This window comes from Miniopterus natalensis, chromosome 4 (genome assembly GCF_054644295.1).
Source record: "Miniopterus natalensis isolate mMinNat1 chromosome 4, mMinNat1.hap1, whole genome shotgun sequence".
NCBI classification, from domain to species: Eukaryota; Metazoa; Chordata; class Mammalia; order Chiroptera; family Miniopteridae; genus Miniopterus; species Miniopterus natalensis.
The window spans coordinates 22,966,587-23,110,276 of NC_142084.1; the positions used below are offsets into that span (position 1 = coordinate 22,966,587).

Here is a 143,690-nt window from a genome sequence, read left to right on the forward strand (position 1 = left end):
AGTATTAAATGAAAGAGTAAATACGGATGAAAAACTAAAAATTGGGTTGAAAGAATAATAAAGTGAGATTTTTTCTCTAGGCATAAAAGTGTGCAATAAAGTTAAAGTAATTAATAGTGTGTTGGCCACTATGGAAAGAAGTATGGAGTTGCTTCAAAAAAAAGTGGATTTGCCATTTGACCCAGTGATCCCACTTCTAGGAACATATCCTAAGAATCCCGAAACACCAATAACAAAGAACTTATGCACCCTTATGTTCATAGCAGCACAATTTACAATAGCTAAGATCTGGAAACAGCCCAAGCGCCCATCAGTAGATGAGTGGATAAAAAAGCTGTGGGACATTTACACCATGGAATACTATGCAGCTGTAAAGAGGAAGGATCTCTTACCCTTTGGAACAGTATGGATGGACCTGGAGAGTATTATGCTAAGTGAAATAAGCCAGATGTTGGTATGGGGAAGGCCTGGGGGTGGGGTGGATGTGGGGCGGAGGGGATCAATGGGGGGACATCTGTAATACTTTCAACAATAAAGATTAAAAAAAAACTAAAATGAGCTTTTGCACTCAATATTTTCGTAAAGAATGTATCGTTTAATTATACCCCATTTACTTATCTTTTTTTAAAAAATTTATCTTTATTGTTGAGAGTATTACAGATGTCCCATTTTTCCCCCCCAATTGATCCCCTCCACTTCGCTCCCACCCCCTCCCCAGGCTTTCACCCCATTATTAACTGTATCCATGGGTTATGCATATATGCATATAACTTCTTTGGTTAATCTCTTCCCACCTTTCACACCCCTTCCTTCTTTCCTCTGAAATATGATCGTCTGTTGCACGTGTCAATGTCTCTGGTTCGTCAGATTTTTTTGTTCATTAGCTTCTTCTTAAAGAAGACCCTGCAACTTTTCCTGTAGTGCTGGTCTGGTGGTGATGAACTCCTTTAGCTATTTCTTATCTGTGAAACTCTTTATTTGACCTTCAATTCTAAATGATAGCTTTGCTGGATAGAGTAATCTTGGTTGTAGTTACATGTTTTTCATCATTTTGAATATTTCTTGCCACTCCCTTCTGGCCTGCAAGGTTTCTGTTGAGAAATCAGCTGACAGTTGTATGGGTGCTCCCTTGTAGGTAACTAACTGCTTTTCTCTTGCCACTTTTAAGATTCTCTCTTTGTCCTTAACCTTTGGCATTTTCATTATGATGTGTCTTGCTGTGGGCCTCTTTGGGTTCCTCTTGTTTGGGACCCATTTACATGGAATCAACAGTAGAGTAGAGAACGCTGAGAATCAAATCAGCAATTTGGAACATGAGGAAACAAAAAACACCCAACCAGAAGAACAAAAAGAAAAAAGAATCCAGAAATAAGAAAATAGTATAAGGAGCCTCTGGGACAACTTCAAGAGGCCTAACATTTGTATTATTGGGGTGCTAGAAGGGGAAGGAAGAGACCAAGAAATTGAAAACCTATTTGAAAAAATAATGACAGAAAACTTCCCCTACCTGGGGAAAGAAATCAACTTACAAGTCCAGGAAGCACAGATATTCTTCATTTCAGTTCCTGTAGCCTTTATTTTGAATTGGTACTTTATTATGTTATTTTCTCAGTTATTTCCCTAGTAGTCTGCTTAAACATTCTTATAAACAAAATTCTGAACTCTATCTGTTAGCTTGCTTGGATCTATTTCATTTAGTTCCTCTTCTAGAGATTTCTTCTGTTCTTTCCTTTGTGACATGTTTCTTTGCCTCCACGTTTTGGCTGCTTCCTGGTGTTTGTTTCTATGTATTAGGTAGAGCTGCTATGTCTTCTGGAATTTGTGTAGTAGGTGTCCTATAGGGTCCAGTGGCTCAGCCTCCCCAGTCACCTGAGCTGGGCCTTCTAGGTGCTCCCCTGTGTGGGCTGTGTGCACTGTCCTGTTGTAGTTGAGCCTTGGTTGCTGTTGGCGTCCCTGGGAGGAATTGACCCCCTGCCAGTCAGCTGTGAGGACCAGCTGCAGCTACAGCCAAAGAGCTGCTGTGCTGAAGACACCCCTATGGACCAGGATTTCCTTCAGTGGGGCTTTGGTGTTCCCAAAGTGCGCCCTTTGAGTGTGTCACTTGTGGATGTGGTAGGGTTGTAATCCAGTGTGGTTGAGTCTGACCACCAGGTGCACTATCTCTGGGACCTTGGGGGAGGTGCAAAGTCAGCCTCTGCCAGGGCCTTGTCCAGGGCCACCCAGCACAAGCTACACAGCAAACCGTAGTTGGCTGCTACTTGTGCTGGGCTTGGCGTTGTCCAGGAGAGGCCAAGCTATGAGCCAATGCAGGCTGCCGCTAGCGCCAGGCCTGGGGCCACTTATCAAGCTGTATGGGGCCCGCTGCTGCTTGTTTGAGAGATTTTGGGAAAGTCCTAAGTATGAGGCTCGAGAGGCCACTTGCACAGAAAAGCCCCTGGAAATGGCCTGGATGAGCTGCAGGTGGGGAGGGGCGGGGCCTCCGGGAATCATGGGGCGGGGCCAAAGGTGCGAGTCAGGTGCTGGCAACTCAAATATGGCGCCTGCCTGCCGGCTGTGTGCGGGGAGGACTCGCCAAAGGAGCCATGGCCTCCGCCAGCCCTTCTGCCTGGGAGGAAGCCGCCCTCCGCCTCTCGCCCGGATCCCAGGCAGGTTAGTTCCTCCCCGAGTGTCCCGGGTCCTTTCAGGCTGCTGCCCGGCGCTGGGCTCAGAGGGAGCGTCCGAGTGAGTCCGTGCCGGGCCCTTTAGAGGAGCTGCTGGGGCTCCCGCAGCCTCAGCGACCCTCAGGGACAGTCCCCGCTGGTTTCACAGCCCGGAGTTGTGGGGACGCCTCTTCCCAGCCTGGAGCCCTGGGCTGGGGGCCTGCTGTGGGGCTGGGACCCCTCGCTCCTCCAGGGAACCCCCACCGCTGAGATTCCCTCCCAGGTTTAAACCGAGGCCCCGGCTGTGGGCCCGAGGTGAGTCTCCGATTCAGCCCCGATCCGCCCGCGTCTCCGCCCCTCCTGCCGGTCTCGGTGCTTCTTCAGCTCCCTGGTTGTGGGGCTTCTGTTCTGCCAGATCTCAGGAGGCTCTGAGTGATGGATGATATTTTAGTTGTAATTTTGATGTGGTCGCAGGAGGCAGCTGGTGCAGCTATTACCTAGGTACGCAACCATCTTGTTTCTCCTACTTATTACCTTATAAATTACTTTATAAAGTCTCAATTGGGGGAGTACATCTATGCTATTGCCTTATTTTCTGCTGTCAACTACTTTTTCTGATTACATGTATGTTACTGAGGAATGCTAGGGAAAAAAAGAGTGTGCTGGGAACACAGGAAAAGACAAATATATCAGTGGAACAAAAGAGAGTTCATAGCATGTGATAGAAGAAACATCTTAATTCAGAGGATAAAGAGTAGTCTATTCAATAAATCATGTTGGAGCCATTTGTTATCTATACAAAAATATGGTTGTAGTCTTATATACTTTATACTACTCCACATTATAAAACAAATTTCAAATTGATTCAAGATTCATGCTTCAATTTTTGCAGTGTTTTCATAAACTATTCATGTACTTAAACTCAAAAAAGGGCTGGTACACAACGTAAGTAAATAATTATATAGTAAATATATTTTTCATCAAGATAAATACTTTAAATATGTTTTTCTTTTACATAGAGATTAAAAATCTCAGGAATATACTGAAAACTGTTGATAGTTGTTATTGCTGGAAATAGTATTTTGGGACATTTATCTTTGCTAGGTCATGCATTTCTGCATTGTTTTAATTTTATATAAATAAATTTGTACTGTATTTGCAACTAGAAAAATGAAGATAAGAAAATGGAAAATAGCCCTGGACGGTTTTGCTCAGTGGTTAGAGCATCAGCTCAAGGGATGAAGGGTCTCAGGTTCTATTCTGGTTGGGGCACCTGTGGCAGGCGACCAATTGATATGTCTCCCTCACATCGATGTTTCTCTCTCCCTTCCACTCTCTCTGAAAAAGCAATGGGGGGAAAAAAAGGAAAGTAAAGACAAGGAGAAAAGGATGAGTATTATTTTTTTATATAATGTAAAAACTCTACAATAACATACTTTTATACTAGTGTTGTCATATGTTTACTTCTATAAATTTTATGAACTCCATAATAAGTAGTTATTATTTTTGCTTTAAACAGTCAGTTGTCTTGTAAGTAACTTAAGAAACATATTTTATATTTACTTATTATATTTACTTATAGTCTTTGTTTAGAGCTAAATTTCCATCAGGTATCGTTTCCTCTTAGCCTTAAGAACTTCTTTTCACATTTTCAACAGTGCAGGTCCACTGGTGTTGAACTCTCTCAGCTTTTAAAATTTTAGTCCAAAAGTATCTTTATTTCTCATTCTCTTTTGAAGGATAATTTTTCTGGATATAGAATACTACTAGGTTGATATTTTTTTCCCTCAAAGCATATTTAATATACCATTCCAAGTTTCCATGTTTTCTGGCTTGCATTACTTCTGATGAGAGGTCAATGGTGCTTCTTATCATTGTTCCTCTCAGTGTAATATGTTTGTACTCTTTCATTGTTTCTATGTTCTTTTTGGTTTTAAGATATTTGACTATGATGTGCCTGGATGTGGTTTCCTTTGTATTTATCCTGTTTGGGGTATATATTATAATCCTAAGCTTCTTGGGGAGGTGAGTTAATTTTCTAAATCAAATTTAGAATATCAGTCATTTTAAAAAATTTACCTCAGTCTCTTTCTCCCCTGTTCTTCTGAGACTCAAATTTTATGTATATTAGATTGCTTGATATTATTTAAAGGTCACTTCACTGAAGCTTTGTTCTTCTTTTTTTTTAGTTATTTTTCTTTCTATGTTTTCATTTAGATAGTTTATATTGTGTTGACTTCAGGTTCACTGAACTTTTCTTCTATAGTGTCCAGTCTGCTGTTAAGCCCACCTAGTACAATTTTTATTTTGTATATTATATTTTTCAGTTCTATAATTTGCATTTATTTATTTTATGTTTCCATTTCTCTGCTGAGATTGCTTATCTATTCATTTATGATGGCTATGTTACCATTTAAAATTCTTGAACATATTTATAGTAGCTGTTTTAAAGTCTTCACCTGCTGATTCCAATATCTGTGTTATCTTTCTATCTGTTTCTATTCATTATTTTTTTTCTGATTATGGATCATACTTTCCTGCTTTTTCATAGGTCTGGTAATATTTGATTGTATGTTGGGAAATGTACATTGGTGAGAGTCTGGACTATGTTATCTTTTTACAGAGCAGTTTGTTTGTTTAGGCAGAAAATTTACTAGATGCTTACTTTTATTCTGTTGAGATGTGATTTTAGGTTTTATTAGGGCAGGTGTAAAGTATCACATACTGTATGGCTAGTGTAGCTCTATTCCTAAGGTATGGACTTTCTAAGATTTTAATTAAATGCTCAGGGTTTTCAGGAAGGTCTTTCCATTCTGGCTGGCCAGAAGAGGTCTCAGCACTGTATGACCTCTGAAATCCCATTTAGTTCACAGACCCAGAATTTTTAATCCACGAAGCCTTGTGTATTCTTGCCCTGCACATGAGCAACTTGTACAAAGCCTCAAGAGGACCTCTATGCAGATTCCTAGGGCTCCTTCCCCATGCAGCTCCCTCATCTTTGATACCCTGCCCCCACAAATTCAGCCGCCACAGCATCCTCTATTTCCAATTTCTGTTTCTTCCACCCAGTGAGACCATTGCTTGGTTTGGGTTTCACTTCCCTCTGCCATAGTTTGGAAAGTGCACCAAGCAAAGAACTTTACCGAATGTGGAAGTCACTTTGTGTATTTCCTTTCTGTCAAGGATGAAAGCTATTTTATCCACAATGTCTGTAATCGGTTGCTATAAATCTTTTAACTAGTTTTACTGTTGTTTGCAGTGGGGGAACTAGGTTTATGACCAATTACTCAGTCACGATTGGAATCCAATAAAAATTTAAAAGAAAAAAAGGATGGGAAAGGAAAACAAAGAACCCTAATTCAGGATGTGGATCGGATGCTTCACATGTCCAAGAAGCTAAGCTTTAGCTGAAAGCAGCTGGGCCAGTGGGACTGCCTATCTCCAGTTCCTTCTAATCTTCCATTAGAATTGGACTAAAAAAAAAAAAAAACCCCACCAAAAAACCCCACCATTTCCACTACTGGTTATGATGGTAGATTGTATCAGACGAATTCTCTTGCAAAAAAATAAAAACGATAAAAATTGGACAAAATATATAGAACTATTTGAGAGCATTGGAGAAGAACTGATACAGGTAAGAATGGAAGGATTATGTCCCTTGAGAGAAGGGAATAATCTGTAGTGAGTTCCATATTCACCCTGGCCTTTCCCCTGGGGACACGTCTCACGTTGTTATATGAGGGAATAAAAACGAAGAAGAAAGGGTTTGTGTCACCAGACTGAGGATGGAAGGGTTGGACTTCAGGGATGCCAAAGAGGCTGGGACTTGGGGAGGAGGGATGATTATAGAAAGAGGAAACAGAGAAGGAGCCCGATGGCTGCATACACATTCCTCTGAATTTATTAGCCTAATTATAAACAGCAACTTGGAGACCAAAGAACTGAGCAGAGGTTTCAGCAGTTACAGAGTGCTTGGGAGACAAACTGTAATTCAAGTCCTGCCAAGGTGGAGAAGCCTTGGTAAACACCCAGATTTTTAGCTGAGTCCCAGAAGACCCACGCCCTAGGACAGCCACATCTTGGAATTGAGTTATACACTAGGACAAAAAAAGCGAGCTACACTAGCTAAAACACAAAGTAAAACTAAGCCTGGACAGGAGTAAGGGGATCTGTCAGTATCCTGCCTGCCAGAGGACAACTTAATCCACTTTCTGGGTGAAGATATCATCTGGAGCCTTTCCAATTTCACCAAATGTGTTTTGTTCAATACAAAATTATGAGACATGCTAAAAACTAGGACCAGCCCTGGCCAGTGTGGCTCAGTTGGTTGAGCACCATCTCACACACCAAAGGGGTCATTGGTTAGATTCCCAGTCAGGGCACATGCCCCGTTTGCGGGCTCAGTCCCCAGTAGGGGGAGCCAATCGATCTCTGTCTCTCTGTCTCTCTGTCTCTCTCTCTCTCTCTCTCTCTCTCTCTCTCTCTCTCTCCCCCCAAATCAATAAAAAACATATTTTAAAAAACTAGGACCAAATGACTGAAAATCAAGAAAGAAGACAAATAATGAAAATAGACCCATAGGTGTTTCAGAAATGAGGGATTTCAAATAAGTATAATGAAAATATTTAAGAAAGCAGAGGGAAATGACTAAATAGGGGAAAAACTGGAAAACTTAAAAATAAAGTTACCATATATAAAAAAGAATGAAATTGACATGTAGAACTGAAAAAATATATTGTCTGAAACGAAGAACTCGTAATATATGTTTAATAGCAGAATGGACATAACAGAAGGTGGGATAAGTTAACTATAAACTTTCTCAACTAAACCACACAGATGAAATAAAAAACAAAATAACAAAAAGAGAATAAGACATGTGAGACACTGTCAAACAGCTTAATGTTTGTATAATTGGCATCGCAGAAAGAGCTGATACAAAACAAACAAAACAAACAAACAAACAAAATTCCAAGTAAGATAAATACAAAGAGAACTACATGTAGGCACTTCATAGTTAAACTTCTGAAAAATGAAGAAAAAATTCTAAAAAGTAGTCAGGGAGGATTACAGGCATATTACATTTAACAGAGCCATTATAAGACTGTTAACTCTCTTTTCAAAAGAAATGATGGAATTTGTGGACAATAGAATAACATCTTTAAGTTATAGAAAGAAGAAAACCACTAACATAGAATTCAATAATATTTTATTAAAAAGTATTTTTCAAAATGAAGGCAAAATAAAGACATTTCTGACAAACCAAGGCTGAATTTGTTACCAGTAGAACGTCACTGTAAAAAATACTAAAGGGAAATAATACATATAAAAACATGGAATTACAGGAAGACATGAATAACATCAGAAAAGATAAATATGTGGGTAAAATAAGTAATTATTGGCTGTATAGATGACAATGTATCATTTCACAGTAATACATTGTAGAGTTTATAACATATGTAGAATTTAAAATGTACACTGACAATAGCACAAAGGGTGGAAGGGATTAAATGGAGTTCATCTGTTGTAAATTTCTTGCAGTTTAGGCAATTATGAAAGTTCTAATTTAATATATAGACTCTAGTCAGTTAAGTTTACGTATTGAGATTTCTAGGGAAACTTTTAAACAAATGAAAAAGAATGCCTAAATAAAAAGTTATTAGAGGAGAAAATTGCAGAACAAACATATCCAGTCCCTTGATTTAAAACAAAGGCACTACTACATTTCAGTGAGGTAAGGATGGTCTTTTCAATAAGTAGTTCTGGGTCAACTGGATATACATTTGGACCTTGATTCCTCATTACATCATGCATACAGATTAATGTGAGATGGATCATAGACCTAACTATGAAAGCTAAAACAATAAAACTTCCTAAGAAACCATGGAAAAATATTCTTATGACCTTTGGAGGGGCAAAGCTCTCGTAAATGGGCCGTAGAAAGCACTAACTAAAAACAAACAGATTGATATATTGGATTTATAAAAATTTAGAACTTTTGTTCATCAAAAGTCGCTAGTGAGGAAATGAAAAGTCAAGTCACAGACTGAGAAGAGATTATATATATGTGTGTGTGTGTATATATAAAGATTTATATCCAGAATCTATGTAGACTACAAATTGGTAAGAAAAATGCAATAGAAAAATGGGCAAACATTTGAACAGACATGTCATAAGAAATAACCAATAAACATATGAAAAGGTGCTCAATATAATTAGTCACCCGAGGAATATTATTAAAAATTATAATGAGCCTCTACCTTCCCTCTAAGATTCAATCTGGGGGAGGGTGGGGAGGGGGGAGAGATTAAAGAACTTATATGCACATATGCATAACCTGTGGACACAGACAATAGTGTGGGGAAGGAGGGGAGGGGGAGTTGCAGAGGCCGGGTGGAGAGGGTCAATGGGGGAAAAAAGGGGACACCTGTAATACTTTCAACAATAAAAATAAATTAAAAAATAATTATAATGAGCTATCTCTACACTCCCACCAGAATGACTGAAATTGAAAAGGGTAACAATACCAAATATTGGCAAAGATATGGAGAAACTGGAACCCTTATACATTGCTGCTGGGAGTGTAATTTTGTGCAACCATACAGAAAAATGGTTGGAAGCAATTACTCTAGCTAAATATATGCATATCCTATGACCTGGGTTTATACTCTACATAAATAAGTGTTTCTTTCCACTAAAAGACATGTGCAAACGTATACAAAGCAGTTTTACTTAAAATATCTGGAAACAGCCCGGCTGGACGTGGCTCAGCGGTTGAGTGTCGACCTGGGATCCAGGCGATCGGGGTTTGATTCCCAGTCAGGGCACATGCCCGGGTTTCGGGCTCGATCAATGAGTCATCATTGTTGTTTCTATCTCTCTCTCCCTCTCCTTTCCTCTCTCTGAAATCAATAAAGATATTTAAAATATATATATATAAAAAAATCTAGAAACAAGCCAAATGTCCATCAACAATAGAATGGAGAAATTGTGACATATTCAAACTATGAAACAGTAACAGCAATGAAATAGAATATTTCACACTTGTAATGTACTATCAAAAGTAAGACGGATGGCTATCACAACCATAATGTTGAGTATAAGAAGCAGACACAAAAGTATATACTGTATAATTTCATTTTTATAAAGTTCAAAATCTGACAAAAGTAAAGGTGAAAGAAGAAAGAACAATGGTCAACTTTGGGAGGGTTTGTTGGCCATGATGGAGCACAACGGAGCCTTCTGGTATTGTGGAAATAGTCTGTATCTCGATCTAGGTGGTGGTTACATGAATTTACATGTATGCAAAACACATTGAGCTGTATATTAAGATATGTGTAGTTTACTGTATACTAATTACATCTTATAAGGAAAATTTTATTTTTTTTATTTTTTATTTTTTTATATATTGATTTCAGAGAGAGGAAAGGAGAGGGAGAGAGAGACAGAAACATCAATGATGAGAGAGGCATTGATCGAGCCCACAATCTGGGCATGTGCCCTGACTGGGAATTGAACCCTGATCGCCTGGATCCCAGGTCGATGCTCAACCGCTGAGCCACGCCCGGCCGCTTATAAGAAAAATTTTAAACAAAAGTTTAAAATGGCACTGGCTATCCATGCTGTTCCACTCCTGCTACTGGGGCTCTGTGAAGTACAAGCAGGAGATACTGGCTTCCCAGTGGGTGGAATGAGTTCCTGCCAGGCTATCACAGGCTTCCCTGCGAGTTAGCCATTCCCTCTCCCCACACTTTGCTCCTTCAGTCTCCCAGACCGCCAAGAGTACCTACCCTTGGCTGACTACTGGGGGAGACCCCCCCCTCACCTGTCCACTCAGCAGTGAGAGGCCCCTTCCTCTATCTCCCTCGGCCACTAGGATTTACTGTCAGTTTCCTTATCTGGGTCCTTGCTCCCCTTTCTCCCCTCCCCCCCCCAAATATCCCATAAGCTCTGTGGGGGCACAATTTTTGTCAGACTTATCTCTGTGTCTATAACCCAGGCCTGAGCAAAGAGTGGGTGTCAGCAAATGTTTAGGGACCAACTGAACATAAGTAAGTGAGGGTGTAGGGGGCTTCTGAGGCCTTGGGCTGAGTGACCCAGTGTCGAAGCCCTTCTAGGGCAGACGGTCCTGGCTGCCCCTCAGCACGGCCGGGGTGGCTCACAGAGAGCCCCGAGGCTAGACAAGTCTTTGAGCCAGGCTCTCCAGTAGGCCGCAGGCAACTTCCCCAAAGTCCACTTCCTCCCTCCAGCTGATCTTTTCTTGGTATTGCCAACTAGTTGAACCCAATCAGAAGTCACAGGGCAGGAGATCCTGGTGATGTCATCCATACAGGTCAGCAGCCAGGGGCACATAGTAGAATGAGGAGGAAGGTTGGGGGATCTGAAGGGGCAAGCAGGAGCCAGCCATCACAGGTGATGTCTGTCAGTGTTAGGTCGCCCGTGGCACAAGGAGAGCTCTCCACACATTAGCTGCCCAATCACAGAAGCAGCTCAGAGCCTCAGGGAAAGCCAGATGAGGACTGCTTGTTCCTGCTCCTCTGATCTCTCTCCTTAAGGGGTTTGTCTCAACAGAGGCCAGGATAGTCTAGGTATCCTGAGTCCTGTCGATGGCCTTCCCCATCCCCTTACCTAACTTCACTGCATCTCTAGCCCTTCGTTAGTAAGGCTGCAAGCCAACTTAACTAGCTATGAAGGGCCCTGGTTCCCAATATCCTCCCTGTCTTTCCTGCCACTGCAGGTCCCAGCACTGAGTCGTCCCCTATGACCTGGTAAACATCTCTACCTGCCTCAGTTGCTCATGCTTATGAACTCTAGGCAAAGGTCCCAGCTAAACCTTGGCAGGTTGGAGGGTTAGGGCACAGGACCAGTCCCTGAGGGGCTCTTTCAGCAGGACTGGGACTGTTCCTCTAGAAGGGTGTTCCACAGTGGGCTCCATGCGCCCTCTGCTGGCCATCCTCATTTTTGCTGATGCAGCGTGGCAGGACCAGAGCAGCAGCAGCAGCAGCATTCCCCCAAAGTGTTCTCAGCCTTTCCCCTGGAATACATGTAACTGCTGGTGTCTGGGGATCGAGTGTAGAAAAAATCCCAAGTCTTGATGAGGCCTGGCCTAGAGCTGTTGGGTGACTGTTGGGGTTGGAGGGCACTGCTCACCCCCAAGGTTGCTGACGTACAGTAGTGTCTGATGGCCTGGCCATTGTGGGGAAGCCATCTCTCCACCTTCACTATCTGGATCATTCACTCTTCAGCCAGAGAGACGCCCTGTCCAAGCCATCCCTGCTTCCCTGGGGCTCAGATTCCTGCAGATGGAGATGGACGCTTTCTCCTGATTCTAAACTTCAATGGGCTGGTTCAGGGTCAGGGATAAGGTCAGCTTCTGGTTCAAAGTAACATCAAGTTCTGATTCAGAGTCCTGGTTAAAAGCAGGCACAGAGCACAGAGCTTCCTCCTCCTCATATGAGAAGCCAAGTCCCACAAGCTCATGCATGCACACACATCCTGGTGTGCATGTGTGCATGCGTGAGCCCATGAGCATGTGTGTGTGTGTGTGTGTGTGTGTGTGCACCTGTGTGTCAAGTGGGTAAGGACCCTCCCAATAAAGGCTGGCCAAGTTGTGTTGTCTTTCAGGCACTAGAGACACAGTGATCATTAAGCTTGTCACAAATTCATGCAAATGTTGCAAACAGGAAAATGTCTAGAAAACTACAAAAAAGAAAATATAAATACTAAATGCTAGCAGACATGACAGTATGTCCTAGAAACTAACTAGTCAACTGTGGTTTAGTCACGTTCTTACTGGGTAAATATAAGATGTACTTAGGTAAGATGTGGGTATGTTGGAATATGTCTGATGTGGTGTGAGGTAATCAGGGCTTCTAGAGGAGAGTCCCCTGGCCTCCTTGGGGTGGGTCAGATTCCTGGGCAGTATCCCACAGGGGCAGAAGAAAGGGCTCACCAACAAGTCTGAATGATGGTGTCCACTCAAGGAACTAGGGAAGTCAGAGCCGCAACCAGAGCTGCTACAGGCAGAATAGTTGAAGGCAGGAGAGAGCACACAGGAGGGGTTGGGGTCCTTGAAGCAGGTATAAGTAGGCCTCAGCTACCCAGTTGACAGGCTCCTGTGATTATGGGGAGGTAGTGTTTTCATACAAATGAGACAAGGATACCCCCTTTTTAATTAGTTTTAATTCCATCTACTGTCAAGTTGTTGTAATGAGCATGCAAATCTTCAACGTCTATGATGGGAATGGAGCCCAAAGCTTGGGCAGTACAGAATTTTCACAACTTGATTGGGTTAGGGTCACTCACAGATGGATTGACTGACACCCATCTCACTCCAAAAAGGATATAAGGTGACTTGCAAACGTGTATCACTATAGCAAGAGGAAGTGCATTGGGCAGCTAATGTGGGAAATGAGGCACAAGGAGAGGAAGGATGGCGGTAGTGAGTTAATGCAAAGACCATCATTAAATGGGTGGTTACCTTGTAGTGGAAGGAGCCTGGCAATTAAGGAAACCAGACGGTGTGATTAAGATTCTACGTCAGTATGAAACCCCGAAGTGTGCTGGTGTGTTTTCTGGGGATAGCCAACTTGCATTGCGGAGGCTGCCACTGATTGCCTTTGACAAGGCTGGGGGACCCAAAGGGGAAAAGACCCCATGCTGGGTGAGATGGGGGGCCTCATCTCGAAGAGGGAACTCAGAATGGGAGCAAAGTATTGAATGAGTATTTGTTGATGAATGAATGAATGAGTGAATGGACATAGCCCTTCCTCTTTATTCTTAAATCTACTCACTTCTCCCAATATGCATTATCATTCCCCAGTGCAGGTCACCCTGGGCTTTCATCTAGACTCTGCAGTGGCCCCCTCCCCACTCACCTCCTGGCTCTGCTCCTCCTTCTCCCCCCTCCCCCACAGTAGGCAGAAAGGGTGCTCTTCCTAAATCCCAAATCAGATCCTGCTCCTTCCTGGCCTTATCTCTGGGGTGCTGCTTGCTGCCCCCAGCATCACACTTAGACCCTTTTTGTGGCCCATGAGGTCTCAGGTGACTGCCCCTGGGATCTCTGCAGCCTCCCCTTTCATTTCTCCCCTATCCTCTACTTCTTCTGGCTTCCTGACATTTTGATAAAGCTGGAAAAAATAGTCAAACCAATGAACTTCCAACCTTTTATTTATTTTTATTTATTTATTTATATTAAAAGATACAATACTGAAAATAATATGTCTGTTGTGTTCTAAGTAAAGACATGAATGGAAATTTCTCTTGAACTTTAGACAGCAGGGCGTGGCTCATCATAGACGGCCAGGCGTGGCTCAGCAGTTGAGAGTTGATCCAGGTGATAGGGGTTCGATTCCCAGTCAGGGCACATGCCTGGGTTGTGGGCTCCGTCCCCAGTCAGGGGCGTGCAGGAGGCAGCCGATCAATGACTCTCTCATTATTGATGTTTCCATCTCTCTCTCCCTTGCCTTTCCTCTCTCTGAAATCAATAAAGATATATTTTTTTAAAAAATAGTCTGTTCCACTCAGGGAATTTAGCCCCAGCTTGGGCATTGACCAGCAGGGGAACTTCTATCCTTTTAAACAGTAGCTAAGTCAGATGCCCAATAGCTATCCCCAACCCTCACCTCATCCTCACCCATTTCTAATCCCCACCCAGTCCCAATTTGGGCTTAAGGCTGGGGAAAGAGGGATGGGCAGGGGATGAAGAGGGCTTCTGTATTTTAATAATAATGATTTTTAAAAATATGCTTTACATTCAATGCATCAAAATGCTGTATCAAGATGTGGCCCTGGCTGGTGTGGCTCAGTGGTTAGAGTTTCAGTCTGTGTACTGAAGGGTCACTGGTTTGATTCCCAGTCAAGGGCACATACCTGGGTTGCAGGTTCGATCCTGTATGTAAGAGACAACCAATCGATGTGTCTCTCACATCGATATTTCTCTCTCTCTCTCTCCCCCAATTCTTCTCCCCCTTCCCACTTTTCTAAAAAAAATCAACGGGAAAAAACACCCTTGGGTGGGGATTAAAAACAAACAAACAAGTATAAAGAAACAAACAAAAATCTAGATTTATAAGCACCATACCTAACTAACTCATGGCCCTCTGGGCATTTGCACTAGCCTAGAAGTTTCTTGCCCAAGATGGAAGGCAGGAGGGCAGGGTGAGGAGGGAAGCCAAAGTCTAAGCCCACTGTCTCAACCATGAGGGCCTGCCCTGGACCTGCTGGGTAATTATAGCTCCTGAAGGCCCTGGACTGCCTCTCTCCACCCTATAATGACAGCTCAGTTTGTGTTGGCTCTGCTGACTTGGCTAGAGGGGGCTGTGGTGGAGGCAGCTGGGAGGGGACTTGTAGCCATTCCATGGGGCCAGGCTCACCTTTTATACACACCAAATGGGCTCAAGGATTTGTGTGTGTGGCAGGGGCTGTCTCTGGGGACACATTTGGTCCTTTCAGGGCTGGTCCCACAGGCTCCTGGGGATGTTGCCAGATTTTCTTTCCCTTTTTCCCAGGCTCCTGCACCAGGCTATAAGACCAGACTTGCTAGGAGGCCCTAATTCTGAATCAGTAGGGACACCTCTAAGTGGCTCCACTCAAGTTGCACCTCCTGCCCTCTGCTGTTGGCCTGGAGTCAAAGCACTGGGTCAATCAGGACACACCCAGCTTTTCTTCAATCCCTAACGGGAGGAACTTGGAGGGGAGGGTTGGTCCCAAAGCCCAGTAAATGGCTATATGCCAAATGTGCTGATGGGTATAAGTGACGTCACTTAGGGACAGCATGAGGGCAGGGCTTCATTTGTGATGCTCTTGGCCATGCTAGGGTCGAAGGTGGCAGTCCATACCTGATCTTGAGCCTGGGGAGGGTCTCTGGGACTGGGACTAGACAGGAAGCACCTCCTACCAGAAGCCTTCCCCCATTGGAAAGGACTGAGCCTTTCCCTCCCTGGACAAGGTTGCTGTGTGGGTCTTTGTCCTGTTAGTTTTCCCCACTAGATAGAGCTTCTTTGACATTCATGGTCCCTGAATCCCCACCATGGCCTCAACTGTCCCTAGCGAATATTTGTGGAATGAATGCCTGAATGAACACAATAGGGTGATGACCAGAAGGGAGGTGTGGCTTTGTTTACACAATGGATTTGGGGAAAGGGAATGTGAAGTGGCTATTGAAGATGGCTGTTTATTCATTAAGTGACATACAACTGCTGTGCTTAGTAAGGTCTGCTGGAGGCCACAGTAGTGAGGGGTGTACATCCATTCATTTATTCCTTCTTTCCTTCTATGTTTTTGTTTCCCAACCCCTGGTCAAGTCCTGGGTGCCAGGTCCTATGCTAGAGCTGGAGACACAGTGATGAACAGGTCAGAGGCAGCTCCCCTCCCAGGGAAGGGAAAGTGGTGAAGGAAGTAGACGTGGATGATGTCAGCTACCATGCATGAAATTCATCCGTGAGGAGTATGGGATCTATGTGGGAACCTGGCTCAGGCTGGGCCCACAGAAGGCTTTCAGAGGGAACAAGCTTTGGGGAGAGTAGTGTTGTAGGTAAGAAGAATGACCCAGTAAAAGGCCAAAGACACCTTTGACAGGTTCTGTGTATGGAAACGACATGATCAGAATCACACTGTTAAAATATCACTCTGCTGGAGATTAAAGATGGTGGACTGAGTGGAAGCTACACTGACTCTCTCCTGGGACCAAACTGGAATTACAACTAAAATACAGAAAACCCATCCTGAATAATCAAATGCAACTGAAGAGGAGCTGGAGAGCACCCTCATAACCAAGGAGGAAAGGAGGAGACCCCATAGAGACTGGTAGGAAGTGCAGAGGTGCTCACACAGGCAGCAGCTGAAGGTCTGGAGGGATATCTCAGCCGCGGGGGCTTCCCACTGAGGACTCTTGGTCCTAAACCCCAGGCTGGGCTTCCCAGCCCAGAGCACCAGAACTGAGAAAGGTGCCCACATAACATCTGGCTGTGAAAAGCAGCCGGGTTTCTGTCTGCCAGGGAGAGACAGCTGGAAATGCAGGCACCTTCTTAAAGAGCTAAACACAAAGTTTTCTGTGCAGCCACTCATTTTGGGCTTCAGCGGAGGGAGGGCAGACTGGACTGGAGCTGTGTGAGGAGAACCTAGGGTTGTGGGCTCTGTAGACAGGGGGCACCCTTCTGGATTCCTGTGCGGAGTCATTCCCCCATACTGCAGATGCAGACTTTTACCTTTCAAGCAGCTTTTGCCTGACAGGGAAGCAATTGCCCCACCCTGCTGGAAAACTTCTTGCCCTACCCAGAGGAGTTTCTACAGCCTGAGGCTCATTCAGAGAATCAGATTAATCAGCATGCAGGCAGAGGCAGACTTCAGAGTGCTTTGTTTGAGTCTTTGCATGATCTGCTTCTGGACCCAGGCCTTGGAAAAGCAGACTTTGGTGTGCATCTTGGTCCTGTCCAAATGCACCCAGTCCCAAGAGAGGGGACCTCAAGCTATGGGTTGTTGATAGCTCCAAACAGCATACTCAGGGCCAGTCACAAATAGTGTCTGGCATTGGCCTGCACCAGAGACCCTCCAAAAAGACTGAGAGTCCAAGCAGGCCTACCTAATACATAGAAACAACCCAAATAGGCAGCCAAAATGGGGAGACAAAAAAGCCCCAAATGAAAGAACAGGAGAAGTCTCCAGAAAAAGAGCTAAATGAAATGGAGATAAGCAACCTATCAAATATAGAGTTCAGAATACTGACTGTAAGAATGCTTAACAGCATGAAAAAAAGGCATGGAAACTATGAAGGAAATGAAGAATGACATAGCAGAAATAAAGAATACATTGGAAGGAATAAACAGCAGATTAAAGGAAGCTGAGGATCGGATCAATGAATTAGAAGACAGGGTAGAAAAAAATCACTCAATTAGAGATCCAAAAAGAAAAACAATTAAAAAACAGGAGGACAGTCAAAGGGAGCTATGGGACAACATGAAACATAGCAATAGTCATATCACAGGAGTACCAGAGGAGGCAAAAAGTAAGCAAGGGTTAGAGAACCTGTTTGAAGAAATAATGGCAGAAAACTTCCCTAACTTGGTGAAGAAAAAAGTCACACAAGTTCAGGAGGCACAGAGAGTCCCAAGCAAGAAGAATCCAAAGAGGCTCATGCTCAGACACATCATAATTAAAATGCCAAGAATTCAATACAAAGAGAGAATCTTAAAGGCAGCTAGAGAAAAGCAATCTGTTACCTGAAAGGAGCTCGCATAGGCTGTCAGCTGACTTCTCACCAGAAACTCTACAGGCCAGAAGGGAATGGCATGCAGCAGTATTCAAGGTAATGCAAAACAAGAATCTGAAACCAAGACAACTATATCCAGCAAGACTATCATTCAAGATAGATGGTGAAATGAAAAGCTAGAAAGGCTAAAGGAGTTTATCACCACCAAACCAGCACTGCAGGAAATGTTAAAGGGCCTGCTGTAATAATAATAAGAAATAGAGAGAGAAACATAGGCATAAAGAATTAAAATGACAATAAATAAGGACATATCAATAATAACCTTAAGGACTTTAAGGGAGAGATCAACAGCAATATAGTCATAGTCATAGACTTTAATACCCCATTGACTTCACTGAATAGCTCTTCCAGACAAAAAGTCAACATAGAAACAGTGACTAAATGGCACACTAGATCAGATGGATTTAATTGATATTTACAGAACATTTCACCTTAAAGCTGCAGAATATACATTTCTCTCAAGTGCACATGGTTCATGCTCAAAGACAGACCACGTGTTAGGACACAAAACCAGCCTCTACAAGTTCAAGAAGATTGAAATCATATCAAGCATCTCAGATCACAAGGGCATGAAATTAGAAATAAACTACAGTAAAAACACTCAAAAACATTCAAACACATGGAGGCTAAATAACATATTATTAAACAATGAATGGATTACCAGTAAGATCTAGAAAGAAATCAAAAACTTCCTGGAAAGAAATGAAAATGAACACACAACAACCCAAAATCTATGGGACACAGCGAAAGCAGTCCTACCTCAAAAAGCAAGAAAATTTTTTAATAAACTATCTAACCCTACAACTTAAAGGATTAGAAAGCTCCCCTGTGAAGCCATCTGGACCAGGGCTTTTGTTTGCTTGGAGTTTGTTGGCTGCTGCTTTGATTCCATCAGTTGTTATTAGCCTATTCAGGTTTTCTGATTCTTCCTGATTCAGTTTTTCATGATCTCACTCATATGTGGAATCTAATAAACAAAATAGACTGAGGAACAAAATAGATCCAGAGACATAGAAGCATGGCACAGATTGATGAATCTCTGGGAAGGTGGGGGTGGGGGAGTGGGTGGGGAAGAGATTAATCAAAGAATTTATATGTATATATGCATAACCCATGGACACAGGCTATAGTGTGGAGAAGGCCGGGGGGTGGGGGGTAGGGACAGATGCAGGGGTGGAGGGGAATCAGTGGGAAAAAGGGGGGGATATCTGTAATACTTTCAACAATAAAGATCAATTAAATATATATATCACTCTGCTTGTGGAGTGTAGGAAGGATAGAGGGAGCTAAGTGGAAGCTGTGGGCCAGGATGAATTATCCAGGTGAGAGACAGTAGCGTCCTGAATATGGGCTGTGACTGCAGGAATGGGGAGCAGTAATCGGATTGAGATCCTCCAGGTAAGAGCTGCAGTCCGGGAACACAGTGGGGGAGAAAATGGAAATGACTGGGAGATGTTGATTTTATTTCCTGAGGTAAGGGAAATGCTGGAGTAGAAGCAGTTTGGGTGGTGTGAGAATGAGTTTGCCTATTGAGTGGCCACAAAGAAAAGGCTATGTGGGTCTGCAGTGGGCCTGGACTGGAGATTTAGAACTTAGAGTCATGGATTTACAGGGGCCCAGGAGCCCATGTAGGGCATACGGGAATGTCAAGTGTAGTGTATTGAATGATGATGCCTGAAAAGACATGTCCATGTCTTAATACCTAGCCCCTGTGAATGTGACCTTATTTGGAAAAAGGGACTTAGCAGATATATATAAATGAAGGATCATGAGATGAGATGATTCTCATTACTCCTGTGGGCCCTAAGTCCAACGAAAAGTATCTTTATAAGAGAAGAAAAGGTGCAGGATTCTGAGGCCCTGTGGAGGTCTTAGTGAGGACTTTGGCAACTGTTGTGTGGAACAAGGCATTAAGGAGACACCCATCCCTTCATGCAGGCAACACATTTATTTGTGGTAGGGGCTGAGGATATGATGATGGACTAAACCACATATAACTTATGTACTCCTGAAGCTCCCAGGCCAGTGGCAGTGGTGGTGGGGTAGGCATTAATCAATCATTCAACTACATCAACTGTGGAAAGTCTTACAAAGCACACAAGGCACAAGAGGCTGTTCTAGGAGGTTCTGATCTGGTCAGGGAAGTGAGACAATCCCTCTGAGGGAATCAGAAGGATTTAACTGGGGAAGGGAAAAATAGAAAGAACAACATCATCAAGGCCTGGGAGTGGGGTGGGGAAGGAGAAGGGCCAGTTACAGGGACTGGAGGAAGGTCAGTGTGGCTAGAGAAGTGAGCTAGGGCCAAACCATGGGGGGCCCTATAGGCCACTTTGAGGGTTTTTCTGAAGGACAGCGCAGTTTACTAAGCTGAGAGAGATGGGTTAAGATCTGCATTTTGAGGACATCACTGTTGCTGCAGTGTGGAGGGGAGGTGGAAGGAAACAAGAATGGAGGGGGTGGCCAGCTAAGAAACTGTTACAATCCATTCAAGTGCAAGAGGATGGACAGAAATGAATGGATTAGAGAGATAATTTAGGTGCAGGATTGAGCAAGTGTGGGATATAGAAGGATAGGGTCTGGGGCGGAGGCAGAAGGCATGACTCCCAGGCTTCTGGTTAGGTAACTGATTGGGGGAGGGCTCCTTCAGTGCAGCAGGGAGCATGAGAGGTGTGGAGGGGGGCAGGGGAGAGAGCATGAACCCAGTGTTGGACATTTTGCAATTGAGGTGCCTGGGGACACTTAAGTGGAGATATAGACTCTACATTCAGTTATATGAGTCTGGATCTCAGGAATCAGGGCAAGGGTAGAGAGAAATTTGTGAGTCATCTGTATACAGGAAGAAATTATAGACAGAGAAGAGGCGAAGAGAGTCCTCTAGGCCTGAGCTTTGAGGAACCCCCACATTTCCTGACTAATGGGGAGAAATGGAGAGGAGATTTGCTTGGGGGGTAAGAAGCCTTGGGCAAAGGTGGCCAGAGAGGATGGTGGAAACCAAGGGACATGAGTGTTCTAGGGAGGCAGTGGTCAGACACTGCTGGCATGTCAGGCACCCCTGGGAGCTTTGAGAGATGAGGACTGAAGAGTGGCTGTTGAACTTAAGAACTTATAGGTTACAGAGAGTGTATGGAGACCTGGTTTGGTGTAGTGAGGGGGCTAAGGGATGGGAGGGAGGTGAGGACAAGGAGACAAGGGGCTCTTTCAGGGAAATTTGCTGTGACTGAGGAGAGAGACACTGCAGTAGTTGGTGGGTTTGAATGAGGGTTTTTCCCTATAGTACAGGTTTGAACATACTTACAAGTCAAGAGGACCCAGTTAAGAGGGGGAGGTTGACTGAACATTTAGGAGAGAGAAAGGGTGATCCTGAGAGCAAGCTCCTGAGAAGGGGAGAGAAGGGGAGAGGATGGGAGGATCTGGGTAGATGGAGGGCCGCGCAGCAGGATGTAGCAGATGCAGGAAGGTTTCTGTTTGGCTTTCGCTGAGCTCTGGCTAGCGGCTCACACAGGCCAGAACAGTGTCTCATTCTGTATTTTATGTGTTGTGTGTATTTGTGTGTGTGCCTTCCCTGATCCGGGCTGCCAGCTTGGACAGTGTGTCACAGGGAACATCCCCACAGCGCGGGGCAGAGGCTGGGCACCTCCCACTCTGGGCGAGCTCCCTGATGAGATTCTCAGATGAGTTTCCCCTCATTCATGAGCAGGAAGGTTCATACAGCAGGCGTGGGAAACTGCTTGGCCACCAGGGCCTCCTCCAGCTCAGGCGGAGGCTTGCTGCGCCCTGCCTGCATTCCCTCCCAGGCTGGACTGGCTGAAGGAGGCACCCACTGTTTTTGGCCTGTGCAGTAGGCTAGGGTTTGGGCAAACCGAGGGCTGGCCCCAGAATGGCAACACCCTCCCTCTTCCCCATCCACCCATCACCTACACATAACCAGGAGGCGCGCCTAACCCAGGAGCCGGGGGACAGTCTAAATCCCTTTGGGAGCATGGCCCTGGGGGTGGGCACGGGGTCCCTAGTCTTCTTCAGGGCCTTCTCCACTGGCCTGTCCCCTCCCCTGATACCCGGCTCCGACCAAAGGCGACATTCCCCACCCCACCCCCTACACACACCCAACCTGCGGCCGTGATGACGAGTAGGCGGCAGTGGGAGAGCCGTGTCCCCAGCAGGACCTCCCAGGAAACCGGCCCAAGCTGAGGACAGGGGGAGTCAGCCAGCACCCAGGGACGCCCCCCCCCCCAGGCACGGGGACCCCAGGATAGGGTCGTGGGCACTTCTGCAGCCGCCCCCGGGCTGGGGAGGCCGGCGGGCGGCATCCCACAGGTGGGAGCGGTACCTGGGTGGCGGGCAGGGCAGACGTGCGGCCGGCGGCGGGCGGCATGAAGGGCGCGCCCCCGGCTCCCCCCGGCCCGAGGCCCGCTCCCGGCTCCCGCGCGCTCGGGCGGCCCAGCCCGCGGGTGGTGGTGACGAGGGTCGCTGGCGGTGGCGACCCTCGGCCGGCCTAGGACCTCCGGGCGCCGAGCCAGGGCCCCAGCGGGCTCCCGCGAGGGAGGTGGGGACGTGGCGGCGGCTCAAGCGGGCGGAGCCGGGCCGCGGCGGGAGGCGGAGCCGCCGGGGGAGGAGGCGCCGAGCGGGCCGGGAGCCGCCGCGGGAGGTTCTGGAAACGCCGGGAGCGGCGCGTGTCCAGGTGAGCGCCCTGCCTGCCCGGCCGCCCGCCCCGCCGCGGGGCTGGGGCGCAGGCTGGGGGCGCGGGGCCGTGCGCTCCGCCGCGCGCGGGGCCGGGGGGCCGGTCGCCGCCGCGCAGCCCCGCGCCCTCCGCCCTGTTTCTACACCCCTGCGGGTTCCTGTCCGCCCGCGTCTGCTCCCGGGCCCAGGGCGGTGAGGTCAGCGGCGCCCTTCCTGCTCGTCCCCTCGGCGGCCGGGCGGCGAGCTTGCCGCCCTGCCCGCCCTGTCAGGCGCCCGGGGAGGGGCGGCCTGGCCCCCAGGCTGCCTGAAGTTGGAGGCGGGGGCGGGGGCTGCGGCCGGTCCCCGAGGGGCCGCTTCATGTTTGTGGGGTCCACCTTCCTCCCTCCAAAGGGCAAAGGACTGGGAGTCTGTGTCCTGGCCGCCGAGGTCCAGCTTGGTGCTCATTAAACGACGGGCTGTTGCATGAGAAAGTTGTTGTTTTTCGCCCCTCCAGACATCCCTTTCCAATGCTTTTCCTTAACAGCTGCGGAAACCTGTGATAACTGCTTAACCAATTCAACAAACGGGCACGCCTGTGTGTCAGACGCTGTAAGGAGTTGCTAGCCCAGTGGTGCCGACCAACTGGACTGGAAGACAGGGAAAGCCCAGGCCCAGAGCAGTGCGGTGAGTGCTGTGCTGGGAGGGAGCACCAGGCTGCGGGTAGTTGGTACAGGACAGGATGCTTCAGGACAGAGGGCTTCCTGGAGGAGGTGACATTAAATGGTGTGATCAGATGAAGGCTGAATATAGGATAACCTGGACAGAGGAACAGCCTGTGTGAGGGAACAAACCCCAGCAAGGTGATGGGGGAAGGGACACTTTGGGGGCGGCCGCCCACGGACTCTGTCCACAAGAGCTTCAAGTGAGAGGGCAGCGCCTAGTACTGTGCATTGCATGTGGAGGGTGCTCAGTGAACTCGGGCGACAGGAGAGTGGATCAGACAGCAGAGGTGGGCCCCTGGCCTCTGCATTCTACCCTGACACCTTTAAGATGGTGTTGAATAGTAGAGTCCCTTCCAAGACTGAGATTCGTGTCTTCTGCTATAGAGTGACACCTAAGGCTTGTGTTTCTTGATGGAAACCATCTGAAGCCGGACAGCCTCTGCCCTCCTGCAGGAGATACTGGCCCTGAGAAGGAGGGGTGGGGACTGTCACTTTGTAGTTTAGGGCATTCTCAAATGTCTCAGATTTTGCAGAGATCCACTGTCCACGTAAGAATTTATAGAATGTTTTTGCAAGCTGCTGTTTCTTCTCAGTCCATGTCATATCTGGGGCAATAGATTCCATGGTTTAGTTCTCTATTAAATGAACCAAGATTTCCTTTGGCTTATGCTTCAACTACTCCTGAAGTGTCCAGGGTGCAGTTCTCTCACTGTGGTTCTGGGCTTCAGGGCTCAGTCTCTTTTTTCGCTTCTACTCACTAGATCTTTGGTCTATGAATCCTTTTCTTGTAATGCCTTCTTAGTCTCAGATGACCAGTCATGTCCACTGTGTGGTCCTGCCAAGGAAGCCACGTAGCAAGGATGGAGTTGGCTGGGGGCCTCATCCCAGAGATGCTGTCATACTGAGCCACCATAGTTCTCTGAGAGCTCAGCAGGCAGTCTGTGGCTTGTGATAGGCCCTTCTACCCTGTTGCAGGCTCTGAAATGGGGTGCCCAGGAGAGCACTTACTTTGCTGGTTTAGCCTGGCCACAGCTAATCTCTGTTTATTCCTTGAGTACATCCTGTGTGCCTGGTTTCTGCTTAGAACAAGCCTGGGGCCGGAAGGAGGGTGGAGGAGGAGGAGGTGGCAGCACTATTCTTGCCCATGGGTAGCTCATAATCTCTCTGAGATTGTTGCTTCATGCTGGCAGCTGGGCATGTTCCAGGGGAGGAGCCCAGAATGTGAGTGCTTATCAGAAGGAGAGACTTCAAGGGTACAGTCCTGAGGAATGAGTGGGGTGAGGGAATCTGGAGAGTACTCATTTCCTGGGAGAGCCTCACTTTTTGACTCTTCCCTCCTACATTGTTGGGAGGGTCTGAGGCCCATTTGTGGCCACGCTGGCTGATAGTGTGCATTGGGCTGGTGGGTGTGTCCCTGGCTCCTGGGATCTGTCGAGAGTTTAATTTTATGCAGATGGAGGTTGGCAGGAAATGCTGTGATGCAGGCACGTGCAGCCCAGAGTGCTGGAACGAGAGTTAAACTGGGAAAGTTGCTCAAATCTAGAGATTTGGACTTCTGAAGTGCTCCAGGATAGGGCATCAGCCTGTCCTAGAGCAGAGAGGGCTGGTGGCTCCTGTGGCCTTGTGTTTGTGCTGGGGATGTGGGATGAGGGCTATAGTTTTTATTCTTATAAAGAGCAGAGGGGAATGAAAAGTGTGGCCTAGACGTCTTGGAACTGTGGAAGAGAGTTTTTGATTAAATGGTATCATGGCAAGGCAGAGGATTAAGTGTTTGGGTAGTCAGTACAGGTAGGATCTGTCTGACCCTGATCGCAGACCAGTATCTGCTCTAGACCTTTCAGGAAGTGCTTGCTAAAATATAGCCTGTGTTGTAATTCCAAGGGCCAGGGTGTGACCAAGATCCTGAGGCTTTGTACTTGTAGGAACTCAGAGCTAGCACATCAGAGGCATAGAGATACCTGAGCTCCTAAAGTATTGGCCAAGTGCCCTGCCTTTTGCCAGTGAACTTCCCTTCCTTGGTGAGATTTAGAGCCAGTAATTGACCAGTTCTAGGGTTACTCCCTGATGGCTAGTGTGCTGCATTACCCCTAATTCCACCCTTTCCTAAATTAATGTTTCATCTCTTCTAGCACTCCTGAAACCTGGGGATTGCCCAATCTCTGCCTTGTTTTCATCTTCGCTGCCCCCTAGACTGGACCTTCTTCCTCTCCAGGGATCAGCTGGGCAGCTGGCTGCTTCAGGTCTGCTGATGTTCCTCCAGTACCCTTGGTGCTGATGACTGGTATAAACTGTGCCTGGTGCTGCTGGGCTGCCCACTGACATCTATCATCTCATTCAATCCTCACAACAGCCCTATGAAATGTAGGTCCTAATATTATCACCATTATTTAGATGTAAAACCTGAGGCTCAGAGACCTATAACTTATCCAAGGTCACAAAGCCAGAAAGTGATGGTGGAGCTGACATTTAACTTGGGCTGTGTGACCCCAGGGTGGGTGTGCCTGCCTTTTAGACTGTACTGCCTTGCCCTGAGCTGGGCTGGTTGGTCATTTGTGAGGTCATTTGTGATGGGTGTCTAGGGAGGGGTGTCTGTCACCTGAACTCAGGGCACCATGTTCCTGTCTTTTGGGTCCATATTACTGTCTGCCTTTTGGTAGGATCCAGCCAGGGATGCCATGAAGTTGCTTTGTGAGCCACAATAAAGCCCTTGACCTGTGCAGGCCTGCTGTGCCAGAGCAAAGTGTGGCTCCTGCTTTTGGTGAGGCCCTTGTGCTGTAAGCCAACAGATGTTACTGAGGAGGACTCAATGGCAGCAGTATCTAGTGGAAAGTATGTTTTCGGTTTAAGCCTCAGCTCTGCCAGTGATTTTCTGTAGCATGTCAGGTGTGCAGGTAGCTCTCCGCCTCAGTGACCTACCTATAGCTGAAATGGAGATGTAATCTATTTTGTTTACAAGATTTGGGTGAGGATTAGAGGGTAGAAATGAAAGGTTTTTGGAAATAAAAATAGTGGTTATCTTGGCCTAGTTCCCAGAAAACAGAGCCCGAGGCAGAGCTTAAGTGCTGAATGCTTTATTGGAAGGTGCACTTGTAGGGCAGCAAGAGTGAGGGAAAGGAAACTAAGGCAGAGAAGGATGGGAAGCAAGTTCCGGGTGGTGCTTTAGCAAGCTGGCAGGTCTGCACAGAGCTGCACCAATTGTTCAGCCATGCGGGCCATCTCTGAGCCTGCTCTACACAAAGCCCATGTCACAGTTTCTCTGCGGAGGCCTGGAGAGGAAATTCATCTGCTTACCTCCACTTTTCTTTTGCCCTTCATTGGTCAGAGCTGCCTCATGAAGAGTTAACTCCCCCTGTTCCTGGGGTACACCACCAGGACCCTCCAGCAGCCACTGAGGAGGTGGCTGTGGCATGTCCTGAGAGTCCCGAAGTAGTGGGAGGAGCCAGAGATTTGGGGCCTGATAGTCTCCTCCACTGAGTCTGAGGCGAGCCAGTGGCCCAGGAGCTAGGTGAGGCCAAGAGAGTCCAAGGCAGTACGTCAGATGCATCCAGTACAATGGCATGTGGATTTTGGCCTCGTGTGGAGTTCCTTCTTGTGAGTTAGTCTCACCTAGACTGCCAAGTCTCTGCCAAGACAGTGACCGAATACCCAACTGGGCTTTTGCAGGTCGATTTTTACAGCCTCCTCTGCTGCTTCATTGCCTGTTTACCGAAGCAGGAGACTGTGGTTTTGATGGTACCCAAGTGGGAAGTTCAAATCTATGTGTTCATGGACCGGATAGAGAAAGTGTAAGGATAGATACAGATGAACACCTAGGCTTTGTTAGGTTTTCAGTGAAGAGAATATTTTTCATGTGAGGTAGTAGTTGAAGGTATGAAACCTGGAGTCATGAGATGGTGCTGGAGAGGGCAGTAGGGCCAAGTCACATAGAGTTCAAAAGGCTCTTAGGGCTGAGGAGTTTGGACTTATCCTGAGGGCAGTGGAGAGCCTTTGGAGGGTTCTCATGGAGACAGAGACCAAAGGAGGGGCTGCAGTAAGTTATGCTGGCTGCTTTGTAGAGGAGAGGTGGATGGGAGGCCAGATGAGATGAGAGAACAGTACAGGCCGGGGCCAGCATAGCTGCAGGAGGGAACGGGGATGGCTCAGACCAGGTGATGACTGAGGCATGACATCAGGTAAGGAGAGTAGAGTGCCTCCCATCTTTCCCTGGGGTGCCAGTGACAGCAGCTTGTGGGCCTCAATGGATATCCATGTGCTTAGGTGGCGGAGCCTGCTGGAATCTCTGCATGACTCCTGGTTTGAGCATGTCTGTCCTCTCGACTTTTCCATCCCAGCATTGGGAGGCAGAGCCACTGGGGGGAGCCCTGTTCAGGCAGGTTTGGCCCCTTCACAGAAGGCAGGCCGCCTCTTGTTCAGTGCCAAGCAGGACCTGTTCTCAGCAAACCCATGTTCTGTCTCTAGGCTGTTAAATACATTGTTAAAACACAAGCTGTTGCATTTGGGTTGCAGCTGGGAGCTTGGCAGAGGTTCCTGCCTGATGAGGTAAGGGGAGAAGCTAAGGACGCTGCTGGTTTGCAGCTGGAAACATCTTTTCATGGCCATTTGGCCAGGTTGTAAATGTCCTTTCCAAAGAGAAGGCTTGTTGGGGACTCTGATTGTATGTCTTGGAATTCCCTGTGCTTACAATTGGTGCCGATCACCTGGTGGGTGAATCACTGTCACTGAGGTGTTGGCAGGATTTGGAGGGCCTCCCTGTGGGGGTCCAAACTTGGGCTGCCAGGGCTGCTTTGGAGTACATTTGAGAGGGCTTGCTTTGTTTTCTTTTCATTTTAAGCATATTAGAAAATATGTTTCAAATTTCCCTTAGAGCTCCTTGTAGAAAGTTTAGGTAATACAAATAAGCATAAAGAGGAAAATAAAAGTATTTCTCCAAGATACAACTAGATTTATGACTCTCTTCTTGCATATGTATGTGTGTGTGTATATATATATATTTACATATATATACATTTTTCCTTGTAAAAATGAAATCATAGAGTACATATTGTTTGGGAGCCTGCTTTTCTCACTCAACAGTATGCTTTGATCTTTACTCCATGTTAATATGCATATGGTATCCATTCTTATACAATCCACAACAATCCATTGTAGGGAAGAAATGTACAGCCTTCTGTTGTGGAAGTTTCCTGACTTGAACAAATCTGCGGTGAAGTGTTATTTGTTGGGTGCCTGATATGGGCCAGACATGGTTCCAAACTTAGGATGCAGATCAAATAAAACTCAGTATTGGTTTTCTGTTCAGGCTCAGTGCCACTTTGTTTTTCACAAAAAGAGGTTTGACATTGCCCATTTCCAGGCCTGTTCAGCATGGATTTCTGAGGGTACGTGGGAGGGCTTCTAGCAGCCCCGGGCACTTTGTGGTGGCACAGTGCAGGTACACATACTCCTACCTGTTCTGTCCCAAGTAATCTCTGAGGACAGGTATGAGATGGGATGGGATGGCATGTGGGTGGTTGGCTTTCCCCACACTGTGGGACACAGTCTGTCTTGGATGTTGCCTCCTCCCAACCTGACCCTTTTTGTACAAAGCCTTTAGTGTTCAGGGGCATAAGATCGGGAGAAATGGGGTGGGGCCCCTGGGCCCCCATGCCTGCAGTGGCAGTATTGATTGTGGCAGTCTGGGGGCTCCTTGGTGGTGTCTAGCTCTGTGGGCCAGCAGAGTCGTTGTCCCCTTCCTCCATCAGAGCAGGACTTTGCAGGCTCTTGGGAAGCCATTTCCTAGAGCCCTATTTGATATTCTTTGGAGCCCTGCCTCCAAGCTGGGATTTGTGGATAAGTTCGATCTAAGCCAGGCAACACATTCCAGAGAAATGACAGCTGGTATTTACGTAATGAAGGAACCTGGATGCTTCTTCCTATGTGCTATAAGGCGTGAACCATGGACAGTTCACGGGTGATTTGAAAGGAATGAAGAGGCTTCTCACTCCCTTGAATTTGTGCAACTGGCGACACACGGGAGAAGCCTGGTGTTCCCCACTTCCAGCCATGCCTGGTTTTGTCTCCTACCTGTGCCCTACTCTCCCACCAGCCTGATGGGCAGTTGGCTAGTCCCTCACTGACCATAGAAACAGTCTTCTGGCCCTGGGTTTCTGCTGTCCTTTCCCTACAAACATACAGGAAAAAACATGCTCTCCTGGGTTAGTCAAGCCTCTTGAGAGAGATAAGCAACAGATACCATGCCTGTGAAAGGGGCTTGTGTAAGCAACAAGAAAGGCCTTCTGGACTCCTGGAGTGGAGATGCAGTGTGGTGAGCCTGGGAGCAGACCTGTGGCTGCAACAGGGAGGACCTGGACCCCACCTCAGCGCTTGCCAGCCCCGCTCCCCTTCTGTCCGTGACTTGCTTTCCTCTGCTGCCTTCATTCTATGATGCACCCCTTAGCACAATACTCCCTACCCTACAGCAAATTCTGGGCTGAAAGGTCTTTCCTGCAATCTCTGGGCCCCCAACTCCTAGGACACTGATGGGTGGCTGCTGGCTCTGTAGTCGTTGGGCAGGGGTATGAAGAAATGAGGTCATTTTATTCTCTCCTCTTCCTGGTATAAGAACCTGTTCGGGGTGGGGCCTGTGGTTGGGCTTCTTTGAGCCTAACCTGGAACTGCAGTGGATGGGAATTTCCTCTGAAAAGATGAGGTGAGGAATGGTGGGTGTCACTATGCCCAATTGACCGTGGCAGGCAAAAAATAAAATAAATAAAATAATTGATGAACTAACATTAGTTAGCTCAGACTTAGAGTTGTTCAATAAGGCTTACATTTTGGGGGGAAGCATTTGTATTTCCTTTATTTTCCGTATTTTCTCTAAGTAAATTTCCTGTGGGGTTTGGCTGAAGTAGAACAGGAAGAGGAGGGACTGGCAGTGCCGAGCTCACATGGGTGCTGGTCCTCCAGCACGCCCCCGGCTGCGTGGCTGAGCGCGAAGCAGGGTCCAAAGCTTTCATTGTGTACTTAGGTCCCCTGCCAGTGGGCCATGCCCCAGGTTGTGCCTGCTGCCTTCAGAGTCGGTCTGGCTATTCTAGGCTGGCGAGGAGGTAGTAGCTGGCCTCTTACCCATGTTGCCAGCCCAGCCCAGCCCAGCCTGGGGTTTCAGTTCTATGTGGCTGATTCATTTTTGTATCCAGAGTGTCTAGCTCAGTGCCTGGCATTTAGTAAATATTTGTGAATGGTGACTTGCCAGTGAGGACAGTGTCTGCCAAGGAGCCTGACTACATAGGAAGAGCAGTGTCTGCCCAGAGTACCTGCTCCTAGACTGCTCTCGCCGTGGCCAGGTGCAGACTGGCAGGGGGCAGTCTTTATTCCGCCTCTGGCCAACCATCTGCTCTACACTGCATTTTGGGTGTGGTTCCCTGGAGTATATTGTGTCAGTTTCTTTTTCTGTCATTGTCTCTCCTCTAATGTCAGTCTTGTAGGCAGGTTTGGTTCCCTAGTACCTGGCACTGTCCTGGCACATGTGCTGGAAAGAAAGACAGAAACACACAAGCAGTCTGTAAAACAAGAAGGAGTGGGCCAGAATCTCAGACTTCCAGACTGTTAGACCCAGAGGTGACTGTGCCCCCTGTAGTTTAGTCTTCCCATGTTGCTGGTGGTTACCAGGAGCCAAGAGGGCAGAGTCTCTCTCAAGGGAGTGTAGCCTCCTAGAACAGGGGCCAGAATTGGTTTATCCCCGGTGATCCTGGGTATCCTTAGCTTCTGTGTGCCAGGTCAGGATTTTTGCATATTTGAATGTGTGTGTTTGTGTGCACATTCATATGTGTCTCCTCACCCAAGTTGCTTTTTTTCTTTTTTTTTTAACTTTTGATCCAGTGACTGAATACCTTGCAGACACTGCCCTTTGCAACCATGAAACTCCAGGTGTCCATGTTGCTGGTGGCCTGGTTTGGTGTCCTGGGCTGCGTGCAGGCTGAATTCTTCACCTCTATTGGTATGTGCCCACAGGACTACCACCTACCTGAGCAATATTTGTCTCAAGTACCAGGGTAAGATGGCCTCACCCACTGGTTTTGACAAGTTCTAGGGAGAGTGGGACTTGCAGAGTTGCCATTTCCACCTCTGAGGCCCTGATGACCTGGATGTCCTGGGGGTCAGCTGTCTCAACTAGGTCCCTCTCCCCGGGAACTGTAGGCTCCTCCTGGGCTGCCTGGCCTTCCTGTCTTTCTCCCAGATCAGAGAGTGGTTTTGAGCAAAGAACATTCTGTCTGGTGGATCCAGCTGTTCTTCTCCTTCTGGCCTAAAGACTCAGAGCTTGTTTCCATGTGATGAAGCCTCCAAGGTGTCCATGCTCCAGTGACATGACCCATCTGGGTGACGGTGGAAGAATGAAATTTGGGGTTTTTTCCTTAAGGCGCCCCTAGTACACTTACCTCAACATCCCCTTGGGACCTTGCCTCTTTCTTCCTGAAGCTGGAGGCCAGGACCATGTGAGTGCCTAGGTCCCCCTTAACTCCGAGTCCCCATGATCCCAAGAGAGCGGATGTGCTTGTGGCCCAGGGGACTTGCCTCTGTGCTGGTGTTCTGTGCCCCAAGGAAGGGTGATGGACATCTCTTATCCATTTCTCACTGTCCCTTTCAATCTTCTCCCTTGCAGGGCAAATGACGGACCTGATCTATGCAGAGAAGGACTTGGTGCAATCTCTGAAGGAGTACATCCTTGTGGAGGAAGCCAAGCTCTCCAAGATCAAGAGGTGTCTGATGTCCCAAGCCCCCACACCCACCTCGAGTCAGCCCTCCTGTCCCCCAGGAACCCATCCAGGGTGCCCATGAGAGGAAGCCATCCAGAGTGCGCTGTGTGGCTGGCCAGGAGGCTATTTCATACCAGTCTTCCAGAGTGGCTCTATTATGTAGGCTGAGGACTCACTGCTTTTTCCTTTCTATTTAAGAGCCTCTTTATATACATTGGGGTCCCCAGCTCTTATCTAGATTAAGGGGCTGGAAGGATCTTGGGGAGTCACTGTATTCATTTTGTTTTAAGTTTTTAAAAATATATCCTTATTGATTTCAGAGAGAGGAAGGGAGAGGGAGAGAAAGAGAGAGAGAGAAACATCAATGACGAGAGAGTCATTGATCGGCTGCCTTCTGCACGCCCCCTACTGGGAATGGAGCCCACAACCTGGGCATGTGCCCTGACTGGGAATCAAACTACGATCTTCTGGATCATAGGTCAATACTTAACTGCTGAGCCATACCGTCTGGGCTGATTCTTTTTTTTATTGCCTCTTGATGAAAAGGGTCCTAAATCTCACCAGGAAAATTACCACAGGTCAAGACCTGCGTGGGTGGGTGTGTTAGTTTTCCTTTTTCTCTGGTTCCACAGCTGGGCCAGCAAAATGGAAGCCCTGACCAGCAAGTCGGCTGCTGACCCCGAGGGCTACCTGGCCCACCCTGTGAATGCCTACAAACTGGTAAAACGGCTGAACACAGAGTGGCCCGCGCTGGAGGACCTTGTCCTGCAGGACTCGGCTGCAGGTGAGGGACTCTGAGCAGGTGCTTGGGTGAGCTAGTACGGTCACGTGCTCGTGCCTGAGGAGTGTGTGTCTGAGCCTGTCTTGGGTCTGGCTGTGGGTGGGCATGTGAAGTATATGAACATGGACCCTGCCATCTCGTGGCTTTCTCCATTCTCTCTGGGGACCTGGCAATTGGATGTTTTTGTTTTTTAATATGTACTAGTAGTCAGTTCTTGCCTTTTCCTAGTGTTTTTACTTCTCTTTTTTGGTAGGATTTTTTTCTAATTATACTTTAGTAATACATTTTTATAGAAAGGTTGGAAAATACAGAGACAATCACATAAGGAAATTATAATTCTTAATCCAATTGCCTAGTAATAAGCACTATTCAAATTCCAGTTTTTTTACACATGCATTTACTTAAAAAAAAAAAAAAAAAGGAACCATATATATATGTCAGGGATACAAACTCACTTGCTTTGAGGGATCCAGTGATCTAACAAAAGTAAGTTAAGTGGGTGTGGTCACCACCAGTGCAAGCTGGAGAGCATGGGCTTCATCTAAATTCATTTCCATTCATATCTTTTATTTTGTGTTTTTTTGTTTTTTTTTTTTTACTTTTTCCCCCTCATTTATATCTTGAGATATAAAACATATCTTTTGGCAGATCCGTGACATACGATACTGTTTTCCTGAATTTTTTCAGCTTCTCTGTATGTCCATTACATGTTTTTCTGAAACATGATTTCAGTGGTTGGACAGTAATGTGTCATACTGATGTTGTGTAAACTGGTCAAGTCAGCGGATGTGGCATTGTTTACACATCATCAGTAATCTTGCACATACATCTTTGGTTATTTTCTTAGGAAACATTTCTAAAAGTGGTATTTGCAGGTCAGTGCATCAACTTCTTCAAAGTTTTAACTGTGTTTGGTGCTTTCACTGTGATAGAACTTTCTATGCTCTGACATTTTCCTCTCAACAGGAGATGGTGGGGTGGGCCCTCCTGCTTCCCAGCCCTAGGCTCAGCCTCCAGGACTCGCTGCCTCTTCTCCCTGAGTTGGGAGTTGTTCAGACTAGTTGTTGCTCTGGCTGAGGCATTTCAGTCCATGTGGCCAGACTGGGCTGGGCTTGGCTGGGGGCAGGGTGGCCTCTGGGGAGGGATTGGTGAGCTCAGCAGGGCTGGAGCTGTGCCCAGTGAGCTCACTGCTTCTAGAAGCTGTGGCTGCCTTTCCCAGACCCCTGCCTCCCAGCCTGGGCCTGTAACTCAGAACTGACTGTTCTGCTTGCACTGCGGGAAAATAAGCCTGCTTAGATGACCACCTGCTCCGATGCCCTCCTGCCTGCTCTGATGACCTCCTGCTCTCCATTCTTGTTTTCCACACCCCACCCCCATCATCAATATCTACTTTCTTTGAAAAATCTTGTAATTACCTGGAAGATACAAGATATGCCCATAGAGCGATAGGTTCTTTTTACCTCTACCTTTCAGGGTTCTTGCCCCTGAAATGAGGGGACATGCTGGCAGTGTGGCTTTTTTTGGGGAGTATGTTTTCTTTTTACTGGATTATAAACTATTTAGCATTCCTGACCATGCAGTCATGAGGAAGACAGCATTGCAGCTTCTTGGTCCCTAGGTCCCCAGGCATGGCCAGGAGTTGGGTGTTTGAACCTGAGGTTGTGAGAGTAGGTGGCTATGGGTGCTGCTGCTTTGGTGAAGAAGCTGGGAAGAAATGGCTTTGGAGTTACCCTCCCAGTTCTCAGCTTACAGGTAGAATTGCAGCCCCTGAATCAGCAAGGAAGGGCCTTCCCCTCCTGGAGTTCTGAGATTGCAAGTGTTAGATATCTTGCTTTACAGTGAGGGCTTACAGTCCCAGAATAGCCTCCTTGGGGTACTTCTGAGGTCAGGGGCTCTCCCAGCCTCTAGGCTGTGGTCTTGAGCACTAAAATTGGGGAGCTCCTGTCCTGAGGTCATAGCAGATTGGAGTAGTGGGGGAGTACCCTAGAGAGCAGAGCAAGGCCCAGTGTGGTCTCAGGGGATCATGCTAGGCTGGTGCAGCCTTACCTGCTGGCCTGGCTATATGGTGCCCCTGTCTGTAATCCAGGGGTGCAGACAGTACTGTGCCTCTAGGACTGTCATCATCACTTTCCTGGATGATAAGAGCCGGTGGTCAGTAATGAGTGGCCAGTTGGGCTCCCTGAGTTGATTACCTCTGTCCCTTGGGCTCCTCAACTTGAGATGAAGGCTGGAAGTCTGTGCTTACTTGGTCAGCCCAATATTCCTGGATCAAGATTTTCCATATGATTCATTTTCCACTGAGTGGTCGGCAAGACCTCCCTGATGCCTCTCTAGTGCCCCACTTAATTACCCTCTCTGTCCTCTGTCCCTTCTATCTCCACTGGTCTCACTGAGTGTTTGGAGCCAAGACTCCCACGTGTTAACCAGTGTGTGGGGCCATCATTCTATTCAGTTCCAAATGAGCAGCACAGGCAGTCACTACAGTGAGGAGCAAGAAAGGAGAGGTCCCCATGGACTGGAGCCATCAGGAGGGCTTCCTGGTGGAAAGGAAATAGCCTTTGATGGAGGGGCAGGGAAATTGCACTAGCCAGAGATCCTCCAGTGAGTGCTTCTGGGGTCCCAGGTGGAATTGTGCCCCTGGATCAGGGGTGACTTCTGGTTCTCACTTTCTCATTTGGAAGGTTTTATTGCCAACCTCTCAGTACAGCGACAGTTCTTCCCCACTGACGAGGACGAGACGGGAGCCGCCAAGGCCCTGATGAGGCTTCAGGACACATACAAGCTGGACCCAGACACAATTTCCAAAGGGGAACTTCCAGGTAACTCGCCACTCTGGGCTTTGCCTGTCTAGCCTGTGATTCTACTACATGTCTGGGCAGGGTTGGAGCCACTGCTCACTTATGGTCTATACCCCCAGGTGGACTGTACCCTCTGGTGGTGAGTCTCCCCTTCCCATGACAGCTGCCTCCCCAGAGCCCTGGCCCACAGCCTCCCTCCCTGTATTAGCTGAGTTCCTCTCCTCATCTCAGAGAAAGCTGAGGTTGCTGCTCAGGACCCCCTTGGCTTCTGCCCCCAGAGCACCTCTCAGATCTGCCCAGACCCACTTTTGTCCCCCTTCCTATGATTTTTTTCTTGCCCAAGGCTGATCTCTTGACTCCCAGCCCTGTGTCCTATGTGCCCTCAATTGCAGTCACTGCCCCATTCATTCTGTGTGTACCTCTCTGGGCTCTGCCCCTGAGCTCACATTCAGGCTCTGTTCTCGCTCATCTTACAAACCCCACCCTCAGATCAAGGGCCCTTTTTTTGAGTGTCTACTGTTGACCGAGCTCTTCTCCCCCCTGGTGAGGCTGCTGAACAGTCATCTAGTCTTTCTCCACTTCCTCAATTCCCATGTCCTTCTGAATGCACAAAGTCTGACCTTCCCCCCCACCGCCCCCCAATCCTGCCACTGTAAGGTCACCAGTGGCCAGTCAGCCTGTAAGACCAGAGGACAGGTTTCAGGCATAATGTTCTTTAACTTTTCTGTAGCATTTGAAACACTGATTGCCCATCTTCCTGATATTCTCCCCTCCTTTGAGTTCTGGGACACTGATCTCGGCCGTTTCTCTTTTGGCCTCTGTGGTCATATTCTCTCTCTTTTTCCTCTCTCCGCCTCCCTCCCCCCCTCCCTCCCCCTCCCCCCTCTCCCTCTCCCTCCCTCCCTCTCTCTCTCTTTTTCTCTCATTCCTCCCTCCCCAAGGCCCCCTTCTCACTGATTACTCCAGTGTATTTATAAGAAGATATATTGGATTAGGGGGTAGGGGGGCTATTAGAAGCTAACAAACCCAGGGATTCAGTTAGGCCCCACTAAACCTTGGATGCCACCTCACCCAGGGGGACCCTGGAGGAGGTACAAGCTCAGGAACCATGATGTGTGGGAGAAAGAGGCTCTCTGTTGTTGGCCGGTCCAGGCCTAGAGCCCTGGTACTGAGGAGCCTGTGAACCAGACAATGGGGTGTAGGCTTCCCCTTATTCCTGCCTCAGTCAGGTCTTAGACACCTAAGCCATGAGGCCTGACAGAGAAGGCACTCAGGGCACTGGTGAGAAGGGTTGGTGAGAAGAGGGAGCCACACCCAGGCATTGATCTTTTACGTTCAGTTAACAGATGCATCTGCGTCCTGGAGGAGTGAGAGGTGGAAGGGAGTCACTCCTTAAGATTCCAGCTCTACTTCATGTTCTTCCTACATACCTTCTCCAGGTGAACCCAGTCATTCCCGTCACTTGAGGTATCACCTATACACAGATGACATCCAGATCTGTGTGCCCTGACAAGGCTTGTCTCCCGAGCTTCCAGCCAGTGTGGACAAATGCTTATGGGACATCTCTACTTGGATGTTCCATTGGGCTCCTCAAAACTCGCATGTCCCAAACTAAAATCCTCCTCCCTTTTTTTTTTTTTTAAATATATCTTTATTGATTTCAGAGTGAGGAAGGGAGAGGGAGAGAGAGAGAGAAACATCAGTGATGAGAGAGTCATTGATCAGCTGCCTCCTGCACACCCCTGACTGGGGATTGAGCCCGCTATCTGGGCATGTGCCCTGACCAGGAATCAAACCATGATCTCCTGGATCCTAGGTCGATGCTCAACCACTGAGCCATGCCCAGCCGGGCTCCTCATGCCTTTTTGAGCTGCCTACCCCTCTCCCTCATCCTTTATCTCAGTAAAAAGTACTTCCACCCATTGGCTGGCCAAGCCAGAATCTTAAGGCCTGTAGATTCCACCTCCTTGATATCTTCTGTACTTGGAGGCCCTGACTCCAGCCTCACGATCACTTCTTCTCAAAGTTCCATTGTGACTGTGTACCTCTAAGCTCACTCCTCAAAATCATCCACCATGTGCTCTTAAGCACCATCTCTTTATGTCAGTTCCTGATCACAATGCTTAACTTTCAGGGCTAAACCTAAATTCCTTCTATGCGTGACCTTTGAGCTCCAGCATGGCCTTGTCTCCCTGCCCTCCTTGCCCATTGATTGTACTAAGCTTCCTCACTACTCAGCTTCTTTGTTCACCGCATGCCCTCTGCAGGAATACCTTTACCCATACCAGCAGGGCTCCATGTCTGATTACCCTTCAGCACTCAGACAGCTCAGCTGGCACTTTCCAGGGAGCACTCTCTAGGGAGTACTTTGCAGGGGATAGATATTTGAGTTGGCTTCTGAGGAGGATGCTGAGTGTCTGGGAGCCATTTGTTACATTCTTGGCATCTATGAGACATGTTGATAAAAAGCTATGGATTATTAGAACCCTAGGGATCATAGGAGATATTTTCATACATCATCTCTTTGAATTCTTGGCACAGGTCCTATAAAATTGATGGTATTATCTCTATTTAGAGGTAAGAGGACTAAGACTCAGAGAGGCTAAGTAACTTGTTGATAGTCACACAGCTGGTGGGTGCCATAGTGAAACCCACCCTGACCCAGACCCAGAGCCCCAGCTCTTCAGCTTTGTTATACTGCCTCTATCAATGTGGGCTGGGTTCCTGGGCCTGCAGAGCCAGAGGAGCTCTGTGGAGGTCCATGGAGCTTGGACAGGGGCTCAAGGAACCCCTAATCTCTGGCCTGCCAACTAACCCCATTCAGTATTTACTGTTCCAAACTTCCTATTCCACATTGTTCCTGAGCCACCAGGGAGAGCAGACTATGGTCTCTGAAGCAGCCAACCCATTGCAGCAGGGGTTTCATTCCGTGCAAAGTCCCATCTTGGACATTAGGCAGAAAGAGCCCACTAAGAGACAGCTCTTCTGTGTCAGCCATGCCCCAGTTACTGTTAGCAGAGTTGTATGGAGACTCCCTTGTTTTCTGGGGGTGGGTGGGTGGTGTCCAGCTCCTTCCTGCTCTCCATAGGACCTGCTGAGGAACACACCCACAGCCCCTCCCACGTTGCCCCCACCTTAAAGCCTGCTCTCCCCATAGCTAACACACCACATATTCTTCTTCTTGACTTGAAACTATTTTCATGGTCACTTTCCGGGCCTCAGCCCACAGCAGATGACCTGTGGTCACAGGACCTGCTGAATTGATGCTCAGCAAGGTTCCTGCCACCTAACGGTCAAAGCTGGCACTGCAGCCTTGGCTCTTGGCCTCCCTTGGAGTCTGTCCCATAGCTCCTGCTCCTTCCATTTCTTATACATCCTAGGTCCCTCTCAGTGTTATTCTTCCTCCGTCCTTTCTGTGCAGGTGCTCTCAGGGGCTACCTTCTCTACTCTTTCCTCAGGCTCTTCCTGGAAGCAGGTTCCTCATCCATGGCTTTAGATGCCACCTGGGTCCTGTTTTTTATATTCAACTAATCTTTTTACCCTCCAGACGCACACGTGTATCCAGCTGCCCAGTAGGTATCTTCTTTGTGGCTCTCTGAAAACTACTTCTTGGTGGGTTTCCTGGGCTCCTTTGTAACAAAGGCCCCTTCCTACTTGGGAGAAGGGAAATCTGAGGATAGGAGATTGGCTGTGAACCCCAACTGCAGGTAGGGCCCGCCTGGGTGTGCCCACTGTACCAGTGGCCATTTGAGGTGTGTGGTGTGGAGCCCTGGTAAGGCCCTGCTGGGATGATGACTCCTTCCAGTGGCCCAGACTTCCTTGATGTTGGAATCTCTTTCCCTAATGCAGAAGCTCTTTGGTGCCTAACTGTTTACCTCTCCTGCTGCAGGAACCAAGTACCAGGCAGTGATGAGTGCAGATGACTGCTTTGGGATGGGCCGCTCAGCCTACAATGAAGGGGACTATTACCACACAGTGCTGTGGATGGAGCAGGTGCTGAAGCAGCTTGATGCTGGGGAGGAGGCCATCACCACCAAGGCCCAGGTGTTGGACTACCTGAGCTATGCCGTCTTCCAGTTGGGCGACCTGCACCGTGCCCTGGAGCTCACCCGTCGCCTGCTCTCCCTTGGTAAGAAGGTTCTAGGGGAAGGTCAGATGGAGGTGGGCAGCTGGCAGAACTGGTCACTCTGCTGACCACTACTGGGCCAGCGACTAATGCCCTACTGCTTTCAGACCCAGTCCAGCTGCCAGCTAGCTCCTTAACCAACTCAGTTTTGTTTAGGGAACCCTCTTTTTTTATTTTTATTTTTTTTATTTTTATTTTTATTTTTATTTTTATTTTTTTTTAGGAATCCAACACTGCAGTGCATTTGCTATTATGAAAGGGTGGAAGTTTCATTGCAGTTTGAGACTAAGCTGTACGTCAGGGTTGCTGCAGTGACAATGACCTGACCCTATAGTTAGAGGCCTGAGGTCTAACTGGTGGACTTACCACGGCATTGGTGTTTTATGTGTCTCATGCTATGGGACTGAAGGAGATCAAAAGCACTATGTTTTTGCCTCGGCCAGTGTGGTTAGAACATAGGCCTGCAACTGAAGGGGTGCGAGTTTGATTTCTGGTCAAGGGCACATACCTGGGTTGCAGGTTTGATTCCAAGTCATGTTCGGGGCTCATGTAGGGAGCAGCCAATCGATGTGTCTCTGTCACATCAGTGTTTCTCTCTCCCCGTCTCTCTCCCTCTGCTCCTCCCTCCCTCCCTTCCACAGTCTCTAAAAATCAATGGAAAAAATATCCTCAGGTGAGAACTAACAAAAAATAAATCTAAAAGGCATTATGTTTTTAAAACCCATCTTCTTTCCCATCTTTTAGTAATATATGGGAACATCGTTGTCTGGAGTTTCACAGACCAGCAAAGACTTTCTTATGCTGATGCTTTTCAGGATGTCAGCTAGGATTGGCGTGTCCAGCAAGACTGATGTGGGAAGAGAGCTTTGTAGATTCTATTATGTTTGTAAGAGACTTTGACAGGACTCAGGAGACTTTTGGGCCTCAGTTTCCTCATCTGAGGAGGGGCACAGTAATCCTCCCAAGCTTGCTCCTTCATGTTGTGAGGCCCACAAGCTGAAGCCGTGGCAGTGCCACATAGCTATTTGTCTTGCTAGTATTTCAGCCTGCCTTCTAGCTGTGCCCAGCACGTGATGCGGTCACCGGGGATGGGTGTACTCTAAGGGACAGATGTAACTGGCACACAGCCAAGTCGGGGGAGGAGGCCGGACTCTGGACCTGAGGCCTGAGAGGACAGCCCCCTCAGTGGCTGGCTAAGTGTCCCCCCTTTGTTGCATCTTTCTCATCACTGACCAGAGCAGGGAGGGCGTCTGTTGGCTTTTCTGCCCTGATTCACGAGCCCTGGTGAGGCACTGTGGAAGGCAGGGTGCTCCATGCAAGTGAGCTGCTGGGAGAGAAAACCAGCATAATTATTTTAGAATAATTTCTCTAAATGACCTAACAGATGTTGGTGGCTTCCTTTTCCTTCTTGTTCCTTGCCTTTTCTAGATCCGAGTCATGAACGAGCTGGAGGGAACCTGCGATACTTTGAACAGTTGTTGGAGGAAGAAAGAGAAAAAATAGTATCAAATCAGACAGAAGCTGAACAAGTGACCCAGGACAGCATCTATGAGAGGCCTGTGGACTACCTGCCTGAGAGGGATGTCTATGAGAGCCTCTGTCGTGGGGAGGGAGTCAAACTGGTGAGGCACGTGGGGGGTCAGGGCCTAGGCTGTGGACCTAGGCTTTGGCTCGGGACAGGCAGATTTGGGGAGGATGTTTGTCTGTCTGTGGGCTATTTTTCAACATCTTCCCTAGTTCTTTGCAGTATCTTCTGAGGCTGATGTGTGTATGTTCTTTGAGGTACAGGACAGGAGACTCTTACCTCATGTCACAGGTAGATTTTCAATCCTCTAAGTTATTACTGAGCATCCCTCCCCACCCCAACATGCCATTTCTGCTTGAGTCACTGTTGGGAAGAAAACCCTGGATGTGGACATCCTTCAGGCCCCAAGGAAAGTCCTGGTCTCTAGTAGAGACACCACAGTTGCTGGAGCTTGGCAATTGCTAGAGTTTGGTATCAGGTTTCATTGGCCTTTGAGAGCCCTGGGATCCCTGTGCTTCCTTAGGCAGGCTCAGGTGTGGGCAGTCTCTCAGCCTTTTCCATGCCCAACCACTTGGCTCCCCCTGGCCCTTCCTCCTGGAAAGGCTTCCCCTGGCCCCAGCCCTTTAAACCTACTCACAGCTCTGAAAAAGGCCAGGGATCACTCTCTGCCACCGAACTTGTGGACATGAGGTATTCTTGGGAAAGAAGAAGCATTGCATGAAGTGTTAGGGTATCATTTTATGCCCATCAGTCTAAGGGGTTTTGTTTTCTTCTCTGTTGGGGTGGGAGCAGCTGCTGGACATAGGGTGTGAGACCAGTGTCTGCAGCCAGCCAGCTCAGGGCCTGCTGTCTGTGCTCCCCAGACACCCCAGAGGCAGAAGAGGCTTTTCTGTAGGTACCACCATGGCAATAGGACGCCACAGCTGCTCATCGCCCCCTTCAAAGAGGAGGACGAATGGGACAGCCCGCACATCGTCAGGTACTACGAGGTCATGTCTGATGAAGAAATCCAGAGGATCAAGGAGATTGCAAAACCCAAAGTAGGTATATCTGCAGGTACTTCTCAGGTCACTCGTTCCTGGTACCATGGGCAGTTTGCTTACCCAGCTGGCCTTGGCCGATGCCTAGCATGAGTTCCCAGAGGGGGTGCTGAGGTGCTGCAGACTCAGTTTGACCTTCTGGGTCCAGTGGGGAAGAAAACTGAGGAACCGATGTGGACAGCCAGGGCACAGCTGCTATGACAGAAGGGCACACTGCACGCAGGGCAGGCCCACAGTGAGAAGTGTCAGCTCACCCTGGTATGTACGGGGGAGATTTTAGGAGGTATGCCTTAGGGTGCTGCCTAGCTGGGTCCTGTGCAGCTCCTGATCAGGACAGCAAAGGAGAATGAACATCTTTACAATATCAAAGGCTCTTCTCATCCAAGAGCCTTCCGGGTGTCTTCTTTGATTCCTCTCTTAAAAGTGTCTCTGTAAAGCTGTGCGTATTTCTTGCTACCTTTATTCCTAGGTAGTTTTTTTGTTCTTGTAACTTCACTTTGTTTCTTCCTCATTGTATTTTACTGGTTACATTGTTACATTAGTTTACTATTATATGCTAAACTTTTGATTATAAAAATATATTTCATATAATAGCTAATATTTATGGAGTTCTTCAGTGTGACAGGCCCTGTTCTAAGTGCTTAACATATGTTAACTGATAGGTCTATTAAGCAGGCTATGTCATTATGTTCACCTTGCCCACGAGGAAACTGAGACTTGTGCAGATCACAGCTTGTCGTTGACACATATTCCTCCTTTGTTTTTTAGCTGATTCTCTTGGGTTGTTCAGATAGTATACCTGCAACTTAGAAAAATTTTGTCTTCTCTTTCTTAATAGTTCTAATTGCTTTGTTTTTAGTGTGTATTGAGCTGCCCAGAACTTGTGGAGCATTGATATAAGAGGCATCCTTGTCTGGTGCCTGAATTAACTGGAAATTCCTCTGGTATTTCACTGCTATGTATGCAGTTGGCTATTGGTTTTGTATATGTCATCATGTTTTAAAGTTATTTATTTATTTATTTAAAATATATCTTTATTGATTTCAGAGAGAGGAAGGGAGAGGAAGAGAGAGAGACATCAATAATGAGAGAGTCATTGACTGGCTGCCTCTGGCACACCCCTTACTGGGGACTGAGCCCGCAACCCGGGCATGTGCCCCGACAGGGAACCGAACTTTGATCTCCTGGATCCTAGGTCGATGTTCAACAGCTGAGGCACGCTGAGCCAGGCTAAAGTTATTTTTATATTTCTATTCATAAAAGATTTGTTTTCGTTTGACATCTTCCAAAGAGAACTGCTTTGCTATATCCCCACCCCTCTCCCATTACTGGTGATTAGGAGGGAGGTTTAGCTAGATCTGCTGTTGTTCTGTTCCTGATAGAATTGTAGAGGCCAGGAGGCCAATGTTCATGATGAGACCTAAACTAGGTTCCTGTCCTGCCCCCGTGACCTCATCTTGGAGCAACCTTGATTTGAGGTACTAGAATCAGTTGTGTCATTGATGTGGCCAAGGGAGGGTCTAACCAGTGTGTGTAGAGAATGGGGACACCCCTTTGCACTCCCTAGATCAGCTCCAAAGCCTTCCAAGGAAGGAAACCAATTTCCTAGTTGCTGGGTGAGAGAAACACTGTTGTGTCAGAATCTCCTGAAAAATTCCTCACATGTCCTTTAGACCCAGGCAGTGATACATTTCTGTGTGTGTGTGTGTGTGTGTGTGTGTGTGTGTGTGTGTGTGTGTGTGAGAGGAAGGGGGGCTGCACAGATGCATGTGTGTGGCAGGGGCGGTGGGGGGGGATGTTGGGAAAACTTGTCTTTGAACAGAAGCCATGTGAAGAGCGAAACATGTTGACCTCTCCTTTTCCGGAGCCTGTGAGGGACAGATGCTATGCTGGCTTTGAAGTGGGGCCGATGAGCTTAACTTAGCCTGTGGGGAATGCTTGGCAGCTGCCTGTGAGTCCCCAGTCTGTTTTCAAAATAACCCTATCTGTCCTCTGGAGCAGAGCACAGCTGCCCAGAATCTCCTGTGGGTGTCTGGCCAGCAAGGAGGTTCAGATTCGTGGATGGAGTCTAGCTGCAGCTGCAGTTGTCATCAGGGATGAGCCCTAGGCAGGCACTCTCAGGAAAGCCCTCTGTCCTGGGTGCACTGGCCATCTTACCAGAACATGCTATAGCAGCATAGTGTCCAGGTTGGTTGATTTCACCTCCTGACCACCTTCTGGTCCATCTGCTCTTCTCTGTCCCTCTGCCACCCCTGCCCAGGCTACCATCATCTCTTGCCCTCACTTCTGCCTTGACTTTCTCACTAGCCGCCTTGTTCCCACTCTGGTCCCTCCTTAGCTTTCCACGAAGTGTCCACAGGGATCCTTCTTACATTCAGACTGAGATTCCCTCCCCTGTATAAAAGCCTTTCCTGTTTCTTATTGGCCACAAGGTCACATCCAGACCCAGACCCCACTTGCCTCTTTAGCCTGTTCTCTTCTCTTGTGTCTAACTTCTAGTCCACATACAATGCCACACCCATTTTCATCCCTGGCCCTCTGCATTGCTGTAACACTCCCTCACTAGGCTAACTCCTGCTTACCCTTCAAGTCGCAGCTAGGTGGTCCCCCCCTGTAGGAAACCATTCTTGACCCTGCAGACTGGGCTCCCACTGACATTAAGCATAGCCCCCTCCCATCTCTTCCCATGCTCTGCTGCAATTTCCCAGCTAGTTTTCTGCTTTCCTCACTTGGCTGAATTGTACGAGGGCAGGGGCCAAGTTTTAATCACCCAGCATAGCACCAAACATGTTGTAGGCACTCATTAAGTGCTTATTGAAATGAAGGGGAAGTGCTGTTGCGGTGGGGTACCTGGGTCTGTGGTCCCACACATGTGAATTCATTAGGACAGTCCACAGCTGAAGCACTGGGGGCTGGCTCTGGGCAGCAGGACCTTCCTGGGAGTATATCACTGCATCTGTCTATGGAGACTGGGGAGAGATAAGGTAGGTGAGGGCTGTGTGTGGATGTGAAGTGTATGTGTGAGGTGGCTGGCTTCCAGGCAGCAGTTCACTTATTTCCTCTTGTAGAATCCTTTCCTGATTCTATCATCTGATCTTATGAGACTTTACCTAAGGGAGTGGAAACTGCCTCCTGTATTTGCTTCCACAGCAGTGGAAGCCCAGTGTAAACTGGGGCAGCTGGAGAATGTTTGGGTAGGTTTCTTGGCAGAGGAGGCCACTGAGGTGCAGAAGGACTGTGGACTTGACCAGGTTGAGAGGAGCATTCAAGGTTGAGACTCAGGGATGGTGGCACAGTCTGAATGGCAGGAGCAGCCACACGCAGACTGTGCTCAGGTAGGGGTGCTACGTGGGCCTGGTGAGAAAAGGGGCTGTCTGGGCAGATGGGTGGGTGGACAAGCCGACTCCATAGGCATAACTCTGTAGACAGCACAGACCTGGGTGAAAGCGGAGGTGGGCAGAGACTGAGCAGGTTGGTGGCCAGGGTCTGACAGCAGACCAGGAATGTAGAAGCCTCAGACTACTGTGCTGGCCTGGCTTGCAGGATCGTGGGCCTTGACTAGAGCCATTGACCACAAAGCTTCTTCTCCCATTGGCCTGACTGGCAGATCTGGTCCCAGTCTTTCCAGGAAAACACTCCAGGCAAAGAAGGATAAGTCTGCCCTCTCTTCCTACCTTCCAGCTTGCACGAGCCACTGTTCGTGATCCCAAGACAGGCGTCCTCACTGTTGCCAGCTACAGGGTTTCCAAAAGGTCAGCAAAGGTGATGGTGGCAGGGTGACTGCTCAGGCACCAACTCCAGGGCCTCCCAGGCCCTACCCAAGGACTCCCATGGGAGGGTGGCTTGGTTAGTCCTACCTGCTGGCACCTCCCCTGCTTGGAGCACACACCCCTGCAGCCTGTTAGTGCTGGCCCTGACTTTGGGGAGAGAGTGCAGGACCTCATCTAAGCCTGTCTTCCCTACCTCTCTTTCTCTCTCTCTTCTTTTGACTTAGCTCCTGGCTGGAGGAGAACGATGATCCTGTTGTGGCTCGAGTGAATCGTCGGATGCAGCACATCACAGGGCTGACAGTAAAGACTGCAGAATTGTTGCAGGTATGGCTGGTCCCTGGGACCTTGGATTGGGAGGGGATATTTCTGGATAGATGGGCTCCCAAGGTGCCCAGGGCCAGGCTTTGGGAGGCTTGTCCAATAAAATGTATGACTGCATAATGCTGTGAATATAAAGTGACGCCACATTGGGAAGCCAGAAGTAAGCATGCCTGCCAGCATTCAAACAGTTGACATTCAGCGAATATCCATTGTCTTCTATGTGACTAGGAGCTAGGAAGCAGTGGTGGGCATGGCAGGCACATTCATCATATCTTCTCGACTACAGAAGCTGAAATCCTGAGTTGATCCAGGGACACCTCTGAGAGAGAGTTATAAATATCGCCAGAGGGCATGGTGCTGAGTCCTAGTCTGCTCTTCTTGGAGGTAAAGTGTTCTGTGGTACGTTGGTAGAAGTGAGCAGCCTGGACCAGTTGGCTGGTGAAGATGGAGTGCTCTTCTCAAAGTACCTGCTATGGACCCCTGGCTCCCTGCCCATTTCAGAGGTGATGGTGAAGACATGTGGCAGCACTGTGCTGAAAAGTTTTGAGTGAAGTTCCTAATAATGAATCCTCATCTGTTGAGTTCAAGTCAGCACTGGCCATCTTCTGAACATCGAAACTCCTGGGTTCTGTTGTAAAGTGATGGCCTGAGACACTGTCAGAGAAGTTTCACTGGCATTTTTCTAGTCTACTGGATCTGTTTGGCCAGAGTTTCTATGTGTTTAAGGATCTCACTCTTCACCTTTAGGCTTGGCATTTGGGTCTGATCAGCCACAGATTGTATTAGAATATTGATCATTTGGAAAAAATCTTATGCCTGAACACATCCAAGCAAATTGATTCTCTCTCTCTCCCCCTCACTCCCTCCTTCCCTCCCTCCCTCTCCTTGGTCTATAGCTGTGTCAGCAATCAGAAAACCAAATTTGAAGGTCATCTTTATGGATATGTGTGAAGTCAACCACAGTTTTAAAAAAAATATGTTTTTACTGATTTTAGAGAGAGAGGAAGGGAGAGGGGGGAGAGAGAGAGAAACATCAATAGGTTACCTCCTATACACACCCCAGCTGGGGTCCCAAACCATGACCTGGGCATGTGCCCCGACCAGGAATTGAACCGGCAACCTTTTGGTGCACAGGACAACACTGGACCAACTGAGCCACACCTACCAGAGCTCAACCACAGTTTTTAAAAAACATGCTGAGCTTGGCTGGCATGGCTCAGCAGTTGAGCATCGACCTATGCCAGGAGGTCGCGGTTTGATTCCCTGTTGGGCTCAATCCCCAGTGGGGGGCTTGCAGGAGGTAGCTGATCAATGACTCCCCCATCATTGATGTTTCTATCTCTCTCTCCCTCTCCCATCCTCTCTCTGAAATCAATAAAGATATATTTAAAATAAAATAAAATACAAAACATGCTGATTACCTTACAGACAATCTTGTGAAAACTTTATATAGCCTTTTCAGTTCAACTCAACTTTATGTTGAGTTTTTAAGTCTAATCTTTAAGTAAGTTCTGCAGAAGCTCATAGGTAGAGGACTTTGCCACATTTCCCGCTTCCTTTCTTATGTGTGAGAACACCACCATTTCAAGAGAAATAAGGGCTCTCACTGCACTAGATGCATCCCAGTTGGCTTTGTTGTGATTCATATCTTCCTAGAGCAGGCTTTTTGTTGTTAAGATATCGGTGACTACTTCTCGCACATCAGAGCTGGTGTTAGAATTCTCATGGTCCTGATCAAGTACAACATTTTGCTTGATTGGCTGATTCCGTATCCTGGACTGAGTGGCTGAGAAGAGTGGACAGAACATGTGCCTCTGTTGCTCTCCTGGCTGGCCGCCTCACTGTACTCTCTGTACCCTATCTCACATACAGCCCCAGAAAACAGCACCTTTTGCTTGGATTGGCTTCTCTGTCACAACCCTGTTTTCATCTTACTTGGCCTCTCATCACATTGTAGCTCAATGGATGATGGGAATCTGAGTGCCAGAATTCCCAGTGGAGGGGCTCTTATAGTCAAGGCTCTTCTAGAAGATCCAGACCACTGCCAGGGGGCTGAGACATCTTTTTTTTTTTTTTTTTTTTAAATCCTCACCAAGGATATGGTTTTCATTGATTCTAAAGAGAGAGGAAGGGGGAGGGAGAAAGAGAGAGAGAAACATCAGAGTGAGAGAGAAACATGGATCCAAGATTGCTTCCAATACATGCCCTGACTGGGGACTCAAACCCATAACCTGGGTATGTGCCTTGACTGGGAATCAAACCTGCGCCCCTCCGGTGCACGCGATGATGCTCCAACCAACTAAGCCACACTGGCCAGGGTGAGACAGCATTTTTGTTCGCGTCATTCTTCTAGGAGCTGCCTTGGCATTTCCTTTGCCAGTCACTGCTGAAAGCTTTGATCCTACATGGTCTGGGGGACAGTAACCTGGGCTTCAGCCTCTGTCTCTTAAGTGCTCACTCCACATGGACTGCTTGCAGTGTGATAAAGGCACATGAGCGTCTCTGTGGGAACACTGCAGCCTTCTGGATAGGAACTGGTTCTTCTGCTACTTGTTGACACTTTTCCAGCTGTAGTTGATGTGTTTGTTTTAGATCATTTAGAAGATAAGGGGGCAGTTGAGGTTTTATTGTGAATGGGATGAGAGCCAAATAGAAGAAGAGAGACTACACTGCTAGAATTCTCTTAAAATTGAAAACACTTCTGACTCCCAACTCATCAAACTCTCAGCCTCACCAAAAAAGTGCTTTTTTTTTTTTTGCCTTGACTCTGATCTAAGCACTATAAAAACCCATAAATTTCAAATGACCAACTTTCTAAAGGTTCAAATGAATGCCTCCTCACAGGAATCAGTTTTGATGTGCAATGGCTTATTACTAAAGGTATGAATCTGGGGACCAGAGTTTGCCCAGTAAATCTGATTGCTGCAAATCCAGAAGTTTCCATGACACTTGCACTATATGGGAACAGTATTAGATAGTGTGTAGGTACAGTAGCTTCAGCACCATGATCAAATGTGGTTCCCTAACTGTTAAAGCCAGCTAGCCTGGCCAGAGTGGCTCAGTGGTTGAATGTCGATCTATGAACCAGGAGGTCATGGTTTGATTCCCAGTCAGGGCACATGCTCGGGTTGCAGGCTTTGTCCTTAGTAGGGGGCGTGCAAGAAGCAGCCGATCAGTGACTCTCATCATTGATGTTTCTATTCCCTCTCTCCCTCTCCTTTCCTCTCTCTGAAAAACAACAACAAAACACATTAAAAAAAAAAAAAAAGATAAGCCAACTAGAGCAAGGCAGCTCTTCCTCTACCTGGGATCCGAACATGTAAGCACTCCATCCAACAAGTGGGAGTGTTGGAAAATACAGTCATATGACAAGCAGTGATGGAATTTTCCCGAGTGCAGTGGCACAATGACCACAGTCATGTTTAAAATTTTCTTTTAAGTTCTTGACTAGAGTGGACCCACAGAAAAAGCATTTGTACTGTCAGTTCACCAACTGCCCTAGCATTTTCCTCCCTAGAGGCACCTCCAGCCTTTGGGCCACCTGCCGAAACAATGACTGGATTTCCAGGTGTTTTTGGTGTGGGAATCTTGAAGGCTGAAGCAGTGGATGACAGCATTTTTTCATCCCCTGATTTTTCGTATCAACATTTTTATTTTTGTGGAGACTGAAAACCATGCTGCCCAAATTCTGCACTTCATTCCATGAGACAAATACTGTTTATGCTCCAACAGGAGGATTCTCTCTGGTAAAACCCACTTCCCTGCCCTTGCCCACGAAGCCCCCATTGTTGCCGGTTTTGCAGCATTTCTCACCTGATGGTTGAAATTGCTGAGAATAATACACTGAAAGTACCAATTTTCTGAGGACTAATAGCTGAGCCCCAAAGATTTTTAGGGCTTCAGTATGACACAGTAGCCAAGTGTTCCCAGATGGACTTTGATGGTGCCACTTGATTGACCAGCTTTCATATCAGATTCTGAACATCTTGAACATTGTCTCTGTCTCCTGAAGCTAAAATAACCATTGTGATCTAGGACTTACATTGTGCTGATAAACTATTCACAAAGACGTTTATAATTTCTAATCCAATTAATGACACCTGGTAGTTGCTGCGGCTGAGGTGGCTCAGGTCCTATTCCAGGTCCGGGCTCCTGCTGGGGGCGCTGAAGTAGGGCAGCAGCTCTGGCCACCCTGCAGCCGCCGCCCATGTCCTGTTGCTTCACGTGGAGGCAGAAGTACTTCATGCAGTGGACCACTGTGGATGGAGGAATATGTTCACCCTGCCCAGCCTGACCAGGAACAGCTCCTGGGGCATGGAGACAGACATGGCAGGAGCAGTGCCAGACACTGAGAAGCTCCCAAACTAGTATTAAAAAAAATCCCAATCTTGAGTTGGTTGGTGGCTTTCCTCTGGATGACCTCATTATCTCCCAAACAAACAGGGCTCAGGCCAGGGCCTGTCTCAAGGGCTCCCCCTGCTGCCGTCTGAGTGTCCCTGAAGGGCTGGAGCTTCACAGTGGCCACATGCAGGTGGCTCATCTTGCTCTGTTTGGGAAACCACATTTGTGCTGCAACCTTACCCTTCCTCTGGCTGTAGACATGTTTGCAGTGTTTGCTCTGCCCGTGCTGGCTGGGCATAGATACCTTCCACCTTAGAGAGGCTGGTCTTGGAGGTTGTGGTTGTTTGAGGGTTCAGGTTGTTCTAGTTGTTACCTGGGAAGATAGTTCCCCTGGGGAGATGGGCTGCTTTGGGGCTGTTCATGCTGCTGACAAGGTCCTACGTTGTTATTTCCCACCAGGTTGCTAATTACGGAATGGGAGGACAGTACGAACCGCATTTTGACTTCTCTAGGGTAAGGCCCAAATCACCGGTGCTTTCAGAGGGGCCTGCTCCAGGTTTGAGAAAGCTGGAGCTTGTAGAAGCACTTCAGCCTCCATATCAGGATCCCTCGCCTCACCAGGGCCAACTCTTTGTTTTTGGAAAAGCCCAAATCTGGAACCACGGGGCGTGCAGAGCCCAGTGCAGCCTGGGTGTTTTCCCTGTGATGTGGGGAGTGTTCTTCCTGCCCAACCCTGTCATTCTTTGCCCTGACTGTACAGCAGAGGACCTCACTAGGTCTCTCTGAAAGCTGTTCCTACCCCCTCCCCATGCCCTGCTAGGGTGTGCTTGGCAGCCTTTGCCCATGGTCCAGGCTGATGGATGGAACGCAAACTTATTACCTTCCCTGACCCTTTTGGTCCCAGTCGGTGGGTGGTGGGTGAAGTCAGTTGCAAACTTGGGTGAAAGTTGTTGTTTGTTGCAGCGACCTTTCGACAGCGGCCTCAAAACAGAGGGGAATAGGTTAGCGACGTTTCTTAACTATGTAAGTATCGGGTCCAGGTCTGCCTTTTCACTCTCACTTAATTTTATAGAGCGATGAGCAAGATGTTTTCAAGCATTTAGGGACGGGGAACCGTGTGGCCACATTCTTAAACTACGTGAGTATGATGTGTGCAGTGTGTGGGCCTTAGGAGGAGTCTGGGTCCAGAAAGCTCTCATTTCCACTCCTGTCAGGGCTGAAAGCACCAGCCTTGCTCAATGGCTGGGCCCTTTTGGCCCTCAGTACCCTTCTTGGCTGGAGTAGGGAGTTGGCCTTTGTTTCCATCTATGGGTTCCCCCTGGCCCTCAGGACCTTCACATTCCTGGCTCCTTTTTGATGGGCCCAGGGAATTTTGCTAGTCTGAAATTTTGGGGTGGGTGCCCCAGAAAGTTCCCTCCTTGGCAGCAGAGTGAGGAAGTAGTCGTGAGGTGCTCTTACATGAAAGCCGCCTTTGTTTCTCCTGTCTGCCACACTTGGTGTCCTGTCTCCCACAGACTACTTGTACTCCAGCCACAGCCGTTGGGTTTTCCTCACATGAGCAACAGTTTCCTCCCCTCTCTGCTGAGAGAGCCAGCCCTAAAGAGGTGTAGAAGCTGTTAAGAAACTTAGAGACAGATGCCTGTGTCCACTTTCCCCTCTGGTTTCTCATTTAAGTTTTTATTGTGTGGCTTTTATGTGCTGGAGACTGCCATGAACATTCTGGTGAGCAGGACATGTGTGGCCTCTCTTCTAAGGCTGACAGTCTAATATGAGAGGCTTACTTTAAATATAGGAGAGGTAATTATTTCGTTACCATGGTGACAACAGCTTTGAGGACGACAGCTCAGGGTTGGCATTCAGAGAAGTCCTCCCTTGGGAAGTAACATGTCAATATTGAGACTTGAAGGTTGAGTGGAAATTAGTTGGTGGAACTTGGTTTCTGGCAGAGGAGAGAGTGTGTGGAGACCTGGAAGAGAGAAGGAGCGTGGGATGTTGGAAAAATAGAAAAAGGCTGGTGGCTCAGAGACATGGATTGATAGTGGCTAGAGGGAGAGGCTGGTGAGACTGACAGGGCCTTTGGGTTCTAGAAAAGAGTCTGGATTTGATTCTCAGGTCTGTGGCCATTAGGGGTTTTCATCTTACTCATTTTCCATGTCTGTCGAGTGTCCTTCAGTCTGTCTGGTATGTGTCCTGTGGAAATATTTATTAACTGCAAATGTTATTACATTAGAGGCAAAAAACTTGAAGTGAGAGAGCCAGATGAGAATGAATTGGTGCTTTGGGCTTGAGTTGAGGTACACTCTGTGGGCATGAGTGCAGCCTTGCTTCCATGGAATTTGTATTCTGTTTAGTTTGAGGCTTTACCATGGGAGAAAGCAGGGCTTCTGTAGAGACAATGCCCTACCTACCCACCCAGATGGCCTGGGGAAGGCTCTGTTCTGGGAAGGTGGAGGTCTAACTAGAGCAACAAGTTTTTAGAGCCAGAGAAACAGCCCACAGTAGGGGCCACAGATGGTGTTGGACGCATCAGGGAGCTCCTGGTCAGGGCAGCTCATGGGGTATAGTGGCTTAGGTAAGGCCCAGGCTGAATGGGGACATAAGGGGTGGAGGTCAGGCAGGCATTTTCTGGGTACAGACTTAGATTGTTCCCCTCTGAGGACAGCTGGGATGTGGGTCTCCTGCCGGCCTGCAGCTCCTGAGTGCCCATGGCATTGTTTGTCCTGATGAATCATACAGATTAAGCAGGATTTAGGGAAGAGTCTTTCTTAGCTGAAGGGCTGGCTGTGGAGCAGAGCCTCCAAGCCATGCTGCTCATGCTCAGAGGAGGCTGATCTGCACACCTTGTCATATCCTTCATGGCTCAGTTGCGCTGAAATCCTTGGGTAGAAGGACCAAGTTCTATGCCTTGTATTCTCAGATGAGTGATGTAGAAGCTGGTGGTGCCACTGTCTTTCCTGATCTGGGGGCTGCAATTTGGCCTAAGAAGGTAAGTTCTGGTTCTTCAGGTTCTGATGTTGAAGCAGGGCTTTATGTTCCCCAGTCCCATTCCCTGGTCTGCTTGACTCTCACTGGGAGGGGCCTTAGCCCATTCTTGTCTAAATTCTGACCTTATAACCTCAGCTTCCATCTGGGAAGAAGAAATAAGGAGGGAGGTCCCGTAGGGGCAGGTAGGTTTGCAGACATCCACCACCCTGTGAAGCGTAGGTGCTTTCTGGGGATCTTTTCTATTGCTGGAATCCCAGAGTCCTGTCCCCCTGTACATGGGAAAGTGAAGGTGTTTCTGCTCAGGGAGGGACTCTGTGGTGCTCAGAGTCAGGTTCTCGAGCCCATGTCTAAGGATGTTGTCTGACAGGCTGTCTCTTTTCTGCAGGGCACAGCAGTATTCTGGTACAACCTCTTGCGGAGTGGGGAAGGCGACTACCGAACGAGACACGCTGCTTGCCCTGTGCTTGTGGGTTGCAAGTGGGGTGAGTGGCTTAAGGAGTGGTGTTGGCCTTGGTGGCCTCGGCCTGAGTTTTAGTGGTCATCCCTAGACTCTGAGCTGGGAAACAGCTGCTGCCAGATTTTCACAAAGCCAAGACTGTCTCCCTTTTTGAAGTGTTTTTTGTTGTTGTTGTTTTTTAATCCTGCTAACTGGTAGTTCCACCCAGCCACATCGCTGTCTATGTGCCAAACTGGGTATGTGCCATGACAACCATTTGAGTTCACTCTTGGAGATGCCAAGAGAGCCGAGGAAGCCCTGAGAAAGAATAGCTGGACAAGCATCAGAGGTCCAGGATGGCTCCCCAGAGCGATGGACTCTGGCAAGGGCCCTGAGGGAACCTTGGGGGAGAACCGGAATCAGAGAAGGGAAGGGGTGTCCCAGTAAAGCAAGGCACAGCAACAAGGCACAGGCTAAAACCAGTACCACAGGTGTGGGAACTGGCTCCCTTTGTCACTTGGATAAGGGGAGGCCTGTGGCATAGGGATCAAGAGATGAGGCTGGAGGCTGGGATCAAACCGCAGAGGCTGAAGCTTGGGCCTTATTCTGAAAGCACCGTGAGCCACGGAGAGGCTTGAACCAGCACATGACAGGAAGGGATTCCAAAGAGATGAGTTTGTAGCCCTCCTGGGGAGTTTTGGGGATAAATAGTGATAGATTCACAGAAAATTGAGCAAATGAAAATGAAAATTGAGGCAATTTGCTGACCGAGGAAAAGTTGTACAAGAAAGGAAATAAAAGTATAATCTATTAGGTGGCTCATGTGTGAGCAATATTCACATGACATAACAATGTAACACTGAATATTAATGTAACTAAGACCTGTGATTTAACTATATTAGGCAGTTAGGAGGTAATAGTATGTGTTTTACGGGGTAGAATAAAAGAATTCCAAAATTGAAAGTCAAGAAATAGCACTATAAGCATGTTATTTAGAAAAAGGATAAATATCAGAAGAAACAAGTGAAGAAGTTGAATGTCCTCTGGAAGCGGGGATCGGTGGTGGGAAGGGGTAGGTAGAAGATTGCTGTTTATCAATATAAGCTTTGTAGACAGTTTGATTTTTTCAACTAAGTACCTGCATTCTTTAGTTAGCTTATATTTAAAATGTTCTATGGCTCCTGTAGTGCATTAGAATAAATTTGTTTTACTCATTGTGAAAGAGTCTGTTGAGGAATGAAGTCATGGTTCATGCCAATTTGGACAGCTTTAGTTGATCACTTGGCTACCCACGGCACACAGATTGGATCTGCTGGCCCACAGCTCCTGAGGTTGATGTCCAGGCCCTCCCCCATCTTGACAGGCTTCCTTGTCCTCATCTCCTACCTTTCAGTTCCCACCCTCCACTTTCCAGTAATATCAACTTGGCTGGGGTCCTTAACACACACCAGGGTGGTTCATGCCTTGATGCCTTTCTCACCCTGTTCCTACTCCCTGGACCCCCTCGGTATGGGAACCATCATGGTCTGTCCATCTTTTCCCCTGGACAACTCTTATTCAGCTTTATGCCCAGCCCTGGGGCCTTCCCTTCCCTCACACGGTTAGATGCCCTTTGGCTCTCTTTCTTTGGCAACTTTACACACATGCATCTTATGTCACTGGCAGACTTTTGTACAATTATCTGTTTATACATATGTGTTCCTCACTAGCTCCTGAGCAACTTGAGACCTCAGACCATGTGGTACTCAGGTCTGAATCACAGGCCCAGTGCAGGATTCATCCTGAAGGAGCCATTAATTTGGGGGGCTAATCTAACCAACAGGATTGTAACATACTTTTTATCTGTTTACAGTCTCCAATAAGTGGTTCCATGAACGAGGGCAGGAGTTCTTGAGGCCATGTGGATCAACAGAAGCTGACTGACATCTTTTCCTGCCCTTCCTCTTCCTGGTCCCACAGCCCTTTGTCTTCAAGTTCAACGTGACAAACACCTTTGTACGTTCCAGCCCCTGTCAGGCGGGTCTTTGGAGTAGTGAATGTTTGTCTGGAGCAGACCAAGTGGACAGGGGAGGGTCCTGGGTGACCTCGGTCCCAGCCTTTCCAGTCAGCCTGTGCCGTCTCGCGTCAGAGCGGTTGCAGCAGAGTCAGGTTGTCTGGCACCTAGCAAGGTGCCTTTGTACCTCAGATGCTTTAGGTGTGAGATATTTCAGTGAACCAAAGTTCTGATACCTTGTTTACATGTTTGTTTTTATAGCATTTCTATTGATGTGGCTTTAACCAAAAAATAAAATGTCCCTGCCAGAAGCCTTAAAGAGCCTCGTTTGGAGTATTTTTTAAGACGGGAGCTTTTACCAAGTTCACCATCATTTCCTGTGTCTCTCTGGAGGCAGAATCTGGGTAATGAGTGGCAAAACCCTGACCTTGGGTACTAGATCTGGTTTCAACACTTACCAGGTTTCAGTGTCCTTTCTGGAAAGTGAGGGAAATAGTCTCTCTTGGTCTCCCAGAGAGCATAGAGATCATGCATGTTCATGACTATGATGCTGTTATAGTTTGAAATTTATTTTTAAATTTTGAGATACACAGAGGTATAAAGAATAGAAGGCAGTAAGCACGAGCACCCGTGTCACCGCCACCCAGATAATTTTCAAATCCGCACCTCAGGAGCCCCTTTGAGCCCCTCCTGGGTCATGTGTCCTACCCTGCAGGTGGTACCTCGGGGGTAACCATTTTCTCATGATTCGTGACAGTCATTCCTTTGCTTTGCTTTGTAGTTTTACTGTCTACGTCTGTATCTCTAAATAAGTAGTCATTTTCTTGTCCTGGATTTTCAACTTTTTGTAAACAGAATCAGAGTATATATTTTTGGTGTTTGGCTTCCTTCATTCAATGGTTATTTTAAAGATTCATCTATGTTGTTCTTTAGCTGCAGCCTGTTTTAATTTGTATAGTTCATTCAGTTTTGTTAATGTACATTCTAGGACAATGCCATAATATTGCCCATACACTGTTGAATAGACATTTGAGTTGGTTTCAGTTTTTGTACATTATGAATAATGCTGCCATTTGCAGTTGTTTTTTTAGTAGAATTTTTTGCTTTTTTTTTTTTTTTAAATATATCTTTATTGATTTCAGAGAGAGGAAAGGAGAGGGAGAGAGAGATAGAAACACCAATGATGAGAGAGTCATTGAGCCGCTAGCCTGCAACCCGGGCATGTGCCCTGATCCGGGCGAACCCCGATTGCCTAGATCCTGGGTCGACACTCAACTGCTGAGCCATGCCCGGCCGGGCCATTTGCAGTGTTATATATGATTCCTGCTGTACATAAACACATATTTCTGTAGTATGTATATCTATAAGTGGAAATGCTGTGTCTTAGTAGATGAGTCTGCAATACCATATAATATATTCCAGAGTGGTTATGCACATTCTCACCAGGAGTAAATGAGAGTTCTTGTTATCCCAACCTTCTCCAATATCTGCTATTGGCATACTTTTGAATTTTAGCCAGCTTGTTACATGTATATTACTAATTTTAACATGATTGTTAATGACATTCAATACCTTTCTGTATGTTTATTAGTCTTTAGTTTCTTTATGTGTCTACTCAAGTCTTTTTCTTACTGATTTATAGGAATTATTTTTTATTTTTTTGTTGTTAATCCTCACCAGAGGATATTTTTTCTGTTGATTTTTAGAGAGAGTGGAAGGGAAGGAAGGAGGAAGGGAGGGAGGGGGAGAAAAAGACAGAGACAGAGAGATATCAATGTGGGAGAGACACATCAATTGGTTGCCTCCCACACAGGTCAGGATCAGACCTGCAACCCACATATATGCCCCTTGACTGGGAATCGAACCTGCGACTCTTCACTGCATGGGCTGACACTCTAACCACTGAGCAACACTGGCAGGGTGGAATTTTTAATATATTATGGACACAAGCTCTTTGTTGGTTATGTTTTGCAAATTATAGCTTTTTTCTAGTTTGTCTTTTCATTCTTAGTTCTGTCTGTTGATGAATAGTGCTTAAATTTTATGTTAAATTGTTTAAGAAATTCTTCCATACCCTAAGGTCATGAAAACATTTCCTGTATTCTTTTCTAAAAGCATTATAATGTCTTTTTCATTTATGTTTTTAATTCTTCTGTGTGTTTTTTTTTTAAATTTATCTTTATTGTTGAGAGTATTACAGGTGTCCCATTTTCCCCCCCCAATTGACCCCCTCCACTTCACTCCCACCCCCTCCCCAGGCCTTCACCCTGTTATTAACTGTGTCCATGGATTATGCATATATGCATATAACTTCTTTGGTTAATCTCTTCCCACCCTCCACCGCCCTTCCCTCTTTCCTCGGAAATATGATCATCTGTTTCCTGCATCAATGTCTCTGGATCTATTTAGTTTGTCAGATTCTTTTGTTCATTAGCTTCTTCTTAAAGACCCTTCAACTTTTCCTGTAGTGCTGGTCTGGTGGTGATGAACTCCTTTAGCGTTTTCTTATCTGTGAAGCTCTTTATCTGACCTTCAGTTCTAAATGATAGTTTTGCTGGGTAGAGTAGTCTTGGTTGTAGTTCCATGTTTTTCATCACTTTGAATATTTCTTGCCACTCCCTTCTGGCCTGCAAGGTTTCTGTTGGGAAATCAGCCGACAGTCGTATGGGTGCTCCCTTGTAGGTAACTAACTGCTTTTCTCTTGCTGCTTTTAAGATTCTCTCTTTGTCTTTAACCTTTGGCATTTTAATTATGATGTGTCTTGCTGTGGGCCTCTTTGGGCTCCTCTTGTTTGGGACCCTCTGTGCTTCCTGGACTTGTAAATCTATTTGTTTTTGTGTATGTTAGGAGGTACAAGGATCTACTTACAAAGTTCTTTTTGCATATTTTATTAGGATAAGATAGGCTTATGCTAAAGGAGTAAAATAACCCCTAAATCTCAGTGGCTTAATATATAAAACTGTGTCTCATGTAAAAAAATCACTGGGTTTAGGGCAATTGCCACCTACCTACTGCCATATAATTTTCCTCTAGTGCTTTCCATTGGCAGAACCTACAAGGAAGCCAGCTGGCAAGGAAATCTGGGAAATATAGTTTATGGAGTTACAACTCCAATATAACTGCAGAGTTTGGAAGGATGAGCTTAGAGATGAGAAATAACAGTAAAATTACTGGCATGCTAGGTGGTTTCTTTCTTTTTTCTTTTTTTCCTGTTTGAGATTCTTTGGGCTTCTTGAATCTGTATAATAGTATCTTTAATCAGTTTTGGAAATTATTAAATCATTTGCTCTTTCAATATTTTTTCTGTTCCTTTTGAAACTCATTAAATGTAAATTAAACTATATCATACTATTCTTATCTCTTAACCTGTCTTATATTTTTTATATCTATGCTATATATTTGGAAAATTTTTACAACTATTTTCTAGTCTACTAATTTTCTATTAACTACACCTAGGAGTTTTTATTTGAACACTTTAAAGATTTAATTTCATTATTTTCTAGTTTACAACCATTTTTTTAAAAATTCAACTATCTTGTTCTTTTGTTTTTCCTTTGAGAGTAATCCCCCCCCCCATTCCCTGCTGTCTACTTTTTAAAAATTTTTTATTGATTTGAGACAGGCGAGAGAGAGGGGGAGGGAAGGAGGGAAACACTGATCGGTTTCTGGGAATCAAACCCGCAACCTGGGTATGCACCCTGACCAGGAATTGACCCCGCCACCTTTTGGTGTATGGGAGGACACTCCAACCAACTGAGCCACACTGTCCAGAGGCCTGCTGTCTGCTTTTAAAGATTTTTCTTTGTTTTTGTTTTCAGTGATTTTAGTATTATAATACTTAGGGTGGGTTTCTTTCTGTTATTTTTCTTGTTGGGGTTTATAGAGCTTCTTGAATTGGTGAGTTAATGTCTTTGATCAGGTTTGGGAATTTCTCAGATATTATTCAAATATTGTTTCTGTCCCACTTTCTCTCTCTCCTTGTTTTCTAGACTTCAATAATCTGGATGTTAGAAATTTTAATTATATCTATGTCAGCTTTCTTTTCTGTGTCTCCCATTCTTTTCTCTCTCTTTTGCTTCAGACTAGATATTTTCTATTGATCTGTCTTCCAATTTATTCTGCTGCTAAACCCATCTATTGAGTTCTTAATTTCAGTTATTGTATTTTTCAGTTTTAGAATATCCATTCATTATTTTTAATAGGTTCTAATTCTCTAGGGAATTTGTTTCTTGCTTTCTCCACATTTTTCTTGTACTAATGAATCAGTTATTTAAAACCTATTGTCTGATAACTCCGTGATTTAGATTATCTGTGAATCTCTTTCTATTGTCTTTTTCCCCCTTGGTTTCTGGTCATTTGGTCCACTCTGTTGGTATGCCTGGTAGTTTTGATTGAATGCTGCACACTGTGTATGACAAATTATATAGGCTTCGGATGGTGATAATCTTCTACACAAAGGGTTCACCATTTCCTCTTCTAGGTAGAGGGGGGATTGATCACCTTAATCCAAATCAAAGCCTGAGTCAGCTTAATTAAGGCTGGCATGCAGTTTTCTTAAGACTCTCCCTCTAGTTTACCCTTATTTTCCTCTTTATAATAGGTAATAGTCCTCCAGGGGTTTTCCAGTTGAGAGCCTAAAATGTTCACTGGATCTTCCCCCCATACCCCACACCCTACACCCAAGCAGTTCTGTAGCTCTAATCCTTGTATTCTGGGTATCTAAACACTGTCCCCAAAAATTCATTTTTTTATTCAGAGGTTTTCTGCTTAGTTTCTTGACATTCCATTCTGCACAGCTTCAGAATTCAGAAAATATCTTAGTGAGTAAACAGGCTGAGTGGTTGACTAAGCTCTTAGTCTCTCCTATTTAATATTCTAACAGACTAGAGTCTAATTTTTGTCTTTCAGTGCCCCTTGAGACTGCCAAGGTTTCTCTGCCTCTTGGCAGTTGCCCATTGCTCAAGTCCTTTATCAGGTCCTCAGTCTCTTACCCCATGCCTAGACTCAGTAAATGATCTATGGATAAAAGAGGCAACAGACCTTTGGCTCACCAACCTGAGATTCATATTCCCCAGAATCTTGATGCACAAGCCCCTTTTTCTTCAAAACAATTTCTAGGAGATTTTATCCAGCTTTTATGGTTGTTTCTGCTATGAAAGTTGGTCTTCATAAGCGATTCTGTTTTAGTTGGGAGTCATTCATTTGAGTTTTAAAAATTCATTTTCATGTGAAAAACATGCAGAAAACCTTGTGTTTGATATCTTCCTTACCAAACACCATACCAGTTATCTGGTATGTCTTGGACATTTCCTGCATTTGGCATGAAATCAGCCTTCTGTGTTGGTGCCTGCCTACCAATCCAGCGTGGTCCTGGGAACAAGCACAGAATAACTTTAGAGACAGAGCACTGTTTTCAGTAATCTTTATTAACCAACTTAACATTAACATGTTCAGTATGGCACCAAAGAGTTGAGCATTTCAGTATGCTTTCAATAGTGTGCTAGGTATGTTACAGTCTGTTTCAAATTCACAACAACTGTTTAGGTAATGAAAAAGCTGAAGGTCAGAAAGGTTAGGTAATGCACCTGAAGTCATATAAAGTCTCACTGCTGTTTAGTGAAAGGCCTAGGAATCAAACCAGATCTGGCAGTTTCCCAAAGCCTTTGCTCTAAAAAAGTAATTTATATTTTCATTCATTCAATAGTTATTAAAGATCAGATGTGGATTCAATGATGATAAAATACTGCCTTTACCTTTAAATAAGTCAGAGTGATGGAAGAGATCCATAAATAGATGTATGGAATGTGACAGGTCTAATAATGGAAGACCTGGTGCCTGAATAGGAGAGAGGAGGTTTGGAATTTTATACTACAGTAGGTAACATTAGATCGAGGTCTTGAAGCATAAGCAGAAATTTGCTTTCTGTGCTATCCCAGTTTAAAGTACATGCACACCTGGCCAGGTAGCTCAGCTGGTTAGAGCGTAGTCCTAATATGCGAAGGTTGTGGGTTCAATTCCTAGTCAGGGCACATACAAGAAAAAAAACCAATGAATGCATAAATAAGTGGAGCAAAAATTGATGTTTCTATCCCTCTAAAATTAAAATAAAATACATGCACATGGCTTAGAAAATAAGGAACAGAACTTACCATAAATAATTCTTCCCTACCCACTGGTCTCTTTCCCTAGTCCCGGTTCCTAGAGTAACCTCTTTCATTCTTTGTTATTAATTTTTCTGACTATAAATTGTGTACTTACAAAATGCTATCTCTTGATTTTTCCACTTTAGAAATTTGAGAAATGACCATGTAGCTAAATTCACTATCCTTCAATACACCTCCCTCTCCCTTTGCCATTTTAAAAAATATATATCTTTATTGATTTCAGAGAGATGAAGGGAGAGGGGGAGAGAGAGGTAGAAACATCAATGATGAGAGAATCATTGATCTGCTGCCTCCTGCACATCCCCTACTGGGGACTGAGCCTGCAGCCCCGGTATGTGCCCTGACCAGGAAGGGAACCGTGATCTCCTGGATCATAGGTCGATGCTCAACTGCTAAGCCACGATGGCCAGGCCACACTCTTAAATTAATGTGCAAAAATGCTACTTTCAATGAATTTAAATGTAACCTTTTTAATATTGTTCAAAGGATATATATTTTTAATTCAGTGAGTAGATAAAATATTATAGCTGTTCTAAAGACTACATTAAAACATACATACAAATCCTGAGGGGCATCAAGATGAAATGCAATCACGGCACTTTACACAAAGATGTTTGTTAAACATTAAAAGATAAAACATCAAATGACCAAATAGAATATGCTGAAATAGAAAGCAAAAATAGATTACAAATTTTTATGCAACATATCTGTATGGGATGTTGTTTTGAAATAAGTAGAAAAAATTAAGGGTTTAAAATAAAAAACCCATGACTATATATACAAAGCTGTGTGTTTAACAGAAGGCTTCTTTGCTTATAACAAATGAGAACAAGTAATTCTGAAGGTATGTTTGATTAAAGTAAAACTTTAGCAAGGTATATGAATATATTTCCTGAATTTGAAAGTGAAAAGAAATTGGAAATGTACAAATCACTGGATGAGTAAATCAAGTATTATAGGAAAAGTGTTTATCACATATAAATTGAAGAGATAATAGATATCCTAGAAATGGAGATATACAAAAACAAATGTGTTCTCAGTTATTTTGAATTTTTACCTGAATACACCTGATTACAAAAAGCAGCCTTTTCAACAGTCTAGTGATTTAAATCCTGTGGATATTTCATTGGAAGTAGTTTTAAGCAGCATACTGTATCAATAACTTATAATATAAAATCCTATTGTGTTTGGATCCTCTAAAACTGATTCACAAGTTTTTCTTAGTTCAACCTTACCCAAATTTGGAAGCCTTAGATAGTACAGGGGTCTCAAGGTTTAGGTGATTCTTACTAAATCCTATTCTTGCTAGATGCTAAAATTTAGCACAATATTTTGCAGATGAACTTGACCCTGACCCTAACCACAGCTGTTAAGTTTAGACCACTGCAACGAAGAAATCAACCAAATAACGTATGTAAGCAATGGCTAAGCCTGCCTTCAAGGAGACAGAGCTTTGGATGGGAATTCAGTCTGCTGTACTTGCTCAAAGTAAAGGAAACTACCTAATGACAAGTTGTTCTTGAATAGAACACACCAAGCAGCAAACTCCTTGAATTTGGTAGCAGAAGTGTCCAGGGAACTTTTTAAAAGCAATACCAGCCACAGTGGCATCCTACAAAATAAATTTCAGTAAACTGAAGTTAATTAAAAATTGTTTAAAATCTCACTTGATCAAGAGAAGTAAATTTTGAAGATTTTGACAAGTTTGCTTCCATTAAGGCCAGGAAAATGAAACTTAACAATTTTTATTTTGGGTATAATTAAACTTAAAAAATAATGTGAATTTTAATATACCAACTTTTCCATTTTAAAATATTTTCAACTAATCTAATATTTTGGGAACATTACTTAAAAATACACAAAAATGTGTATATAAAAGGCACATGTTTCCTTTCGCCTCAGGCTTCGATGTGGCTTGGCACAGCATTTTTCTTAAATTTTCAAACTTGGCATCTAAACTCTAACGTTCGAGTTGCCAGCTTTAGCAAATAAAAATACAAGACACCCAGTTAAACTTCAATTTCAGATAAACAGCGAATAATTTCGCGTGTGATAATACTAAAACTTTTTTCATCGCTTGTCCCACTGCAAATTCCACTGGGCAGCCCATATATTATCTAGCAACCCAAAATGTCATTACCCCGTGTAGTCGAGAACGCCGCCTACCCCGGTCTAATTTTACTCTTCCACCAGCGCAGGCTGGCACGCCGGCCGCCGCTTAGGCAGAGATGAAGCGGCCGTCCACGTGGGCAGTCACGTGGCTCCCGCGTCGGACTCACGCTGAGCGGCGTGGGCACGTTCAGTCCTTAGGTCTGGAAGACGCCGCGTGCTCACGACAAAGGGGCACAGGCGGCTGGGCCGGCTGAGGCGCGCACGCACCGCTCCACCACATTTGCCTCCATAGGACTTCTGCTTGCTGGTGTCTCTGCCTGGCATAGTCTCCCTTCAGGTAGTCACGGGGTTTCTGCCCTCATTCCCTTGAGACTAATCAAATGCCACCTTGCCAGTCAGACCTTTCATGACCACCACGAAGGCTCTGCGTTCTCATTCCCCTCCTTCTGCTCTATTTTTCTTTTTGGCGCTTACTGCCGCCCTTTAAATGAGATAGTTGATAGTTCACGGTCTGTCTGCCCCATTGGGAAGGAAACTTCTCGAAGGAAGGAGCTTTGTTTTTCAACTTTTCTAGCCCCAGCGCCCAAAATGACATCTGGCATAAGACACACAGCTTCTGGCTCAAGAGTCACCGAACTGAGGCCGTCAAGAGGGAGCGCAGGACCGGGATGGAGGCCTTGTGGGAGGTTTTGGGAAGGGGCGGGGCTTGTTGCGAGAGCTTCCGGGGGGCGGGGCCAGAGGTTTCTTGGTAAGGTTTGAGTTGGAACTCATGCTGCCCCAGGCGGGGCAGTGAGAATGTCTGGGGCAACGGGCTACAGTGGTGAGACTCGCTGTGATTGCTCTGGCATAGGGCTTATGGCCGACCTCTCCATTCAAGCTTGTCTGGTCTGAGCAGCCCCTGAGGACCAGCTTGGCAAGATGGCGTGGGGCTTGTGGGGCTCTTCCGGTGAGAGGGGTGGTGCTTGCAGGGCTGGTAGAGTAGAAGATGCACCCTGAGGGAGGGGTGGGCGGTGCTCAGTGAAGACTTGGAGGTAATTTCTAAGGCTGAGGCTACTTTAAAGAGATTTATTTAACTTCTGTGAACATTCTTTATTCTTCTGTTACTCGGGGAAAATAATATTTTTGTAAAGCGCTTGGGGGTTAAGAGAAGTAAGTGGTGGGAAAAGGCCACGGTATGTCACCTTGTGTTTTAAAGGAACTGTTCAGTGTCTTTCTGAAAGTGCTTTTGTAGTGTGGAGGTCAGCCAGCCTCAGGAGGTCCGTCTACCCAGATAGTACTCTCATCTCTGAAAAGTCAGTCTCTTCATGAATTTGCAGCCAACCTAACCTCAGTAAAGTAGTAAAACCCCTCTTGTACCCGATGGGCTCACAGTTGTCATCTTGATTATATGTTATATGTTTGTTTTTGTTTTTGTTTTTCAAGCTGACGTGGGGATTTTATTTTGTAGAAAAGCAACGTCTAGAGAATGCCACAGACAACCCTAGTATGTCTAAAGCATTATATATAAACATGATAATTGCCCATAATGACAATGCTGAAGCACGGAAAAATACCCAAGTACTTCCTTAATCCGAAAGTCAAATTATACTCAGTATGGTTTTAATGTCCTTATCTCAAAGTTCTGATATGCTGACATTGGTAAACCAGATAACCATATAATCATAACTTAAGGCAATACATAACTTAGTGATATCTAAGTCTTCTGGCAATACATAAACTTATACTCATCTGGTATATCTCCACACAAATATTTTAAATTCAAACTTCTTGGTCAAGCGATACAATACTTGAGTTCATTAAATATATTTAGACGTTTCCATTATACAAAGTTAAATGTTCAACTAAATTGGTAAAAAGTGCCCACTGTGGTTTTATGGGACCATTGATGCTTTGACAAAAATGTTTACAAATGTACTCTATACTTTTAATCTAAAACTTCCTTGTTTTCTTGATTTCATTGGCAGTATATGCTCCGTTTACTGTCCTCTCACCTCCCATTCTTCTTTTTTTAAATACATTTTCATTGATTTCAGATTGAGGAAGGGAGAGGAAGAGAGAGAAACATCAATGATGAGAGAAAGTCATTGATCAGCTACCTCCTACAGGCCACACTACTGGGGACTGAGCCTGCAACCCAGGCATGTCCCCTTACTGGAATCAAACCATTACCTCCTGGTTCATAGGTCAACGCTCAACTACTGAGCCACGCTGTCAGAGCCCATTCTCCATTTTTTGACACAGTCTAAGGCAAGTAATTCCCTAAAACTGATAAAGTGTTCAGGTTCCCCCTAGTGGCTAAACTCAGTAGACACTTTTAACTTTTTTGTTTCTTTGGTGAAGCACTTCATGATTCTTGGTTCTCCTTTCTTTCCCAGTCTCCCTTGCTGGCTCCTCTTCATTGACCCACCTTTCTCCTGTATATGATCCCTAGTCTAGTTCCTGTTTCCTTTTCACAATACTATATTGTAGGAGGAAGGATCTTATCCATTCCCACTACTTTAACAACCATTTATATGCTTATTATTTATTAAACTGTTTTTGCACTAAAGCCTTTCTCTTCAGTTCTAATCTAGACCTTTATATCCAACTCCCTAATGGATATATCTACCTGCACTTCACACATAAGTCTAGAATGGATGTTTCAGATTATTCAATTAGTGATCATAAATAGGGCCTGAGGTAGAAAAAATAGAGTGACAGTTAAACTTTGGGGTGAGAGACCCTCTTGAGAATCTTATGAAAAACAAGAACTTTCTCCCTAAAAAGGTGCATATTAACTTTTGCCTATAGTTTCAGAGCTTCCCAGATCTGCTACAGTTAGGGCTTCTTTACATGAAATGAAAAAGTGTGTTTTCATAGACATGCATCAGATTTAGAGCCTTACAATGAGAATACATTGTATTCCAGCTTCCATGGACCATTAACCCAAATTAATCTATCAAACTTATTTATGGAAACTTGACCTTTAGAAATAGCATCAAGAATGAAAAGTCTGGAGCCCAAGAAAGAGGGTTTCTGATTAAATGTGTGGATTGTCTGTTTCACAGTCCAAATGGGATCTATGTTAGCCTGGTCAGAAACCAAGATCTCTTTCAGACCTTTCAGAAAGTGCTGCTAGTGAGAGAGTAGACTGCTCCTCTCCTGAGGACCAGAGTACAGTGGAGAGCCTGAGGCCTGGTGTCTTGTGAGAGCCCTGATTGAGCTGGCAAGAATGATAGAGGTGCATGAGATTTCAGGGTGGTTTTTTTTTTTTTTTTCTAGTAGAACCAACCTTATTTGATTTGTAGGGCCAGTGATTTCTCAGTTCCAGGGTTATTTCCTTGATGGTCAGTGAGTACTTTGAAATTGCACTCTCTCCTGAATTAAATCTATTTCATTTCTTGTGTTCCAGTGCCAATAAGCTACTTAATATTTCTTTTTATAGAGATGAGATCTAAGGAAACATTAGCCACTCTTTCTTTAAATGCTTCTCTTGATCTGCTTTCTGGGTGGTTTTTAAAAAAATATATCTTTATTGATTTCAGAGAGAGGAAGGGGGAGAGAGAGAGATAGAAACATCAGTGAGAGTCATTGATCGGCTGCCTCCTGCTCGCCCCCGACTTGGGATTGAGCCTGCAACCCAGGCATTTGCCCTGACCAGGAATCAAACCGCGATCTTCTGGATCCTAGGTGGATGCTCAACTGCTGAGCCACACCCGGCCGGGCCTTCTGGTTTTTCTTGTTGCTCTGACTACCACTTCTCAGCTCTCCCCTGGTCCTCCTTTTTCAATCCTCAGTTATGACTTAGAGTTTCTTTGTAGCCATTTTGCTTTCTCTGAAGGCTCATGATTTCCAAATACTATCTATGTATTGGTAACTCTTGAATCTTTAATTCTAGCTTCTATCACTTTCCAGCTAGTAGCTCCACCTCTATTTAGATGGCCCACAAGTTTTTCCATCTTCATATATTCATACCAAGCTCATTATATTTCCCTTAAATGGTTCATATTTCTGTTCTTTCTGTCTTTGGCAAAAATAACTGATCTTTTCTCCTAGCTACAAATTTGTGTGTCATCCCAGATTCCATCTTCTCTCTCCACTGTTCTTAATAACTATTCATGTGAACTTTCTAACTTACATTTTTTTTCATTGTACCAGGAAATTGATAATTTGTTTCTATTTTGTTTTTAATATTAAAGCAACTCTGGAGTTTAAGTATATATTTCCCATGAGAAAATAGGCTTACTTTTAAAATTATTAATTACATAAAAAAATTTATGGATGTGTTCTTCTAAACAATTTAGGCAAAAAGAAATAATGTAAAAATATTGCAATGCCCCCCTCCCTCCACTTTCTTCCTATCTCTAGAGCAGTGGTTCTCAACTTGGTGCAGTTTGTCCCCAGGGAACATTTGGCAATGTCTGAAGATCATTTTGATTGTCGTTACTGAGTAGATACTTCAGACATCAAGAGAGTAGAGGCTAGGGATACTGCCAGCTATCAACAGTATGCAGGACAGGCCTCCCTAACCATCTGTCCCAAATACATGTCAGTAGTGCCAAGCCTGAAAAATCCTGTTCTGTATTTGTCAACTGCACTGTCCAATAGAGACACATGAGGCTGTTCAAATTGAAATCAAATGCAGTTAAAAATACCGTTTGCCCAGTTGGGTTTGGCTCAGCGGTTGAACATTGACCTAGGATCTAGGAGATCTCAGTTTGATTCCCCGTCAGGGCACATGCCCAGGTTGTGGGCTTGATCCCCAGTCGGGGGCATGCAGGAGGCAGCCGATCAGGGATGACTCTTATCCTTGATGTTTCTCTCTCTCTCCCCCTCTCCCTTCTTCTCTCTGAAATCAATAAAGATATATTTTTAAAAAATAAATTCAGTTTCTTAGTTATGTTAACTACATTTTAAACGTGCAACAGCCACATGTGGCTACTAAATTGAACAGTCCATTATAGAACATTTCCATTGCAGTATGGTTTATTGAACAATGCCTTAGGGGTGTGTGTGTGTGTGTGTATATATATATATAGCAAATAGTTCATGTTTTATACAAATAGAATCATATTCTACATGTTGTTCTACAGTTCACTTTTGTTAATAACTTCTTGAAGCCCTAGCCAATTGCTCAGTGGTTAGAGCTTCAGCTTGTGGACTGAAGTGGCCCGAGTTTGATTCCTGCAAGGGCGCGTACCTCGGTTGCAGGCTTCATTCCTGGTCCTACATGTGGGAGGCAACCAGTCGATGTGTCTCTCTCTTTCTCCCTTCTACTCTCTCTGAAAAGCAATGGAAAAAATATCCTCGTGTGAGGATTAAATAATAATAATAGTAATAATAATACTGTCTTGAAGATTTTTCTGTTCTATATATAACTAAATAAATTTAGTGGTCTTGTGAGATAATCCAGTTTTATAATTTAGCAATATACTTTAATTTTTACCTTTCAAAAAGTTTATGTACATGAACTCATGCAGTATATATTCTTTTTTGTCTAGTTTATTTTATTCAGTGTTATGTTTTGAAAATATACGCCTGTTATTTTTTGTGTATCTATAGTTCTTTCCTTTTAAGTACCCTTTAGTAGTCCATTGGATGACTATACCATAGTTTATTTATCCATTTTACTACTTATGGACATTTGAGTTTCTTGGGGATATACTGAACTCTGGTGTGAATATTCTTGTACTTGTTTCCTGTACACATATTTCCATTCAGTTTATATATGAAAATGGAATTACTGGGTCATTGAAATTTACTAGGTAATGCCACTTGCTCAAAACAGCATATTTTCACTCTCACCCACTATGTTTGAGAGATCCCATTGCACTGCATCCTTACCAATATTTTGTATTTGTCGGACACTTAAATTTCAGACTATCTGGTAGTGTACAGTTGTGACTCATCTTATTTTGCATTTTTCTGATTATGAATGATATTGAACACCTTTCAGATATTTATTGGCCATTTGGATATCTTCTTTATGAGTATTTTTCAGTCTCTAGCTCATTTTTCTGTTGAGGTTTTTTTTCTTAATCATTTGTAGGAATATTGTGTATATTCTGCATACAAGCTTTTTAAGCTCCTCTTACCCTGATTTTATATGTTGCAAATATATTCTCCTGCTTTAGTGGCTTGTCTTTTCTCTCTCTTAATGGTAACTTTTTGTTTTTTGGATGATAAATACCAAGCTCTTTTCATAAGATCACTCAGCAACAGTAAACTAACACTGAGAAAGTGCTGTCAATTTAAGTGGGTTTAGTTCCTTAGTTCCTCAGTTCCAAGGCTTATGATGACTTCATTATAATCTGAAAAGACAAAAAATTTCTATAAGTCATGGTCTTTGTCAAAATTAAACCTCTATTTTCTCACATTGTATTACAGTTTTGGATATAGTCTCCAGTAAATCCTCAACAAATGTATGTACTTGGACGTATCACTTAAATATTTAGAGTGCTGGTTTCTGGAAAATGCTTGTGTATCTACCTTATGCAGTTTGAATGCTATATCAGTGCTAGTTGACACTTAGAACATGATTATTCACTTTTTAAACTCCTCCTCTTCTGATACATAATAAAATACCTGAACTCCACCACTTACTGTGTGACCTAGAGCAAGTTAACTTAATGATCATGTGCATTAATTTCCTTAGCTGTAAAAATTGAACAATATATTAATGTCATAACTTGGTTGTTACAGCAAATAGCCTATTGTTTAGATCATGGGCCATTTTCTGCCAAGGGCCACTTGGATATTTATACACTTCAAAAACCAAACAGCTCAACAAACTAGAAATAGAAGAGGACCTCCTCAACTGGATAAAGGACATGTATGAAAATCTCACAACTAATATAATATTTAATGGTAAAAGATATAATGCTTTCCTGCTAGGATCAGGAACAAGGTAAGGATGTATAAACTATTACCACTTCTGTTCAACACTTTTCAGAGTTATAGCCAGAGAATTTTTTAAAATTGGGAAGATATAAAACTATCATTTGCAAACTACATTTAGAAAAATCCAAGAAATACACAAGAAAACTACTAGGACTAATAAAACAGTTTAGCAAGCTCATAGGATATGAGGTCAATGCACAAAAACTAATTCTATTTACATATATTAACAGTGAACATTACAAAAATGAAACTAAGAAGTAGTTCCATTAAAAATAGCATCAAAAAGAATACAACACATAGGGACATTTAACAAAAGAATAAAACTTGTACATTAAGAACTACAAAACACTGCTGAGAAAAATTTTAAAAGCTCTAAATAAATGGAAAAACATTCTTAGTTTCTGGATTATAAGACTTTATTAAAGTTGGCAGTACTTTCTCAAGTTGATTTACAGATTCAATGCAATCCCTATCAAAATCTCAGCTGGTGTTTTTGCAGAAACTGGCAAGCTGATTCTAATATTCATATGGAAATGCAAGGGAACCAGAATAAACAAAACAATTTTTAAAAAGAACAAAGTTGAAGGACTTACATTACCAGAAGGACCACAGAAGTCTTCCCTGAAGGACAGCTATTCTTTTTTTTTACATCTTTATTGCTGTTGCTATTTGGGGTCTTTTGAGGTTCTATATAAATTTTTTTCTTTATTTAAATTTATCTTTATTGTTCAAAGTATTACAGATATCCCCCCATTTTTTCCCCGTTGATCCCCTCCACCCCACATCCACGCGGGCCCCCCCAGGCCTTCACCACACTATTGTCTGTGTCCATGGGTTATGCATATAAGTTCTTTGATTAATCCCCCCCCCACTCCCCCACCCCCCCCTTCCCACTGAGTCTGTTCCATGCTCCTATGACTCTGGATCTATTTTGTTCCTCAGTCTATTTTGTTTATTAGATTCCACATATGAGTGAGATCATGGAAAACTGAATCAGGAAGAATCAGAAAACCTGAATAGGCTAGTAACAACTGATGGAATCAAAGCAGTAACAAAACAACTCCCAGCAAACAAAAGCCATGGCCTGAATGGCTTCACAGGGGAGCTTTCTGATTCTTTAAGTTGTAGGATTAGATAGTTTACTAAAAATTTTTCTTGCTTTTTGAGGTAGGTCTGCAGTGCTATGAACTTGCCTCTTAGGACTGATTACACAGTGTCCCATAGATTTTGGCTGGTTGTGTGTTCATTTTCATTTGTTTCCAGGAAGTTTTTGATTTCTTTCTTAATCTTATTGGTAACTCATTCATTGTTTAATGACATGTTATTTAGCCTCCATGTGTTTGAATGTTTTTGAGTGTTTTTATTGTAGTTGATTTCTAATTTCATGCCCTTGTGATCTGAGATGCTTAATATGATTTCATTCTTCTTGAACTTGTAGAGACTGGTTTTGTGTCCTAACATGTAGTCTATCTTTGAGAATGACCCATGGGCACTTGAGAGGAATGTATATTCTGCAGCTTTGGGGTGAAATGTTCTGTAAATATCGGGTTAAATCCATCTGATCTAGTGTGCCATTTAGTCACTGTTTCTGTGCTGACTTTTTGTGTGGAAAATGTATCCATTGAAGTCAGTGGGGTGTTAAAGTCCATGACTATGATTGTATTGCTGCTGCTCTCGCCTTTAAAGCCCTTAAGGTTATTATTGATATGTCCTTATTTATTGCCATTTTAATTCTTTATGCCTATGTTTCTCTCTCTATTTCTTATTATTAAGCAATCCCTTTAACAGTTCTTGCAATGCTTCTATTTCTACTTCTAATTACAGCAGTCCCTTTAACATCTCCTGCAATGCTGGTTTAGTGGTGGTAAACCCCTTTAGCCTTTCTTGTCTGGGAAGCTCTTCATTTCACCATCTATCTTGAATGATAGTCTTGCTGGATAGAGTAGTCTTGGTTTCAGATTCTTGTTTTGCATTACCTTAATACTTCATGCCATTCCCTTCTGGCCTGTAGAGTTTCTGATGAGAAGTCAGCTGACAGCCTATGGGAGCTCCTTTGCAGGTAACAGATTGCTTTTCTCTAGCTGCCTTTAAGATTCTCTCTTTGTATTGAATTCTTGGCATTTTAATTATGATGTGTCTGAGCATGAGCCTCTTTGAATTCTTCTTGCTTGGGCCTCTCTGTGCCTCCTGAACTTGTGTGGCTTTTTTCTTCACCAAGTTAGGGAAGTTTTCTGCCATTATTTCTTCAAACAGGTTCTCTAACCCTTGCTTACTTTTTGCCTCCTCTGGTACTCCTGTGATATGACTATTGCTATGTTTCATGTTGTCCCACAGCTCCCTTTGACTGTCCTCCTGTTTTTTAATTGTTTTTCTTTTTGGATCTCTAATTGAGTGATTTTTTTCTACCCTGTCTTCTGATTCACTAATCTGATCCTCAGCTTCCTCTAATCTGTTTATTCCTTCCAATGTATTCTTTATTTCTGCTATGTCATTCTTCATTTCCTTCCTAGTTTCCATATCTTTTTTCATGCTGTTGAGCATGCTTGCAGTCAGTATTCTGAACTTTATATCTGATAGGTTGCTTATCTCCGGTTCATTTAGTTCTTTTTCTGGAGATGAATTCTGTTCTTTCATTTGGGGCTTTTTTTTGGTCTCCCCATTTTGGCTGCCTATTTGGGTTGTTTCTATGTATTAGGTAGATCTGCTAGGACTCTCAGTCTTTTTGGATGATCTCTGGTGCAGGCCAATGCCAGAGACTGTTTGTGACTGGCCCTGAGTACCCTTTTTGGAGATATCAACAACCCATGGCTTGAGGTCCTGTCTATTGGGACTGGGTGTGTTTGGACAGGACCAAGATGCACACCAAAGTCTGCTTTTCCAAGGCCTGGGTCCAGAAGCAGATTAGGCAAAGACTCAAAGCACTCTGAAGTCTGCCTCTGCCTGCATGCTGGTTAATCTGATTCTCTGAATGAGCCTCAGGCTGTAGAAACTCCACAGGGCAAGGGGAGAGGTTTTCCAGCAGGGTGGGGCAATTGCTTCTCCCTCATGCAAAAGCTGCTTGGAAAGTAAATGTCTGCATCTGCAGTGTGGGGGAATGACTTGGCACAGGAATCCAGAGGGGTGCCCTCTGAGCTCTATCTACAGAGCCCACAACCCTAGGTTCTCCTCACACAGCTCCAGTCCACTCCGCCCTCCCTCTGCTGGAGCCCAAGGTGAGTGGCTGCACAGAAAACTTTGTGCGTTGGCTCCTTAAGAGGGTGCCTGCATTTCCAGCCATCTCTCCCTGTCAGACAGAAACCCAGCTGCTTTTCACAGCCAGATGTTATGTGGGCTCCCTTCTCAGTTCTGGTGCTCTGGGCTGGGAAGCGCAGCCTAGGATTTAGGCCCCAGAGTCCTCAGTGGGAACCCCTCCCCGCAGCTGAGCTTCAGCTACTGCCTGTGGGAGCACAGCCAGCCCTGTCACGCCTTCGCACTTCCTACCAGTCTCTGTGCAGTCTCCACTTTTCCTCCTTGGTTATGACGGTGCTCTCCAGCTCGTCTTCAGTCGCGGTTGATTATTCAGGATGGGTCTTCTGTATTTTAGTTGTAATTCCAGTTGGTCCCAGGAGAGTGTCAGTGTAGCTTCCATTCAGTCCACCGCCATCTTTAATCCTCCTCCATATAAGTTTTTGAAGGATCTCTTCTAGTTCTGTGAAATACACCATTGGTATCTCAATAGGAATTGTGTTGAATCTGTAGATTGCTTTAGGTAGTATGGAGATTTTAATTATGTTAATTCTTACTATGCTTGAACATGGTATCTGCTTCCACTTATTTGTATCTTACTCAAATTTCTTTCTTTAGTATCTTATAATTTTCTGAGTGCAAGTTTTTTATTTCCTTGGTTAAATTTATTCCTAGGTATTTTATTATTTTTGTAGCAATTGTGAATGGGATTGTTTTTTCAGTTTCCCTTTCTGATAGTTCATTATTGGTATATAAAAATGCATCCAATTTCTGGATGTTTATTATGTGGCCTGCTACTTTAATGAATTCATTTTTTAGCTCTAGTAGTTTTTTGGTGGGATCTTTAGGGTTCTCTATATACAATATCATGCCACCAAAAATCTTAATTTCTTATGGGAGATAACACAAAGGAAGGGTAAACTTGTAAATTACTTTTAGGTTGGATTCTCATTTGTTTAGCCACTTGTTTGATAAATACTAATTTTTTTAATGGGTCAAAAACTAATATCCAGGGAATTCAGTGTTTCAGCAAAAGCCTTTATAAGATTTAGGCATTTATTACTATTCTTCACATGTGCCTCCATAAAGAGAACACATCAGTTAGTTTATGGCTACTTCCTTCTCACCCATTAAAAGGAATGCAGCTCTCACTCCAAGACTAACTTAGGGAGGGAAATCAGTGGAAGGTATTGCTGGTAAAAGTAAGAAAGACAAGATTTGTCAAAACAACTCCTAGCTACCCTTTGTGCCTAGGCAACACCTAATACTCTCATATGTAGCATCAAAAACATCCTGCATTGTTAGGATCTGGGATTAAATTTTAAACCTGTATTCAGTTCACATCTAAGTTTCAAAAGCTGCACCAAATCTACTAGGCTTTTTTTAATACTCTGTACTGCATGCTCTGTCTATATGCATGCGTGTGGATAATAAATACTAACTATGGGGTGCAGGGAAACACCTGGAATCCATAAAATTAAAACTGTAACCAAACTGAACATTAAAAAATAGAACATTAAAAAATAGCCTGGCCAGTGTTCCTCAGTGGTTGAATGTGGACCCATGAACCAGGAGGTCACAGTTCAATTTCTTGTCAGAGAACATGCCTGAGTTGCGGGCTCCATCCCTTGTGGGCGGCATGCAGGAGGTAATCAATCGATGTGGATGCTTCTCTCTCTACATTGATGTTTCTATGTCTCCCTCTCTCTTCCTCTCTCTGAAATCAATATATATTTTAATCCTTGGCTGAGGGTACTTTTTCCATTGCTTTTTAGAGAGAGTGGAAGGGAGATAGAGAGAGAAACATCAATGTGAGAGACACATCGATTAGTTGCCTCTAGCATGTGCCCCCACCAGGGCTTGGATTGAGCCTGCCACCGAGGTACATGCCCTTGGCTGGAATCTAACCTGGGACCCTTCAGTCCACAGGTCTATGCTCTAACCACCGAGCCAAACTGATTAGGGCAATAGAAATATATTTTGAAAAAAATAGTACATGGTAGCTAGAAAAATTAATAAGGGCTAAAAATAAATGGGGGTTAACAATAGTGGCCCAATACCAGTGATCTGAAATATCTGTAAAAATTCAAATAAGTGTTTGGAGATTCAAGTAACAAATTATTTGCTCCAACTTGGTCACACTTCCCAGTCTTGCTGAGTTTTAGTCCATGAGCCAGCACTCACATAGCTCCTTATAAATCCTCTTCTGTACTCAGGATATGTCTCCTCGGGAAAACTGGGAAGGCTGATTTAAGGCAAGGCACTTGTAGTCCTGGAGCACAAAGACTGTATAGTCACTGTCATTTTTCTGTTGTGGAATATGCTTTGTAACAGCAGTCTGCCAACCCTGAAGAAATTCAGGTCTATTTTTTTCTCTGGCTTCAGTCAGCAAATACTTTCTTATATTCTCTATACAAAACTTAAAATGAATGCCTTGGCAATCATAAAATGAAATAACATGGTTAGAGAGTGTCACAGTAATGAGAGACCAATGGACTTCCAGGTGAATAGGAATCAACTGAAGACTCTTTTTAAGCAAATCCACCTTTTTAGTCTATCTTACTCCATTATATTCTGTGGTTACCAGCTGTCTATGAAAACTGTTGAAGAAGTGAACTTTGTCTGGGAGTGCATCCATGATCAGTTCACCGTACATATTAATGACCTGGTCATTCAGCCAATTCTGACCATCCAGTTTCATCAGGTCATCCATATCCACCATGCACTTATTGTAGAAGACAGGGAAGTTGCATTTTTGATGTCTGGCCTGATAGTTTGTTATTTCCCTATTGATAAATGGTTTCCTATTAGAAAAATCTTCATTAAAGATATCTTTTAATCTTCCAAGCACATTTTTTTCACTGAGTGGGACCAAACTGCCATACTTTTTTTTTTTTTTTTTTTAAATTATGTCTTTATTGATTTCAGAGAGAGGAAGGTAAATGGAGAGAGAGATAGAAACATCAATGATGAGAGAGTCATTGATCAGCTGCCTTCTGCATGCCCCCTACTGGGGATCGAGCCTGCAGCCCTGGCATGTGTCCTGACCGGGAATCTAACTGCGATTGCCTGGATCATAGGTTGATGCTCAACTGCTGAGCGACCCTGGCCGGGCAGCCATACTTCTTTATAGCCTCATCTAGGAATCCAGAAAGGCAGATGGACAGCTGTTTATCATCTACTAGAGATGCTTTTTTTTTTTAAACCCTCACCTGAGATTATTTTTTCCATTGCTTTTCGGAGAGAGAGAGAAACACTGATATGAGAGAGACACATCAATTGGTTGCCTCCTTCATAAACCCCAACCCAGGTAGGGGATCAAGCCTGTAACTGAAGTATGTGCCCTTGGCTGGAATCAAACCTGGGACCCTTCAGTCTGAAGGCTGAGGCTTTAACAACTGAGCCAAACTGGCTGGGGCTGGAGATGCTTTCTACTATTCTTCCCACCTCTCACTTGATTTTCTAGTTTGAGTCCACTGCACTTCAGAGGAGCCTCCAGTGGACTTTTACAGTAGTATGGTCCAGCAACTTAGAACTAAGAATGTTCTGCTTGAAGGATTTATTTATCCAGGTGGCATGAGCTCTCTTTCTGAACAGTCTCTTCAGACACAGGTCTATATACATTATTTACAGATTGATCTGCCCCAGACACTGACAACTTTACTCTTGTCACCATAGACAGCACTTGTCTGATTTTCCTGACCCAGAATCATAGTTTCTCTTTTGGTTTCTGAGATAAACATGTTACTAGAATGATGGTCTTGTGGGAGGATGTCATGAATCGGCTCTGGAAACTCCCGCTTAGGAAAGAAACAGGGTGACTGGTCCCAGGTGTATGTGGTACTGCTATTCTGTTGGTCAGGGAATGCTTCATCTAAACTAAATTCCTTGCCCCAGAAAGGGCTTCCTCTAGTGCAGCCATCAGGCATATGAGAGTTCTTTCCCTTTACTACAGCACTGCTGTCCATATCTGAGAAGTATAGTTGATGCCGACAAGAAGTGTCTTTTACGTTCTGGGAAATGGAAAGGGCTGCAACTGCTACCCTCACTGTCTCCCTAAGGGTCTCTTGATAGTCCCCAGTGACCTGCACCCAGCTTTGCTGGGCTTTTTCTAGCTTGCAAACTTTGCTTTTTTGTCCTGAAGTGCTAGAATCTGAGAATCCTGTACTGAAACCTAGTCATGGATAATTTCTCATATATCATAAGAAGAGGTACTTTTTTTTATTCTTCTATGTTGGTTAAGTTGGAACTTTTTTGGCATAAGCAGTCCCCTATTCTTGTGGTTCCCCAGCCCTTGGTAGCAGCCATAACAAAAGTGCTTTCTCGTATGGTTGCTCAAGGTGACCACAACTGCGCCACTCTCACCTGAACTTTGGCTCTTCCCATTGAACTTCATGGGAAAGTCAGAAGCCTGCAGTTTTGTCCTAGGTCTGTGACCAATGGCCTGACCTAAAACACTATTTGCTGGTAAATCAAGAGCTTCCTTCAGGAGACTTCTCTCAGCAGTATTCATGGTCAGAGCTCTTTGCTGATGACAGTAACTTCTTTGCCTAGAGTTTCAGGAGGGTCCTTGAGGAGGAAATGAAGAGGACAGAGTACTAACATTTTCACCAGCCACATTTGACTTTGTCGTAGCAAAAAGGGGTTCATCCTGGATCCATGTTTTCTGGATTTGAAGGGTCTTCTTTCTGCACTGGAAATTCCTCAAAAATGCCTTCTGCAAGTAATTGGCCTCCCCAACTTTGCTTTTATAATGCACAAGTGCTGATGAAGGTAGAACTACTTAAAGCCTCCAAATCTAGTATTCTATTTCTCAGAAAAGGCTAAGTGGATTCCTTTTCTCCATAGAATTTTCCTCTGTTTTTTTGTTCTGATACATAATGGGATCTGGATGTAGCTACCCCACTGCAGGCCCAGATAATTGTAGCAGCTTGGACTGCAGCCCTGCCTTCCCATCTCTAGGTAAAGCCCTGTCAGTAAGGAGATGTCAGGCCTGCTTACAGTGGCCATAGCCACCAAGTTTCCAATGCCAGTGCTCACTTACATCATCACCTCCTTCCGTACCCTTCTGCCTCAGCCCCACTTGCACCTAATTATATCTTCTTTCTCCAACAGGAAGATGCCACTGTCCTTATCTATGATATATTTATTTGTTCAACTCTAGTATACAAATAAAGTAGTGTTAGAGTTGGTAATCCCCCCCCTTTAAAAAAAAAATCTCTTTATGGATTTCAGAGAGAGGAAGGGAGAGAGAGAGTAGAAACATCATTGATCAGAGAATCATTGATCGGCTACCTCCTGCACGCCCCTTACTGGGGGTTGAGTCCGCAACTCAGGCATGTGCCCTGACTAGGAATTGAACCGTGATCTCCTGGATCATAGGTCGATGCCCAACTGCTTAGTCACACTGGCTTGGCAATCCAAACCCCTTGGAGAAACAAATTTTATCAGCTATGTACAGTACAGTATTTGTATACATTTCTTTTTTTCCTTAGCATCACAGTATCCAGTCAAAACACTGTTTTCTAGAATTACTTAGGTCAACTCTCTTATTCACCAAGTCTTTCAGTACAGTTACATCATTCATTTACAATACAGTTAGTAAGTAAGCCATAAATTTAAGTTTGACTAAATTAAATGGAGAAAAGCAATCTACTAGATGCAGAGTTCAAAACAGTGGTTATAAGGATTCTCAGTGAACTTAGGGTTCAACAGCATAAAAAAGACCACCCAGAAATGAAGGATACAATAACTGAAACGAGGAGTAGATAAAGCTGAGAATCAAATCAGCAATTTGGAATATTAGGAAGCAAAAAGCACCCAAACAGAACAGCAAAAAGAAAAAAGAATCCAAGAAAAGGAGGATAGTGTGAGGAGCCTCTGGGACAACTTCAAATGTACCAACATTTGCATCATGGGGCTGTTGGAAGAAGACAGAGAGCAAGAAATTGAAAAACTATTTGAAAATATAATGATGGAAAACTTCCCTAACCTGGTGAAGGAAATAAACATACAAGTCAAGGAAGTGCAGAGTCCTAAACAAGGTGAACCCCAACAGGCCCACACCAAAACACATCATAATTAAAATGCAAAAGGTTAAAGACAAAGAATTTTAAAGCAGCAAGAGAAGAGCAATTAGATTTGACTTATTATTCCAGTACTATTTATTAAGACGTTTTTCCCATTGAAATGACTTTGAAACATTCTTAAAATAAATTAACTATGGATATATCGGTCTATTTCTGGTCTCCAACTTTATTCTGTTTTGTCAAATTTGTTTCAGCTACCTTCGATTTTTTAGTTTTCCATTTTAAGTTTATTTATTTATTTATTTATTTATTTATTTTAAATATCTTTATTGATTTCAGAGAGAGGAAAGAAGAGGGAGAGAGAGAGATAGATAATCAGTGATGAGAGAGTCATTGATCGGCTGCCTCCTGCACTCCCCCTGCTGGGGATTGAGCCCGCAACCCAGGCATGTGCCCTGACCGGGAATCGAACCCCGATCGCCTGGATCCTAGGTCGACGCTCAACCGCTGAGCCATGCCCGGCCAGGCTCCATTTTAAGTTTAAAAGCAGCTTATTGATGTCTACAAAAAAAGTTGTGATGAGATTTTTTATTGTGGTAAAACATACATAACATTTATTACTTTAACCATTTAAAAAGTATACCCTTCAGCCCAGCCGATGTGTCTCAGTGGTTGAGCATTGACCTATGATCCAGGAGATTGGGGTTCAATTCCCGGTCAGGGCACATGCCCGGGTTTTGGGCTCAATCCCCAGCAAGAGGTATGTAGGAGGCAGCCAATCAATGACTCTCATCAATGATGTCTCTCTCTCTCTCTCTCCTTTCCTCTTTCTCTGAAATCAATAAAAAATATATATATATTTTAAAAAGTGTACACTTCAGTGACATTCAGTAAATTCATAACATTGTGCAGCCACAATGATGATCTAGCTCCAGAACATTTTTATCAACTCAAAAGGAAACCCTGTACTCATTAAACAGTCTCTACTCATTTCCCCTTCTTCCCAGCCCCTGGCAATCTCTTTCTGTCTCTCTGGATTTGTTTGTTCTGGAAAGTTCATATAAATGGAATCATACGATGTGTAATCTTTGTGTCTGGCTTTTTTTCACTTAGCATAATGTTTCAAACTCATTCATATTGAAGCATGGCTATTTGTGTTTTGTTGCAATTCCATATGAATTTTAGGATCAGCTATTTATGAAATAAAAGGCCATTTGATATTTTGATTGGTATTGCACTAAATCTGGGGATTTCTGGGGGGGCGGTATTGCTATCTTAACAGTATCTTCCAATCTGTGAACATGGGATGCCTTTCAAATTATTTAAGTCTTCAGTTTCTTTCAGTAATTTTTGTAGTTTTCAGTGTACATGTATTGCATCTTAATTAAATTTATTTCTCAGTATTTTATTCCTTTTGAAGCTATTTTAAATGAAATTGTCTTTTTTTAAATTTTGTTTTCAGATGTTTATCACTAGTGTATAAAAGTACAACTAATTTTGTGTGTGCTTGGATTTTTATTGCAATTGTGTTGAATCTAGAGATCAGCTGAGGGAGAATTGTTGAGCCTTGCAATCCATGAACATAGTCTTCATCGTTTTGGTCTTCTTTGATTTTTTTTTATATCAGTTTTTATGTTACCATTTTTAGCATACACAACATTGACATTTTGTTATATTTATGTCTAAATACTTTATGTTTTGTGCTATTATAAATGCCACTCTTTTTTGAATTTCAATTTCCAGTTCGTTGACTATTTTTGCTTTTTATCCTGTGACCTTGCTTAACTATTAGTTCATTCTAGTAGCCTTGTTATAAATTCATCAGAATTTTATATGTAGACAATCATGTCTTCAGGTAGAGACAGTTTTATTTCTTTGTTTCCAATATATAGCCCTTTTATTTCATTTTCTTACCTTATTGCACTGGTTAGGACCTACAGCATGATGGTGAATAGGAATGGTGAGGGGAGGTATCTTTGTCTCATTTTCAATCTTAGAGGCATTTAAGTTTTTCACCATTAAGCATAATATATGCTAATGATTTCATGCAGAAGCTTTTGTCTGATTATGAATATTCCTTTTCTTATTTTCTGAGAGCATTATGAATGGAAGTTGAATTTTATCAAATACTCTTTCTTTAACTACTGATGTAATCAATTATTGTCAACCCTTGAACAATACAAGTTTGAACTACACAGGTCCACTTATATGAGGTTATTTTTCAATCCATCTGTAAGTAGACCCACACCTGTCAAACCTGTGTTGTTCAACAATCAACTGTATTTTCTATCTGTGATTGGGAATCTGCGTATATGTGGAGAGCTGACTTAACTTAAATGCAGACTTTTGCCTGCATAGGTGATTCGCACCCCAATCCCAACCCCAACCCCAGCCCCAACCCCAACCCCAACATTATTCAAGGGTCAACTGTATATGGAATTTTTCTTTAGTCTGTTGATGTAATGAATTACATTAATTGAGTTTTTTAAATTAAAGACTTTTTTTTTCAGTTACAGTTTACATTCAGTATTATTTTGTATTCATTTCAGGTGTACACCGTAGTGTTTAGACAATCAGATACTTTACAAAGTGTTCCCTCTGGTATTTCCAGTACCCAACTGACACTATACATAGTTATTACAGTATTATTGACTATATTCCCTATACTGTACTTTACATCCACATGACTATTTTGTCATTACCAATCTGTACTTCTCAATCCCATCACCTTTCCCCCCCAGTTTCTCAACCCCCATCCTCTCAGCCAACCAGCAGCCTGTTCTCTGTATCTATGAGTCTGTTTCTGTTTTGCTTGTTTGTTTATATTGTTCTTTAGATTTGACATAAAAGTGAAATCATATTTGTCTTTCTCTGTCTGACTTATTTCACTTAACATAGTACCCTCTAGGTCTACCCATACTGTCAGAAATAGTAAGATTTCATTCTTTTTATGGTGATTTATTATAGATTTTTAAAAAATTCTTTTTCTTAAAAAAGACCCTTTAACATTTCTTGTAATACTGGTTTGGTGGTGATGAACTTCTTAGGTGTTTTTTTTTGGTCTGGGAAGCTCTTTATCTGTTCTTTAATTCTAAACAATAGCTTTGCTGGATAGAGTAATCTTGGTTGTCATCACTTTGAATATTTCTTGTTAATCCCTTCTGGTCTCCAAAGTTTCTGTTGAGAAATCAACTAGCAGTCTAATGGGAGCTCCCTTGTAGGTCAATAACAGCATTTCTCTTGCTGGTTTTTTTTTGTTTGTTTGTTTTTAATATATCTTTATTGATTTCAGAGCAAGAGGAAGGGAGAGGGAGAGAGAGATAGAAACATCAATGATGAGAGAGTCATTGATCGTCTGCCTCCTGCACGCCCCCTCCTGGGATTGAGCCCACAACCCGGGCATGTGTCCTGACTGGGAATTGAACTACAGTCTCCTGGATCCTAGGTCAACACTCAACTGCTGAGCCATGCCCGGCCGGGCAACATTAATTGACTTTTTTAAAGAGAAGTTTTAGATTTACAGAAAATCTGCACAGGAAATGCAGTGTTTCTCATTTACTACCCCCACCACCACTCACACACACAGTTTATATTATTAACATCTGGTATTAGTGTGATACATTTGTTGCCATTCATGAACAAATACTGGTATATTATTATTAACAACCTCCACAGTTTATATTAGGGTTCAGTCTTTGTCTAATACATTCCTATGGGTTTTGACAAATATATAATGACATGTATCCACCATTACTTTACCATACTGAGTAGTTTCACAGCCCTAAAAATACCCTATGCTCCACTTATTTATTCCTCCCCACTCCTTGAACTCCTGGCCACCATTGATCTCTTTACTGTCTGCATAGTTTTGCCTTTCCCAGAATGTCATGTAGTTAGTCATACATTATGTAGACTTTTCAGATTGGCTTCTTTTGCTTAGCAATACACATCTAAGATTTCACCATGTATTTTCACAGCTTGATAGCTCATTTCTTTCTATCAATGAAAAATATTTTATTATATGTATCTATCACAGTTTTCCCATTTACCTACTGAAAAACATCTTAGTTGCTTTCAACTTTTGGCAATTATAAATAAAGCTGCTATAAACATCTGTACGCAGGGTTTTGTGTGGACAAAAGTTTTCAGTTCATTTGGATAAATACTGAGAAGTATAATATCTGGATCATATGTTAAAGCTATGTTTAGCTTTGTAAGAAACTGCCAGTCTTCCGAAGTAACTGTTCCATTTTTTATTTCCACCATCAATGAAGTTTCTATTGCACTATATTCTCACTAACATTAGATGTTGTCAGTGTTTGGGTTTTTCAACACTCTATGAGTTGTGTACCATATCTTATTGTTTAAATTTGCGATTCCCTGATGACATATGATGTAGGGCATCTTTTTATATGCTTACTTGCCTTCTGTCTATCTTTAATGAGGTCTCTGTTCAGATACTTTCCCCATTTTTTAATTGGGTTTTCTTATTGTTGAGTTTTAAGAGTTCTTTTTATATTTTAGATAACAGTCTTTTATCAGACATGTATTTGGCAAATATTTTTCCCAGTCTGTGGCATGTCTTTCATTCTCTTGACATCATTTTACTTTTAACCTATCTTTACATTTAAAGTGAGTTTCTTGTAGACAGCATAAAATTGTCTTCTTCATCCAATTTGACAATCTCTATCTTTTAACTTGTGTGTTTAGGCAATTTATATTTAATATAATTATGATGTAGTTGGTTTAAAATCTACCATTTTTCACCCTGGCTGGTGTGGCTCCGTTGGTTAGGTGTCGTCCTGTGCACCAGAAGGTTGTGGGCTTAATCCCCGATAGGGGGCATGCAGGAGGCAGCCAATTAATGTTTAGCTATCACATTGATGCTTCTCTCTCTCCCCCCCTTCCTCTCTCTCTTAAAAAAAAATAAATAAAAAGTCTTTTAAAAAATATACCATTTTTCTAGTTGATCCTACTTGTTCTATCTGTTCTTTGTTTGTTTGTTTTTCTCTTTTTCTGCATGCTTTTGGATTGGCTGTTTTTTATTATTTCATTTTATATCTATTATTGGCTTATTATTTGTATATTTTTTAACAAATTTTAGTGGTTGTCTTAGAGGTTTCAGTATACTTCTTTAATCACAATCATTCTTTAGATAAAACTGTACTGCTACTTCATGTGTAGTTTAAGAACCTTGTAATAATACTTTCAGTTTCTTACTCCCAATTTTGTGCTATAATTGTCATGAATTTTCCTTTATCATATGCTATAATTTTATAATACTTTGTTACTGTGTTTTCTTAAGACAGTTAATTATCTTTTAGGTGATTAAAAATATGAAAAAAAAATTTAAATCCTCACTCAAGGATATGTTTATTGATTTTAGAGAGAGAGGAAGGGGAGGAGAGAGAGAGAAGCATCTATAGGAGAAACATGGATTGGTTGCCTCCCGTATGTACCTGGACCAGGGATCAAACCTGAAACCTGGGTATGTACCATGATTAGGAATTGAACTCAAAACCTTTTTGGTGTATAGGATGATGCTCCAACCAACTAAGCCACTCAGCTGGGGCAATATAAAAAGTCTTTTACGTTTATCTTCACTTATTCCTTTCCAGACAGCTTTATTTCTTTCTATAGTTCCAAGTTTTTATAGGGCAGATCTGTGTGTGGTGAATGATCAGCTTTTATTTATCTGAAAATATGTTTCAGACTTTTGGTTTCCAGTCCAGCACATAAGGAGCTTAGAAGTTGTCATTTCAGCCCTGCCGGGCGTGGCTCAGTGGTTAAGCATTGACCTAGAATCCAGGCGATCAGGGTTCGATTCCCAGTCAGGGCACATGCCCAGGTTGTGGGCTGCAGCTGATCAATGACTCTCTCATCATTGATGTTTCTATCTCTCTCTCTCCCTCTCCTTTCCTCTCTCTGAAATCAAGAAAGATATATTTAAAAAAAAAAAAAAAGTTTAAAAAAATGAAGAAAAAAAAGAAGTTGTCATTTCATCCTAACAATGAGTGAAAAAAGTTGAACCGAAAATTCAGCTCTTATTTAGATCCATCAGAGAAATGAGGTCACAGGGCAAAACTCTTCCTCATAAATTGGAGAGACAGGTAGGTAGAATCACAGCTTAGTGGGGCAGAAACCCACCTCCATGGGAATGAGATAAAAAATTAAAAACACTTGAACTGTGATTATCAAATTGGGGGAGATTCAGTGTGGACAAGCTTGAGAAAGAAAATATTTGAGGAGATCCCAGTCATTAGAAGGCTCCCACACTTTTATGAGTTTTACCTTCAGGAACTCTACTAATAGCCACAGTGAGGATCATAGAAAAATCCTCTCATGCATCCAGCAGGCATAGAGAAAAAGAAACCATTTTGAATTGGGCCAGAGCATTCTGTCCTTAATAAGGTCTGCCCTTAGGAAAAACTATTTTATTAGAGCATAGCATGCTGAGGTTTTATCAAAGCCTAACCAATCTGGAGAAAGGGAAATACCCAACTCCAGCCCCCTCTAGCCAATCTCTTCCACCTCAAGGGGAAAAACTGAGAAACTTGGTGAAGTTGACAGTGCAAGGGCACAGGCTCACCAAAAGAGTTGAGACCAATCATGAGACTATAAAATGCTTCCATTCTCTTCACACCTTACCACTGTATTACTAAATGCCTACTCACCAGAGTTCCTTTTACTCAGTACTTTATGTTCTCCTTTCAACAGGCATACATACTAAGGAAAAAACACAATTTGAATAGACACAGCAAGCATCAGAATTAGACCCCAGGTATGGCAGGGATGTTGGAATTATGAAACCATAAATTTAAAACAGCTATGATTAATATGCTAAGAGCCCTAATGGAAAAAGTGGACAACATGCAAGAATAGGTGGATAATGTAAGTAGAGAGATGGAAACTCAAAAAATCAAAAGAACATGTTGGAGATAAAATAATATTGTAGCATAAATTAATACCTTTGATAGGTTTATCAGAGTACTAAACACAGACAAGGAAAGAAGCAGAGAGTTTGAAAATATTTCAGTAGAGCCCTGGCCAATGTGGCTCAGTTGGTTGCAACATTGCCCTGTATATCAAAAGGTCGTGGGTTTGAGTCTCGGTCAGGGTACATACCCAGGTTGTGGGTTCAATCCTAGGTCCAGGTGCATGCAGGAGGCAGCCTTTCAATGTTTCTCAAATAAATGTTTCTCTCTCTCTCTCTTTCCCCCTCCCTGCCACCCTCCCACCCTTCCTTTCTCTAAAAATCAATAAAATAAAATTAAAATTAAGAAAAGAAAGTATTTCAATAGAAACCAAAATGAAAGGCAAAGAGAAAACTAATTTTTAAAAAAAATCCCAGAATATCCCAGAACTGTGAGACAACTATAAAAGGTATAAAATACACAAAATCAGAATTCCAGGACAAGAAAGAAAGGAGCAGAAGAAATATATTACGCATTGATGACTGAGAATTTCCTCAAAGTCAGACACCAAATTCAGGAAGCTCAGAATGACAAGCAGGATAAACACACAAAAAAAACCTACCACTAGTCATACCATACTCAAACTGCAGAAAATCAAAGATAAAGAAAAAAATTGAAAGAAACCAGAGGGGGGAAAAATACCTTACTGAGACATGGCATAGTGTTATTTGAAAGTAGACTTGATTAGTTGTAAACATATATTGCAAACTCTAGGGCAACCATGAAAAAATATTTTTAAAAAGGTGGTATCTTGCCCGGCCAGCATGGCTCAACGGTTGAGCATCGACCTAGGATCTAGGAGATCGTGGTTCGATTCCCGGTCAGGGCACATGCCTGGGTTGTGGGCTTGATCCCCAGCAGGGGGCATGCAGGAGGCAGCCAGTCAGTGACCCTCTTTCATCATTGATGTTTCTATCTCTCTCTCCCTCTCCCTTCCTCTCTCTGAAATCGATAAAGACATATTAAAAAAACAAACACCTGCATGCAAATGTTTGTAGGAACTTTATTCATAATTGCTGAAACTTGAAACAAACAAGATGTCTTTCAGTTGGTAAATCAGATAAATTGTGGTAATCCAGACAATGGACTATAATTTAGTACTAAAAATAAATGAACCCTGGCCAGTGAGGCTCGGTTGGGCATCATCCTGTGCACTGAAGAAGGGTTGTTTGTTCCATCCCCAGTCAGGACACATGCCTGTTGTGGGCTTGATCCCCAATGGGGGGTGTACAGGAGGCAACCAGTCTATCCTTTGCTCTCTAGCATCCATGTTTCTCTCCCTCTCCCTTCCTCTTTCTCTCGCTAAAAAATCAATTGAAATATATTTTAAAGTAAATAAATAAAAAACAAATGAGCTATCAAGCCATGAAAAGACATTGAGGAACCTTAAATGCATATTTTGTAAGTAAAAGGTCAATCTTAAAAGGCTACATAATGTATGACTCCAACTACATGATGTAAATAGGATTTTTTCTGGAGTGTGCACAATTATCCTAAGCCATTAATGTGGAGAATTGAGTCAATTTAGTTAGAATTTAACTAAATTGAGTCAATTTAGGGTTTAAAGGGTTTTTTGTTTTGTTTTTCTGTTTTCTTTAGTGTACCCCCAGCTTTAAAACATTTTGCTTAGGGTAGAGGCTGAGTTTTCAGAAGTTTTTAAAAAAAATAATATTCCCATTCCACTTGCAGCTTTGAAACTGCCCAGGGCACCTACACCTCAGATTTTCTTGATTCACTGTTGCTTCTCCCAAGCAGTAATCTGTTGCCTGGTACTCATGCTTGCTAACCTTGTGATGGATACCAGTGAGGATCCTGTGTTTTCCTGGTATAGCCTCCGTTTTAGACAGGCTGAAAACTCTGTTGGGAGGGTCAGAAAACAATCTGGCCCAGATCTTTAGAAGTATTTTACCACTGTGGGAGGGGCACAATACTCTCTTCTGCCCCAAACCCACCAAAGATATAAGGGAGAATATGACTATAATAGAGAGGGGTAGGGTCAAGATTACTGAGAAAGACTGGGATAGAGGGCTAGTCTTTCTTGTGAGAACTCAGTGAAGTTGTGTGGAGAAAAGCACGTGAGAGGTGTGAATTTCCCTCATGTCTGCAACTCCCAAGAGCCCCATACTCTCACATTGCCATACTTCACCTTTAGCAATTTGTTTAAACTTTGTATGTGCATTTTTCTTACCTGCTTCTATGGTCCCCAGTGGGGTTTTTTGCGCTCTGCTACAGGTGAATCTGTGCTCATGTTCTGTCTCTCATTGGTGACACTTGTGTTTCCTTAGATTTTAGGCTTTTTGATTGCCCTCAGATCTCTGATGGATACAGGAAGAGAAGCAATTTTGTAGTTTGTCTGGCTGTTGTTGCAATATGTAATACTCTTCCCAGCTTTCTATATCTTGGAATTAATTCTTCTTTGTGTTTTAAGAAATTGTTCCATAATCCATTCCATATGTGTTTAATATGTAGCATGACAATTTATGTTTCATTAAGATAGTGACTTTTAAAAAATTTCAAGGTGATTGAAATTTTTGTTTAACCTCTTGATCTTTATTTCTATTGTTATAGCATCATGGTCAAAGAATATAGGCAATTAAATTTCCACTCAATTTTGTTGAGGTTGTTTTTATGACTTTTTGACCAGAATGTATATTTGGTATTTATGGAATATAGTGTTTCATGTCTCTATTAAACAAAGTTTATTAATTATTGATAATAGTCAAGTTCTCTATTATTTTTCTGGCTGATCTGTTAAAGATTGAAATAAGTATGTTAAAGTATCCATTATGATAACAGTTTTGCCAATTTTTTCTTGAATTACCTTGCTTTCTTCCTGGTTGTTTTAGTTATTTTGTAAGCTGTTATTCAGCCCAGAAATATTTATGAATGTCTTCATTTTGGAATATCATTAAAAAAATAGCCCTCTGATTTCATTTAGTCATTTTTTCTATTATTACTTTTGATTTCTTCTTGCTTATTGCATCTTTGCCCATCTCTTTATTTTTAATCCATGCTCTTGTGTTTACTGTCATCCCTTCTCTAGACTGCTGAAATCAGTTACTAATTGGTCTCCTTGTTTCTAATTTTACCTTACTACAATCCATTCTCCAATCAGCAGCCTAGGTGACCATTTTCCACCTGAAAGCTCTCCCCTGGCTTCTCTCACACTTATACATTTTACCATAGCTTATATTATATAATCTACCCCAACCTACCTCTCCAACCTCATCTCATACCACTCTGCCCTTTGTTCACTGTGCTCTAGCAATACTGGCCTTACTTCTTTTCCTTAACTGTGTCTTACTTTTACCTGAGGGCTTTTGCACTATGTAGTCCCTCTACCTAGAAGGCTTCTTTTCATGATAAATGCCTTCTTTTCATTCAGGACTAAGTACATTTGTCACCTCAGAGAATTCTTTCCTGACTACCCAATCTGATGTAGCCATTCTATCACCAAGTCTTTTTGTTATTCTATTTTTTCTTTAAAGCATTTACTGCCCTGGCCGGTATCACTCGGTTGGAGCCTTGTCTGCAGCATTGAAGGGTCACAGGTTCAATTCCCAGTCAAATCACCTACCCAGGTTGAGCGCTTGATTCCCGGTCAGGTTGTGTATGGAAGGCAGCCAGTCAGTGTTTCTCTCTCACAGTGTTTCTCTCTCTCTTTCTCACTCCCTTCCTCTCTCTCTTGAATCAGTGAAAATATGTCCTTGGGTGAGAATTTTTTTTAAAAAAAATTTACTAATATCTGAAATATTCCTGATAATTTTTTTGTGGATTCAGTAAGAGTAGGTACCTTGTATGAATTGTTTAGTGCTGTATCCCTGGTAAATGTAACCCTGCACATCTCAGGGAAGTTTTCTTCAGCTATTTATTTGATTATTAGGTTTTTATCCAATCAGTTATCTCTTAAAATTTCTTTTATACTCACTTTACCTTGTCTGGCATTTTCTCCCAGATTTCATAATTTTCTGCTATTTATGTTTCTCCTTCAATTTCTCAATTTTTTTCAAGTTTGTTCACTAATTCACGGATTCTGTTTTTGTGGAATGTAGTCTTCTGTTCTCTGTGTACATTGGGATCTTAAGTCTGCAATTCTGCAATCATGTTTTTTTTTTTCCTCTTCACAATTTTTTTATTTATTATATTGTTCCTCTTGACACAATTGTCCTTTGGAATTATGTTGGAAAAATTGTTTCTCATGTTGGTCACTTCCTTTGAACTGCTGAATGTTTTTGTTTGTCTCACATTTTAATTTATTTGTTTGCTTATTACAGAGGGAGGCCTGAGTTTGTCCAGTAGTAGGAGTTGGGGTGTATTTGGCCATACATTATACCTGTCCTCCTTGAATGCTTTCAGACTTCTGAGATATGCAAGAGTATTATGGGGAGTGCAGTTGTGGTAAAGGGAAGAGTCAGGTCTCATATAGGGGATAGTCTTGTTTATCAAAGGGAAATTCTCCAGGCTTGGGGAGCCAGAGGGATGTGGGGCTGGTCCAGCTATGTCTAAAGATGGGATAAATGTACTAATAAACTGGAGCCACCTCTCAGTTATCTGTATCAACTCCGGCAGGAACACTGGGCATGGTTCCTGGCCCAGAGTTTATACTCAGAATGTGTATTGAAATGAACCAAAGCACACTAAGTGACTGCTGTATGCCTGGCTCTGAGTTGGGTGCTATGGGAAATTCAGAGATAATAGAAACACATCCCATTCCTCCAGTGGGCTCCATCTGGTAGGGTATATTACCCATTCAAAGAGTTAAATAACAACGGAAGAAATTTCTCAAGAAATCTAGATGTGCTAAAAGAAGGGAGAGCTCCCTTGGAACTGGTTACTTGGAAAAGTCTTCCAGAAGGGGACATTAGTAACAGGTAGGCCTTAAAGAAGTGGTTGGAAAAGGAGGATGTGGTTAGGGTGAACCAGGTGGCAGGAGAGGCTGATAAAAGACGGGGTGGAGGCCCTAATCAGCATGGTGTGTGTGTGGGAGAAGTAAAAGGATCAATCAGTTGGTCTGGAATAGACAAGACATGTGTGGTATAGAGTAGCTAGACCCTGACTCAGTGAGCCTGGGCCTTGATTGCTCAGCATAGGACTTTAGCCTTTACCTTGTGGTGGCAGGAAGGTGTTTTAGTCCTTTGAGCCAGGAAGAAACAACTGTGATTAGAACTGCTTCAGGAGGCTCCATCGGTACATTTCCATTGGTATGAGATGGATAGAATGCAAGATATCTCCTCATATGTTTTTCTCCTTTCACCCCAGCTCTTTTTGTTTCTTCCCTTTCCTCAGCCTGGATCAATCTCCTGAGATAATACTTGGAGTGGCTTCTGATTCCTACCATTCCCAAAGCAGTAACAAGGTCAGTACTACACACTTTACTTGCTAGTACCTACTACAATCTGGGCCCTGGCTGGTATGCCAGATATGGCAGTGGTATTAGAGTTTTCCCAAAGGGGAGTTCTGCATCCTGAACTCTGACCTGGGAGTATACAAGATGGATGTCATATTCTTGTCACTATGGCTTATGAAAATTGGCAGTAAGAAAAGAACTACCCGGCTGGCCATTGTGGCTCAGTGGTTGAGTGTTGACCTATGAATCAGGACATCATGGTTCAGTTCCCCGTCAGGGCACATGCCCAGGTTGCAGGCTCAATCCCAGTAGGGGGAGTGCAGGAGGCAGCCGATCAGTGACTCTCATCATTGATGTTTCTACCTCCCTCTCCCTCCTCTCTCGGAAACCAATAAAAAACATTTTTTTTTAAAAAAAAGAAATGTCAAATGGAAGGAAGATTATATTGTCACTCCATGCCTTGGGGATGGATGGTGAGGAGTGAATATTGGGCTCACTGATTATCTAAATGTCTAAGATTTTTTGTACCATGTGAAGAACCACCTTGGACCAGAGTGGGGTGGAGGGGACCAAGGGGAGATAAAAATGGGGACATCTGTAATACTTTCAACAATAAAGATTAAACCTGTTAAGAAATAAAAAATAAAATTTTTAAAAAAGAAGATGCTGGTGCAACCACTATGGAAAACAGTGTGGAGGTTCCTCAAAAAATTAAAAATGGAACTGCCTTTTGATCCAGTGATCCCACTTCTAGGAATATATCCTAAGAATCCTGAAACACTAATCAGAAAGAATATATGCACCCCTATGTTCATATGAACACAATTTACAATAGCTAAGATCTGGAAACAGTCCAAGTGCCCATCAGTAGATGAGTGGATAAAAAAGCTGTGTGACATATACACCACGGAATACTACGCAGCTGTAAAGAAGAAGGATCTTATACCCTTTGGGACAGTATGGATGGACCTGGAGAAAATTATGCTAAGTGAAATAAGCCAGGAAGAGAAACATCACATGATCTTGCTTATATGTGGAATCTAAAGAACTTAATAAACTGATGAACAGAATAGATTCAATGACATGGAAGCACAGATCAGACTGACAAATGTCAGAGGAATGGAGGAGGGAGGGTGGGGGGAGGGGGAGAGAGTAACCAAAAAATGTATATGCATATATGTACAACTCAAGGACATGGACAGTGGTCGGGAGAGGGACTGGGGAGGGGGATGGGATTGTGTGGAATGGGTCATTGGGGAGAAAAAGGGACATCTGTAATATTTTAAACAAAACAAAACAAAATTAAATTTTTTAAAAAAAGATACAGTTTCCTTACCAAAAAAAAAAAAAAAAAAGAACTACCTTGTCTAAAGGGCCCAAGAGGTCTTCATATAGTTTGTTGGTTAGAAAATTGAGGGCTCCCTCAACCCATCACTCTGCCTCCTTTTCTTATCTATTCCTTTTAAGAGCCTTTTGAAGTGCTCACCTTCTGCCTATGGAAAACAGGGAAGTCCAGTTCTAACACTGTGTCCGATCTGGTGCTTCTTTTGACCACTTGCCAAAGTAGGGCTTCTTGTTAATGGGAATGGAGATGAAGGTTTTACCCAGATATCATCAGGATTACACTGTTCTGTTGAGTTTGTAATACCTGTTCTGCATCATTCCATTTCACTAATATACCTCCTTTCCTTGAACTTTTCTGAAAACATCACTTGTACACAGTTTTTGTGTGTGCAGCAGATGCTTGAAAAGATTTGAAATGCCAGAGGTGTTTTATGCTCCCATGGTGCTTGCTCCTAGCTTTATCTGTCATGAGGACTTTCTTTCTCATGTGTTTGGTAGTGCTTTCTGCTACCAACCTCTCCATTATGCATCTTTTTCTATTCTTTGGCAAACTGATCCAAACAGAAGAGATTCAACCTAGAACTAAGCTGTCCAATACAATAGCCATTAACTATATATGGCTATTTAATTAAATATGACTAATTAATTACAATTAAGTAAAATTAAAAAATTTTAATTGCCTTATTATTTCAAGCATCCAATAGCCACATATGGCTAGTGACTTCTATATTGGACAGCACAGATATATAACATTTTCATCATCACAGAAAGTTGTGTTGAAAATGCTTGTCTAGAATGATACTGCCAAATTCCAGCAGGACTGTGCAGGTGTATGTATGTAGGTACTGCAAGGCAAGTTTAAGTTCTTCATTGCCATTTGTGAAGCAGATATACCTCTTTATTATTTCAGTTGTATCTATCTGGTAACTAGTAGATTAAACAAAACACACACAACACAACACGTTATTATGCAAAGAAGTCCCCTTTCAAATTGTGCCCCTTTGGGCCTGTCGTAGAAAGAATATAAACACATTTCTGAACATCTCTCACTTCATGGCAGATCACTCAACTCTGAAAGGATACAACAGAAGCTTTTCTTATCTATTCCTTTTAAGAGCCTGATGAAGTGCTCACTTCCCCAGTCTCTGCTGAGGCTCTAGAGGTAGAGGCAGGAAGTCTCAGAGTAGGGAAGGCCTTCTTAGATGCTGTAGTCTTTGTCATTTCACGCCTTAACCTCAAAGGAAGTCCTTCTTTTTCCTGGGAGGAAGCACTTTAGTTCCCACAATTCTGAAGTCATTATACAGTGGGTGGAGGGAGGTGAGGTGATACTTTGGTCTGAACTTTTTGAGTAACCTAAGGAGTAGATCTATTAAAACCAGAGGGTTTTTTCTTTACCACACCACCCCCAGGATTCCATTTCCTGCAGATGTAGCATCAGCACCTCTAGCCATCTCAGCCTAGGCCTTTGGATGATGCCTTGGGAGGCCCTGCCCTGTGCCTTGAGCTCCTTTTGTACCTCTCCAGTGGAAACCTGGTGGGCAGGCTCTTTCCTCTCTTACTTGGTTAACTGAAGTGGGAATTAGGATTATTACTCCTGTGGGTAAAAGACATTTTGCTCCATATTGGAGAAAGAGGTGGGTAATGGTTTCATCTGCCTCTACTACCCATGGATGTGAATAGACCCACTGCTCTGATGTAGACCTCTCCCTCTACTCCTTTTCTAGCTCCTATTTTGTTTTTACTTCTACTTATCCCTTTTTCTGACCCTTATGCTATCTCAGTTCATTCGTCTAACCGTCAACCTGTGCCTCTTCTAGCCGCTATCCCAGACTCAAATTTTGCTGAGGAAGATAGTCTCTCAAAGTCTGGGCAAAGAGTATAGGCGGTGGAGAGGTGCTGCTGAGAGGCAAAGTGAGGACATGGGGAGAAGCACACAGACTATCTGAATGCAGGTACCTGCCTGCCAGGACTGGACCTTCCATGCATGGCCTTCCTTTCTTTCTGTCTTTGAACTTCTTTCAACAGAGGAGCCCTTATCATCTGGCCCCTTGGCTATCCAGTACCTACCTTCTGCCTGTCCTCCATCCCCTATTTGTAGGCATTTAGCTGTGCTACAAAAGAGAGAGATGGCCCATGTACCCATCATCAGGGGCCAGAGAGGTCCATGAGTATGGCAGCAAGACCTAGGCAGAGACTTGGCAGATGAGCAGAGACATCTGGAGTCAAGTCACCTATGGTCCAGAGGATCCCCTGCAGAGGGAACAGGCTCCAAACTAGCCTTCGCTTAGCCAACTCCTAATGATTTTATTAAAATGTTATTTATTTATTTATTTATTTATTTATTTATTTATTTATTTATTTATTTATTTATTTTTTGTTCATCTGAGGATATGTTTTCCATTGATTTTTAGAGAGAGTGAACTATAGGGGCCAGGGATTGAACTTGTAACCCAGGTATGTGTCCTTGATCAGGAATCGAACCCGAGACCCTTCAGTGGGTGCGCCAACGCTCTGTCTGCTGAGCCACACTGGCCAGGGTGTAAAATTTATTTTTTAATTACCCAGATAATACATGAGTACATTATCTTCTTGTAGCAGGTTACAAGAATTTGCTCTTCCTGAAAAAAGAAAAGAAAAAAGAAAAAAAGAAAGTTATTTTGTCTTAAGATTCTGAAATCGTAAAGCTAAGTAAAGTGCCCTTTGACTGCCTCGCCTGATCCCAACCCCTTCTCCCAGTTTCCACAAGTAACCACAGTTCTCAACTAGGTGTATATCTTTCCAGATCTTTTTCTATATATTTACTTATGGACCCTATATATCTACAGAAAATAAATAGGATTATTTTGTGCTTTTCACTTTTTCATATATACTAATAATCACTCTGCAGTTATCAACAGTGACATCTCTTAGAGATCTCTCCATATTGGTTCAAAGGGATCATGTGCATTTTGAAATTGCTATACAATATTCTCTAGTGTGAATACACCTCACTTTGTTTATTCATCTGTGGTTGATGAACATTTTATCTCCCAAATTTCATTATTGCAAATAGGCTACAATGACAATTACTGCATATACTTCATTAAGCACATGAGCAAAGATCTTTCTTGGGTAGATACAATACAAGAAATTACTGATTCATAAAATATATATTTTTACATTTAGTGAAGTCTGTCAGCTTGATCTGTAGAGAGAAGCAGGACCCACTAACAGCCACTAACATTATTACACAGCCACTAACAGCCTGTTGAAACCACTGTCTTGATATTATCAAATGTTGCATACAGAATTTCTGACTGTTGCATTTTTCAAGTTCCTTAGTGATGCTAAACATCTTTTTATATAGTTATTCGGCATTTTTATTTTTCCTTCTGTTAATTACCTGTTCATGTCCTTTTCTTTAAGTTGTTAAGGTTTTATTTTTGATACTCTTTATGCTCTGGATACTAATTCTTTGTCTATTACAAATGTTACAAATGTTCTTTCCCAGTGTCTCACTTGTCTTTTATAGCATCTTTTATTGTACCAAAGTATTTAATTTTGATGGAATAAAATGATCATATTTTTATTTATTTATTTATTTATTTATTTATTTATTTATTTATTTATTTATTTATTTATTTTAAATATATCTTTATTGATTTCAGAGAGAGGAAAGGAGAGGGAGGGAGAGAGACAGAAACATCAATGATGAGAGAGTCATTGATCGAGCCCACAACCCGGGCATGTGCCCTGACCGGAAATCGAACCCCGATCGCCTGGATCCTAGTTCGACTCTCAACCGCTGAGCCCTGCCCAGCCAGGCAAAATGATCATATTTTTAAATGGTCAATTTTTTAAAATGACTTAATTTTTTGTCTCTTATTTTGAAAGACTTCCAGATGATGACAGGGAGTTACTGCTCTCCCTGTGTGCGGTGGGCGGGCTCTGCAGCTGTGGGCCGGCAGCTCCCCTGGAAGCATGCCTCCCCTGCGCGGGAACACTGACATTGTGGCTGAGTTCTTCTCATTTGGCATCAATAGCACTTTATATCAGTGTGGCATTTACCATCTGAAACCTTTGAGTGCAGAAATATGGACTCATCTTGCTTATAACTTCTGATCCTGAGCTCATGAAGTACCTAAATAATGTGACTGAACTACTAAAAGACTGGTTATACAGGTGGTCATTTCAGAAACTGGTGGTAGTCATTTGGAGTATTGAAAGTGGTGAGGTCCTTGAAAGATGGCAGTTTGATAGAGTGTGACAAGACTGCCAAAGATGACAGTGTGTTCAGAGAAGAGTCTCAAAAAGCTATCCATGATGAAATTCACTTATTGATCAGACAGATCACGGCTACAGTGACCTTTCTGCCACTGTTGGAAGTTTCTTGTTCACTTGATCTGCTGATATATACAGACAAAGACTTGGTTGTACCTGGAAAGTGGGAAGAGTTGGGACCACAGTTCATTACCAACTTGTAAGCAAGTCCATCTGCTACAATCCACAAAGTAAACAGCATGGTCGCCTAGAAAATACTGTCCATGGCTGGAGATGAGACAAGAATAATATGTAACTCTCAAATGTTTTTCCGGAAACCAAGTCAACTATAGTTCACGTTTTATTTCATTAATTTTTAGATGCAGGAAACTTAACATCATACTTTACTGAACTGTGCATAATTGTTCCATTTTTTTGGTACCTGTTTGACTTTCCATAGGATTGACGTAATTTTTTGCACGCTGTTCAAAAGGGAACCCGCAGATTACATCAGCCCTGTAACATCAATTCCTTTAAAGGTTTGGTAACTATAGATGGAAAATTTTTTTCTATAAAGCTAAATGCCTTCCTAAATCAGACCTTTTGGTCAAGTAGCTTGACTCAGAATATAAGTAAATACGAAATACAGAAAAAGAAGTCTGAATATTCAGAATTTGCTTAGGTCCTAAAGTAACTGATAATCCACAATCACAAAATATTGCTATGGTCCTTTTGCCATTTGTTTCATTTTTATAGTTTCTATAATGGAAAAAACCTCCAATTATTTGATTTTAATGTATATAATTTACACTTACAAAGCTATTGCTATTTCTACTGTTTGAATTCCAGTGATATAGAACTCTTAAAAATGTCTTTTTGTGTTTTATAAAATCAAGCTTTAAATGACAATGATAAAGTTAAATGTGGAAAAAAATAAAATAAAAAGACTTCCAATCTCCCCCCAAGATCAGAAACATATTACTCTATATTTTCTACTATATTTACTCTTTATATTTAGGGTTTTAACATGTCTGAATTTATTTTTGTTAATAGTATAAGGAGGGATCTAGCTTTATTTTTCCTCTTAAGTGATAACTGTGGAAGCTTTGTTGATTATCTCCTCAATACTTATTTTTTTCTCCTACCTTGCTAACAGTATTCTGAATTTCCCAGTTGTGTGGTTTGTATGGGATTGCTCTTATCCTCACCTCTTAAAGTGGATCCTGCTAGACTTAAGATAGTCAGTTCATCCCATCCTCTGGCTACAGGGCATGAATGGTTCAGATGGGTAAATGACCCTTTGGGGCCAATGATGCATGAAGTAATGTTTGTTGGGAGCTTCTGAGAAAGAGGTTTTTTGATGTGTGTGTGTTTTTTCCAATTGATTTCAGAGAGAGGAAGGGGGGAAAAGAGAAACATCAATGTGAGGGAAACATCAATCGGCTACCTCCTGCAAGCACCCCGACTGGGGATTGAACCTGCAACTTGGGTATGTGTCCAGACTGGGAATGGAACTGGTGACCTTTTGGTGCACGGGATGATGCTCAACCAATTCAGCCACACTGGCCAGGTCCTGTTTTATAACATATTTTGATATCATATAGAGAAAACCTTCCACCAGAGTTCTTTTTCAAAAAAATCTTGAATATTTTTCCATATAAGTTTTAATTTACTGTTGAACGTATTATAAATATCCCCCTTCCCCCCCCATTGATTCCCTCTACCCTGCACCCCCCCCCCCGCCTTCAGTATTGTCTATGTCCATGGGTTATGCAAATATGCATATAGGTTCTTAGGTTAATTTCTCCCCACCCACCTCAGCCATCCCTCTGAGATTCGTCTGTCTGGTCCATGCTTCTGTGTCTCTGGATCTATTTTGTTCTTTGGTTTATTTTGTTCATTAGATTCCATATATGATAAAGATCATGTGATGCTTGTCTTTCTCTGACAGGCTTATTTTGCTTAGCATAATGCTCTCCAGGTCTCACCCTGCTGTCTCAAAGGATAAGGGATCCTTCTTTTTTACAGGTGCATAGTATTCAAAAGTGTAAATGACGGAGAAGATACTTGATATGATTTCAGTCTTATTCAACTTTTAGAGACTTGCTTTGTGTCCTAACATGTGGTCTGTCTTTGCGAAAATCCCATGTGCACTTGAGGAGAATGTATATTCTGCAGCTTTGGGGTGAAATGTTCTGTAAATGTCAATTAAATCCATCTGATTGAGTGTGTCATTTAAAGTCACTGGTTCGTGGTTGACTTTTTTGTCTGAAAGATCTATCCAGTAAAGTTCGTGAGGAGTTTAAGTCCTCTACTAAAACTCTGTTGCTTTCGATCTCTCCCTTAAAGTCCTCCTGAAGTTTTTTGTTTTTTTAAAAAGCCTGTATGAGTCCTTTGTTCTGAGGTGAGTCTCTTGTAGACAGCATATATTTGGGTCTTGTTTTCTTATCCATTCAGCTACCCTATGTCCTTTGATTGGAGTATTTAATACATTTATATTTAAGGTTATTATTGACAGGTACTTATCTATTGCCATTTTCTTTCTTTATGCCTATGTTTCTCATTCTATTTCAACTTCTTATTACAGCAGTCCCTTTAACATTTCCTGCAATGCTGGTGTGGTGGTGATAAACTCCTTTAGCCTTGTTTTGTCTGGGAAGCTCTTCATTTCACCATCTGTTCTGAATGATAGCCTTGCTGGATATAGTTGTCTTGGTTTCAGATCCTTGTTTTGCATTACCTTCAATACTTCATGACATTCATTTCTGGCCTGTAGAGTTTCTGATGAGAAGCCAGCTGACAGCCTTATGGGAGCTCGTTTGTAGGTAACAGATTGTTTTTCTCTTGCTGCCTTTAATATTCTGTCTTGAATTTTTTGCATTTTAATTATGATGTGTCTGGGCATGAGCCTTTTTGGATTCCTCTTGCTTGGGACTCTGTGTGCCTCCTGAACTTGTGTGACTTTTTCCTTCACCAGGTTAGGGAAGTTTTCTGCCATTATTTCTTCAAACAGGTTCTCTAATCCTTCTTACTTTCTACATCTTCTGAAACTCCTATGATATAAATATTTTTACATTCATGTTGTCCCACAGCTCCCTTAAACTGTCCTGCTGTTTTTTTAATTGCTTTTTCTTTTTGGTTCTCTGATTGAGTGATTTTTTTCTACCCTGTCTTCTAATTCGCTGATCTGATCGTCAGCTTCCCCTAATCTGCTGTTTATTCCTTCCAATTTTTTTTTTTTTTTAATTTCTACTGTGTTCTTAATTTCCTTCATAGTTTTCTTTTCTTATGCTATTGAGCATCCTTATGATCAGTATTCTGAACTCTATATCTGATTGCTTATCTCCATTTAGCTCTTCTTCTGGAGATTCTTTTATTCTTTCATTTGGGGCTTGTTTTTTGTCTCTCCATTTTGGCTGCCTGTTTGGATTTGTTTCTATGTATTAAGTAGATCTGCTAGGACTCCCAGTCTTTTGGATGGTCTCTGGTGCCAGTCAATGTCAGACACTGTTTGTTACTGGCCTTTAGTACTCTGTTTACAGCTTTCCACACTCCACAGCTTAGGGCTGGGTGTGTTTGGAAAGGACCAAGATACACACCAAGGTCTGCTTTCCCAAGCCCTGTGTCCAGAAACAAATCAGATAAAGACACAAAGCACCCAGAGACTGATTGTTATTTAGTCTCTTAATGAGCCTCAGGCTGCAGAAACTCCAGAGGGTGGGTCGAGAGGTTTTCCAGCAGGGTGGGGCAATTGCTCCCCACACAGGCAAAAGCTGCTTGGATGGAAAATGTCTGCCTGAGAAAGATATCCTCTGCCTTATGGGGGAATGACTCAGCACAGGAATCCAGATGAGTGGCTTCTGAGCTCTATGGCCGGAGCCAGCATTCCTGGATTCTCTACACAGATCTACTCCACTCTCCCCTCCCTCCACCAGAGCCCAGGGTGAGTGGTTGCACATGAATCTTTGTGTATTGGCCCTTTAAGAGGTTACCTGCCTTTCCAGCCATCTCTCCCAGGAAGACAGAAACCCCACTGCTTTTCACAGCCAGATGTCATGTGGGCACCTTTCTCAGTTCTGGTGCTCTGGGCTGGGAAGCCCAGCTTGGAGTTTAGGCCCCAAAGTTCTCAGTGGGAACCCCCCACAGCTGAGCTGTCTGTCCAGACCTTCAGCTGCTGCCTGTGGTTGCCCAGCCAGACCTCTTGCGCCTCCACACTTCCTACCAATCTGTATGCAGTCTCCACTTTAGGTCCTTGGTTATGAAGATGCTCTCCAGCTACCCTTCAATTGATTATTCAGGATGGGTTTTCTATATTTTAGTTGTAATTCCAGTTTGGTCCTGGGAGAGTATCAGTCAACTTCCACTCAGTCTGCCGCCATCTTGGAATCTCTCCATTCTTGCAATCCCCGTATGAATTTTAGAATCAGTCTCTCAGGATCCATGAGAAGTTCTATAGCGATTTTTATCTTGATAGAATTGGGAATTTATTGACTAATTGGAGGAGAATTGACTTTCGTGGTATTTGGGAAAGCTGCTGATTTTGTTTGTTCATCCTATATCTAGTCACATCATTCATCTCCTGGTTTTTCTGTGTAGAGAGTCTCACATCTTCAAGAGGTAATAGAGTATAGTGACTAATTAAGAGTACAGAGTCTATTCTGGGGGGTGCAAGGCTGGTATAATATTCACAAATCAATAAATGTGATAGATTCCATATGATCATAGCAATAGATGCAGAAAAAACATTCAACAAACATTCAGCACCCATTTTTGATAAAATCTCTCAGAAAAGTGGGAATAGAAGGAACATACCTCAACATAATAATGGCCATATATGACAAACCTACAGCCAACATCATACTCAATGGTCAAAAACTAAAACTATTTCCCTTAAAAACAGGAACAAGATAGGGTTGTCTGCTTTTACCACTATTATTCAACGTAGTGCTAGAAGTCCTTGCCACAGCTATCAGACCAGGAAAAAAAACAAAGTCATCTAAATTGGAAAGGAGGAACTAAAACTGTCATTTGCAGATGACATGATATTGTACATAGAAAACCCTAAAGACTCCACCAAAGTACTACTGAATTTGATAAATGAATTCAGCAAGGTAGCTGATACAAAATTAATATCCAAAAATCAACCACCTTTTTATACACCAGTAATGAACTCTCAGAGAAATTTTAAAAACAATCGCATTTACCATTGCAAGTAAAAAAATAAGATATCTAGGAATAAACTTAACCAAGGATGTAAAAGACCTGTACTCAGAACACTACAGGACACTGAAAAAAGAAATAGAGTAAAATACAAAACAGTGGAAGAATATGCCATGTTCATGGATTGGAAGAATTCATATCATTAAAATGTCCATACTACCAAAAGCAATCTATAAATTCAATGCAATTCCTATTAAAATACCAAAAGCATATTTCACGGAGCTAGAACAAATATTCTAAAAATTTATATGGAACCAAAAAAGACCCCAAATAGCTGCAGCAATCTTGAAAAAGAGAAACAGAGTTGGAGGGATCACTTTACCAGATATCAAACTATACTACAAAGCCGTTGTAATCAAAACAGCCTGGTATTGGTACAACAACAGACATAGAGATTAATGGAACGGAACAAAGACCCCAGAAATAGACCCTCACCATTATGGTCAGTTATTTGACAAAGGAAGCAAGAGCATACATGGAGTAAAGACAGCCTCTTCAATCAATGGTGTTGGGAAAATTAGACAGGTACATGCAAAAAAAAGAAACTAGATCACTTACTTACTCCATACACAAGAATAAATTCAAAACGGATAAAAGACTTAAATGTAAGTTGAGAAACCATAAAAATCCTGGAAGAAAACATAGGCGGCAGTAAAGTCACAGACATCTCATGTAGAGGAATTTTCACCGATACACCTCCTAGGGCAAGAGAAACAAAGGAAAAAATAGACAAATGGGACTGCATCAAGCTAAAAAGCTTCTGCACTGCAAAAATCATCCTCAAAATACAAAGGAACCCTGTGATATGGCAGAACACATTTGCCAAGAATGTATCTGATAAGGGGCTAATTTTCAAAGTGTACAAAGAACTCATATAACTCCACAAGAAGAAGATGAATAATCCAATTAAAAAATGGGCAAGCAACCTGAATGGACACTTCTCCAAAGAGGACATACAGATGGCGAAGAGACATACGAAAAATTGCTCAGCATCGCTAATCATCTGAGAGATGCAAATTAAAACCACAATGAAGTATCACTTCAACCTGTCAGAATGGCTACCATCAACAAATCAACAAACAACACATGCTGGAGAGGATGTGGAGAAAGGGGACCCTAGTACACTGCTGGTAGGGATGCAGACTGGAGCAGCCACTATGGGAAACAGTGTGGAGGTTCCTCAAAAAATTAAAAATGTAACTGCCTTTTGACCCAGTGATTCCACTTCTAGGAATATATCCTAAGAAACCTGAAACACTAATCAGAAAGAATATATGCACCCCTATGTTCATATGAACGAAATTTACAATAGCTAAGATCTGGAAACAGCCCAAGTGCCCATAAGTAGATGAGTGGATAAAAAAAGCTGTGGGCCATTTACATCATGGAATACTATGCAGCTGTAAAGAAGAAGGATCTCTTACCCTTTGGGGATAGCATGGATGGACCTGGAGAATATTATGCTAAGTGAAATAAGCCAGGCAGAGAAAGACAAATATCACATGATCTCACTTATATGTGGAATCTAAAGAACAAAATAAACTGATGAACAAAATAGATTCAGTGACATAGAAGCATGGAACAGACTGACAAATCTCAGAGGGAAGGCAGGGGTGGGTGAGTGGGTAGAGATTAACCAAATTTATATGCATATATGCATAACCCATGGACACAGACAATGGTGTGGTGAAGGCCTGGGGCAGGGGGTGGGGGCAGGGTAGAAGGGGTCAAGGGGGACAAAAGGGGACATATGTAATACTTTCAACAATAAAAATTTTTTTTAAAAAAGCACAGAGTCTGAAGTCAGACTGCCTGAGTATAAATTTGGCTCTGCCACTTACTTGCAAAGTACCTTAACATCTCTGTTATTTACTTCCTCACTTGTAAAAGTAGGTTTGATACTAATACCTACCTCATAAGGTAGATTAAATGAGTTAAGATAGGTAAAGCATTTCATAAAGCAAGCAATAATAACAATCATCATCATCAATTTACATATTACAAGTTTATCTTTTTTTTTCAGTTAATATAGCTATTAGGACTTCAATGCAGTATTGAATAGTAGCATGGTTAATAGTTATTGTCTTGTTTCTGACTTTAATGGAGTTTCTTCTAATGTTTCACTATTAAAATATATTTGCTGTATATTTTTGGCATAATCCTTGATTTTATTAAGGATGCTTCCTGGTAGTTCTAATATACAAAGAGCTCACTGAAACAATGAGTGAAGGCTAAGCACTAGGATAACTTTGCTCACAGTTCATTAGGCATCAAATAGCAGGGCCACAGAGAAACAGAGACTGGTCTGTAGTACTCCAAGCAAGCCAGATACCCACCCTCCTCTCTTGGTGAGAGTCCCATGCCTGGAAGGGGCATGGCAGAGATATGCTTGGGCTCTGCAACAATGGAGAAGTCTCTGGCCTGCTTGTGCAAGCACATATGCGGAGGTGTGTACATGTGTGTATGGGTGCACATGCGTGCTCAGGCTGGTCCTGGTTCCTGCAGCAACAGCCTTATGGTGCCCTGCTTAGCTGTCCTTTCTGCATTTTGGGGAGAGGGGTTCCTGACTGCTGTGTCTCTTTGGGATTGTCATAGTTTTCCATGTGCAGCACTCCATATCACCTGCTCCCACCCCTAGAGGCACTTTTGGTGATGACTAAAGCATCAGACCTGTGGTTTTCTTAACAGGAAGTGATTTAGATGCTGAAAGCTAATTTTAGATGTGTTGATATGGGGTTTTCAAAGAATGTTTCAGGGGTGGTTTAGTGCTTATGGCTCAAACCCCTGCTCCTCTCACTACAGGAGACTGGCAATTTCCCATTGTCATTGTCACTGTCTAGCTGGGTGAGCTCATGCCCAGCTGGGCAGAGTTCTTGGGTGGAAATCCAGGGCTGGTTTTCTTTGGATTCCAGGCTGCCTAAGTCATTGTTTTTGCAGACTCTTGTGACTCAATACAGGCTGGCTGTAGACCAGGCTGACACAGGGCCTCTTATCCCTCGCGAGGACTGCCTAGAGGCTCCAAGGGTCCTGTCGGGACAGAGCCATCCATCCCCCACCCAGGCTGATGCCTGGGCCAGAGACGAGATGAGGCTTCTGGGCCAAGAGAAGTGTTATTTGAGATGTCAGGCACTTGGGTGGGGTGTCTTCTCCAGGTCAGCCCCTTCCCAAACCTCTTAGAAGGGAACGCACTCAGACACATTTTGAATCCTAGAGATCCCATCATTGCTTCAGCCCTGGAAGTTGGGGTAATGGCAGAGGAATAGGCATAGAACAAAACAAGCAGAGGAATAGGCATAGAACTTTCAGAGTCCTGTCCTCCTGAAGCTGAAGCCTCACTGGTTGGCATCCTCAGAGCTGAATGGATTTTTATCTCTACCAAGGCCTGAACACAGGAAATTGAAGACTGGGGCTCTGTGCTCACCTCCACGGGGACCTACAAAGCCCATTTTCATCTGCTGTTCTATTCCCTATAGCTTCCATAGCAGCCCCTACAGCAGAGAATGCTGCCCCCATTCTTAAAGAAGAAGCAGGGCCTTGCCCCACTAAGAGAGATGGCCCAGGATTACAGTTAGTACATGCAGCATCAGAGCCAGGCTAGGAGCTGGCCTCTGCACCATACTACTGATGGGATGTCCAACATTAAAGGAAGGAGCTCTGTATGTCTGATTGAGGCAGCAGCCAGCCATGATCTCCTACCATAACTTGGGGCTTCTGGAAAGCTGAGGAGAACATAATTGGGGTCTCTGCCAATGCCTAGTCTACCTCTTGCTCTGCTTTAGAGTGCAGTGTAGCTAGCCTGGGAGATGAGGCCAGGCCTTTAGGTTTTGGTTGGTACTTAAGAGGAGACACTTCTTGCCCTGGAAAGGCTGTAGACAGACATTTGCTGTAAAAGCAAACAGCAGGCAGCTTTTCTTTGGCCAGTCAGTACCCTGAGAAGGACCAAACAGGGCAAGACTGATGGTCAGCCAGGAGCCAAGGCCAGACTCATATCCAGAGAGGAGAGCATTCTCACAGAAACTCCAGTGTTTGCAGCCTAATGACACAGAGTTAGATGGTATGAGCTAAGTCCTGCTTTGAGAGTTCCATAGAATGTGTCTTTGACCTATTTTCAAGGGCTGTGGTGGCAGGAGGAATTTTTGGCCACATCATAAAGAGTTTTGTGGCCACCTCTGATAGACCCCGCTCAGGAAGTTGTAATTTTCCACAATTAGGTTATTAGTCACCACAATGATCCCTGCCCCCAGCTCCTGGTTCCTGTGCTGCAGCAGGCTGACAGAGGTTGTCAGTGTGGCACCAACCTCCTCAGGTTAGGCCTCAGCAGCAGGCCAGAGCCCTGGAGGACCTGAATGCTGAAGTTGAGCCCTCTGTGTGCCTGCCGTGTCCGTGGAGCCTCAGAGCCCCATTCCAAGACTTAGTGCTTCGCCCTCCCTAGGAGGTCTAATTTGGGCAAGAAATCCCTTAAGATTTCAATGAAGGGATGTGGGTAGAGAGTAGCTCCCAGAAAATCCACCCAAGGTAAGACCATGTACTCTATGGTATCAGTAACCCTGAGGCCCAGTCTATGACCTTTCTGGGTCATTTTTTATTTTAAGATAAGAGAAAGTCTTAACCAAATGAATACTTTAACAGAGGTATTTTATAAAGCACTTTCAGGAAACCAACAAGGGCCAGAGCTCCTCACTGATTAGAAAGATGGGGCTATGTGGTGTTCACACCTGGATCCTCAGGGTGGGCTTCACTCAGGGAGACAGAATTAGGTGCAGCCCACCCCTCTGTGGGGATTTTACCTAGTTAGCCCCTATTCCAAACTCCTGGGTTGTCTCATCCCAGCTCCTGGGCTCCACAGGGTGCCTCTGAGGAGCATGCCTCCTCCTGGAGTTAATGGAGCATTGCCAAGCTCAGGGCTGAGGAAAGCTGTCCCCAAAGCCATGGGGAACAGTCATGCATCTCAGTTGCCAGCTGGTGGCACTTATCTAAATGGAAAGGGCCTCTCCTCCCCAAACCTACGGCTGTCTCCAGCTTGGCCTCTGTGGTGATCCCTCAGTCAGGGCAAATGTGTGGTGGACAAGAACACAGGGAAGCAGGAGCTGCAGCCTTTGAGCAGCAGGATGGGATGGGGCTGGAGGAACTGGACTCTTTCTGGTATATTCCTATCAGAAGCAGTTTCAATGTGGCCACAGAAGTTTGTTTGTTCGTTTGTATGTTTGTTTGTTTGAAAGTAACCCCTCTTTTTCTGAAGTCCTGGACACTGCCTTGATTCTGGAGGGACCAAGGATTGGTCCAATGTCTCAGATGTTTTGGAGTCTCCAAGGGCCCTTTTTATGCCTGTGAAGTAACACAACCCACCCACCCTGCCCAGACCCCTGGAGTTGATTGTGCGTCAGAGGGATCTGAGAAATAATTTAGCCTCCAAGCTTTGGACTGTCTTCTCAAGATGTACAGTCTTCTTGGGGTACAAAAGTCAGGAAGAGCATGGTTTGCTACATGTGTGTGGAGGGGAGCAGCAAATGAGCAGGCACTACATCCAGGCAGGTTTAGAGGGAGGCTTGTCAGGTGAACGGTGGTTCGTGGTCAAACTACAGAGAAGAAAACTAAGTAGGAATGAGGTGGCCACTGCCCTCAGAAAAAAAACACGGGAGTATGAGTTCACAGGGAAGTGACTCTTAAATAACAGGTGGGCAAGCCCCAGAATTTACTGTAACCTTCTTTCACAGATTCCTTTTTCACAGTGTTTCTCATACTTCCCCCCTCCTTAAGTAATGGTGCTGACCAAAGTTGATGCCTTTTGAGGTGACTCAGGTCCACTGCTAAGGCTGGCAATTGTGCATGAATCTAGGCAAGGATGCAGCTCTAGCTGTAGGTTAGACCAGCCTTGAGTGGGCACCAACGCCTAGAGTCCCCAGATTGTCATTTAGGCAAAAGTCCCACAAGTCAGCCTGCTTTAGGACCCTTTGCCTCATTCTTTCTGAGAGGCATTTGGTAAAAATAAGACCTGGCTCCAGTTCCTGACTCTCCTAGTTGTAAGACCTTAGACAGTTTCCTGACTCCTCACTTGGCCCGTTTATTCGTTCATTAGTTTGTCCAGTCATTCACTGCTCACTGAACATATATTGCTGGAGTATCTTCTGTGTAACAGGTATTAGTTTAGGTACTTGAGAGTCATCAATAGAGGAAACAGAGAAGCATTTCTGCCTTCAGAAATGTGTATCGTAGCATGAGAGGCACTAAATAACAAGCCTGAGAATGTGTTTGAAGGTGATCAGTGCTGTAGGGGAAAAAAAATATAATGAGATAAGGGGGATTTAGGATGCTGGGAATGGTGGTAGAAGGGGCTGTAGTCTTAAATAGGGTGGACAGGGAAGATCTTTCTAAGAAAATAACATCTGAGCAGAGACTTGAAAATAGTGAAGGAGTTAGGAAAGAGCCAGTGCAAAGGCCCTGAGGCTGGTGTGTTCAAGGAACAACAAAGGGGTTGGCATGGCTGGAGCAGCATGAGTGAATGGGGAGGGGCATGGGAGGAAGTCAGGTGATGGAAAGATGAAGGGGCAGATTATGTTGAGCTTTGTAGGCCATCCTAGGCCATTTTGCTCTGGTAAAATGCAGGGCCACTGGAGAGTTTTGAATAGAGTCCAGTGATCTCACCTAGATGGTAACAGGATCACTCTGGCTGTTGAGTTGAGAATAGACCATAGAGCAGGGCACAGGTAGAAACAGGGAAATTAGCTAGATGTCCACTGAGATATCTTCTAGGCAGAAGATAAGAGTGGCTTGACTCACGATGAGTGAAGTGGAGGTGGTGAGTAATGTTGGATTCTGGCTATATTTTGAAAGCAGAGCCATCAGGATTTGCTGGTGGGTTAGATGTGGAGTATGAGAGAGAGAGAGAGCAGTGTCAGTGATTGCTCTGGGCAGCTGGAAAGAAGGACTTGACATCACTTGAGATAAGGAAAGCTACGGATGGGGCAGGTTTGAAGGGGAAGATCAGGAGTTCACTTTAGAAATGTAAAATGGGATAATATCCACTTTGCAGGGCTGAAGTGAGAATTAAATAAGATAACATATGAAAGTGCTTCTAGCACATAGTTAGCGCTCAGTAAGCATCACTTTCCCTTTTCCTTTCTCATACAGGTAGGTGAAGCCTGAGCAACTGGGAGTCATCCAAGCTAGTTTGACTAATTGTCTTTCTGTAGAAATAATAAGCCAATCAGATGCCATAACAGTTTCCTCCCAGGAGTTTTCTCACCCTTCAGAAAACTTTCACTGTTGCTAAAAGGGTCTTTCGATTTGTCAAAGGTTTCTCCACAATGTTGACACACTGGTGTGATGATCGGTTTCTGCATTAGTGTCACCTTGGGCCCAGGCAGCCTCTCATCTGTGCATCGTCCTTTCAGAGAAGTCATTCTGCAGGAATCAGAGGGGCAGGAGGCAGGACCTTCCCATAACAATGAACAGAGATTAAGGAAAGGAGTTTTTCCCCAAGCTGCACTTTTTTTTTTTTTAATCTTTATTGATTTCAGAGAGAGGAAGGGAGAGGGAGAGAGAGAGATAGAAACACCAGTGATGAGAAAGTCATTGATTGGCTGCCTCCTGCATGCCCCACCGTGGGTATTGAGCCCACAACCCCTGGCATGTGCCCTGACCGGGAATCAAATTGGGATCTCCTGGATCCTAGGTTGATGCTCAACTGCTGAGCCACACCCAGCCGGGCCCAAGCTACACTTTTTATTATCAAAAGATAGCTGATCCCTCAATAGTGCACATTTATAACTGGTCACTAATGGGTTGTCTGATGAAGTGGACTGGTCATAAATTCTAGGGAGCTCTCGCCCTGGCTCCACACACCACTTTTTAGCTATGACACATTATGTAAGTCACTTAACTTTTCTGATTCCCGCATTGAATGGAGGTCATACCAGGATGTGTACATCATAACATTGCTTGAGGATTAAAAGGCATAACTCATGGGACCTGGGATGAGGTCACCTCCACGAGCATGTAAAGCTCTGTGGGAAAGCTGTATTCCCAGTGCCTATAGCAGTGCCTGGTACACAGAAGGAGGAGCTCAATAAATATTTGTTAAATAAAATTTTAAAAAGTAATAGCTGATACAACATTAGGTCACAACTTCCTCTTAGGCCCTTGAATCATTTAACTCAATAAAATTTTTGGCAGGTGGCACATTACAATTGCTGAATGAACGAAACAAAAAAGGTTGTAACAGGTATAGTAAGAAATTTTTTCACAAAGAGTGTAAATCTAGCCCTACCCAGTTTTGCTCAGTGGTTAGAGCGTTGGCCCGCAGACTGAAGGGTCCCAGGTTTGATTCCAGCCAAGGGCATGTACTTTGGTTGCAGGCTTGATCCCCGGCCCTGTTCAAGGCGAGTGTGGGAGGCAACCAATCTGTGTGTCTCACATCGACGTTTCTCTTTCTTTCCCTTCCACTGTCACTGAAAAGCAATGGAAAAAATATTCTTGGGTGAGGATTAAAAAAACACATAAACAAAGGGTGTAAATCTATGCTTGACTCTCTGGAGGAGGAAAGAGAGATGCCTGGAGGATGCTAACCAAAGTGCACTCTCCGTATATGGGATGCTTTGTACTTTACTTGTTTGGCTTTTTAACAATAAACATCATTCTTAAGACAATAGAGTAATTGTTAAGAAGGCTCTGAAATGTTCAAGTAAGATTTGTGTGGAGTCCGTGTGATGGGTCAGCTTTCTCGTGAGATGTTTTCAGTGGTTACATTGCTTCATCTGAGGGACAGCCTAGCCCTGCTGTAACCACAATGAGACAGGCCAAGCAGGGGCATGTGAGAGGGTGACAGCTTAGGAAAATAGACAGCCTTCCTCAGAAATGCCCAAACTTCCCTCTTTCGCTGAAGTTGCTGGCTGCCCAGATCCAGAGTGGTGTTCACTGTCACTCAGCTGCTATAAGGGTGCGCACTCTCAGAGACTGCCTTTGTTCCAGGCGCCATTGTAGAAAAAACTTTTATTATGTGTCTGTATACTGGTTTATGGTGTGAGGGCTCCGGGTAAGTACGGAACATATTTGACAGCTCCAGGATAACAAAATCTTTGTGCCCAGAAGATACTTTAGGGCGCCTATAGGAGTGGCATATGCAAGCACAGTGATCTTGTCCTTATTCTGTTTAAGTTCTGGAGATTTGGCTCATGGGCACTTGCCAATATGGGCATTAGCCAGTGAATCCCAAATGCACAGGCTTCATTGGCCTATGAAATATAGGTCAAGAGAAAGGCTTAAGTTTCCACATGGTCTCTCAAGAAAGCTATCAAATTGTGCAGAAGCAGAGCATTTGAGCCTCAGGGTCCTCTAGATTAGGAGCCCTGGTATTGTCCTGATCCAATAATGTTTCTCTGGGCCCATTCTAAGAGCCTAGAGCAGTCCAATTCTTGAAAAATGATACAATTCTCATACTCTCTGACCCTTGGAGTCCCACTGCAGGGTGCTAAGCTGGCTAGGGGGAATATCACTGGATGGGTCACAGACACTTCCCCCCCCCCCCAAGCCACTGAGGTGTGTGGAAAGGAGTGACTTTGGCAGTGGACCACTTTTGCCCCAACATTGAATGCCCCACACAGCGCCTGGTATTGCCATTTATACAACTGTCCTTGCCTCTGTTTTTGCCCCCTTCTTGACACCCCAGCCCTCCTGCTTTGATATTTTTGGGGCTTGGATGCTGAGCCGAGAGGAGAGCTCTCCTTGGTGGTGAGCAATGGCATGAGTGGGTGGTGAGCAGTGAGCTTCTGCTAACCACTGACTATTCCTCCTCCTGGCAGCCTTCTCCCCCACCCCCACCCTGGCCCTGTGCTGCTAACCTCTGTCTAACTCTCCCCTCTGCTCTCCCGTGGCCAGGAGCTCAGAAGCTGTTCAAGGCAGAGAGGGTGCTAGTTTGGGCACCTGATGACCAACATCCCTCATCCTCAGTGGGCATTACCCTCTGGGTGTCAGCCTGGATCATGGTCAGGTTAAGGTACTAAATAGCAGGCAGGCAGTGGGCAAGCAGCTATGGCATTCACCCCTCAAAGTTCCCGCAGTTCCAGGTACAGGAACATCAGGAGAAGGGTGCTTGCTGTATCTAATTCCTCATGAGACCAGAATCAGTGGGCCCTGGGAGTGAGGACAGAGCCCAGCTGGATCAGGCTCCAGGGCTCCTTCTCCATCTGTCCCACTTCCAGGTACTTCTGGCCCTGTCCAGGGGCATTTGACAGTGCCTCCAAGAACCCAGGTCAGCTGAGGAGCAGTTTGAGAAAGTTGAGGCAAGGAGTGTCCACCTGCCTCTCTCCTGTGCTCCATCATCTGTCCTTTTCCCTGTGACCCCACAGCTCAGTTCAGGGCATCATCTTGGCAGGACAATATAACAACCTTTTCACTGACCCCCTACTGACACTTTTGTCTGGCACAGTAGCCAAAGTCATCCTTTAAAAATAAATGTAAATCCAGCTCCTTCTGGTCAGCCAGGTCTCAGCCGAATGTCACCTTCTCAGAAAGACTCCCATTGATCATTCCCATGTCTCCAGGCCATCATCTGTTTCATTGTTTCCATTGCTGTTATCTCTGACATTATCTGGGGAATACTTTTGTTTACTGCTTTACTGTCTGTCTCCCCCACTAAAACTTAAGCACCAAGAGGGCAGAGAATATGTCTTGAATCAATTCATTCATCCATCTATCCATCCTTCACAAGAGCTCACTGGGCTGAGTGGAGAAGAGAGAGCCTCTCCTTGGTGGTAAGCAAGGCATGAGCCTACTATGACCAGGAGAGATGGGGCAAGGGCCTCTTGGCAGAGTGGCAGCCAGCTAGTAGGCCATGTCTCGTGAAAAGTAGCAGGAAGCCAGGTTCTGAGATAAGAAGCACGACTGTCAGTGTGACAAAGATGGGGAGAGGGCCAGAGGGTGCAGAGGTGAGGCTGCTCCGTGGGGATGCCCAGACCTGTGTGGTTGGCCAGGCAGCACCACATGCTTCCTGTGGGGAAGAAGGAGAGGAGATCCCCTCTGTGAAGGCCCTGAAGCTGGGGCTGCCCCAGGTGCTTCACCCTTGTCTTCACTGGGGCGGCTGTTGTCCCTATCTTCTCTTCACAGACACTTGGGCCCTGCCCTAGGGCAGGTATCAGACCCATGTGCTCTTTGCCCTGGGATGTCCAAGAGGAAGAACGCAGTGGACACTGGGGGCTGGAGGCTCAAGGAGTGAGGCTCTGGGCTTTGGGGTGAGGGGCAGGCGGGGTGGAGGGATAAGCCAGGCGAGGCTCACGCTGAGGGTGCATGGCAGGCGTGCGCAGACTTAGAGGCCCCAGGCCTAGTCAGTCTCCTGGTGTTGAATAGCAAAGAGCTGGCATCCCTCTCAGTGTCTTGTCCTGACTACGCCATGCCAAGTGGCAGGGAGTATAATGGAAGAGTACCTGGCAAGGAGCCAAGATGAGGGTTCAAGCCTCATCTGCACCACTCTGGCTGTGTGGCTGTGGGCAAGTTACTTCTCTGCTGGGAGCTCCAGTTACGCCACCTGTGAAAGAGAGGGTCATGATCTTTCTCTCACATGATTGTGTTGAGGATTGAAGAAATGAAGTCATTCCAGTGACTCTATGGGCTTCAGCCCCTACCCCTACCAGGGCCACCTCTGGGGAAGGGATGGTAATGGATCAGTGGACACAAGACGGAAGCCAGAAAACGGCTTTCCTGACTCAGTGGCTTGCCCCACCCTAGCCTCTGGCCCAGATTCTGGAGGCCTTAGTCAAGGGGTGGGGGTCAAAGCTGGGGTTTCCCTGTAGGTCCCATGGGGCAGAAGCATTATAGCACTCTGAAAAACCCTTGAAACAGCTGGATATGGCCCTGCTGGAGTAGAGCTTGGAACTGCCAGAATGGAGGAGTGGAGAAGTGGACCTCGCCCCCTGGGGAAACCCAGGCATGAGCTGGCACTTGGACCTAAGCACAGTTTCGGTCCACCCTGCCTCAGTGAGGCTCTTGGTAAAGTTTGGAAAGGGGGCCTGGGGTGATCTGCAGACCAAGGACTGCTCTCACCTGAACCCTGGTTGACATCCAGCCTGTCCAAAGACGCCAGCCCCAGTACCCAAACTACCTAGGCCTCTTCCATGCACCCTGAAGCTGTTTATCCAGAGGAGCTGGGTACCTGAGAACAGCAGAGTGAGGCCCTACTCTGGACTTATATGTCCCAATAGGAAGCTAAAGCAATGAAATCTTAATGGGGGATTTCTAAGCATCAGACTTATGACCCCTTTGCATGGCATTTTGAAGGTGGTGGGTTAGTGCTGTGATATGCAGCACAGACTCCCATTTATGAATGAAGGATATTCCACCAGCTGCTGGGAAGGATATTCCCCCAGAAGACAACCTCAGCTGCCAGCCCTCTTTGGGACTTGCCCCTGCTGAAGAAAATTGTCTTATCGAAGGCGACCTGTTTCCATCTAGGGAGTTCACATCTAGTCACTGAAAGTGTGAGGGCATAAAAGGCATGTCCCCCTTCTCCATCTTGGTAAAACTCTGAAGAACCATCACAAGAGAGCTGTTTGGGCTCACCTGGAACCTTGGTTGGCACTGCATGGGACCTTAGCCTTCCTCGCTAGTCCTGCTTCCAGCCTCTCTTTTCCACAGGTGTCGATCCCAAAAGCTCTCCCTAATAAAGATCCTACGTACCAGTCTTTGACTTGGAATCTGCTTCTTACAGCACCTAATTGATGGTTTTGTTCCAGGAGTGATTTCTAAAAAAAAGGAGATGCTAAGATAAGATTTTGGAGCTAGATTACCTGTCTAGCTGCCAGTGAGGACCCAGACCTTCCCATTTGACAGGTGAAGCACAGACAGCCTCTGGCACAAGGTAGTAGTGCAGTTAAAACTTTCACTCTTGTTGGAAGAAAATACATTCGCTGTTGCAGTTTATCAGGTGTTTGAGGAACATGGGGGAGTTAGTAGTCTAAGGACAGTGGAATTGGGTAACTATTGCTAACCCTGACTAACTCTCAGAAAAAGGTAATGAAAAGGTTGGCGTGATTAATTGCAATTAAAAGCTAAGTATGAAAGCCCTAGGCCTCCCTGGTTCATATAAAGAGCTCTCATCTCTTACAGTGGAAGACAAGGAAAAAGCTGAAAACCAAAGTCAAAGGGGTGAAACTCCAAAGATGGTTAAACTCCCAACCAAGACAGGTCTTCTGTACCAAGGTCAGAGACCTGGTTGGGAAAGAATGAGACCCTGACACATGGGGTCTCCGTTGCACCTGAAAATCTTGGAATCTTCAGATTCCCCTGAACCCTCTTAGCCTACATAAGTGGCCCATTCATCCCTATTAAGGGTTAGGGACTAACTAAAGATGATGCAAAGTCCTCTGTCCTGCAAAACATATTCTCTCTTTCTTCCAGATTTCCTTCCACCTCCACACTTGGCCACTATATCAGTAACTAAAGTTAAGTCACAACATAACCTGACCACAGATGTGCTGGATCTGCTAAGGGAGAAAAAGCTCTATACCTCAAAACGAATGCAGGAGCTAGCCAGCAAGTATGAGCAGGAGTTGGGAGACTATACACAGACTGGATTCTGGATCAAGAGTGTAGAACAGAAATTTGGATAAAAGAGTTTATGGATATGGTATCACTCTCCATAGTTACAATGTTTAAAACTGTGGCAAGGACCACAGGAGATGGTGCAAATACACCATTAGCATAGCTCCTAGAAGCATGAAAAATAAGTGAGATGTACCAGGATTGCTGTGGCAGACTGTGGAGGAAGTAGGTGTTCAGAAGTAGATATATTAACCAAGGTTGGAAAACCTACCCAAGGACCCAGAAGATACCAAAACAATATGGAATGTGCTGGAAAGAAGGGCACCAGCATCACTAAGAAGTAAAGTTGTGGCTGGCCTCTATAGGTCAGGCTGTGGCATAAATAGCCCTCATTTGAGCCATGTGAATCGTCAGACCCTGTGGTTTTTAAAGGTAGCAGTTGTGGGAAAATACGTTGTGTCCATAGAGTTCTGGAGCAAGGCTATAGCATCTGCATTGGGGAATTATACATACCATTTGAAAAACAGCTCCTGTTATACTACTGAACACTAGTGGAGCTGACTGAGTGATCATGCCGCTTAGAACTACCTGTGATGGGTTGGTTTCTGTCATACCTACTGAGCCATTAAATCAGGTAGGCTTAGCAACAACCTATTATAAGACGGCAGTTGTACATTTGGAATCAAGTGAGCAGGATTGGAGGGCACAAGTAAGCTGCACAAACAGGTAACCCAGAACCCATGTCATCACTTACATGGCACCAGAGCCTCTCACACCTATGGCTACCTGCGTGATCTCTGAGGGCCAGATGATGGAAGAAGTGAAAACCCAAACTTGGTTCACAAATAAGATCAATATGTGGGTTGAGCCAAAAATGGTTATTAACTATACTGCAGCCCCACTCAGGAGTGACCGGGAAAGGGAGGAAACATCCAGCAGGCTAGAGGTCCGTGTGGTGTACCTGGCCATTGACTTTATATGGAGAGGCAGTCTGAAGTTAAAATACATGTGGGCTCATGGGCAGTGGCAAGGGGCTTGACGGAGCAGGGGCCTGGAAGGAGGAGGGCTAGAAGACCTGGGACAAGAAAGTCTAGGACAGAGGCATGTGACTGGGAGAACGTTAGTGCATGGAGTTCGAAAAGCTTCACATTGCATGTTAATGCCCACCAGAAAGCACACTGCAAGGGAAGAGGTACAATAATTGGGTAGACATAATGATTCTTCCAGTTGATTCTATCAAGTTTCTGTCATTGTACCCCAGTGCTGGCTCAATGGGTGCATGAATGTAGTAGCTATGAGGCAGTGATGGAGGCTATGTAAACCCAATACCATGGACTCTTACCACAGTTGATCTAGCTACTGCCACTAAATGTCTAGACTTCCAGCCACAGAGACCAACCCTGAGCTCCAGAAACAATACTGTGCCTCAAGGAGATCAGCAGATCACTTGGTTGCCAATTCACTCCACTGGCTCTCTTACACCCTGAAGGGCCAGTAATTCATTTTGATAAAAGTAAATACACATTCCAGGTATGGGGTTGCCTTTTGTATCTGCAGGGCCTCAGCCAAACCACTATCCAAGGGCTTTTAGAGTTCTGGTTCTCCAGCGTGAGATCTCATATAATATCTTGTCAAATCAAGGGATCCACTTTACAGCAAAGACTATGGAGGAGTAGGTCCATGACTGGTCGTATGTACCCCACCATCCGGGAGCTGCCAGCTTTCAACAGCTTGCTGAAGGCAAGTGTCATCTTGGGAATGATACTTGACAAGGATAATAAGCCATCATCCAGAACACAATTCTCACTGTAAGTCAAAGACCCTTATATGGAACCATGCCCCAATAGGAATAATACAAAGGTCTGACAGTGAAGAGATAGAAGCAGGAATGGTCCCTTTTGCCATGGTCTCCAGTGACTCACTTAAGGAATTTGTGCTTCCCATCTCTGTGACTCTGGACTCTGTAGGTTTAGAGATCCTGGTTCCCCAAGAGAGAACACTTCCACCAGGGGCCACAGCAAGAGTTCTAATGAACTACTTACCAAGGCTGCTGCCAGGGCACTTTGATCTTGTGGTCAAAGACCCGCAAGAAAGAAGTCACCATCTTAGCAGGGGGCACCTGAGCCTGACATCAGGAGGAGGTAAGGCTAATGCTACACAGTGCTACACAGTGCTACACAGTGAGATCCATTTGGCTGCCTCTTTAGTATTCCCTTCCCCAACTTTAAGAGTAAAGGGATAAATGTAGCAACTCCAGGCCAAAATGGAATTAGACCAGAAAATAACTCAGGGACTGGGTTATGCCACCAGGGAAGCTACCAGGATGAGCATATGTGCTAACCAAGGATAAGGAGGAATCTGGAATAAATAGTAGAGGAGAAGGTAAATACCAGCTGCAGCCCTGAGATCAGCTACAACGGTTCATCTCACTAACTGCCCTCTGTTAAGTTTCCTCCAAGAAGAGAAGCCCTAGTCAAGGGTTATTCTCCCAGATGACGAGTGCTGCTGGAACACAGCTCTCAGTGGGCATCCCTCTCTTTCAGAATTGTCTTGGCTGAAAATATTTTCATAGCTCCTTCCAGGGACAGCCTACATCTAATTACTGATCAACATGAAGGAATAAAGGCTTGACCTGCTCGCCCCAATTTAAGAAAATTCTGAAGGACCATCTCAGCTCTAGAATTCTCCTTTGGGTCAGCTGAGATTTTGTTGTGGCTGCATTGAATCCAGCTCCTTCCTCTGGTCAGTCCTGCTTCCTTTCCTTCCTTTCCACAAGCAATCCTGCATGTTAATCTCTGTCTTGGAGTCTCTGTCCCTGGAGCCCAACCTGAGGAAGGCATTTTAGTCATGATTTCAGCACCAAGGTAGGAAAATCTCACCCCTTCCCAGGGGGGGTTCTTGGACTCAGAGCTGAGTGTATATTTCCAAGTCGGCCTCATTCTCCTTACCCATGAAAGGGTTAATGGCCAATCTTTGCCTGGCCTGGAGTCTTTCCCCTTTTAGACCCTCAGGTCTTGGCCCTGACAGTCACGGGGGTTAAGAGAAAAGCTGGCCAATTGGAGATAAGCATCTCCAATAACCACAGGAGCACAGGACTGCACCCTCAACCTGGCACTGTCCACATTGTGCCCACAGAGTCTGGACTCACAGTGGTCCCTAAGAAGACCTTTTCCAGGACAAGCAGGTCCACCATGCTATGAATAGGTGACCCCAGGAGGGATATGGGGCAGCCTTTCCCTACCCTGCAAGGCTGGGAAGTGAGGACAGGGGAATGGACTGATTTTTGAGCCTGGCTTTAGGGACAGTGAGAGCCTGCTCCCTTCTTGGATACCATAGGGTACAGGGAATTGTTGCGCTAGAAAGAGTCCCTCTAAAGCCTCTGACCACAGTGCCAAGAGGGAGAAACTCCTCTGGGGCTGACCTCAGGACAGAACTGCTACCTTCCACCTTGACCACAGAAGCTGTGTCTTTGTCCCTGCCAGGGATCCAAGTCTGTCTGTCCATCTGCCTCTGTGTCTCTCAGTCTGTCACTGCCACTGTCCCCCGCTGGTGCACCATCTGTTCCTTCCAAGCTCTGTCTGAATCTATCTGTCAGTGTCAGGGATTCTGTCAGTGTCTGTCCAGCTGTTCTGACCAAGAGCCCTGAGCTGCATCTGCTTGTCACTGTCATGGGCCAACTCTGTGTGCCTCTGACTTGTGGACCTTTGGAATGGCTGACTCTAAGGAAAGACACTCCTTCCTACTGTGGGGATTCATGATAACTAGGTGTTTTTATTTGGTCATGGAACCCAAGGTTGTGTTTCTCTGTCCTTGAGCTTCATGGGCACAGGAGCCTTTGGTGTGACTGTGGCCCAGGGGCATGGCCTGAGGCTCTTTCACCTTCCTCTGATTTCTACTTGGGTTCTAACACTGGTTGGTGTGCTTTTCCAGGGGTTGTACTGGTGAGAGGGGGTGGTAGGGTCCATCTGAGTCACAGCCTTCTGTGACTCTGGGCTGGGTGTAGCCCTGCCCCTGGCCCTGAGGAGGGCTAGAGCTGTTTCGGGTTAAGGACCTGGAAGGGGCCCTCAGCAACTGTCTCAGAGAGATTCTGGTGGGACAAGGGGCCTGAGAACTGTGGGGGTCAGTCAAGGAGAGCTTCTGGGGATGTGGCGGGGAGGGGAGACTGAATTATCGAGTAGTTTCTGACTCGAAGCTGTGGCTGCAGCAGTGGTTGCTGTTTCCCAGCACATGAAAGGGCCCTACCCTCATCCAGCCCCTCTGGCAGAAGAGGCCTGGGTGGGAGCCAGGGTCTCTACCAGGAGAGCTTGGGGCTGCCCCAGGCTGTGGGCTGAAGGAAGTGTGACACATAGCCAGGAGCTGGTCTTCCTTCCCCTCTGCTTCCTTTGAGATAGCTCCCAAATTAGTTAAGCAGGAAAGGGAGCAGGCAGTGTGCTGCTGTTGGGTTCCTAGCTCCCCTGGCCCCTGGGTGGCCCAAGGTTATCCTCTTGGCTCAGCTCTCAAATGCTGTTGTTGAGAAGGGTAATGATCACACCCTTGGCTGTGTAGTGAGTACCTTATAGCCTGGTGCTTATCTTTGCTCCACAGAGCATTCTCTAAACTTTGGGAAATTCATTCTGCCTTTCCATCCTGGTTTCCATAAAACCTGTTTGTTTTTCTTTTAATCAGAGGTGAGAAGAGACTCACTTTCTTCAAACCTTGGACATAGCCGTTGCTGGCGCCAGTACAGTGAGGGGTCGTCCCCAGATCTGGGGGATAGAGCAGTAGTTCAGAGCAGATAGGTCACAGCACCCCTGAGACCCAGGACATGGGCAGGCAAGCCCCAGACTAGGTGTTGAGGAGGAGGATGCCCCTGTAGAAGACATGTCTACCTCCCACTGGACACAGATCTACCTCCCTGGGGGGCCAGATACCAACCACTTGGCTGGGATGCATTCCAGGCACAGGAACCAGGGGATGTTAGGAGAGCTGTGGCTAGTTTGTGTCCCTGGGGCCCAGCTGCTATGAGGGAGACAGAGGGCTGTGAGCAGTGAAGTTGGGGTAGGGGGGTCTTCAGGGGCCATGGGGCCACAGTGGCTGAGCAGGCCTTAAGCCAGACCAAAGGGCATGGAGTTCACACTGAGCCAGCAGGCAGCCTATATGGGACACAGTCAGACTAATCCCCTAAAATGTAAGCACTTGAAGTGTTGGGTTTCCCACTGAGCCTGGCACAGTTCCTGCTACTTCCCAGTCACTCAGTAAATATTTGTTGAATGAATTAATGGGTGCATTAATCCATCCAGCTGCCATGGGGAAAGAAGCAGGAGGGGTCTGTCTAAAGATAAGTGCCTGTGGGGCATTGGAGGTGCTCACCTGTGTGGGAGAGGTAGGCTGGGCCAAGGCAAGACTATAGGATGGAGAGAACTGGGCAGATTTGAAAGGGGCCTGGAAGATGAAAGCACTATTACAAGGTGGGTACTGAGTAGGGGACTGAAACTCAAAGAGGAACCCAGATAACTACCCAGTGCTGAGCCTCTTGGCCTGGTCTCTCCACTAGGATGGATGTGTATCACAGTTTCCTCAGGCTCTGGGGCCAAAGACTTGTGGACAAGGGCTGTACTCCACAATGCACTGGCATCCACACCATCCACATCCATATCCAACTGAGCCCTGCTTGAATTAACTCCCCCAAAAAGGAGACGCCAGAAGTGAGGCAGTCCCTCCACAGCCTTGGCAGCACGGGACCTGGCGAGTGATAAACTAGCTAATTTCTTTTTGGTGAGTAGGCTTCATTGCAGCCTGCCTGAGCCAAGCTCCCCAAGGCAGCCCCCACGGCCCTGTGAACAAGATCTGACCTCCACCCAGGCTTAGTTGGGTCTGGGTTTCGTTTCCCAGCTTTTGGCTTGTCAGAGTGTAGACAGTTAAGCAACTAAACAGTTAAGCAACTAAACAGTTAAGCAACTAAACAGAGAAGACTTTGCAATAATGATGAGGGCTTTGGGAGGCAGCTTCAGATCACGTGAAGGGAGAGCAGAGACCTAGTGTTTGATGGATAAGCAGTGTCTATAAAAGGCAGGAAAACCAACAACAACATTGTTTCTAAAAGACGTTTCCTTGGAAAAAATGTTTGGCAGCACTTACTAAAGCTGAAATATGTGTATCCCATGACCCAGTAATTCCACACCATTCCCAGCATTTCCAACAGAAATGTATACATATACTCACCAACAAATGAGTACAAGAAGGTTTACAGGAGCTTTATTCATCCCAGCCAAAAATCAGAAACAGCCAAAATAGGGGCCCTAGAGTGAGGAAATGCATTGTGGGGCATGGAATAGTGCCCAGAAACAGGAAGAACCTGCTATAGCTACATGCGACAACTAGAAAGATGCCCAGACATGACATGGAGCAAGGAAGTCAAACAAAAGGGAGCACAGTCTGTGATTCCACCTAAGTGAAGTTCAAGACTGGGTAAAAGGAATTTATGGCGATAGAGGGTGGAATGATGGCTGTGCATAGAGGGAGGTTACTGACTAGGAAAGAAAGCACAAGAAGCCTCTTGGGTGCTGGAATAGGTTCTATATCTCGCTCTTGGTACTGCATATATAAAAGTTCACTGAACTGTACATTTAAGAGTTGTGTACTTTATTAGATAATAATCCAATTAAAAACATTTTTTAAAAAGGCTTTTCCCCACCTCTAGAAGAATTGCAGGATCTTGAAGGAAATGCGACCTTCCCTTTGGGTGAAGGCCCAGGAGATGTGTTTGAGGGCAGAACTTGGGGAGTTGGTGCTCATCTTCCCTTGAAGTTGAGAAAAAGAAAAGGGAGAGAGGTTTTCAATGAATCATCTTTCAGGTTGAAAGAGCAGGTCTAGGCCAGAGATAACATCAGTGGCAACAACATGAAACTGTTTCGCTGCTCTTATCTCAAACCACAGTGAAAAATAACTTGTGAAGTTGCATCTTTCCTGGCAGCCATAGCCCAGGGTCTCCTCACTGGAGGGAAATTGGTCAGCTCTTTCCGAGAGCGAGGACTGTGCTGAGCAGCCCTTCTCAGGACCCAAAAAGGGGGCTTCTGTGGGCCTAGGCCCGAGGATTCTGTCTAGCCCACCACCTGTGTGATCCTGAGGAAGTCCCAGGACTCTCTGGCTTGGGGGTGGGGAGCTTCCAGCACTGAGAGAAGGTGAGATGGCGCCTTCACATCCCAGCTCCATCTTGGGGGCTGGTTCTGCTATGACCTGCCCTACAGACCTGGATGCCATGAGCATTCTGGCCTCCTGTCTCCTCAGAGGGACAAAGAAATCAGGGCGCTCCCAGCAGAGACAGGTTTCCCTGGTGCTCCCCTGAGACCTCCGGGCAGCAGAGCTCTGCGTCTGGCTAGGCCTCCTTTTGTCAGGTCACGCTGGCCTAGGGCTTGGGCCTCTTTGTTCCTGCCACAACCCATTTCACAGATTTAAAAAACAGGCCCAAAGAGACCTGCATGCCAGATTTGTTATTTGTGAAACCCGTGTAACAAGCTCAGAGGTTCCAGGGCAGGAGCTGATAGATCCAGAACGATCAGCCATGGGCCTTCAACACAAACAGCAGCTTGCTCAGAAGCCCAGGTTTGCAGAGTATGTACCTGGGCCATGCAGCCCCTGCCCTCCACTTCCCAGTCATACAGACACCAACATCCCAAATACATGTGCAGATAGCCAGGGAGCAAGAGGAGTAAGGGCTCAGGAACACAGCACGCATGGGTTCCAGGGCCAGGCCTGCCCATGTGGGCTGTGTGATGCAGACCTGTATGTATCCCCTATCTGTGACTTCCCACACAAAGACAGTTATGAAGTTAGTTGAGGATGCCTGGAAAGCACCATGCAACCTCCAGGCCCGCACCGAGAGCTTTCCTGCCTGCTGAGGAAGAGCAGACAGGCCTCTTCTGCTGTCTATGCTATCTCAGAAAGAGTACAGCTCTCAGGGCTTTGAAGTGAGCAGCCCCCATTGTTAGCTAATCACCAGCATCTTGGCTGAACAACCAACTTGGGAAATCAGTTGGTGCAATGTGAGCCACCATGAGGACCCCTACTTAGCTGGGGACACTGAGGATGCAAATTCTCTATAAGCAAGGGGACCAGCTGCATGGTGCCCACTGACCTTGGCACTCAGCCTCTCTCCTCAGATCATGCCATGGCCACATTTACAGCCATCACAGGGTAGAAAATCCAGGAGAAAACTCACCTGCCATCCCACCATCCAAATCATCACCCCCATTCCCTTCCAACCCTGGGATCACACAGGGTCATCCCAGCATCAGTGCCATTCTGGGCCTTTCACAGGTGCCTTTTCATGTTGCCATGTTAGCTTCATGTCCATCATTTTATTCCGTGGACTGACCAATTGGCTATTTCTGTGGGTGAAGCTTCTCTCCTGTGTGATCCCCCTGAATGTGAATGTTGAATCAAAGGATGTGGCCATTGCTATGGCCCATGACAGAGACTGCCATGTGGCTGACAAGGGGGCTGTTCCACTTCTCAAGGTCTAGCATATGAGAGAGGGCTGCCCTGCTGCTTTAGTGGCATGTCTTAGATTCCTGGTTCCACCCTCAATACTACTGATTTCTGAGGGGCGTGGGGGACCCTAGCAGGCAGAGGTGATAGAGAGTTGAGGTGGTTCCTGGGAGGACTCTGTGAAGGAAGTAGGGAGGACTGTTCTACCGTCCTGAGAAACCTTGATGTGTGAATGAGCCTATCTCAGGCTGCCCAGCGCTGCTCTCCCTCCAGGTCTAGAGATGGGCCTAGCAAAGTTGAGAGTGTGTCCTCAGGGTCAAGGTGAGCCTTCCCCAGGCCTGCTCATGGTTATCTCCCATGAAGGGATATAATTTGGATCTGTGTCCTGGCATTCTAGGAAAACAGGGCCAAGCCCAGTCAATTGGGGATAAGGGCTTTGCCTCATGTGCCCAGGTTTCTAGCCCAGAGTTCCAGGCTTCCAAAGTACGAGCCCCTCCTTGGATCCTAAGGCAGTAGTACCAGTAGGCTCCAAGGAAACTGAGCTCAGCAACTGTGAGCACATGGCCCTCCCACCTGGTTCCAGACCCCAACAGGTTCTCCACTACCACTGTCCAGATCTGAGCCTGGTGGAAGGGTAAACAAGGGCACATAGAAAACACAAGTGGCCCTCACTGCAGGGTCTCTGGCCAGGACTTGAAGTTGTCAGGGAGATGAAGGCAGTTTCTCTGTGTGGTATAGCCACCTTCCCACCTGTACCTTCCCAACTTTCTTGTTTCCCAGGAGGGGTACCAGAGGCTCTCTGTCAACCTGTTTCCCTAAAGTTGAGCCAGATGCCTTAAGGTCCTCTAGTTTGATAAAAACCCTGAACCTAGGCTGTGGTCTGGCCTCTGGGGCTAGAGTCCACCCCACCTTTGTGGACTCTGGTTGAGAGACTGAGGCACCGAAGGTCACACAGCAAGCTAGTGTCAGGCCAGGCTCATTCCAAACACAGCAGTGAGATGAGAAGGATGTATGTGCCAGCCTCCAGCCCTCTACCATTAGGTGCCTCAGGCTAAGAGGAGGCTAGGTCTATGAAGTGGTGGGTCTTCCTGTGGGTGTGTCTCAGCCACCATCCTTCCATGCACCCCAAGACTCTGCTGCCTGTCAGAGAGGAGTGGCCTTCAGAAGCCTGAGCACCTGTGTGGTGTGCCCAAGGGACAAGAGCTCGCAGCCCCTGGGGACTGGACTGTGGGCTTTCTCAGGGCTGAAACCACCCTTGACCCCTAGCTCCTCACCAACCCTGACACCAAACCTGAGTCACAGGGCCACCCTCCATGTTCTGAAATAATCCAGCAATTTTGCTCAATCACACTTGCTGACCTCCAGCCTGATGTGGTCCCTAGAGGTGGAGTGGCCCAGGACTCCTAGGGCTGGGGGTAGGGAGCAGGGCTATAGTGGCCTGTGTGCTGGCTGCAGGCACAATCTGAAGCTGTACAGCTTGGCAAGTTCTGTCAAGGTATAAACGTTGCAGACTCTGCAGATCTCGCCTGGGCCTGCAGGCGAGTTAGGTATCAAGTTGTGGCTACAGCTTGATACCTAATTATTTTCCAGAACAATTGATGTTTATCTTTCCTGGTTTGGTGAAGGAGCTCATAGTCTGAGAGGTATACAACGTAGGAAGCTGCTGGGATTGTAGAGTAATCACTCACCTCCAGTAAACTGTTCAAATGATTAGGATTAGGGTTGGACTCGAGGGTAGAGGGTCAGAGCATGGAAGCACTTCAGGATCTGAGTTCCTGTGGTGACAGGTAGGGCTTCGTGCTCAGGGGTTAGGTCATTAGCAGTTGGGGAGAGAGCTGTTATGCCAAGAAGACATTGGAGCATGTGTGAGGGGCTTTACAGGCCAGGCGAAGGGCTCTTTGCTGGTCTAGAAGAAGCTGGGGGTTTGGAGATGTCCTGGTCATTGTGGGCTCCCCACCTGGTCCAGGTACCCCACTGCTCAATCCCCTGTAAGTAGCCAGAAAGCCCCAGTTCCCCCGAGCCACTCACCAGGGCTGACCCTTTTGTGGCCACACTGAGCCCTCAGGGTAAGGGTGAGGTGAAGAGACCAAAGGAGGAGGGACCTTGAGTCTTGAGTCTTGGCCATTGGATTTGGAGTGGATGGGTGCTAAGGCTGGGGAGGAGGGTCTGGGGAGGGGGGATCAGGGCAAAGATCTGATTTGAGTTCTGAAGGATACAGAGAGAAGTGGGGGCGGTAACAAGCTGCACAGACATTGATGGAGCCCCTCCTGTGTGACCACTGGCACTGGAGGGGTAGCACAGGGGCCATGAGGTGAGGTTTTCACTTGCCCTCCTGGGCCTATCTTCCTGGGAGACCTCTGGGCCCCCAGGTCAGGAGCCCTGGTTAGGGTACCACCAACCCTAGCTCCCTGCCCCTTCCAGCCTATCAATGCCCTGGAGAGACTGGACTCTATCACGACTCTCACTTACCAGCCTTTCCATACCCCAGCTTTATTGGAGCAGCAGTTGCTGATTCTGCAGTTACAGAAATATTTTTTCAGCACACCCCCTCCATTTCCCACCCTTTGCCTCATCTGCCAGCCCAGGGCCAGTAAACCCCCACCCCACCCTGGATGCCAGTCGCTTCTGACACTCCTTTAATCCCATTTTCTACAGCTCTAACCACATGTACCAGGCTCCGGTGAGAGGAGAGGGTCTCAGAGGCTGTCCTTCGTCCTTTTACAGGATTTCCATACTTCTATATACAGGACAACACTCTTTAAGGCTTCCTTGAACTGTGCAAAATCACTGAACTCAGAAGTACAGTTCTTGGGTGATAGTGTTGGCTAAAAAAGAAATATATATTTATAAAGTCATCTCAGCAGGGGAAAAGAAGCCAACTCTGTTGTCCCAACCAAAAGGGTCACATGGTAAGCCCCCCATCCTCTAGGAGGTAACTTAGCAGGCCCCATTTGGTGATTGCAGAGCCCAGAGCCTTGGGGAAAAAGTCAGCAGGGTGTGGGCAGGTCCCACAGCTGCCTGGGACAGGGACACAAGGATCATTAAGGGACTGTGCAAGCAGTGGATAAAGAAAGCACCTCAGTCATTTCCCCACAACTCCCTCCACCCCCCACAAACCGGGGTGGCACTGAGTGGCCCTTTCCTCTATCCAGGCTGAGTCCATGACCAGCTTTATTGGAGCAGCAGTTACTGATTCTGCAGTTACAGAAATATTTTTTCAGCACCCCCCCTCCATTTCCCAGACCTGTCTTAGACCTACTGCATATTGACCCCTGTACGTGGGGGCTTGGCAGAGATCATGACAAACCTCCAGAACGACCCCTGGGTCCCCACTCCCAAAAGCCCCAGCCCCCACCAACAAGTGGGCTTCTTTTAGATTGGAAAGTAGTGCCTGAGGCCTCACATGGGGCACACGGGGGGCATAAGAAGTCCTTTGCCCTGCTGGGCCCCTGACTATGGTAGCAAGAAAAATGATGTCTCAGGTTTCCCCAAGAGCAAACAGCAACTTACTTGAAGCTTTGTGCAGATTTGGATAAGTTGTTTCATATTCTTATAAACCTTATGTAGGTGATCATTCTTGTTATGGTTCGTAATGAGTTTCTGCAGGGTGGAGATGAAGTCCTTTATAAACTCCCCGTAGCAGGACTCCTGAAACAGGGTTGGGGACACCGGGATGGTGGTGGTGCACAGCGGAGCACCAGCTGACCCCCAACCTCATCCATCCCTTGTCACCCTGGCCAGAGGAGCCCTGGGCTCACTGTGAGCTGTGCAGTTGGTCTCTGGTCTCTCCCCAGGCCCAGGGTTGATCTGGGACAGTGATCAGAGAACCTGGCAAAGCCTAGGACCTGGCCGTTGCTTCATCTGTTGGCTGGGCTAGAGGCTCCACCCTCAGACTCTCAGCTTTCCCCCCAGATTTCTCTCTCCAGCATCTTTTGTTTTTATCTCTGCCCGAGGTGCCAACTGGGGTGATCACTTTGAAAAGTGGTCAGCAAGGTCCATGTGGTGGCTGGCTGCTCCTTACCTCACTGGTGTTCTGGGGACTTTTGAAGTAACCCTGGAAGCAGGAAAAGTTGGTTGGAAACACAAAGGGCTACTGAGAGCCAAGTGATACTTGATGAAGACCCAGACTTACGTCGTATGTAGTGTTGTCAGCCAAAAGGTTCTGCTGAATCTCAGCACAGATCGCCCTGTGATTGTCATAGAGAGGCCCACTGGTTATCTTCATTGGGGTGGAATGGCTTTCCAAGCCCCAGAGCACACAAGCCAGGAGCACATACAGGTACATGGTGTAACTTAAGAGTGTCTCCGAGCCGATCCGAGCCCTGGGCTTGGCAGCATTTCTGTGGGGAGGGGTACCTATATATGTGGGTCTAAGGAAATGCTAAATCTCTTATCAGTCATCACTGACTTATATGGAAGATAGAGAGGACCTTATCGCTGGGCAAGATGTGCTTTTCATGCATTTTGTATGACCACAGCACACTTCATGGATTCTTGTCTTTGTTGAAATTCAGGTTTGGTCCAAGACATTTTATTCATACTCACATTTTGAGTCATGACCCTTCTGCCTGTGTGGGGGGCAGATCTTTGGCCAGTACTGGTGCTATCTGCAGGTGCTGACCAGCACAGAGAGAGCAGGTGGGGTGGAGAGAGAGCCAGCAGGGGGTAAAGCTGCACCAAGCCAGCTTCCCCAGGCCCACCTCTCAGGAAGAAGGCTGGTCACCCTCCACCTGACACCTGGGGACACACCCACTTTCTCACAGTCCCCAGGAGAGACACGGGGAGACAGGTGCAGGAACAAGCCCTCCAGCTCTACTGGCAAAGCGAGGGGAGAGAAGAGAGCTGCTATGTTCTCATTCTGAAGGCCATGAATTTTAGGAGAAAGTGCCTGACTAGATACAAAATTTCATGTAAAAACAAAAACCTGCTCAGAAAAATGCCACAATGGAGCCATGTACCAACAAATTATAAACTTACATTCTGATTCTCAAAGATTAAGATCACCCATTAGGGGGAAAGTGTGGTAAATATGCTGAGCTCTCTGATCCCTGTGGTTTGGTTTCTTTTCCCCAGAACAGCTAGACTATCTGCTGTTTCACCTTAGGAGTGTTGAAGCCCTGACTGTGAGGGGCAGGGTGTGGCCTCTGAGGGGCACAAGTATTTTGTCTGACACTAGGGGGTGCCTGTTCAGTCATCAATCAGCCAAGCCGGATCACTCTCAGGCCTGTCCTAGAAGGAGGATGCCCCTTCTCTGAGGCAAGCTTCCTGCTGACTGGGTCCCTTGGATTTCTAAGTGAACCTGGAAAACTCTCTCTGGGATGGGAGCCCTTGCGCATCTGGGGAAGCACATCCAGGTGCGCCAAATGCTGCACCCAGGCCGGTCTCCCCTCCCCTCTGCTCTGACGGAGCTGTCCACGGACAGCACTTGACCAGCTATAGGCCCCTGCTCCGCCCCTGTTCCCCTCCCAGTGTCCTCCCCTCCCTACCCTGTGGGGAAGGCAGCACCACTAGCATTTGATCATGGTGAAAACAAACTACAAAATTGCACAAATAAGAACAGTTTTAATAATTTATTATTATGATAAAATATCTTGAATAAATATGAAGTAGGAGCTTAAATAAATAAATAAATATTTAAATACATAAATACATAAATAAATATTAATGGTTCCTGCCAGTATAAAATTCCTCCACTCCCATGCCACACCCGGATCAGGGTCAGCATGGCTCAGAGAAAGTCCATGGCCACACAGCCCTGGCCCACCCTGTGGTCCCTCCGAGGTAAAGATCCTGAGTTCTGGCTCTGTGTGGGTGGGAGGGCAGTGATCTGTGAAATAGCTCCCAGGGCTGGCTCCTGCGCTGGCCTGCCTCACTTTTGGACTGGCTTCTAGCAGTCAGAGGGGATGGTGAGTAGAAAATCATTCAGGTTCTCTTTGAATTTTTTGAAAGTGATAATCTGGGTTGCACAGGAACTTTCCTTAAAGAAAAAAAAAAAGAAAACTTGAGTCTAGGCATGAGTGGGTAATCTGGGGGGAGCACCAGCATGTTTATACGTCTCTTGGAACTCAGAGGTCAGAAGGCCTGTCTGGGGCCTGCCTGCTGACCTGGGTCAGGTGACATGTTGCCACCTGTGTCACTCAAAGTTGGGGCCAGGGACCTGACAAAGTGCCTAAGGCTGGTCTTCTGGGCAGTTGGGCTACTGGCTCTTTGGTCCCAGGCCAGGACAGAGCAGCTTGGCTGAGGCTGGCTCCAAAAACCCAGAAAGGGCAGGAATAAAGGCCACAGACACCACTCTGTTCCCACAGGAAAGGAGTGTTTGGACTTTGTACATCGGGGTATGCTTCCCTCCTTGCTCCCATGCAACCCAGGAACCCCATGAGGGCCCGGGGGAATGTCCTATCGGGAGGTGGCACTTGGGCTCTGGAACTTCCTTTGTATCTTTGGCCTACCCTGAGTTTCCTTGGGTTTGCCTCACCTCTGACCTCATTAATGATAATAACAAGAACAAGAACAGAGCAGCTACCACTAGGGAGCGCTGTCAGCTCCGGAGCTCCAGGCTTGAACTCCTTGAGCCTGAAATGGGCTGGGCTGCTCTAATCATTACAAATCTGTTAACACAGACTCCCTTTGGAGTCCTTAACAACCACACCCAAAGGTTTCTCCCCAGTCCTCCACCCTCCTAGACCAAGACCTTCCCGCTTGGGGCCCTGACCGGGGCGGGCACTCACCGAGATATGGGGGCAGTGCTGTTTGTAGTGGCTGGCCAGCAAGGTCAAGGAGCAGTTGAGCCTGGTGAGGCTGCCCCGCAGGCCCTGTGTGAACAGCTTCAGGCGGGTCTGCAGGCATGTCGGCTCCTGTGGGAAATTCCTCGATAAGCGGTGGCCAAGTTCCCTCCCCATCACTTCTTCGTGTCCCCTGCTCACTGCAGTCACAGTCTGACTCCACCTCACTGCTCAACTCCGGCCACCCTCAGCCAGCACAGCTATATTCCCTTGGCCTGGCATCTCAAGAGGGTCCCAGCCCCTAGGAAAGGGGGGCACTGTCCCCTCACTATTCAGGGAGAAGGGGACAAGGCATCGCCTGAACTCCTCTGTGCCCCTCTGTAGCCATCACAGTGAATGTTCAAGCCCACAGCCCCTGCCTCATGACTAACCCCTGCTTACCCTCCTGTCCCTGGTGACCCCCTGCCCCTTGAATGCTAGGTCTGTCCATGGCTGCTCAGATAATAAGGAAGCTCACGCGACTGCCACAGGGGCAAGGCCAGTGGCCTTCTGGCACACCTCCTTTTGGCAGCCAGCTGACTGGAGAGGAAGTGGACAACCTTGTGAGAATCCATCTAAAATGGAGCCACCACTCCCCCGCCCCCCAAAAGGCAGAGGTCTCTGGAAAGTGTGTCAGAGAAAAGCATCTTACCTGGGAGACAAACATTTCAGAGACGACTTCTACTTTTTCATTCTATAGAAAAGGAAAATGCACTGTTATGAAGCTGACAGGAAGGCTAGTCCAGGCCAGGTAGGTGGGCCAGCAAGGTGGACCAGGCACAAGCCTCGTTCCTTCCCTCACTCACCATCACAGCAGCAGTGTCACTACTGTTTTTCAGAAGGCTCAGGGCTTCTCTAATGACTTCCACATGTAGAAAAGGCCGGGTGACAGGTCTGGATGGGTGGGTGGGTGCAGAGATGCTGTAAACCACAGTGCCCAGGAAAAACAGGTTCTGCAGCCACATCCTCCTGAGGACTTTAGCCTTTCTCTCTGAACACTGGGCTCACTGGCAAAAGAGCTTTTATATGCAGTTAGAGGAAATGATTAATGGTGACCACAAAACACCAGGGAGGTGGGGGAACTACCTGAACTGTGGAATCTCCTGGCCCTTATCAGCTACACATGGGAAAGGTGAGCCTTTCCCCCAGGTGGTCACCATCAGGGGGTTTCATTAATAAGCCCTTCCAAGAATCAGCAGCCCACCCGCCTGCCTCCTTGAGCACGCTCTAGCCCTCTCTAGGCAGTCTGACAGCCTGCTGAGGCTACCCCCTCCCTCTGAGGGGCCTCTGGGAACAGCTTGGACTTTCTGACCTAGAGTGGCTGGAGCAGTATCTGGGAGACACTAGATTGAGCTCCTATTCCCAGGCTCCCAATCCTGCCTGTTATCCCAAGAGGTCTTTGGGCTGGCTGTGCCCACCCTGTTGTCCATTCCAACCCCAGCCTTCCCTTCTCCCTCTAGACCCCTCTCCTCTGGCCACAGTGAGAGATATGAGTGTAAGGAGGACTCTCACTGCCCCACTGTCCCCTTAGGCAGATTCCGGCCAAATGGCATAGTCCTGCAATAGCTTACCTCAGGTCCAACCAAGGACCCAGAGCAGTTGACAAGTTCTGCTCAGCCAGGGTCCTCTTCCCCTACAGACCCCATGAGCAAAGGAAATGACAGCCATGTACCTTCCCAGCCAGCAAGACTGCAGAGTGTTCCTTCATGGTGAGATCCCATCTGACAGCCAGTCCTGGTTTACGCAGCCCATATTCAATCCCCAAGCTGCAGAGGTGAGTTGGAACTCTCTGCTGGGGTGGGACCCTGAGTATGAATCCTGACTCTAGCACCACCTGGCTGAGGACTCTTCCTTCAGCTCTGTGAGCCTCACCTCCCTCTGCAGGGCAGACTGCCCCTCTGAGGTGTGCAGGACCCTCCTACCTACAGTCCCTGGCAGGCACCAGGAGCTTCCGGTGGTGGCTGCATCCACACCAGGTACAGGGAACAATGCCCTCTCTAACAAGGCCTCCCAGGCTTAATTTCCTACATGGCCCCTGCCCCAGCCCACCTCCAGTTCCAGGGGCCTCTCTGTGGAACAGGAACTGCTTCTGGAAAAGCCACAAGCTCTTAAGGGCCTGACAAGTGTTTGATTTTCACAATGGAGTTTGGAGAGGATAGCACGAGGTTCGGTTTTGTTTATTTTTGTTTTTAATTAAAGTATAGTTGGCATATAATATTTTATTAGTTTCAGATGTACAACATAGTGATTTGACATTTATATGCCTTATGGTGTGATCATAACACTAAGTCTAGTACCCACCCATCTGACACCACACAAAACGATTACGATATTATTGGCTATATTCCCTATGCTGTATATTACATCTGGTGACTTACTTTCTAACTGGAAGTTTGTACCTCTGTTCTCCTTTACCTTTTTCATCCATCCTCCCACCACCCAGGACAGCACGCATTTGTGTCTGCTGCTCATGCTGAGTTTCGTGGCCTTGGGGGTGTGAGTCCGCATGTATACATTTCTGAGTGTGTGTGTGCCCATGTGGTTGGATGTGTCTATACATACAGATGCGTTGGGGGTATATATTTTACATGAAGTCATCTGTGTGAGCCCCCATGCCTCTGCAGGTGCCACTGTGATATGGGAGAAGACCCCTACACTGGGTGTGATGTTTCTGGGCCCCAGAGGCTGATTCAGCCTAGACTGATGGGGTCAGACACAAGCCAGGGCATCCTGCTGGGCTCCATGGACACCCCTTGGCAGCAGGTGGAACTCGTGGTCTGAGTCCTGTGGCCCAGGCCTGCAGCCCTGGTAAGCTTCACTGCGTTGTGGGAGGGTTGCTGCCCTTGCACAGGAAAGCCAAGCCTTAGTCCTTCTGACCCCACTGGGCTTCCTGCCAGGGTAGGGGGCCCACCACGAGGTGAGCCCTGCCCTTCTGAGCCCAGTGGAACATTCCTGGAGGGCCAGGCTGGGGGTGAGAGCGTGGTATGTCTAGCCTCTGGCTCTTCCTCCTATGAGGCCTCTGCTCAGCCCTTTCCAAGGAGCTCTCAGGGGGTCCAAGGGGAGTCAAGGACACTAGATGCCACACAGAGTTGGAGGTCTGTGTCAGACAATACCCTGGAGTCTCAGTGATGGGCAGCGGGGCCCACAGTCAGCAACTAAGCTAGTGGCCAGGGAGGGAGAGAGCTGGTATAGCCCCTCTGAGATGGAAGGTCACTTTTCTCCAGGAAATGATTTGATAGTTAGTCAACAAACTCCTCCAATCAGCAGCACCAGGCCTAGTCCTGGGGAGGTGGATGGGACTTTCCCACCGGCCCTCACATCTGGCCCTGAACACTGTCTGGTGGGGGAGAAAGACAGCAGTGGACACTCCCATTGGTGTGGTGCAGGCTGGGATGGGGGAAGTTCAGAGCTGAGGGGGTCTAAGGGGACCAGAGAGCTTCCTGGGAGATGCTGCCTCCTAGCGCACCCTGAAAGGGCAAGTAGAGTGGGTGGGCAAGTTGGGTTGTGGGAGGGAGAAGAAGGAAACAGAGAGAGTATGTAGGGCACAGAGAGGCCGAGGATTTTAGGAGCAGGTATGGTCAGACAAAGCAGGCTACAGAGAGATTTAGAAGATAGAACCTTGATAGGACTTGGTGATGTAATGGACTCGCTCATTCAGTATTTATTGAGCACTTACTAGGTTCCCAGCAGGGGAGAGGAATACAAGAATGGTGGGAAACAGACAGGGTCTTTCCTTTATGGACTTTGTAGCCCTGTCGATGGAGGAGCAAGATTTTAACCTACTCATCCCCCTCGCCAAATGTGCTTCTGGATATAAGTAAGAAGAGTCAGAACCACTGTACAAGTGCCTAAGGTGGAGACCCAGGGGACGAAGGAGCAGATCTGATGGGTCTAAGAGCCCATGAAAAGGTTCAGGGCCAGACCTGGGAGTGATCTGTGTCTAAGCGATCACTAAGGCCACAGAGGGTTGTTCAGGAAGAAGGGCTGACTGAAGGCCGGAACAGGAGCAGGGGCCTGATAGCTGGTCAAGGGGCTGATAGCAAGATAGGAGGGAGCACAGGAGCCACAACAGAGGTCCCCGCCAGTAGTGCGCTCTAAGGGTGCGGAAGTCAGCAGGCGAAGCGCAGAGGCTATGGGTTTGGCGATGAGGTTCGTGGGTAGCCACACATCTTCTGGAAAGATGACATCAGGGCTGAGGCCATGACACCGGCAGGCATTCCTAGATTGCACTACATGGAAACTGGCAGTGATACGGGTGCTAGCGGATACGGGTGCACTGACTCAGGGGCTCCAGGGTACTGTGGGAGGGCGGGGGCACGGCCAGGATGGGCAGTGTGACTCCTCTTTGGCCCCCTTTCTATAGGGCCAGGAGAAAACCCTCTGGAAGGGGTTTCCAGTGAATTTGCCTCCGACACGCTCTAGAGAAATTGGGCTTGTGGCCACCCAAGGATCTTTGTCAAAAAGGAAGTGATTATAAGGGGGAAGGAAATGGGCCTCTGAGTGCTTTGCATCCCATGGAACCTCTGCACAGGCATCTCAGCTGACCTCACTCTTCCTGGGCCCTCACTCTTCCTCACCCTTTGGTGGGGGTCCTTGTACACCCAGTCCGCACAGTCAGTGGTGCCAGAGACAGTATTTGAGCCCATGTTCATCCCTGCTCCCCCGATGCCTTCTATTCTCTCAGGGATCAGAAAGCCAGGAAATGCTGGCCACCTGGCTAGACCAGCAGAAGGACGTCCCCCTCAGTACAGCTATAAAGGGAGATTCCTCCAGGTGTTTTCAGAGAAGCAAGAATGGCCCGTGACTGTCCCAGGCAGAATTTCCACAGCAGAGCCTGCCACCCAGGCTTCTTTCTGTCTCAGGCTTGGGTTCTCCACCGATCCTTGAGTAGCCCAAGAAAGTCCCTCCTCCCTGAGCCTCTACTTCCTCATCTGTACAATGGGTTTAATGATCACTGCCTCACAGAGGAAACTGTTGCCTGTCCCAGGAAACTTTGTGAAGAATCCTCCCAAGGAGGAGGCAGTGCTTTTCAGCCTTTCCTCTCCTCACTCCACCATGTTGGGAGGTGTCTGAAGCACATACTGGACAGAGGACTCAGCCTTGGTGACATTTTCGGGGACAACTTGCCTAGTTCCAGCCCCAGATAGCATCTTTCTGGACAGATGTGGTGAGGCGGAAAGCTCAGCCTCCAGCCATATTTGGGTCTCATGCCTTACCCTATGAGATCCCAGTGCTGGGACAGCACCATGAGTACTTCTCTGGGAGGAGGTATAGGTCACTCGAGGGCACCCAAGACACATGAAGCGACATCTTTGGCTTTCATGCTAGCAGCTCCAGGCAGACCCCTCCAGCATCTTCTCTGTCTAGGTCCCCAGAGGTGCACCTCCAAAAGGCCGGGGTGTAGGGCCAAACCTCAGTTCTGGTCCTGCTCACTGAGTGTACTCAGACCCTGGGACTGGTGAGTCCTGACTGGTTTGGGAAGATCTGAGGATGGTTAACTTCCAACCATGTGTGGACTCTGGTCCGTAGAGCCAAGTCTCCAGGAAGGCCCACCACATGTCCCACCTCGAAGCACCCTGCATTCAGAGCCCACATCTGGTAGGGGACGGGGAGAACAAGGCCCCGACTCATATGTATGGTGTTAAGGATACCAACCAAGATGTGCAGCTGGAATGAACAGTCAGGAGAGGGTGGTAATGAAATGAGAGTGAACCGAGTTAAGAGAAGGCCATGAGGGAACTCTTTGGTTGTGTGGGCTTGAGGCAGGAGGTGAGTAAGGAGTCTTGACAGTGAGGCTGTTTGTTGTGATGGGGGAGGCCCAAGATGGCAGGGAGGTTGGGGAAGTCAGTCCAAACTGGACTGGATGTGGCAAGCTTGGGAGGCCAGGAGACCTCCAGGAAGACGGTCAGATGTGGGACAGGGGCCCAGAGGTCAGGGAGAGGTCAGGGCCCAGACATTTGGAAGTCATCAGTGAAGAGCAAGTTCCCAACACCAGAGGGCTGGACCAGATTTGGGCCTTGGGCAGTGCCCAGGGATGCCCACTTTTAAGGCTGAGCCAAAGATGATGAGACCTTTTTCACTGATCCCCTGGTTCTTAGGGCTTCCTTGCTGTTTTCCCCAAGATCCAGTAACTGCACACTCAGGGCAATGACACCCCATGGGTGGGTGAAGGCCTGCGTAGCACAAGGCCCTCCCCCAACCTGTGCCTCCCACCTGCCTACCTGAGGACTCCCTCCAGGGCTGGAAACACATTCCCCACTTGTGAGGCTCTGTGCCCTAACCGTATCCCTAGCTAGGAGTGTCATCAGGCACCCAGAAGGGGCAACTGCCTTTATCTGCTATGGAGGGATGCATTAAAAATTTAAAGGGGGAGAAATCATTAGACCAGAAGCCTTTACAACCCAAAGTCCTGAAGGTGCCCCTCCCAGCTCTTTCTGTTGGACTGGAGTCCAGGCCAGGCGCTGGGCGGGGCTCAGGTCACACACGTGCCTCCCTCTGAAGCTGATGGGCTAGAATTAAGGTTGCAGATGTGGGTTTTCTCCTCTGGGCAGAACAAGTGGCTCTGGAAGGAGCTTTCTTCAGGACTTTCTGAAGCATTAGGCTCCCTGGAACTTTCCCTGGGGCCCTGTTCTGCAGGCACATCTCTTGCTTTTGGTTCTTCAGGTCCCAGAGGGCCCTGGCCTTGAGTCTCAAGGCCACCTCTGCACCCTGTTATGTACCTCTGCCTCTGGGCAGAGCCCCTATGCTCTTCCAGCATCTGCCCCAGAGGTCCCCAGCCCCTGCAGGGGTGACGGTCACCCTGCATCACTCTGGCTGAGGGCCCAGCAGGAATGATAAAGGTGACAGTGAATTAGGTGTTTGTGGGGGAGGTAGTCCACAGAGTGTCTCTGGATGGCTGGAGGGGTTCTTGGGGAGGGGTTCTTGGGGATCTCTACTTCCAGCCTTAGGGCAACCCACTCAACTGCTTCTTCCTAACACACCCTCATTCCCACTCTCTCAACCGTGTCCCAGCAGGGGTGTGCCCAGTCCCCTGTGTAGCCTCCTGGGGGCACAGCAACTCCCTTTGTGATGAGTGCAGGATTTGGGGTGATAGGCCTGCTTTCAAGTTTGGCCAACACTCTTGACTTCCACCTCTGAGCTCCAGTTGGCTCATCTGCACAAGGAGGTGGCTTTGTGGGTTGTTGGGGAGCACTGGGCCACATGGAGGGATGTTTTCCTTTTTGCCTGACTGAGTGCTATACCCACTCTCCCAGCCTCAGTCTCCCTGTCTGTAAGAGAGGGGAGTGATTGCTGGGGTCTGGACCAGTCTCCAGAGCCTTCTCTTGCCCCGGAGATGAGGGTGTTTTTAGGCTTCCCTGATGGGGACTCCCTGTGCAGACATGGTCTGTCTGCCCTGACACCTCCCACACCCAGCACCAGGAGACAAACCCTGCTGGGCAGCCTGGATGAGCTAAGGTCGGCTGACTGGGAAGTGACTCAGTCACGTGGATTTTCCTGGAAAGAGCCAGCTGAGAATACCAGGAGGAGGGGACTCCCATCCTGGCTGGAGGGAGATAAACCTAGGCTTATAGGGGCAAGTAACCATTGAATCTGGCCCTCAGCCTGAGGAGAGCAAGGAGCCATCCACTGACGTACATGGGTTCACAGACCCTCCGAGGGACAGCAATGGTCCCTTGTTTTATTACCCATGCTTAGGAGAGCCCGGCCTGGCCCACAGGGATCAGGACAGAGTCTGTGGAAGGAGGTGGGAGAACACCCACCATCATAGCCCAGTGTGAGCCCTCACTCCCAGTGCTCTGAGTCCATAGCCCACCAGCCCACTCCCCACTCCCAGGTGCTCCTACAACTCTGTGCTGTGACTGTTCCTGGAACCTGCCCTGGCAATGCCTTCCCTCCCCTTCTAAGGAGCCACCCTCCCCATGCCTCCCTGACATAGCCCCCTCAGAGTGCACAGCTTCACTGTCACAGTCTGCTGTTCCTGGATGCACCTGAGTGGTCTCTGGCACAGCCCACATGCCCTCCAGGGCAAGGCGGAGCCAAGACATTCCCAGTATCTACGGAAAGAAGTACAGGGGGAACCAGGGTGGAGGGCAGAGGGCGCCTGTCTGGAGAGGAGAGGAGCCTCAGACTAGGATTCCATGGACCCTGGGGAGCAGGGAGTGCCCGTGGGAGGAAAAGCGAGCTGTCACAACATCAGCCAAGGCTGGGGGTAGAAGCTGAGCCTGGTGTCTTTGGAGAGGTGGGTGGGAGGGAGAAGGCCTTGACTGTAGGCAAGGCAGGTGATTGCTGTGAGCCCATGGTCCCTCTCTCAGAAGCCCCATAAGGCGTGGGGATGGGGCTCACATGGATAGGAACACTGGGGCCAAGCTGTGGATCTAAGCCCCAATGTGTGTGTGAGGGGGGACCATGCTGGGCTAGGGGGCAGCAGATGGCATGTAGAGGAATTTGATGATAAATGTATGGTGATTTGGTGAATGGAGGGTGGAGCTGAGGCACCGAGGCTGGGCTGCTTGTCTGGTTGCTTGTACCTGGGCCTGGAACCAGGAGTCTGTGGAGCCAGCAGGTACCTCTGCAGGCCTGGATCCAATTAGGGGAGATGCCAGGTGGGCCCTGGGCCAGACTTAAAAGGCTCCTCTGCCTCAGAGGGCATTGGCCAAAGCACTGTGGCTTAAGGATTTAGAGTCTCTGGAGTTAGACTCCCTTAATTTCTTTGTGCCTCAGTTTCTGTGTATGTAAAATGGGAGTAATAATAGGCTTCATCGGGTCATTGAGGGGATTCCCTGAGTCCTTCCTCAGTACAGCAGAGCAGCAACTTTGCCTGATTCGTCTTCACTCCATTAGCCTCACCTGATATTCCCAAGGGGGAAATTGAGGTCCTGGCCCCCAGTGACAACTCACTTGCCCCTCCACTCTATACCATATTACCTCTGCCTCTCCCATGCTCCCACTGTGGGCCCAGAGATCCCGTTCTGCTTGGCTGGCCCCTCTTTCCTCGGGCATCTCTCTCCCTCAGGCCTGGCTCCGTCCTGTTGGCTTTAAAGATAGCCATCCTGCCCAGCTGGCGTGGCTCAGCGGTTGAGCATTGACCTAGGATCCAGGAGATTAAAGTTCGATTCCAGGTCAGGTTAGGGCACATGCCCAGGTTGCCGGCTCGATCCCCAGTAGGGGGTGTGCAGGAGGCAGCTGATCAATGACTCTCATCATTGATGTTTCTCTCTTTCTCTCTCCCTTTCCCTTCCTCTCTCTGAAATCAATAAAGACATATTTTAAGAAGAAAAATAAAATAAACACAGCCATCCTATCCCTGATATGACTGAATCCTTCCTCCACCCCACTGTACACCCACTACTCCTCAGGCCATGGTTGTCCAGCCTTGCTGTCCCCACAGTGGCCAGGCTGGACCAGGGAGGGAGGAATGGGGGGAAGGGTCCAGGCTGAAATCCAAAGGTGCCTGTGGCCCAGGGTGGCCGGGCTCCAGGGGCAAAGGCAGTGACCTGGGAACTCTGGGGGGGTCTGCCTCCACCTAGCGACCTGGCACCCACACTCTGGCCCTATAAACTGCCTAGGCTCTCCTATGGCCCCATTTACCCTGAACTCAGACCTCCATACCCTTGCCCCCAGTGCCATCTGCCTGACACCCTTCTCTGCACCTCTCTGTGCTTAACGGACTCCTGCTTCTTTCTCAAGCTCCTGTGCATGGCCTCCTGTGGGAAGCACCTCCGAAGAGATCCACAGCTGTCCAGCCACTGCCTTGTCTATAATAACCCCACTACACTGCACTGGGCCAACTGGACAGGCTGAAAGGCCCCGTGACCCAGCCTGGGTAAGCCATGGAGGGTCCTCGGGGTGTTTGCTCAACTGAGTCAAATGTGTATTTGAGGCCTAGGTGGGAGGGAAGAGCCCCTCCCTGGAGCAGGAGGGTTTACATGGTGGCATGAGGCTGGTGATGCCTCAGTTCTCTTCTTACTCGCTTGCCTTCCTGGCAATTTCTCTTTGCTCTATTTTTCTGCATTTCCAAGTTTTTCAGTTAAAGAGCATATATACTCTCTCATATTTCCCTCCCAGTGAAAAACTATAATATTCTTTTCAACTAAAATAAAAAATAAAATTCCTGGTTGAGGCACTCCACCTTTCAGCTGAAGAGACTCTTTGGGTGTGGGAGGAGGGAACTTTGGCCTTCAGAAGGCCATCCTCCGGACCATGGGGCTTTGCTGCCCTCTTGTGGCAACTGGGCCTATAAACCTGGCACTAAGAAGAGTCTGAGCAGGCTCAGAGGAAAGATAAAACTGTCCCACCTGCAGGGGGAGATGTAAGCACCCATTGGGTCAGGGAGTCATCAGCCCTCTTCCAACATGTGGCCGAACGTGATGTAGAAATGCCCCAACCTGACTGGGAACTGGACACCACTTGGTTCTGGGCTGTAGCCCAGGGCTGTGCTTGGGCCGGGTTGTGCTGGTCTCAGGCAGGGTCTGAGGCTTGGGGTGAACCTTAGTGGGCCAGGCCCATGTTCATCCCAGTCCAACCTGAAGTAGACTGGACTGCACCATAAGAAGGGCAATGAGAGCCCCCAGAACATCTGAAAAGGCTCATCCCCCTCCCAAGCATGTCACCTCCATCATCACCCCCACTCCTGCCTTGGGTCCTGCCTATGCTGACCTCTCTCTCCCACACCCTCTGATCTTCCCACACTGGTCTGTGTCTGACCTGACCCCTAACCCCCACCTCCTGCAGTCATCAGTCTCTGACACAGGGCTTGGGCCTGAGGTGGGAAGGGAGAGAGACTGAGGGAGAGTTGTGGGCTTCTTCCTACCACAGACCTTCCTTTGTTCCATGAATGCTCTCAGCCCATTTCAGTCTCCGGGTCTTTGCACTGGCTGTTGTTCCCTTTGTCCAAAGCTCTGTCCTCCCTGATTGCCACGTGGCTGGCACTTTCTTGTCACTCATGTTTCAACCTATATGCCACCTCCTCTGGAAGGCCTTCCCAGACCACTCAATCAAAGGCAACCTCCTTGGACCCCTTCCATCTGTTTGGTTCACTGCCGTATCCCCAGCGTCCAGTACTGGGCCTGACATACAGGTGCTCAGCCAATGTTTGCTGAATGCATGAACTTCAAGTTGAGAAAGAAACTTAGTGCCGTCCAGCCTGAGTAGCAGACAGCCCAGAGGTAGGCAGTGTTAGAGTCGGTCTCTGAAGTAGGAAGTCACTGTGCCGAGTCAGGGTCGGGGCGTGCGAGGCGGAGGTGACAGTATGGGTAAAGGGTTAGAGGTAG

General features: G+C 45.5%; 2 protein-coding genes and 2 pseudogenes across 8 annotated transcripts; 2 read left to right on the forward strand and 2 right to left on the reverse strand.

Annotated features, from left to right (window-relative positions):
* The first annotated feature begins 22,519 nt into the window (after positions 1 to 22,519).
* P4HA2 (prolyl 4-hydroxylase subunit alpha 2) lies at positions 22,520 to 56,638 on the forward strand. Of its 7 annotated transcripts, none has more exons than XM_087816397.1 (17): positions 22,520 to 22,582; positions 23,105 to 23,244; positions 25,412 to 25,522; positions 31,140 to 31,257; positions 31,921 to 32,017; positions 32,647 to 32,798; positions 35,477 to 35,614; positions 39,483 to 39,722; positions 41,148 to 41,341; positions 42,108 to 42,284; positions 45,966 to 46,036; positions 46,279 to 46,378; positions 51,176 to 51,229; positions 51,789 to 51,854; positions 53,634 to 53,702; positions 54,087 to 54,183; positions 55,990 to 56,638. In XM_087816397.1, the coding sequence occupies exons 4-17, from the start codon at positions 31,176 to 31,178 to the stop codon at positions 56,058 to 56,060; spliced, it is 1,608 nt and encodes a 535-aa protein (XP_087672523.1). In that variant the 5' UTR covers positions 22,520 to 22,582; positions 23,105 to 23,244; positions 25,412 to 25,522; positions 31,140 to 31,175; the 3' UTR covers positions 56,061 to 56,638. The 7 variants fall into 7 exon arrangements, with proteins under 7 accessions (XP_087672523.1, XP_087672526.1, XP_087672522.1 ...); XM_087816400.1 differs by lacking the exons at positions 22,520 to 22,582; positions 51,789 to 51,854 and adding exons at positions 22,702 to 22,778; positions 51,680 to 51,739; XM_087816396.1 differs by lacking the exon at positions 22,520 to 22,582 and adding an exon at positions 22,702 to 22,778.
* A 20,033-nt stretch (positions 56,639 to 76,671) lies between these two features.
* LOC107525050 (sentrin-specific protease 5-like) lies at positions 76,672 to 79,466 on the reverse strand (annotated as a pseudogene).
* An 8,811-nt stretch (positions 79,467 to 88,277) lies between these two features.
* On the forward strand, positions 88,278 to 98,715 carry LOC107525049 (mitotic spindle assembly checkpoint protein MAD2A-like; annotated as a pseudogene).
* Positions 98,716 to 131,528: 32,813 nt separating this feature from the next.
* CSF2 (colony stimulating factor 2) lies at positions 131,529 to 133,385 on the reverse strand. The gene is given in 4 exon segments (XM_016197141.2): positions 131,529 to 131,636; positions 132,388 to 132,513; positions 133,073 to 133,114; positions 133,227 to 133,385. Coding segments are annotated over 4 exon segments (435 nt in total).
* Positions 133,386 to 143,690: the final 10,305 nt, after the last annotated feature.

Coding starts and splice junctions, on each gene's coding strand:
- P4HA2 (XM_016197111.2), top strand. CDS start 31,176: ATGAAACTCCAGGTGTCCATGTTGCTGGTGGCCTGGTTTGGTGTCCTG. Junction 39,723..41,147: donor CCGTCGCCTGCTCTCCCTTG/GTAAGAAGGTTC, acceptor TGCCTTTTCTAG/ATCCGAGTCATGAACGAGCT. Junction 42,285..45,965: donor AGGAGATTGCAAAACCCAAA/GTAGGTATATCT, acceptor CCTACCTTCCAG/CTTGCACGAGCCACTGTTCG.